At 34.1% G+C, this 143,601-nt stretch overlaps 12 protein-coding genes, 1 long non-coding RNA gene and 7 pseudogenes across 16 annotated transcripts; 7 read left to right on the top strand and 13 right to left on the bottom strand.

Annotated features, from left to right (window-relative positions):
• Positions 1–1,412: 1,412 nt before the first annotated feature.
• Positions 1,413–37,258, bottom strand: LOC120153418 (UDP-D-xylose:L-fucose alpha-1,3-D-xylosyltransferase MGP4-like). 3 transcript variants are annotated; one of them, XM_039165370.1, is made up of 7 exons: positions 37,252–37,258; positions 32,096–32,099; positions 14,159–14,656; positions 13,902–14,063; positions 13,268–13,483; positions 12,323–12,784; positions 1,413–1,424 (listed from the first exon to the last, which is right to left on the bottom strand). In XM_039165370.1, the coding sequence occupies exons 2-6, from the start codon at positions 32,096–32,098 to the stop codon at positions 12,575–12,577; spliced, it is 1,089 nt and encodes a 362-aa protein (XP_039021301.1). In that variant the 5' UTR covers position 32,099; positions 37,252–37,258; the 3' UTR covers positions 1,413–1,424; positions 12,323–12,574. The 3 variants fall into 3 exon arrangements, with proteins under 3 accessions (XP_039021301.1, XP_039021299.1, XP_039021300.1); XM_039165368.1 differs by lacking the exons at positions 32,096–32,099; positions 37,252–37,258 and having other exon boundaries at positions 14,159–14,831; XM_039165369.1 differs by lacking the exons at positions 1,413–1,424; positions 32,096–32,099; positions 37,252–37,258 and having other exon boundaries at positions 12,223–12,784; positions 14,159–14,831.
• On the bottom strand, positions 1,803–2,717 carry LOC120153419 (annotated as a pseudogene).
• On the bottom strand, positions 6,388–11,649 carry LOC120153415 (annotated as a pseudogene).
• LOC120153420 lies at positions 16,009–18,914 on the bottom strand (annotated as a pseudogene).
• LOC120153416 (phosphatidylinositol 4-phosphate 5-kinase 10-like) lies at positions 21,823–25,452 on the top strand. Its single transcript, XM_039165365.1, has 10 exons — positions 21,823–21,971; positions 22,060–22,225; positions 22,468–22,578; positions 22,889–23,076; positions 23,286–23,377; positions 23,504–23,551; positions 23,781–23,882; positions 24,355–24,412; positions 24,513–24,829; positions 25,203–25,452. Exons 1-10 carry the CDS (start codon positions 21,823–21,825, stop codon positions 25,232–25,234), a joined length of 1,263 nt encoding a protein of 420 aa, XP_039021296.1. The 3' UTR covers positions 25,235–25,452.
• On the top strand, positions 35,304–36,801 carry LOC120153417 (uncharacterized protein At5g41620-like). The gene is made up of 2 exons (XM_039165366.1): positions 35,304–35,680; positions 35,806–36,801. The coding sequence occupies exons 1-2, from the start codon at positions 35,426–35,428 to the stop codon at positions 36,676–36,678; spliced, it is 1,128 nt and encodes a 375-aa protein (XP_039021297.1). The 5' UTR covers positions 35,304–35,425; the 3' UTR covers positions 36,679–36,801.
• A 1,184-nt stretch (positions 37,259–38,442) lies between the features above and the next one.
• LOC120153388 lies at positions 38,443–39,096 on the top strand (annotated as a pseudogene).
• Positions 39,097–39,641: 545 nt separating this feature from the next.
• On the bottom strand, positions 39,642–41,514 carry LOC120153381 (protein CURVATURE THYLAKOID 1A, chloroplastic-like). Its single transcript, XM_039165339.1, has 5 exons — positions 41,259–41,514; positions 40,822–40,910; positions 40,569–40,676; positions 40,402–40,473; positions 39,642–40,006 (listed from the first exon to the last, which is right to left on the bottom strand). Exons 1-5 carry the CDS (start codon positions 41,410–41,412, stop codon positions 39,941–39,943), a joined length of 489 nt encoding a protein of 162 aa, XP_039021270.1. The 5' UTR covers positions 41,413–41,514; the 3' UTR covers positions 39,642–39,940.
• Positions 41,515–52,292: 10,778 nt separating this feature from the next.
• LOC120153498 lies at positions 52,293–54,141 on the top strand. Its single transcript, XR_005518800.1, has 2 exons — positions 52,293–52,470; positions 54,051–54,141. It is a non-coding gene; the product is annotated as an uncharacterized LOC120153498 (long non-coding RNA).
• Positions 54,142–54,274: 133 nt separating this feature from the next.
• Positions 54,275–57,271, top strand: LOC120153531 (annotated as a pseudogene).
• A 1,024-nt stretch (positions 57,272–58,295) lies between these two features.
• Positions 58,296–59,196, bottom strand: LOC120153496 (NDR1/HIN1-like protein 6). The gene has a single exon (XM_039165438.1). It carries the CDS (start codon positions 59,028–59,030, stop codon positions 58,296–58,298), a length of 735 nt encoding a protein of 244 aa, XP_039021369.1. The 5' UTR covers positions 59,031–59,196.
• Positions 59,197–62,724: 3,528 nt separating this feature from the next.
• LOC120153532 (rhodanese-like domain-containing protein 4, chloroplastic) lies at positions 62,725–65,900 on the bottom strand. Its single transcript, XM_039165466.1, has 10 exons — positions 65,843–65,900; positions 65,085–65,727; positions 64,525–64,627; positions 64,359–64,439; positions 64,133–64,207; positions 63,921–63,995; positions 63,605–63,685; positions 63,291–63,476; positions 62,999–63,202; positions 62,725–62,872 (listed from the first exon to the last, which is right to left on the bottom strand). Exons 1-10 carry the CDS (start codon positions 65,898–65,900, stop codon positions 62,825–62,827), a joined length of 1,554 nt encoding a protein of 517 aa, XP_039021397.1. The 3' UTR covers positions 62,725–62,824.
• A 7,043-nt stretch (positions 65,901–72,943) lies between these two features.
• Positions 72,944–74,297, bottom strand: LOC120153497 (abscisic acid receptor PYL9-like). The gene is made up of 3 exons (XM_039165439.1): positions 74,036–74,297; positions 73,474–73,689; positions 72,944–73,387 (listed from the first exon to the last, which is right to left on the bottom strand). The coding sequence occupies exons 1-3, from the start codon at positions 74,159–74,161 to the stop codon at positions 73,169–73,171; spliced, it is 561 nt and encodes a 186-aa protein (XP_039021370.1). The 5' UTR covers positions 74,162–74,297; the 3' UTR covers positions 72,944–73,168.
• Positions 74,298–90,815: 16,518 nt separating this feature from the next.
• On the bottom strand, positions 90,816–94,532 carry LOC120153422 (beclin-1-like protein). Of its 2 annotated transcripts, none has more exons than XM_039165372.1 (10): positions 94,289–94,532; positions 93,605–93,945; positions 93,346–93,516; positions 92,791–92,915; positions 92,568–92,616; positions 92,155–92,313; positions 91,985–92,070; positions 91,643–91,714; positions 91,333–91,500; positions 90,816–91,202 (listed from the first exon to the last, which is right to left on the bottom strand). In XM_039165372.1, the coding sequence occupies exons 1-10, from the start codon at positions 94,437–94,439 to the stop codon at positions 90,953–90,955; spliced, it is 1,572 nt and encodes a 523-aa protein (XP_039021303.1). In that variant the 5' UTR covers positions 94,440–94,532; the 3' UTR covers positions 90,816–90,952. The 2 variants fall into 2 exon arrangements, with proteins under 2 accessions (XP_039021303.1, XP_039021304.1); XM_039165373.1 differs by having other exon boundaries at positions 90,817–91,202; positions 91,333–91,482.
• Positions 94,533–95,274: 742 nt separating this feature from the next.
• LOC120153405 lies at positions 95,275–97,448 on the top strand (annotated as a pseudogene).
• A 6,327-nt stretch (positions 97,449–103,775) lies between these two features.
• On the top strand, positions 103,776–116,956 carry LOC120153437 (protein TSS-like). The gene is given in 25 exon segments (XM_039165395.1): positions 103,776–103,903; positions 104,060–104,176; positions 104,255–104,316; positions 104,420–104,512; positions 105,381–105,453; positions 105,668–105,985; positions 106,102–106,169; positions 106,273–106,404; positions 107,609–107,650; positions 107,790–108,311; positions 108,420–108,482; positions 108,485–108,576; positions 109,341–109,845; positions 109,924–109,986; positions 110,077–110,178; positions 110,548–110,865; positions 111,285–111,377; positions 111,485–111,586; positions 111,680–111,784; positions 111,930–112,063; positions 112,437–112,620; positions 112,759–112,890; positions 113,185–113,297; positions 114,130–114,220; positions 114,762–116,956. Coding segments are annotated over 24 exon segments (5,586 nt in total). The 5' UTR covers positions 103,776–103,903; positions 104,060–104,115; the 3' UTR covers positions 116,880–116,956.
• Positions 116,957–119,970: 3,014 nt separating this feature from the next.
• On the bottom strand, positions 119,971–122,248 carry LOC120153413 (E3 ubiquitin-protein ligase SINAT3-like). Its single transcript, XM_039165364.1, has 2 exons — positions 121,727–122,248; positions 119,971–120,294 (listed from the first exon to the last, which is right to left on the bottom strand). Exons 1-2 carry the CDS (start codon positions 121,949–121,951, stop codon positions 119,974–119,976), a joined length of 546 nt encoding a protein of 181 aa, XP_039021295.1. The 5' UTR covers positions 121,952–122,248; the 3' UTR covers positions 119,971–119,973.
• A 1,352-nt stretch (positions 122,249–123,600) lies between these two features.
• Positions 123,601–126,240, bottom strand: LOC120153501 (UV-stimulated scaffold protein A homolog). The gene is made up of 2 exons (XM_039165441.1): positions 126,001–126,240; positions 123,601–125,727 (listed from the first exon to the last, which is right to left on the bottom strand). The coding sequence occupies exons 1-2, from the start codon at positions 126,184–126,186 to the stop codon at positions 123,892–123,894; spliced, it is 2,022 nt and encodes a 673-aa protein (XP_039021372.1). The 5' UTR covers positions 126,187–126,240; the 3' UTR covers positions 123,601–123,891.
• Positions 126,241–127,238: 998 nt separating this feature from the next.
• On the bottom strand, positions 127,239–129,437 carry LOC120153502 (annotated as a pseudogene).
• A 1,143-nt stretch (positions 129,438–130,580) lies between these two features.
• LOC120153533 (LOB domain-containing protein 1-like) lies at positions 130,581–131,179 on the bottom strand. Its single transcript, XM_039165467.1, has 2 exons — positions 130,968–131,179; positions 130,581–130,886 (listed from the first exon to the last, which is right to left on the bottom strand). Exons 1-2 carry the CDS (start codon positions 131,169–131,171, stop codon positions 130,581–130,583), a joined length of 510 nt encoding a protein of 169 aa, XP_039021398.1. The 5' UTR covers positions 131,172–131,179.
• Between the last annotated feature and the right edge of the window lie 12,422 nt (positions 131,180–143,601).

The raw sequence follows: 143,601 nt of genomic DNA on the forward strand, positions 1-143,601 counted from the left end.
TTGACGTGATATTTTTACACGTGTTCTGTTGTTGATATAACATATGTCGACTCATTATTTTAGGTGATATGACACATGTCATATCATGACTTTGGAAAACATGTCAATATCACATCATTAATTGAACATATATTAAAATACAACGTCAACAATATACGTTGACAATTAACCAATTAATGGTTTCCATCTAATAGGATATGTTTTGTCAAAAATTAAAACATTAAATGTTAAAATGCTAAAAAAAACAAAATGATTATTTATACAAATATTAGGGGTAATTTTGTCAATATGCTATTTTTATTTTGAGAAGCGTTCGAACCAAAATAAGAATGACTATTAGTTCAACAGCATTCATTGGTTGCTTGCTTTTATGATGTATGATTTTTTTGTATATAATATTACGTTGGCTTTAGAATATATGTGTTGGTTGAGCCTGCGATTAATGAATATTTTCGTTCATTTTTTTAAATATTTTTAGGTTCTCATTTTTTATGACTGATACTCAAAGATGTCAGAATAATATGTCTCAGTATGTAGTTATCTTATTCTCTTACTTGTAAGGCTATCATTAATTACTCACTATTATATTTTATTTATAATGGTCAAATGTATATCTAATATTGTTTTAAATTATATCCTTTATAATTAATGCTACTACATAAACTATTTCATAAGAAAAATCAGATTAATCTTATGATTGTTGGCTAAGCGCCTGGCCCTTATGTGAGAGAGAAAAATAACGTAAAAATTTTAAAAATAAAAAAATATCATATTAATATTGTTGTTAATTACTTAACAACCAATGATAAAAATAAAATATAATATTAAATATGATTTTTGTTTTTAATAAATAATAATTGAATGATCAAAATATAATCACATTAATAAGTGGGCAACTAAATAGGTAGTTTACCCAATAATAATAATAAAAATAATAAAATTTAAAAGTATTAAAATAGTAAATACAACCACATTAACCCAAAACTCTATTAATAAAAATATCATAAATACAATATTAAAAATATATATTAAGTATTAAATTACTATTTCAATATGTGTAATGCCTTTTAAATATTATACTAATATACAATATAAATATTTAATAAATTACACCACAAATACTTAGTTATCAAGTAAAAATGTAATAAATGATCCATGAACAAACCCTCTTATTTTGAAGATAATATAATTTAAAAAGACAGAGATTATGTAATATTTTTTTAATAGCTTAGGGCAGTATATGTTTAGGATTTTTTTAGTCATTAACAATACAAATCATATAGACACAATTGTTTGAACTCATGATCTCAAAGGATAATAACGTTCCTTTTAATCACTAAGATTGTTCAAAATTATGTAAAATTTTAAAATATTTAAAAAATTAGTGAGAATAACAATCTTATAGTTGGAGGAAGAATGTGTTACTTTGTTAATATATATATATATATATATTTGAAATAATGGTTAACTAGGTCCCATCAATGGCATATGTAGTGAAACATTGAGGTGAGACAATTGAATTTTCCTTTCTCCATGTTCTATATACGGACAGAAGAAGAGAAGGCACAAATAAACATGTTTTTGTTTATCTTAGAACTTCTAAAAATGGTGAAAATTTTAGCATTACCCAAGCTCTTCTCATTTCATTGTAAAAGAACAATGGCAGCATTGAGGCCATGATGAATATTGTTGATTATAATTACAAGGTCTGCAAGCACATAATGCTATAATTTGCCAGACGATCTAACCTGTCAACAGAGATATCTTCAAAGTTTCAAAGAAAACTTCCATAAAATCCCATCAATAACCATGTCTCACACCAGCTTGGACCACAACTAATGACACAGCGAAGAACAAAACAGAGAAATATGATATTAGTTTAATTTTTAATAGTTTAAGAACGAACATTTTATGTCGTCTAATGATCCATATTCATAAACATCCTAGAACAAATTGACTCTTCTTCATCAGCTTCCACCATGCATCTCTTCAACTTCTCTATCTTTTCCTCATATGAGAGCATGGTTGAATCATTTTCCTGAAATGAAACAAAGGGAAAAAAAAGTTCAGAATCTGTGAACTGTTTAAGTTTAGGGTTTGGGAATAATACCTATTGATCTTTTGCAATGGAGAACGGCCTCATAAATTGGGTTCTCAAGATAACATGAATCACCCCCCATTGAAGTACTACAAGCTGTGATCTGTTGCGTAGACCCTTTTGGTGCGCTGTTCCAGCTCTTAGTTATCCTCCTCTCAATATCATCAACCCTGTTACTTTTTCTTAAGCACCCTAGCTTTTGGCACAAAGGTCTCAGATGCTCAAAAAGATTTCTCAACATTTTCTTTGTTGATTTCCTGTACTTTCCGAGAAAGCTGCAATGAATCCTCCTCTCCATGGGGATTTGGTCAGTTCTTGAAGAAAAGGGTGGGGTTTCCATGGAATCTAAGGTGTTGCATGAATCTGTCTTTGAAGGATCAATATAAACAGGTCTGATGAAGCCATTGGTAAAAAGCTCATCGGCATGAACAAAAGGTTCAGGAGTAGGAGCAATGGAATCGAACTTGAAGTTGTGGTCTATGAGAAATCTATCTGAATCTTCACAATAGTTGCTAAAGGAATCTCTGGGGACTCATGGAGACCGTGTAAGGAGGGTTTACGGTCAGATAACCAACTGTAAGAGAAACTATCAGTGGCTATAGATTGTGAGGTTTCCATATTATCAACCATTGATGTGTTGGAATAATGAAGGATTTAAAGGAATCTTATAAAGGTGTGAAATGACCACAAAACCAGGGTGACGATGGGGGCATACATTTGTCTGTTCTGTCCAAGTCAAGCAGGAGACAAATGGGCCAATGCAATCTGGAAACCAAATCCACTGTAGCTTCTATGTTTTTTATGATCTGTTTTCTTATTTATAATATCATGTCAGTGATGAGAAAATAGTAAAATACCCAACATCGATCTTATTACCACACGTATGAACCCTGAATCTGAATTTGTCATATAAACTGTAATTTCTTGGCAGATGCAGCTGTAGAGCAGGCGATGGAAAGAAAAAACTAAGCCACAGGCGGCATAAGAAAAAGGGTCTCAGACGTCTTTGATGCCGATGCTTGATGTTTTCATTGAAGAAAATTCATGTCCTCTCTGACATAAACGGAGCGCATGGAACAAACAAGAAAAAACAAAGAAAGTGTACATTACACAATCTAAACAACGCCTGTGACAAGTGGGAGTTTCAGCACCCAAATAGAAAACAAGAGAAACAAACAAAAGATCATGGTATAAGGTGGTGTTGTTCGATTTTTAAATTCCAAGTAGAATTATATATTTAAGTCATGGATTTAAGAATTCTTTAAGTGGTAACTGACATAATACGTAAGAAGAAGTTAAATAGCAAGCGTAAAAGATAAAGCAGCACTGGGAGGTAGAAGATGAAAACATTACAGCAAAGGCGGAACATTAAATATTTAATAAAAGAGGGGGACCTAAGTGGTCGAACTAGAAATGGATGCCAAAACCTTTTCCGACAAGTAAAGTGACTAACAATTAGGAATTTACATAACACCAACGTCTAAGGTCCCTCATTGCGTAACTGTATGCACAACCACTTCCTAACCCACGCCCCAATTTATACCCAAATTTAAAACATATATTTTATAAGGATGATTTATATTTAATTTAAAAATAATATATATCTAATAACTATTTAAATAGAAAATTTTAAAAGATTAAATCAAATTCCTTGATTTTTTTGGGTTCTGTTCTCTCGTACTATTTTGTTTCGTTCATGCTGGGAGATGGTAAAAATAGGAATCGTATTCCTTGATTTTTTAACAACCATCAATTAGCGTCTCAAAAGTTATATATTAATATGATTATTATTTTTAAAAATTATAAATAATTTAAACGTTATAATTTATACTCCATTTTTAAAACAAGACACGAGTTTATTGGTTCAAAAATAGATTTGAACCTCCCAATAAGGAAGATCGTGCTTACATAAATCGATTATTTTTTTCATGCACGATGTAAGTGTGTAAATGAATAAAAAGTTCGATGAAATATTTATGAATGTTTTGTAAAATATTCGTTTATATTAATTTATTAAACTAAATAAATGAGTATGAATAAAATTTTTATGTTAATTTAATAAACAAGCTAACACTAATATATGCGTATTTGGTTCGTTTATATTCACAAACTCTTTTGAAATCTCTTTTACCTGGTTATCCCCTTTTATTTTTTTATATTTTAAATATTGGAGAAGGTAGATACTAAATTGAACATATGATGAACTTTAGAGTTTAAATTGTGAAATCTAACGAGCTTAAGGATTAGTGACACAATTTCACCATTTTTAACATAAAAACGAACATGCTTGTAAATATTTTGACAAATATAAAATGAATATGTTTGTGTTAAGCGAACATGTTCATGAACACTAAACGAACCAAACACGAACATATTTAAAAATAAACAAACGACCATGAATATAATATTTAAAATTTAAATGAACACGAATCAAATATGAATATATTTAAAATAAAAAAACAAACACAAACATAATATTATTCGTTAAAACTCGATTTATTTACCTTCCTACCTTCCTTGGGTACATCCTTTCTAAAATGGTCAAACCACAAATTTGGTCCTTCATTATTTCGTGTCTTCTTAATTTGGTCTTTGCATCTACGTACGATTATTCACTAATCAATAGATGCCAGTAGTTGACTTGAAATGTATTAAACACAACCCCAAAATACCGAACACCATTAAAATTTTAACGAGTTGACTTTCTTAAGCAATCTGTTTGTGTATTAAAAATCACCTAATCTCACCTAATATGTATTAATAACATGTAAGTAAACAATTAAAATGATTACTTCGTATTTAAAAAAAAACCATCATCTCATACAATTTTATATTAATCATCAACTTTCATATATTGCATTTGATTACTTACATTATCGATTAATCACAAAATAATTATTAGAACGATTAAATGTATTATGTTGATAACATAGAACATTAACAAAATATGTTAGTTTTTAATTTGCGTCATATACTTTAATATTCAATAAATAAATCTCTACTCAAAAATGTCTCTTTGATTCTCTCTCTCACCCGATGGCTCTCTCTCCTGCTTCACATTCTTTGCCGAATTCATAAGCGTCTTCGAAAAAAGAAATTGTAAGAAAGAGGAAAGGAAGCATCATGAGGTTCATTTTTATCCTTTGCAAATATAAGACCTACAACATGGCAAAATCATATACGAGAGAGATGCTTACTTGTAATATTTTATATAATATGAATCAGAGACGGAGCTAGGATCATATATTGAGCGGGACAAAGTTCTTTTATACCAAAGGAATAAGAATCCGTTAAGTATTTAAATCTAATAGTTGAGAATGAAAAGTCATATTTGACTAATATTTAAATTAAAAAAGACATAAAATACTGTCGTACTCAAATTTTGTTGGAATGGTACAGTGCCTCCAAACCATTATGAGATTAACATCAATAATCATCATACTAAAAAAGTTCATCCTGGTTAGTTTTTTAATCTTCTAAAGTTGATATTAGAAAACCTATGCAACACCTCTAACTTAATCATAAACTAAGATGGAGATATCATATCGATCTATTGGAGAGTATTTATTCGATTCAAAGTCAACTATATACAGTAAAAACATGGATATGCTAAACTTTAAGGACTAAATAGTCATCATAGAAAACTAAAGTACTAAATAGAAATACATGACATTTAAAAGGCTTAATTTGATTATTTAACTCAAATTGTAAAGGTGAGTCTTGAAATCCTATCTTTGGTGTCAAAACCTATATGTGAGTTTCGAAACTCTTATGTTGGTTTCAATACTAATTACTGAAATTCTCAGTTTCGAAACTCAGAATCCAGTAGCCGATCTTACCTCAAAAGTGCTTCCCGCTATCAAAGGTTCTTCCAAGTATTGAGGTGTGATGCTGTGGTCGAAGTACTATGATGACCAAACTGGATACAATTCTTCCATCAAAAGCAATGTTTAATTTCTATTTGTATGTCAAATCGTGTAACCATGCCCTGAACTTTATGGTAAGATAATATTTTTTTAATGTTTTATATTAACATAATATCGATTTCATTACTTGAAAAGGAATAAAACTAAAAGTAGAGTGACATTTAATATCGAAAATAGAATTTAAAATTGAGAGGAAAACTATTTTAGTATACAGTTTGAGCCATTCATGAACATCAATTGACCAGAAGGATGCCGTTAGCTACATACAGTAATACTCGCATGTAAATAAATTTCTTTCTGACACAAGGCCTAGAAGCAGAAGAAAATGGTAGAACAAAATCAAAAATTGAAGAACTATCAAATTAGAATCTACTGCCAAGTATGCAGAACAGGAATGGAACTAGTTTGATGTTACTAGTGTTGAATTTGAGTTTTCAATATCTTCTGCAAGAGGTTTCACATACTTCCCTAACGCTTTTTGATGGTGTTTATGCCTCATCCTCTCTAGTTTATCCTTGCTTTTTTGCTTCCTTGTCTCTTTCTGCCTGTTCCGGAGATTTCTCTCTCTGTCGAGAACACCTTGCCATACGACCTCGCCTGTTGACGGCCATAACCATCGTCTTTTTGGGTGGTCAGAATCTACTTCCTCGGCTAAATCCTCGTCCATGGCCTTTAAGGTGTTAAATGAAAACCATTTGATCCACATTTTACCCTTACGACCCTTGAACTTGTGGTATTCTTGCATCATACCAGTTTCAGGGTTCACATATACAATCCGACGTGCACTGTGATATGCCCAAACATTTATAAGCAGTTCAAGCACCCGTGAGTAGCAACGCTTGTCCTGTAGAACACAATCACAACATTGAAAACAGCATTTGGCTACTTATAGGCTGAGACAGATTTCAGAAAGTTCAATGAACAAGTTATTTCCCAGTCATTTGAGATTAACTTTCATGATAATAATGCACTTCATGGTTACCTTTGAGAAACTGAGATAACAGTGACCACTTAGATGATGCTCCTCATACATTTGTGCATCTAATGAATCCACAAACATCCTGCAAAATGCAAATGAAACATTAAAATGTTTACAAATCAACATAGTTTTGACTGTTAATGCAGAGAAGCCATCGTGTTTATCAGTTCTTACCTTGAAAACATAACAAACTCTAAGAAGGACTTCGTTGGCAAAGCCCAACTCTGCATGACAGACCATGTGCCTCCTTCTTCAGGCATGGGAGGCAAAGAGTTCAAATCATGCTGTAAGCCATACATTCTTTTAAGAGTCTCAGAGAATACAAACCTGCAATGAAATGATAAACGATTTAAGGCATTTTTATTGTAGAATTTCATGCTTTTGCCGCTGAAATAATTGCTCAACTTTACAGATCTTACTTGCAATTTCCAGCATTTATAGCATCACAAAATGACCAGAAGTCCCTCTGCATGCTGTTTCTTGGATCCATGTCCATCCGGACCCAAAAGTATAATGCATCACCATACTTCCGCTTCTCAATGGTGTCTAACAATGAAGTTTGAGCAACATCAGACAAGGATGCCTGTTATACCCCACAATTAGGTGAGTAAAGAGGACAGATAAAAGAACAAGATATATTTCCTTCAAGGTGTTGCTAAGCCAAATGGCATAATTCTCACCAATTAATCCAAAAGCGAAAAAAATGCATACAGAGACAAAATAATGAGGCGAGGGGTTGGACACTTTCCATTACCTTCCGAGCTGTTGCTCTCCATGACTGAAACCCTATCCAGGCATTCCTGTGTAGACGGTCAATCCGGTTAGCAATAGCAAAGAAGGCCCCATATTCACCAAGAGTGTCTCGGTAGTATGGGTTGTTAAGAAGTTGCAGCCGAGACGGTCCATCAACATCATCCATCCCTGGTCTTCGACCTTTGGTAGACTACAACATCCATTGACATATTTTTCAAGTGCCACTCAAAATTATAACAGTACATTCATGCTTTCTTTTTACAACTTCAATAAATTGTTTAGAAATAAGTTTTAAAGAAATTCTTGATTTCATTTTAAGCAAATCAATAAGTGGAACAAAAGAAAAATGCAAACTCATATAATTCTTTCACAAACTTACCAATCCAAATCCTCGATAAAGAGAATTTTGGTGCAGGAAAGGCCATGTTCCTTCACCAAAATAAGGTTCATATATACAAAATGGTTGACCAATCCTTTCAAGCTCCCTTTCATCCCTTTCATGCAAGTCGTTCCTCATACGGTCAGCCCTCTTGGCATTTCGATATACATCCTCCCAGGTGCCACGAGGTTGATCAGTTCTATCTTTTAACTACAAGACATTTGAAAAAGCATGAATCTTCATTAAGGAACAACATAAACAAAGACGGCTGATATTGTTCAACTAAACTTTTGGGTAACATAATTTCGCAGAACAATTCTTACCTCTTGCTCCTCTCGTCTCCTTTGGTATTGAGACTATGAATCTTTTTTTCTTCCTCCCAAATCTCATATGAAAATGAATCATCCATAGCAATTAATGAACCAAGTTTCTCCCTTCGAGAATGGTTCCATTGTTCCTCTAAGGTGTTTAAAAATTTTGAACTCCTGTCTTCGAAAGTAGAATTTAGAAAATCCTGAAACAGGTTCCACTGCCATTTTTCTTTCAACTTTGAAGGAAGTTCTGCAACAACCTTAGGAGGCGCAACTTCTGATGGAAGCTTGAGAACATTTTCCAGGAGAAAGGCATATCCTTCAACAGTTTCCGGAACCATCAAGTTTTTAACAGTTCCTCTGCCAATTGAAGCAATATTGCGCGCCAATGGCGACAATTTTCCATTTGGTATCACTTCCAAAATGATTTGAGTCAAAACTCTAATATTCTCCTTAGGGAAAATATAACCGTTTACCCTGTCATCAACCTAATTGTACTGCCAAGTCAGTAGTTTGTTTGCCTAATGATCCCAAATATCCATGAAGAGAAAAGAGCGGCAGAGGCTTACATATTTCCTGATATTGGAGAGTTCTGGTGCTATGATTGGTTTACCAAGGGACATGGCTTTCATCAAAATTTCTGGGAATGAGGGCTCCTCAAGAAATGAGCCATATATCACAAGGTCAGTCATGCTGAGAACTTTGTCAACATCTTCCTCGATGACCATATGCTTCACCACACCACTAGGATAACTCAAATTAAGAGCAATTCTCTAGGGGAAAATGGAATATACGTGAAATAGAGAAAATAAGTGAGAAGCTTGAAAACTACGTCCACATATGAGCTCAACCACAACATTTGATAAACTATAAAGTGTTTATGGTCATACCTCAACAGCCATGCTGTAGTTGCCTGTTGAATCACTGCTTAAAATGATGATTTTCATATGTGAATTTGAATTCTTGTCGGATGAAAAGTCAGCAAAGAGGGGAAGCAGAGCTTGCAAAATAAGGGCATGCTCCAACCACAAGCCTCTGTACATAAATTGACTTCCAACAACCGCAAAGAGTAGTTCTTCAGGTCCATAGCCCATCTTCTTACGTTGGTTATCTTTGTACAAATTCATTAAATTGTCTCCGTTCAATACTGCAGCAGGGGAACCAGGAATGACATAATAGTTTCCAGAATCGAATGTAGAATACAACATCTGCGGAAGTTAGAGTAAGAAATCAAATCACTAGAAGCAAATCACAAGTTCTAAAGCACTCTTAGAAGCACAAGCATTATGGGAAACTGAAACCACATGAACTAAGAATTGAAGTAAAAACTGGCTCAATATAAATCAGTTACTCTGATATTTCCTAATAAAATAGGAGCATTATCACTTTAGTTGAATGGATTTGTCCCATTGTTCAGACCTTCCTAATGGGACTTGATAGCACCTATATACTTCCACAACTTTTAGTTAATAGTATGTTAACAATGAATAAATGATTTTCTGATATATTACCGGAAGTGCATGGTTTGGGAAGACAACGACAGTAGCCCGACTGAAAACCTTTTTCCAGTCATTCACAAGCTCAATCTGCCCACTTGAAGTGTATTCTCTAGAACGTACAGCGAGTGCTCTTTCGGGGATTGTCCATATAAGTGGAATAGATTTGAAAGGTTCCTGCATAAAACTATAACAAGTAAACTCATTCATGTTAATAGAGTCAGACAAGTAACACTTCCGGTGAAATTTTTAAACATACATCGTAAAAGATCAAATACAAAACAAATTAATGTATCGAGCATGTATGCTAAAGTAATCTTAAAGAATATCATACCTAGAAAAGACACTCTTGGCCTCAAGAGAGCTAACAAGTATGCCATCATAGCTGCAAAACAATATATCATAATTATACACCCAAAAGAACAAAATTCTATACAGGAGAAACTCAATCATTTTAAGGAAGAAAAGGAAGTCTTATTCTGAATGAAAGCAAAAAGCCTCCACAATCACTTGATCAAATTTCTCAATATAAGAACTAATGTACATAACTGATACATATATGAATAGTTCAGTGGATATATAAGATGAAGACCCTCAATTAAACATTGTCAAATAAAGTATCAATCCTAAAGTGGAATTTTTGGAGATTACAAGCAAAGACACATACTTGAGCCAATCAACAGCAGTCCCGTTTGGTCCGACTTCAAGAACGGTGACTGGAACTCTGATGCTTTGCCAAACATTGCGCACAGGACCATCTTCAAGGGAGTAGACCTTCCATGAAAGTAATTAAAACAGATGAAGCTAAGATGAACCGTTAACTTCAACTTCTACGAGTTTGTTAGTCATATTCAATGCTATCACCACAAACATTCCCAGAAATATAAGCACTATATTTTCAGCTGAAAAGATGGCTAGAGTATACTTGAATGAGCAGCAAAATTCCAAATATATATATATCAACTCACAAATGATTAAGTGTCCAGAAGTCAATGTCATTTACCTGAAGTTCATAACCAATCTCTCTCAATGCAGCTGCGATGGTCACCATTAGCAATTGTTGTGGGTCAACCAATAGATCGGGAAAGACCTTCAAGTACAAAATTCGAGGTGTAAAAAAGAAGTCTTGATAACAGCAGACAGCAAAAGATCCAACAACAAAAACTTATTGAATAAAATAAAATGAAAAAGATAATTTTCACTAACCAGTGCCAGCTGAGGTTTTCTGTATTGGAAACGGTGTTGACTCCGGTTGAAAGCAGATGAAGATTCCAAATTGACTAGCTTATTTTCTCTCTGAAATTTCTCTAAAAGCTTGCTGGGTTCCAATCTGATATCTTCACCAAAATCAAGCCCACCCATATCCTTCAAATACCTCAATTCTCCAAATACCGAATCTTTATCATCCAAGAAGGAATCTTGAGATTTGTCCATCACTGAACCAGGCAAAAACATTTGAAAGAAGACCACGAAGAAGAGGAAAACAGCAACGGTGCAAACCCATTGGAGATAATCTAGCTTCTTGAAAAGCAAAAACCGAGAAAGTCTCGATCTGGGTCGGGTGGGGAATGGGTTTCTTTCGTTCCTACTAGCGGCTCTCTTCAACGAGTTCCCGTTTTCCAAGGAACCCATTTACATTCTCATTAAAAAAAACCTTAGCTCTTGAAACCCAAGAAGAAAGCTCAATCTAAATAGGAAAAAAGAGGAAACAAAGCAAAAGACTCAAGTGGCGTTTAAAAGTTTATTTAATACAGAAAGATGAAGCTTGTGACTAAAAAAGGGCTATAGCATTCAGATGGATTCCAATGGTCATTGAATTGCCAAAGATGAATAGAGAGTGACAGAAGGGCAGCAAGGGGTTGAATCTATATTACTATTCCCCCTTATATCAACGTGCACTGTCTTTAATTGTTTTCTTGCCTGCCTTAAATAATTAAGATTTTCCTTTCACGTATTTTCTTTAAAAATAAATATATTTTGGGTTTAATTATCACCGGCTGTTAAATATTTAGTTCTCCATCTCTCCAATAAATATAAAGATTGTTCTTTGAGGTGTGATTTGTTATTAATAAAACAAAATTCATTTAGTAACTACTCTAAAATAAATTGATTATCGACTTAAACAATACATCTATTTTAAGAAACATTCAGTTGCTGTTGGCCGACACTTTTTTCAACCAAGATTGTTATTTTTTTTATTCAATTAACAAGGCTAATTACCTTTCAACCAAACGCAAATAAAATTATTGCATCTCTGGGATAGATCCATTCAAAACCATACAGCGAACAGATTGCATTTGCATTATGTCAAGGAAAACAAATGCGGAAGAAATTGATTGATTTCATCAGGTCTGGAAACGAAGTTATAATTGAACAACACAATATTTGGAATTTGCCCTTGATTGAACCCTATTTAAATGAAAGAATTTTGCTGAAGAAAATGAGCATTTCTCAGCTGCTAAGGGTCCATGTTATCTGCACTCTCAGCTCCTAATGATCAATGTTTATCCGAGAGGTTCCAAGCAGATGCTTTTGAGAAGAAGATGACCCAACTGGATGATCCACCTTTTAGGGTGGTTGTTGAGGCTGTAATTGATTGTGCAGAAAGCAATCCCTAGGTATTTCGGTTTTTTCATAATCTGCCCAGAGGGGACTCGAGGACATGATCATCAACCAACCACAGGCCATAGTCTCGGAAGCGCTTGATCTTCTTCTCAAAGCCGAGGATGTAATTATTATGAATTATGACATGCATCCCCTTGGTTTGCTGCACCCATGTCTTGTTCTTGAAATACAATCCTCCGGTTGGAAATGCTGCCTGAGGAAGCAGGTAGAGATCCACCTGCAGAACATATTGTCCATGTATGATTATCAGAAAACTAAATCTTACTACCAGACATAGATCACACACCATCGATTACAAATATCAAAGAGAGAAGGCTCATAAAACCACAAATCTCACACAGCAGAGTGTTTACATACCCAAACCAAAAGCAACAGTTTGCCATGGACCAGAAATGTAAGGACACAGGCAAAATGCACTTCTAAAGAATATCAGATTGGATTAAACATAGATGTTCCTTTGGCATTATGATAAGCCAATCTTCCATGTTACAGATTTCCAAAAGATGCAACTACACGTGACTGAGAATAATGAATACACTAAGTGCAGCACTGGTGAAAGGTCATACATCAATTAGCAATGTTTTTCAAATTATGGCAAGATGAACAAGCACGCGATATTGTCTGAACTCCAAATGAGAACTATTAGGTACATATATGCTACAAACTCAAAATTGAAATGCAAGAAGATGCATAAGCATACCACTCCGGCAGTTTTTAGTAGAGCCCAGTTAAAAGCAGGCTGATCATTTGCTTTCTGTGCTTTGGACCATGGCTGAGCTTGAAGTTCTTCAATCCATTTCTTCATTACTAGTTTTGCTCCATCTGTAGCACGCAGAAAAATCATACAACTACAAATATAAGGGCGACCCTTTTTCCCTGGAGGTGGCAAATCATGGGAATGGTTCAGTGGCTTCACCTGATCAACCAAAGAGAAGCATTAAGCAACTTTATGAGAAAGAAGCAGAGTTAGCAAAATATTTCCAGTGCATAGCAGCCTAGTCCTAGAGAAACAAGGTATGGTCTTGTTTCCATTCTCTCCATTCTTTTTACTACTATTTCCAAATTCTCAGAAAAGGAAAAACAAAATAAATAAGGGTACCCTCCCATTGCATACAATCCGATTTAACTATTATTCATGGCTTAACAATCATGTTGACAGTAGAATTGTTTAAGATAAGCCAAAGTTTATTGATTTTTTATAATCTAGTAGAATGGAGTAATCTTAATGAATATTTTGGCTAATCCTGACTTGAATAACACATCAAAACACTGTTTTGTTCTACACTTCTAAGAATGGAACTAAGCAATTTTAAAGCAAAACAGGCTATACATACTGCAGCCATGTCGTCAGTGAAGTAAACATCGTGATTTCCTTCGAAATAAGGGAAGGGATCTCCCAACCACACCATATCAACATCATTATACATAACATTGTAGCCGAGCTCCAAAATTTGCAACAAATGTCGAGGCCTCCTGGCAGTAAAATTGAAGAAACCCTAAATCAAGCACCCAATAAGCATCAATTGAAAATGCTAAGTGAAAAACAAAAGAGATAACTTTCAATAAACAAAACCCAAAGCAGGAATCGAACCTGAGAGCCAAATTTGTGGGCAGTTTGTGAATCAAGAGCTGGCGGGATTAAAACGGCATGGCCAGGCCATTTTTCATTAACCTTGTCAAGAGTAGCATAATCCTCAGCTATCACAAGGACTTTCTCTTGGTGCTTTTGTCTGGTGATACTGATCAGCCAATTGCTGAGAAAAGGCAAGTAAGGTTGACTGACGGCACATACAATTATGGTACCATTTTTGGCGACGAAGGAAGCGGCTTCGGCCAAAGAGTAGTCTCGCCATTTGGAAATAGAAGAAGATGCCCTTTTTGAGTTAGAGAACATGGATTGGGGCATGCCTGACCAGGGCGCGAACACTCCGAGGATTACCATGAGCGAGAGGAGAATAGTTAGGCCTGTTGGACTGAAGATCGAAATGGGTCTTTGCAAGCTTGATGAAGAACGTGGGGAGATTGGGTAGGCGTTTGAGAATGGGTTCTGGATGGGTCGTTGGTGCAAGAATGATGACATTGTTGCCGGTAACACTAAGTTCATAAATTAACGAGCTTGTTTTATGGAGTTTTAAACTAACAGAACGACTTCAACCGGAGGGGGAGGGGAGAATTTGGGTTTAAGGAAACGTGTTTTGAGATCGGATCTGTGAACGATGATCGTTGATGACAATAGCTTTAGAGTAGAAGAATACTGAAAGGGATGATATGATCGTGGGTCGGGTTGTGTTAACAATTTAGATTTGATGGGTTAAATAAAACGAATCATGTCAATAAAATTTCACTTACTAATAAATTTAATTATTAATATTCATAATTTTTATCTTAATATTATTTTTTAACTGAATTTATCATTCATTTTTATTTTTTAATTACATTATATTTAACAAAAATATTGGTTAGAATATCAAATTTCCACTGCATTGAGACGCTTATATCATTTCACATTATTTTATAATAAATTGATATTTTAAATTATTCACTAATATGATATAAAAATAAAAAATAATACTAAATAAATTATAAAATATATTTATTATTAATATTTAGACTAAAATAATACTACGTCAATCATAATTAGTAATTTAATCAATATTTTTATAAATTTAATTAAAACGCAAAATTCTTTTTCATAAACTTATTAAGTGATATCATTAATAAAAAATATATATATAAAATATCTAAATTTAATTTATTGTGTTGACATAATATATATACAGTATTAAAAAAAAAAAATATTAAATTTATACTACATTATAATCACCTAATCAAAAGATAGATAAATAATAAAAAATTAAATTAAAACGTTTTAAAACTTTAAGTATTAGATTAAAATCTGGACAATATATTTGAAAATTTTCTCTCCGGTACACAAACATTCAAAGGTGAAAGATCAAACACCGACAAATTTTCTTAAATAGTACATCGAAAAAAGATTATTTTTTATAAGGGTTGCGATTGTTTTATTTATTTTTCAAAAAATACATTTTATATTAAGTGAAAGATATAAGAAAGACACAATATCTTCTCATATATTTATTTAGAAAAAACATCAAATCTTTCATACATCTTCATCTTTACGAAGATGCCGTATGATCTAAATGTCTTTTTTATTTAATTGTAGATACAACTCTATTTGAAAAAAGAAAATTCGATTTATAATTTTCCTTTCACCTTACTTGAGTAATTTTGTAATTTTGCCGACAAACACCAATATATCACGAAGTATCAAACGAGATGAAAAATAAAGATGAAATTATAGGATTATTGATCAAGGCTGGACCAATTATTGATGAGAGTGGGTAAGGTTACTCATCTTCGTTATCAGATATTTTATACAAATTAATCATTATTTAAAAAAAACATATAAGAGAAATGAGGGAGAAAAAAAGTTGCATTTGGGACAATTGATAAAGGAACCAACTGGAAAACGTGAGAAGGGTAGTTACAGGCAACTCCATCCTCATAAAGGAAAGATTTTACACAAGTGTGTCATCATCTTCATTGGCTCGATTTAATGGAGATTCATGCAACATATCCAGCCTTTAGCTTCATTGCTTTTTGTTTGACAAAGAAAGCTGACAGCACACTTTTGGTCCTAACAGGTGCACGTACAATCTGCCGATTTGGGTTATCGAATGACCTGAATGCTGTCAATGGTTTGAAACCCTCTAGTTTCTGCCAAAAATAGCAGAGATTGTATATTAAACATGCCAAGCAACAAAGTATATAGGAATACCCCCCCCCCCCAGAGAAATTTGGATTACCCATTCGGAACCAAAAGTTGGCTCTAGTGAATCGTTTTGAATGGATATCAAGATTTCAAATTCTAAAGTTTAACAAATACGATTAAAATCACAATTGTAAAATGAAACGAAAAGCCTCACTAACCAAATATCAATTGATATACCAAAAGGTATCGAGATAACAGATCGAGACAATGAATCAACCCTAGTGCTAACATAGAAGCATCCATAAAAAGGACATCAAGCATGTATGTAGTCTTGGTGATTTAAATAATACCCTTTGTATGATACCCAATGATGGCACCTGTGCATTAGAAGCAGGAAAAGGTGCTGCTGCCGACTTTGTCCTTGCATTTTCTGCCAGAATTGTAGTCAAAATACAAGTCTTAGCATCAAAAGCTTCTTTTTCTTTTTCACTTTTTTCTTCTTCCTTTTATCATCAAATGACTTATATTAACAATACTAAATGAGCTACTAGTCTAATATACATACCCACTAATTGGAAAACCTCAGAAGCAACACCAGAAGGTTTTGAAATTTCATTGCTGCATGGTAAGCAATGTTTATAACTTCTTGCTCTCAGCTGAGCGTTAGAAGAACACTGGAAGGAAAATATCCATTCAACGTTGAATTTTTAAATCAACTAACCTTGCTAAAGGTTGCGTAGTCCCTTTCAAAGTAGTTTCTGAGGATAAGTGCCACGAAAGAGTTTTTGATGCAGGAGTATCTATAGTTAAAGACATTTAATCAATGCCACGATACTCGCCTTCTCCTATAAGAAAGTATATTGCAAAAATGAAGAAAACACTAAAATTAGATGAGCTCCTGCCTGCTAAGAAACACTATACCTGAAGGTTGAAGACGAGATTTAGCCTGAAAATAGTTTGCCTAGCATCTGTCGGTAACTGAGGACTAAAATGTACCTTCTTGCTGACAGAATCTGGCTTAGAGAAAAATGCAATGGAAAGAAGCAAAAAACAGGACAAAAAGGAAAGGGAAATGAGAAAAACAAAAACAACTTCACCCACTAATTAGCTTCCAGGAAGGGGGGACTTTCTATCAACTACTCTTACTTGGTAAAACGTAATGCTTGTGATGTCTTGGGATTAATGCCAACAGATGCTGCTGCCTGAGACCTTCTTTATTCGTGTATGTTTGGCATGTAAGAAGTTTCTAATATTAACAAACTAAAATTAGTTAAGGGCCTCAATTCAATATGTTTCTTGTGCTAGCATATTAAGCAAGAGAAGTACAAAGAGATTACTTGATTTAACAAGATGCTTTTAGCTCGATGGTTGACACTTCCAATGTTTGCTGGTCAAGAAGATCAGTCAACTTGTAAGCCACAGTGCCAAGGTGATCAACAGCATTAACAAGAGCACGTACAGCATAATCTTTCAGGTTGTCCTGTACCCTAACAAATGTATCACACAGAGAAAAGTAGCATCATGAGAAGAGAAAATGGAAGTAAACCAAACACAATCAAATGCAAAGCATGCCAGCTTGATTAAAAAAACCATCACAGAGGCATTATGAGCAAACCGATCATGTTCTGAAGTCAATCATGGTATTGCTTGCATGAAAATGAAAAGGCTGTTACACAAAAATGAACTAAGAAGGTTTAAAAGTAAAATAGGTAGCCTCACATCTGCTTCTGCTCATTATGGAGATAAGACTTTTCGCAATATTCTGCAGCTGAATAAAGTTGAGGCCTTAAGTTCTTGAGCTCCTATAGAACACAAGGGTCAAACTTATCAATTAGTATAACAACGAAATGCTGGAAAGTTTTAAAATGCATGAGCTAAAATATTCATTAAATCAAACAAGGACAACAAGTTAACAAAACCATATAGAAGTCACGGCTCTTGCAGATATTATCTTCAGATGCACGGATTTTTCAATATTCTCCGAATATGACATTCTTACATTGTTGCACATAATGGACTTGAAACTTGAAAGAGGTTTCCCATTGCCTCATTCAATTCAATTCACTTTCTACTTGACTGATACGATGGCTCTAAAGTCTAAACTCATGAATGGAAATCAAGCAAGCACTGTTCTTCGATAAACACAATAAGAGGCCGATATCTAACTTACCATAGGTTCATCCATTGCTATGACTGTACTTCTAGCTTTGGAAGATATCTAACTTTTAACTCAGTCATAAATGCTACGTTCCACCGATACTAAACCTTGAAGTCTTGTTATTAAGACGCCAATATATATATATATATATAGCAAAAAACACAATTTTTCGTAGGAACAAGGGAATTTCTTTATTCATGTCATTTTCTCTCCGTCACATCTCCCATCAGCAATCAAGCAGTGACTTCTAAAGTCAACCAAAAAAAACAAACAAAACAAAATCTTAACAAAAATCAAATCAAATTGAAAAAGATATCCATCTGGTCCAAAAAGACAGGAACTAATAATGAAGAAATGAACCTGCAAAGCTTTAACGAAGCTCTTGCTACGCTCCATGGAGACCTCGTCGGAGGTCATGGCGAGATTATCAGGCCTGTGTAACTCCCCCTCATTAAGTCACCTCTTATTAGATTTCGATGATCAAAATCCCAACACCTAAACCTCAAAAAAGAACCTTAGGGAAGAATTCGAAAATTGAAGGATCCAAGCACCAAAAAAGAAGTGAAGTTGCTGTTAATAAATGAATGAAACTAGTAAGGATTTTTGGGCTAAACAAACTTGAAAGAGAGTAAAAAATAATTTAACAAAAGAAAAGGAGTTGGTCTAAGAAAATTTGGAATTGAGAGCAGGGAAAATGACTTTCCACCGTTTTCGCGCGAGAGTGTTACTGTTGTATCTAATTCCAAAGAGGTAGCGTTTAATGCGGTGGTTGTCGAGTGTCGACTCACCTCACTCGATCCGTTTCGGTGATTTCATTTCATTATTTTAATTTTTGGGTAAATTATTTCCTCACAAAACTTTACTCATTCTTATTTTATTCACTAAATTTTAATATATTTTAACTTAATCACTTAATTTTAAATTTCTCATGTTTTAATAACTCTACCACTAAGTAATTAACATCACTATAACATGACACGTGACATCAAAATGACATCACTTTGAAAAAGTTAAATTTATATTAAAGCGATTAAATTTTGAACCCACATAAAATCATATTTTTCTCTTTTTTCCCTATCATTACTCCATTATTAACTTTATCAAAATATTATTATTTTTTATCATCGTCACTATCAATTGTAAAGGGTGCCGTCAAGATTTAACCTAAAAGGAATTGATTTTTGTTGTCAAAAGTTTTAGGTATCATAGAAGTCATTCTATTATTTTTAATTATTAATTTACCCAAAAAATATTAATTTTTGTAGTGAAATGATTTGTAGGGTTCTTTCTTTCTCTGTTGTTTACTTCCATTATAATTCAATTGTGTGTAGTACAGTTATTTGCATCAAATATAAATTTTCATTCATTTTTTATGTTAAATAAAATTAAAACTTTTAAAAATATCCATGAACTTGAAAACTCTTTTATAATTCCTTGTCATTAATTTTACAAATTGAAAAAAGCAATTGCAACACCATACTTTTAGTTTTTATCATTATGGTCGTTTAGTTATAGATACTTGTATTTGTATTTTAGTTTTGGATTTATGTGTAACGTGACTCTAAGGTTTCTTTTAGGATTTGGATTTCACTTTTCTATAAGATGAAATGGGTTGTAGGAAACAAAGGTAAGTTGTCGATAGACAGAAATATTTTAGGATTCGAATTCACTAAGCAAAATAGGTTTTTTTTAGTTCTATAGCGACGTTTTTAAGCGCCGCTAAAAACTTTTCTAGAGCCAATAAAGTGCCATAAAAAAGCGCCGCTAAAACCAACCTCGCAAGAGGTCAATCTACATCTTACGGCTACACCTGTCATTTGGTGTGATAATACCAGTGCAATTTCACATTCTGCTAACCATGCATCATGCTAAACTTAAACATATAGAGCTGGATTTATGTTTCGTAAGGATAAAATCGTGGATGGATCGTTCATATCAACTATGTGCTTGCAGTTGATCAGATAGCTGATGTCCTAACTAAGCCTTTGTCAGCACCGTTTTTTTGTTCGGCTCAGGAGCAGCTTAGAGTTCTTTGAGCAGAAGAGTCGAGGTTGCAAAGTGTTAACAATGTTTTCTTACATCAGCCTACAGGAAAGCTTTAAAGACATTTAGAGAACGAGAAACATAGAAAGTATGTTAGAGTTATAAGCTGTGATGGTATGTTAGTCCAAAGTTAGTTGTTAGTTTGTGTTAGGTTCTGTTATGCGTTATGAGAGCTGTTGTGATATTGAAGTTTGTATAGACACATAGTTTTTTTGATAATGATAAGTTGATTCCGAGGTTGATTTTCTTGAAATACTTCTTAATCTTTCACACATCCCATGCCATTGAGTTCATAAATTTATACAGTCTTTAAAAACACCATTCGACATTAACGCACATACTTCTAATATATAGTTCGAACTCAAATCTCAAGAAAAATAACAATTTCTTAATTAATTCGTTTGGTTTATGGAAAAACACCAACTTTAAGATGCTTTGTCTAACAAATATATAGATTATGATAATTTTAAGAACGGTAAAGCACATCAATAGTCTTTAAGTTACAATTATTATCACTTACATTTATACTTTGGATTAATTTGATTGGATTTCTGTAATTGATGCTATTATCACTTATATTGTTAAATAAATTAAAGATATTTTAAAAATATTTATAATTTCAAAAAATAAATTATAATTTTTTATATATTTTTAAAAAGTTTATGATAAATTTTAATTATTATTTAAAATGTTAGAAAACATTAAAAATAGTTTGAATTGAGAGTTTTGAATGAGATATTAACTATTAAATTAACATCATGTAGTCCTCTCAACAGCATGTAACGATGGGATGATAATACAACTTTTCGATATCTTTATTGATTAATGTGTAACTTTTAAAAGTTAGTCAGCCAAGTCCATAAGAAAACCATAGTTTAAGTACTATTATTGTACTTTACCCTAATAAAAAAACCGACCCAACTATGCTTACGGATTCCAACTGTGGCTAAACTAAACCAAACCGGACACGATATTGTCCTAAAATGAAAGTAGTTGGTTGGAACCCACTTTGAATAACCCATAACCGATTCGGACCCGAAATGCAGTTTGCCTTCTGCTCTCCACCGGCCATTTTGCAACAAATTAAATCGTATATATAATGCAAATTCCAACCCCCAAAAATAAGTGGGCAAAGCCTTGGGGTTTCTTTAAATTCAAGGAATTCAATGTTCTTGCAATTCTTTTAGACCTTCACTGAAAGAAAGAGAAAAATAACAAGAGAAGAAGGTAGAATCAAATTCATTTATCCCACCAAAATGGTTTTTTTATTCATTTATCATCAAATCATTTTGTTGATAACTTTTTGCAGAGAGAGAAATAGATGGCAGAGTCAAGTAAGGATATTTCGGCTTTGGATTTAACAGATTCGCAAAGATATTGGGTTCATTATTCCAGACAGCAGTGTCTTAATCTCCCTCCAGGATCAATTACTGCCTTTGAATGGAAAGACTATTGTCCTAGAGTTTTCAGGTTGTCTTTTTTATTTCCGATCAATGTTTTAATCTTTGGATTATATGTTGTTTCATCGCTAAACTGTTTGTTGAAATTCCTCTGCCAGGCTTATACAAGAGCTCGAAAATATCAACAATGAGTGTTACATGATATCGATTTGCAGCGACGAAACTTTAAGGAAAGTCACTTCAAGTTCGAAACCTGGCAACTTCTTCATTTTGTCCACGGACAACCGATTTGTAGTAAAAACACTACGCAAATCTGAAGTCAGGGTAATGAAAACAGCCTTTGAAATCATCTACTAATGGAATATTTTCTGGTAGATATAATGTAAAATCATATACATTGCTTTTTTCGCATTTGTGGTGTAAAGCCCTGAGATAATCATCTTCTCAAATTAAAACCTTTAAGAGATTGGATTCTAGTAAAGCCCTGAGATGAACGTATTTCTAGACATCTTTGAGGTTCTGAATCAGAAAAGAACGTCTAAATATGGTTAATGCATTTGATGTAGGTCCTCCTAGAAATGCTCCCAGCCTATTATAATCATATCAGAAAGTTTCGCAGCACGGTCTTGAGCAAGCTTTATGGAGTTCATGTCGTGAAGCCGGACGGAGGTGCTAAGGTAGAAGTAACATTATTTTATCTCATAGTAAAGTTTCTCATACTGGCATTTTTCTTTTCAATGGAATCCATAGTTTTAAACTGTACAACAAAGAGCTTTGTCACGTAAATTAAGTACCAAGATATTGATGATTGCGAGGGCTGCAAATTAAAAATGCAGGTCATCTGGAGGTACACGATGCATGTCTCCCTCCATGAAGGGATTCTAAATTAAGGGTCTTAGATAAATTTACATTAACATAACTTCGAGCTTTCCCTTCCTTTTGGCCGTTAATAATATGCACTGATATTTTTCGGAATTGGGGGAACAGGTTTACTTTTTGGTTGGGTCAAACATATTCAAATCCGACTTGTTGATGCACCGGTGTTATGACCTCAAAGGTTCCCTACAAGGTCGAAGAGTCGAAAAAGTGAGATTCCGTGAGAAAGTTCTTCATAAAGAATCGGATCTTGATTTTCACTTTTGCCTTGAACCACTGATTCGACATAGGCTTATGAAGTAAGTCCATCAATCTATGTCTTCTCTCTTAGCATAGTTTTCTTTTTGATAAATGGTAAGGTGATTTTTATGCAATTGCCTATTGTATACAATTCTAACAGTAACCCCCTCCCTTTTTCCCTTCTCCGCCCCTTCAGTGTGTGCAAGCGAGTGTGTTACCTAACGTGCATAATCCTTGGTTGATTAACAATAGAATTTTTATTTGACAGGCAAATCAAGCATGATTGTGCTTTTCTCGAGGCTGCGGGCGTCATGGATTACAGTATGTTACTTGGCTTCCATGTAAAAGGTTCACCTAAAGGTGAATTTGTTTCCCATAAATTCCCACTTTTTCGTGAAAAAATTATCTTCGATATCAGATTCTTGAAAAACTATCTTGTTATAAGAGGCAGAGTAAGATTTCTGATAAGCTTTTAGTCTCTCACAGATCTCTCGGAAGCTGGACGTTCACTTTCTACAGACTCTGAACGTGGAGGTAATTACTTGCATCAAAAGGATCTTGATTCTCATCATTTTATTACATGTTATTCTTGTGAGGAGGCTCGGAGCTGCCCCAGTTCTTGGCAAATGTAAAGCACAGAGAAAAAAGATCGTGCTACGGAAATACAACAATATTGCATTATTTAAAAATACCAAATGACTAATTCTTCCAGAAAAGTGCATATCTTATGAAATTTTACGTTCACTTCATTGTCTTTCTGCAGGTTCTGTTGACACTAATCCCAGCGATGGAAGGAGATTGTCCTGTGACTCGTTGTATCATAGTGATTTATCCTCACAGAGATATTCCACAGCTTCAATTCGAGGTGATATATTGAAAATGCATCTTATTCATCATGATTCTTTGTTGTTGAAAGGCAAAGTAAAAAGGAAAATGTAAAAGACCAAGAACTTGAAAAATTCATGGAAGGAGATTGTCCTGTGACTCGTTGTATCATAGTGATTTATCCTCACAGAGATATTCCACAGCTTCAATTCGAGGTGATATATTGAAAATGCATCTTATTCATCATGATTCTTTGTTGTTGAAAGGCAAAGTAAAAGGAAAATGTAAAAGACCAAGAACTTGAAAAATTCAGAATTTGTAAGAAGCTTAACTGTTCTAAACTCTAATGATGTCATATCCATTGAACTAAAATCTATTTTGCCAATCATCCTTTCCCGCATGTTCCTCTAGCTATGAGGAGCTTGCTACGGTGTTAGCGTTAAGCTTTATAATGCATGATCTGGTTTTCCACCTTGCAGATTCAGTTGATTTCAATGATAAAAAACAAAAAGATTCAATTGATTTCGAGTCAGAATTGAGTTTTGGTGATCAGTGGCTACCAGGTAACAGGTAAATATTTGCTTTTTTAACCTAAAATAAGTCTCATTTGATATGGGGTTCGAAGATGATGCAGTGAGGAATCAATTGTTTTGCGTTGGCTTTCTCGCAGTCAAACTACTAGGTTCGGTGAAGAATTGTCTGCGCGTGGTGTTCACATACCAAAGAATGGAATCGGAACTCTAACATCACATGAAAATCTCAAGTCTGGGGAGTGCTATGAAGTTCTTTTGTATTTTGGAATAGTGGATTTTTTCCAAAACTACAGTGTGATCAAACGACTCGAGCATGCGTACAAGTCATTGCATTTTGATCGAAAGATGATTACAGCCGTAAACCCCAAAGCATATTCTTCTAGATTCCAGGATTTCATCGGTGACATATTTAAAGCTGACGAATCACTCAATCTTCCCACTGATCTCACTAGCGGTAAGTTCTTCCTACAAGTTTGTACACATTGGAAACATTGTTTACTTGAGTTCAATTTAATTTCCTCAATGAATAGGGTTTTCAAGCAACGATTTAAGAATCAAGATGCTACCTCTGACATTAGAATCTGATATCAGGAGACTTAGAGAATCTGCTATGTTCACATATAGATTTAATCCCATACTAACTAGATGTGTTTTCTGCGAGACAAAATCACGAGACTTTCGGACTAAAGCGTCATAGAAGAAAGCTTGAAGAGCTCCTCTAATGGTTCATAGTCATATTAAAGCATCAATGTTTTTGGGTGCAAATTAAAGCTTGCTTGATATGTACAAAACTTAACTGAATCTAAGTTTTTGGTGGTTTTTTTCAGGATGCAGAGAAAAGATGCTGCAAATGCAATGAAGGGAGTAGGTTTTGGGCATGTGAAGGACTCCAGAAATCATGGAAAGATGTAACATTGTACATTAATCTTCTGTAAGAATCCCTTAATTACTTGAAATTAGAAAGGGAAAAGAAAATTCCAAATTGGATCCTAGAATTTTGTTGCTAATGATAAAATTCCAAATGTGCAACGTATACCATTCTGAACATCCCTGTAATATTTCTGGTGTAAAATTAATAGCAAGGTGTTGTAAATGTTAAGATTCAAATTTTATATTTGCTGCATCAACTAATGAAATTAAGTCTCGGGTTGAGTTTGACATATGCATTATCCCTCATGCAGGACAGACATAAGATTTTATAAACAGAACAGATTATCAATAAAAAATATAAAAAAATCAACTAAGTTATATAAGAATGTTAGTTGACTTACCAATTTTAGTTTTGTCTATATTTAATATTGACATATTCTTGTCAATATATTTTTCATATTTATTGTATAGTTGACTTTCCTTTAAACTGTAGAATACGCTGTAGGTCTCTAAAGTGTAACATAAATACATAATACAACATATTATTTTTTACTATTATTTTATTTTGCATGGTATCAATAGCAGTTTTTTTTCTGATCTTTTTTTTTGTGAGGGTTCATCGATCCCCTCTTGTGTGCTTGATTTTTTGTGCCTCTGTGTTTGAGGTGTTTTTTTTTGTACTTAAATATGCAATTCAAGATGATAGAAAACTCCATTTTATGTGCTACTGTTGGAACTACTGTGAAGTTCAATGGTAGAAATTATGCTCTTTGGTCGCAAGCGTTTCGTACATTCATTGATTCTCAAGGACGTGATAATCATCTCGTTAAAATGATGATGGACACTAAAGATTCCAAATATGCAGCATGCATGGCTTCAGTCTGATTGTGCAGTGAAAACGTACTGCTGAATTCTTTGGAACCAAATATTGTTGCCTCCGTTGGGTCGATTTCAACTGCTAAGGAGATAAGAGATTCCATTAAAGAGATGTTTTTTAATGATGGTAACGATTCTTGAATTCTCTTTGTTTGAACAAGATGTGGATAACAAACAAGGTGAAAAATCCCTTCCATAATTTTTTGCTACATATAGAGGAATTATCAACAAATTTCGTGAATTACAGCCTCTCTTTACAAATTTTTAAACTTAAAAACGTCAGTGGGAAAATCTATTTGTTTGTGGATTTCTTATGAATTTGACTGACCAATACAATACTCTTAAAGCAATTATTGTTATATTCCTTTCAGCTGGTTTTGTTTCTTCAGTTGGATTTGAGGATGTTATTCAAAATTCTAAAATGGAGTATGAACGGTTAATTCAGTCACAACCAAATTCCACTGCCTCTCATACTTTCCCAACAGGTACCGCGGCACTTGCAACTCTTTCTGATAATTACATGTGATAATCACTCGCAACTCTTTCCCAACAAGAAACAAACAGTTGTATTAAGATCTAGTGCTGAAGCGGAATATCATGTCATGGCTCAAATTACATGGGAGTGATTCTGGTTGAAAGCTCGCCTCGAAGATTCGAAATCACCTATTCAGATCCTATTCCTATACATATTGTGATAATCATGCTGCAATTCATATTTCAAGTAGTCATGTTTTTCACAAACAGACTAAATACATTGAAGTTGATTGCCATTTTCTGATAAATGCAATTACTAATAAGAAGATGTGCACTTCTTTCACACCTTCAAATTGCATATATGTTCACTAAAACAATTAAGAATGGAGATTTCCACAGATTAAGTGACAAGCTTTGTATGATAATGCTCCAGCTTGAGGGGAAGTGTTGGTTGATTTATCAATTTTAGTTTTGCTATATTTAAAATTGATAGATTATTTTCAATATACTTTCCATATTTATTGAATTGTCCATCTAAGTCAGTTGGTAGAGCACAAGGTTCTTAACTTTATAGTCGTGGGATCGAGTCCCATTGAGGGCAATTCATAAAGGAGGTATTCCACGGAAGTTGCTCTCAACCTGGCGTTGGGGGCAGCCTACTACCTTACATCCTCCTTACCCTATTATATATGGGAATATGGTCAGCTAATTTTATACTTTCCATATTTATTGTATAGTTAATTTTTCTTTTAACCGTAGAATACTTTGTATATATAGGTCTATAAAATATAACCTAAATATATAATACAACATATTATGTTCTACTATTTTAATATTTACAAAGTATTTAAAATTTTAGAACTCGTCAACTCTCTCGGTAGATCTCTGCTCAAATGCTTGTACCGAGTTTTTCCATGTGTGGCAACCATAAATCCCCTTGTTGACTTTTGGTGGTTTCGGTTTGAACATGACCCGTGGTGTCTCTCTATTAGCCATAATGCGCACAAGGGCTTGTCGCACCCTAGGCCCGCCCCTGACCCAACGAACAACGCACGGATTGACTCAACAGCTTCAAAGATTCATGCAGACCCCAAAGACCGGGTCTTGAATTTGGCAACTTTTGTTAAATTTATAGATTAAGTTAACAAAAATTGGCAAGTTCTGCTTATTGTTAAATGTTAGGCATAATATAACGAGAAAGACGAGCGTGCTATGATAATCGATGTTTGAATTAGAAAAATACCCGACCAAATTTAGACGAACATTGATTCATGCATATGCGGAAGAAAAAAAAATATAATGGCGTCAACGAAGTCGGGTGAACAGTGAGGATGTTTCATCATTTATTGAAGGGGGGACATTAATATGTGGTGGATTTATAGAATAAGTTTGCATGAGCTTTTTGGACCACATTAAGTTAAGACATAACTACTTTTAAGTGGTCCGTATTATCTATCATCTTAATTATTACTGCTCTGGCCCTCCAATTAATCATCTTTATCTTGTCTTTTTTGCAACGTCACCATGTTCTTTTTTTTTTCTGTTTAAAGATCTCGAATACGCATGTTTTTTTTAAAGAAGGTACTTTGTATTGAATCATTTACAAATTACACTATCTCATACCTCATTAAAAAATATCTCTAATTCTAAATGGAGGAAAAAGAGTATTCCTTAAGGTAGTTAGAAGCTAAGAACATCAATATAAAGTTGATCACACAAAACAAACACCGTCCCTACATCCTAACATATAGAAATTGAGATAGGGATCCATCCAATTAAACCAGCCACTACCCAACGAAACATCGATCAGAACCAAGAACAACAATCATCGAGAAAAATAACTCCTGAGGCTCGAAATGAAAACTTGGACAACAGGAATCTGCATTGGCCACAAATTATAAACCCATATTCCTATCTTCCACTCAGTACATAATCTTAACCATACTTGCCATTCACCTCAGCTTAATAGAACTTAAAACGCTATTGAAGGCTTATAAGATTGAAGTATATTGCCTAGCATAATTGGAACAACCAGATAGTTCATATAATGAAAGTGATTGATTCTCGCAAACTACTGGAATCATCAACAACGACAAAATTCCCATAATTTCCTTCAAAAACGCAAACAATGACGAATCCATTGTCAAGAACCGTTAATGCTAAACCGTGGCTGCACCAGTAGTACTAAACATGAAAAAATAATCTTGAAATGATAGCAATCCATGATCATTAAAAAGCAACAGAATCCCAACTTCCGACCATAATAAAGAGAAGCTTAACAGAATAATCAAAAACACTATCATCATCTTCCAATCAATAAAGAATCGGGGCTACGAACAAAATCTTGAATACTAGGAATCAGCGAGGGCCAAAGCGAATTAGCCCACACACCTATCTGAACCATAGCGGAATGAGAAATATGATCGACCGAGAACGACTTACATTGAAACCTGATCTTGTTTCGGCACAACCATTTATTCCAAATAATATCGAAAAAAATATGATATTCCATAGCGCCCAAAATTTCTTTTTGATATTCTGAGAATACCATACATGCAGCAAGTCTTTAATATTCGAAGGAAACACCATACTGATATTCCACACAGAGCACCAACGTTGCCAAATCTGCCACACAAACTTGCAATGCACCAGTAAATGATTAATAGATTCTGGAAACCTAGTGCAGAAAGAACAACAAGAATGATCCGAAACGGGAACTCCTCGCTTGATTAACTCGGAGATTACCGACAACCTTTGATGCACTGCTTTTAAAACAAAACCGGACACTTTTGGTGGAACGAATTTACACCATACAAATTTCTAGATTGGATCTTCCAATTTACCTGCAGTGGCCACACTAAGACAAAATGATTTGGGAGTGTACATACCATCAGCAGAGCCGACCCATTTCAATTTATCAATAGCAGGAGCTGAACTTACAGCTCTGTTTAAAACCTCTAGAAAATTTGACCAAAAGTCTATTTCGAGGCCTCTCCTAAGCTCAATCTTCCATTCCCAGACCCCATTCATCCAAATCTCAAACTCGTATATGTTCTCGGATTTTTTTTTTGCGCCAGTCCATAGATTCTAGGAAAGGATGCTTTAAGGGAAAACATTTCGGACCAACGATCATTCCAAAAGTCTATTTTATCACCATTACCCATAACGCAAATAAAATCATCTCTCACATTCCCCTCAAAGGAAATAGACGGGTTAATAATATTGCGCCAAACCCAAGAAGCATTACACGAGTTAATCTCTTTTGGAACAATTGAATCAGAACAATAATTGTACTTAGCAACTATAATTTTTTTTCAAAGACTATCACTCTCCTGACTAAAACGCAAAATCCATTTATTGAGTAAAGCTCGATTCATCGTTTTAACATCATAGATACCCAAGCCCCCATGAGATCTCGGCCCACATACATTTTTCCATTTTAACTATTGAATTTCTCTCTCCGAATTTCCTTTCCAGACAAACGAGGCTATGAATTTATTAATAGATTCTGCGACGGACTTAGGGATAAGAAATAATGTTATATATAGTAGACAAGTAAATTAAATAACACATATCTGATCAGAGTAATTCTGCCCGCAAAAGATAAGAATTTGTTTTTCCAGCTCTGTAGACGATGTTGTACCTTTTCCAACACTGGTTGCCATAGAGTATTCGAATTCTTTTTGTGACCCAACGGAAGACCTAAGTATGTAGTAGGTAGAGAATCCCATCCGCAATGCATAAAATTCGCCCAACTTCTTATCATGCTTTCGTTAACATTGATACCGAATATCTTTGATTTCTTCATATTTAATTTTAATCCCTCCGCCAACTCAAACTTTTTTAAAACACGATTGAAATTCATTAAGCTCATAACATTTGATGCCTAAAAGATCAATAGGTCATCAGCAAATTGAATGTGAAATATGTTCTGTTTCTGTACCTAACTCCGACACCATCACACAACCTATTCACCGATGCTTTCAATAACATACCACTGAGAGCCTCCCCAATAACATTAAAGAGCATTGACGATAAGGGGCAGCCCTGCCTTAGACCTCTCTTTATTGAAAAATTGTCAGACAGAAAGCCATTAACTAGAACAATAATAGATGGAGTCGAAATGCAGAATAATACCCACTTTCTCCATCTTTTTCCGAAGCCCATCTTTTTAAGAATAAGATTCAAAAAATGCCAGTCAACAGTATCATAGGCTTTACTAAAGTCAGCCTTAAAAATCACAGCTTCTTTCTTTTTCTTGGAAATGTCATCAATAACTTCGTTTGCAATCAGGATACAGTCCGCGATCTGCTTACCCGAAATAAATGCAAACTGATATTCCCCTGTAACTTCATTAAGACAACTAGCCATTCTCTTTTCCAGAACCCGATACACTATTTTATACAAACTCCCCACCAGAGAAATCGGTCTAAAATCCTCTAGATGAACCGCCTCATTCATTAACCTTCGGGATTAGGGCGATATACGATTTGTTAAAAGAATGGTCCTCAACTCTGTCCCAATAAAAATCAATCATAAACAACATTACATCTTCCTTGATAACATTCTAGAATTTTTAAAAAAAATCCAAGTTGAAGCCATCTAAGCCCGCGCTCTCGAATCGTCAGACGAATTAATAACGGACCATACCTCTTCCTCGAAAAACAGACTTTCCATCAACCTTCTCGAACCAGCACACAATCTCTTAATTGGAATGTCCCATTTCTTTACTAGAATAGTCTTCACTTCATTGAAAGAACCCCGAAAGTAAGAAACAAAGGCTTGTTGAATCTTAGCTTGCTGTTTTAAAACCAAATTCTGCACCTTCAATTTTGAAATATGGTTTCTTCTAGCTCTTGATGAAGCAGTTAAATGAAAAAACTTTGTATTCCTATCCCCTTCTTTAAACCACCTAAGTCTAGATTTTTGAAGTCACTCACATTATTCTTTCCGCAAAAGAGACCACAACCGAGCCTTCATTACAACAAGATCGAACTGGGCAGAATTAGAATTGGGATTCGAAATACACCTTTTTTTCTAACTCTTCTATTAACATCCCGATATTATCCACATAATCTATATTACTCTCATGCAAAGATCTTGCTCTTTCTTTAGTGATAACCTTTGTAAGCAAAAATGACTGCGAAATGCTTTTGCCTCTATTCGATTCCCACACATCCTTAATTATGTCCACAATAATTGAATCTTCAGCCCAATAATTAAACCATTTGAAGGGCCTCACAAGTTTTATATGTTTCTTTTCTTTTAAAACTAACGGATTATAATCTGATACACTTCTTAGTAAAGATAATTGCACCAACTCTGGATATAAGCAGGCAATTTCAGGAGAAATCAGTATCCTATCCAGTCTACTAGCAACCACAGACGACCCGTCCCTAAACCAAGTGAATAAACTGCCCAAAATTGGGACTTCAAATAACTCCCACCTAAAAATGAACTCTTCAAACATTCTCCTCGCAGTAGGTAGATTGAAGGCCCTCATTCTTTCGGAGATATACCTTACTACATTAAAGTCCCCCCCACAACAACTGGGCACTTAAAACTTGAAATTACATTACTAAGTTGCTCGAAAAAATCACTCATTTCGCTTTGATAGTTTGGCCCATAAACGTTAATAATTTCAATCTCTAAATTGTTCAAAATCAGTCTGCCTTTTAGAGCAACAATTCGCCTATACATAATGTTACTATTCACCATAAAAACATTACGGTCCCATAAAGTAATGAGACCTCCCGAGGCTCCTTCCGTAGGCGCAAAAATCAAACCCCTACCAAAACAACCCTTTAAAACACGTTCAACAAAAACAGAAATCTCACCCACTTTTGATTCCTGAAATAACACTATACTAGGCTTATTGGACTGTAAAACCCGACTAATTGCTCTTAATTTAACGTTTTTCCCCAACCCTCTAACATTTCAGCTTAAAACTGAGAAACCTGAATCCATAATATCAGAGCACACAGAAATAACATGACAAAACAATTCTCAAACCCAGATCAAAGTTTACCCGAGAGCTTATTCTGCTCCAATATGTGGATGACTACCTCTTTCGAAGCTGAGAATACAACACCCAGAGCCTCTCCAACACTAAAAGTAGCCTCCGATTCATTTTGTAAACCCTCTGAACCAGCAATGTTCTCCCTCGTAGAATTAGCTTAATCCAATGTACCCCTTCTTGCAACTTATAACATTTGTCGTCTTCTAGAACTCTTCTTTTTTCTTCTTGGAATGATAATTTTAGAACGAGTTTTAATTTTAACCCCATTCGTTCCTTTTTCAACGCTGGAAGAAATGTTTTCTTGAGATTTACGACAATCCTAGATATGCTTCGAGGATGATGAAACCGTTATCACCCTACGAGAATATGATATAGGGCCCTCGCCCTCTATCCTAATTGAATACACCTCATCAATGGGGATATCCAAGAGCCTAGAGTTGTTTGAAACAGACTGTGTCTCCCAAACTTGCCCAACATCTTTATTTAGTTCCATAAACCCGACACTATCATCCGCGAACAGATCCTTAGGCACATCATTAGCAAAAATCGAAACATCATGTAAGGCCTCATCCACAACAACCCTCGTTTCCACCTCAGCATCCACGAATCCCCTACTGACTTCCATCAGTTCGTTGACATTATCGCTCCTCTGACAGAGCGAAGCAGCCAAATTAAATGCGTCATTGGAACCAAAACTTGCAGCATGGTCTTCTTCTATCAACTGATCCTTACTCGCTACCACAACATCTGGGCACCACGCACCACTACCAAGCATCAAGCCATCTATGAACATTCGACTCTCTTCCTGAGCTTCTTTTGTGATTTTAATGGAATATAGTCTTCCATTACAGACAATGGAAACTTTTTCTGGGATATCCGAAGAGTACTGAACTTCCAATAAAATCCTAGCTATATCAAACCTTGAACGATTGCAAGTATCTTCTTCTATCAACAACACTTTACCCCACAAACTTCCTAGCTCCATAAAGAATCTTTCACTCCGCACTAATAATGGAACATCCAACAAAAGAATCCAGGTTTTAACTCTAAGTTTGTTCTCATAACCCTCCAACAATTCTAACTCGTCAAACCAGCGAGAAACCCAATCCTCTCTCTTTAACCAACATACCGGTCGAGCAGATTCATATTTGAACTGTATGACCACCAGTAATTCATGCCAGATACTTACCTTCATGTCGAACCCTTCTGCACTGAGAGCAGTCTGAACAATATCTTCATTATACATATTTTTTATTTTTCCCACCAAACAAGAGTGTCTCCACGAGACCTCCTTCTCTGCAATACGAATAGTCTTATTATCCTCACCGTTTTTTGTAGCTTTCCTCGCAGCTTGATCATCATCAATCATAACATAGATCACAACATAGATCACATTATCCTTACCTGATAATATAGAACACCGTTTCAATTGTGATATTTTATTTGAACTTATAAATATTTTAATAGAAAAAAATAAATTTTAAATAAATATTTGATTAATTAGGTTTTATAAAATATTGATTAAAAGATTTTAACATTTGGTAAAAAAAATTAGATAAAGTTATGGCTATGGAAATGTAGTGCTAGTACTAATAACCAAATCTACAAACTGTAGAGGATTAGATAAAATCATGGCAGGGTTAATCTTTATTCATCACTAACAGTGATTTGTTTAAAATAGAAATATATAAAAATAAAATGTCAAATCAAATAATGACTAAACCTAAGATTACCTTGGAAGCTAAGTTAAACATCTCAGCCGCAGGAACTCAGCCAAACATCAACACAAAAGGTAAAAGACTTATTATAAAAAAGAGTGTCTAAACTATTCTCATTTAGCTCTCTAATTTTTTTTATTAATTTAAGTACATAACATTTCTAATATTATTTTTTAGGTGTATGAACTGTGAAATACGATAAAAAAAATTGTCAACCACTTAGAATACGATAAGTGGTGCCTTTAGAAATTTTTGTAATTTTTATTTAAAAAACTTAAAATTATTATTATTTTTTAAAATACCCCAAAATATTCCTAAAATATCAAAAAAATCTTTAATCTTAAGCTAAACGTTAGGTACGATTTAAAAAAAATAAAATTTATATACCAAAATAAATTAAAAGTAATAACTTAAATATTAAACGTGTAATTTAACCTAATTATTATATTTGGTGAAAGTTATTAATATCATTATCATCCAAGCCAGTTTGGCCCTATTTCAAAGCAAAAGGGATATTTATCCATACCTTATTTATTGAAATCCCAAACTTTGTTGTACCACTCTATATCTCCACCCAACATGCATGTTGGTCCATATCCTATTATATCTGCCCTTCCTGTGATATAAAGCTTTCACAAAAACAGTATTATTTTTCTGAGGTTTCATATAAAATATATTTTAATTTTTATAATTAAAAAATATCAACTTATTCTTATTAAGTTTAAAGAAAATATCATATATACATATATGAATTTATGACGGTGTTTCAGTTAAAAAATTCAAACATTTATATGTAAATGTAATCTATAGGCTAGTAGACATTGTCATTGAATTAAACCTATACATTTAATTTAAAAAATATAATACTAGCTTTGAACCTAGACCTGGGTTGCCTAATGAAAAGGGAATCCGAAGTCCATAAAGAGTTGGAAAAAGATAAGAAAAGATCACCGGATTTAGCTATTGACAAAATTGGTGTTGAACTGATGGACTCAGCACAACACATAGCATCAGCAGCTCGTTCTTCATCCAATGAGTGAAGAAGCATAAACAGCCCCACAGTTTCGAAGTTGTTATTTTCTTTCCCCAGAAGATGGGGGGAAAGGGGAGAGGAGGGAACTTGATGGTGGGGAAAAGAGCAGGGCCCTCTACTCCATCAACTGCTTGGCCACATTTCCACTCGTCTTCTCAAAATCCTACTCATTTGGTTTCTGCCAGAAAACTCTGTGCCCACTTTTGGCGACTTCAACCGCCTCATTACTCGGTTTCCAATATGCCTCCCAAGCTTCGTCTTCAACGTTTTAAAGATAAGGCTTTTGATGCTGATGTTGATCATCCCCTTCATCAGGTTGGGACTCACTTTCTTTCTTCATTGGTAAACACCCAAAAAAACAACACAGTGCTCGTTTTAAAGTTTCAAGTTTTTTTTTAATGAAATTTCAGCTCTGTATATATATTTTGCCTTCTTTGCAGGTGGCACCTTATAAGCCTGCAAGCACACCTTCTAATTCTTTGGGATTTAAAGAAACGCTCGAGGGATCTTCAGGTTATAAGGTTAAGGCATCAATGGAGTTGCTGAAGGTGCTCAAACGAATCTGGGCTCTCGAAGATCAGCACGTATCGAACGTGTCGTCGGTAAAGGCTCTGAAAATGGAACTCGACTTTTCTCTGGCTCGGATCCAAGAGTTGCAGTTCACGAGGCACAAGGAGCAAGGTAGAATCAAAGTTGTCATTCAGTCACTGAGAGACAAGCTAGAAAATGAGGGAAAGTTACGGAAGAACTCCGAGATATCGCGCCGAAAGCTAGCTCGAGAACTCTCCGAGGTGAATTCTTGTTTCGTCGACGCATTGAAAGAACTCGAGAGAGAAAGAAAAGCACGTATTCTACTGGAGAATCTGTGTGATGAATTTGCTAGAGGTGTTCAATGCCTAAAGCACAAGCATGTGGTTGATGATGGGGGAAAACCTGGGCGACTAATTCTCCATATTTCAGAGGCATGGCTCGATGACCGCACGCAAATGAAGCCTGCAGGAATGAATTCGATTGTCGACAAGTTAAGCCTCGACATACATACTCTTCTCGATGCAAAATGTGAAGAAGATTCAAGTGGTGACGAACAACGTGATGAACTTAACGAAACTGTAAAGGCGAGGTCTCAGGGTGATGGCAAGGGAAGTAAAGTGATTCGATCTGTATATCAAGGTCGTGGTAGTTTGGTTCAACGATGGGTATCGAAGTTGAAATCCGGAGATTTCGAAACATCTACTTATTCTCAGAAATTGCGAAAAGAATCCATTCAAGGCAAGATTACCAGAAGCAAGACTAGAAGGCCAACAATAGTTTAATAGACTGTACATTAAAATTTTAGGAGCATCGATAACACCATTCACTGTTTTCTAATATGAACAAATGTTTCTAGAATTGCTACGATTTGATAATATGCCAAAGAAACGAAATGGTTTGCGCTTTTTTTTCTTCTTTTATATATCTAAATTGGTTGTAAATAATCAGAATATTATATGAATTGATAGTGAACCGTTTGTATAATGTTCGTTTATTAAATTAAATGAGTATAAACAAAATTTTTATATTTATTTAATAAACGTAAGAACAAAAATATAGGTGTGTTTGATTAGTTTATGTTCATGAACAAATTTATTTGTTAACTCATTTATTCAATTTTCGTGTCCCTTTTGTTTTTTACATTTTAAATATTGATCAACGTAAAGACTACACTGAATATAAGATGAACTTTGAAGTTCACAATGTGAAGTTTAAGGAACTTAAGAACTAATGGTGTAATTCCACTATTTTTTTTGACTTGCAAATAAAAGGATAAAAATAAAATATTAGTTGTTGAACATTAAGAGAACATTAAATGAACATGTTTGCGAACGTTAAACGAACATATTTAGGACACTAAACGAACGAACACGAACATCTTCAAAAATAAATAAATGAATATGAATATAATACTGAAGATTTAAACGAACACAAATTGTACATGAATACTTTCAAAAAGAAAAATAAACACGATTATATCTTTATCCGTTTAAACTTGATTCATTTCCACTTAGTCCGGCAGACTATTTTATTTCCCTTACCTGGGCCGAGGCTCATTAAATCACTTGTTCAAACACCCTAATAGAACTCAGACCCAAAATATTTAAATTTGAGTCGAAACTCAAAACTAATAACCCGTTCAATCAACTGGGCCTGAGCCATTCATTATTATTTGTCACTAATATATTTTTGTGTTTCATATTTATAAAATGAGTAAACTATGTGATAATCTCTTTTGTTTTCGGTCTGATCGATTTTGGTTATCAATTTAAAAATTAAGGGTTTATGATCCCTAACGTTACCGATCCATTCGATTTTAATCTCTAACGTTACTAATCCGTTTGATTTTAGTCTCTCAATCATTAACTCCCGTTTGATTTTAGACCCTCAACTATATCACATATTCGTTAAGGGTTAACGGCGGAAGGACTTAAACTAGACGGATCGAAAATGTTAGGGACATTACTCTTAATTTTTAAATTAGTGACTAAAGTCGGACATACCCTAAACAAAATGGACTATTCACATAGTTTACCCTTATAAAAGAGAATGCATTTCAAAAAAAAACATTTTTATTAAAAGAATATAATTTTATTTTGCTACGACAATTGAAGAGGCATTGTCCAAAGTAGGTTGAAGATAATTAAAGAGGTACTGTTCAAAATAATAAAATTATGATTTTTTAACTATAAAATGGTTGTCATTTGTTCCCGTATATAATGGGGTAAAAGGATCTTTTTAACTATTCTTATTAAATGAAGAAGTATTATATTCTCAAAATAAATATTAAGGTAAATATCGAAAATAATTATTTTTTAATTATATTGTGATCCGTGCTAATTCTACAACAATTATAATTCTTTTGACTTATTTACTTAAGCAAAAGAATTCCAAACGCAATAATATAGCAGTATATTGGTTAACCTTGTTCGGCAAGCAAATTATTGAATATAATTTAAAAATAATATAGTTGGCAAATTACGTGACTGACTCCTCTATTATAAATACAAACAAATATCGGTATTCTAATTTCTATTCATCGAGAAGCAAGAACAAAAGTAAAACAAATTCTCTTCATATTCAAATTAAAAAAACGGGAGTTAGGGTGTTTTCTCATCACAAGAAGAGAGACCTGCAATCGTTGCGAAGAACCGAAGATGCCGAAGAACAAGGGAAAGGGAGGAAAGAACCGAAAGAAGGGAAAGAACGAGGCCGATGACGAAAAACGCGAGCTTATTTTCAAAGAAGATGGACAAGAATACGCCCAAGTCAGCCGCATGTTGGGAAACGGCCGATGCGAAGCTCTGTGCATCGACGGCACCAAGCGTCTCTGCCATATCCGCGGTAAAATGCACAAGAAGGTCTGGATCGCCGCCGGCGACATCATCCTCGTCGGTCTTAGGGACTACCAGGACGACAAGGCTGACGTCATCTTGAAATACTCAAGGCTTATGGAGAGCTACCGGAGAATACGAGGTTGAATGGAGGGATTGCTGGCGGCATCGATGAGGAAGATGATGGTGCCGGTGATGATTACATCGAGTTCGAGGACGAGGACATTGATAAGATCTAGAGTTCTTTTTATTGTCAATTTTAAATTTATTTTAAGACGCGATGACTGTATTTGGCATATTTTTATGGTTTATTATGCACTATGGATGCTGGATTTGTGTTATAACAAGTGGGTTTACCTTTAAATATGATGTGTTTTAAGATTATGTTGATTTTAATATCACAATTTAGAATATTTTGATTTATGAGGAAAGCATGTCGATGATGAAATCTTCTTTTGGTTAAATGCTTTGATGTTATCTTCTTCTTCTTAGAATTAGTTAAGATTTTGATTATGTGATCTCATGCCATTTTTCCATTAGGCGTTTCAATTTGATTGGAGGGTGGCTATGGTTTCTGAGTTTTGTGGGTCTTGGTGTTGATTCTTTTCAGTTTCAGTGTTCATATGATTCCTTATCACGGTGTTAAATTTTTAGAATAGAGAATCCAGGAAGTCCTGATTTGGATGTTTAGTTTGATGCTCCTGTTTTTAACCTCAATTTCATCATTGTGGTAGATTCTGATTGTTATATGAAGAATATCGGTTTCTGTTGCCATCCTTGATATGACTGCAGAAATGAAGCATTGCTTTTATTGGAAGGCCTTTAATCACCATGGTTCGACTGTAACCAAGATGATGATGACGATTTCATGTGTTAATAATAGTGTATGTTGCCTGGTTTAAGGGGGTCTAATCAAGAAGCTTTTTCAGGCTTGAGATTGTTGCTAGAGGAATTTGTTGGTAAAGGGAATATATTTGGTTCAATGTACATTTTAATGGCATAAATGGGCTACTCTCTCTGTGCATTAAACATGGCATATATAGGGTAGGAAATTATAGGCATACACATAAAATTGACAAACTTTATTCCAGGCCCAGGGCAAATATAATAAGGTTACAAGAATTCATACAAGGAAATTTCACAATTACATGAATACAGTTGTCTCTCTTACAGGGTGCAAAGATGCCAATGGGCATATGCCATTGCCAATCTATTCAGTTCCAGCAATCTTCTTTTTCAGTTCCTCAATATCGGTAGCTAGTTCTTTCCTGCTTGACTGAAGAAATATAAGATTTTAGCAAATAGTTTCACTGTCCACATATATGATCATTCTTATTCTGTATAGTCTGAAAACTGATAAGCTGTTAATTGTAAATTATGCTACTCTTCTAAGTTGAATACCACCTCCAATATAAGCTAAATTTAAGATTTCGAACTGAGAATTTGTAACTCTCAAAGGTTGGTCCAAAACCACCAAGAAAACATCATTATCTCTTCATGCACATGTTAATCTCCATTTAGGGTTTTGTTAGTTCTCTATGTGAAAGCAAATTTAAGACTTTGCGAGTGTTTGCATGACCATGAATGCAGAATGGCCAACACCTTGGATTATCCACAATTAAGATTCATGGGAATACATATGTTTTTTCATATATATAGAATTATTCTTACCTTGAAGAGAATGTATCTATAGACAAACCATCCTGTATATCCTAGTCCAACCAATTCCATTACCTTTGGGAGCTGATAACCAGAGAAACACATAGATTTCAAATTGGATTAGCAGTTTAGTGAAGGGTATGAAACAAGAAAGAGTGTAGCATTAAGACTCAACTTACCAAAGGGACCGAGTTAATTGCACCAACAAGAATCGATGATAGCCAAACAGCAACTATTGCCCCGCCACCATAAATAATAACTGTGGACTTGTTCTCAACTTTATCCCACTGGCAAACCACCAAAAGGAAAAGGCCAAGTCAGTACTAATTTAAGCTTAAGCAGGTTAAAAGAGCAAGAAATTGATTGCTAGGAAAATATAATGACTGGAATTGTTTAATAGTACTACATTCAGGTAAGACCATCTTTTCTCACCTTTTCTTTCAAGTCAGCGAAAAGCTCCCCAGCATCAACAGAGGTCTCCTCCGTGGCTTTTGTCTGGAGCAAAGGAAACCTCCTGGATTCTGTTTTTGAAACAAGAGAGTAAACAAGACTAATAGATGCAAGGGGAAAATACTTGAACTGGCCTCCATCACCAATTATCCTCCACAATTAGCTTCCTACAACAACTCTTTAACACTTGTGATTATCACCAATACAACATTTCTAATCCTACATCGCCTACTACGATTTCGCTTAAATGAGGGGACGGGGTAGTCGGTTCCAAGTATAGTGCTAGGAAGAACATAGTATAAAAGTCAACTCTCAACTTATTTCACATTTAAGCTTTCGTTATCTTTAGATAGAATCAAACAAAAAGGAAGAGCACGCATGCAAGTCTCGCAAGTGGGCGTTGATGTTAACAGAAGTACCTGGAGTCAGCTTAACGGACGAGGAAAAGGGAGCGGCGGAAACGCGAGGAGGGAGGAGCCGCAAGGTAGAACAACGAGTGGTTGTAACGACCGCGGGGGCACGTGGAATCAAAACGGCTGTGGCCGCCATGGAAGATGATGATGCTGCCGCCATTTTTGTCAAAAATAAACTATCGTTGTTTTCAGGTAAGCGGGCGGTTGACCGCTACAAATCCTATCCTTTGCCGCCTTCTTTTTCGGTTTTCCTATTTGCTGCATTTACCTAAAACAAAGCGTTAGTGATGAGTGAGGTGTTGAGTGAAGGACACGTGGATAAATTTATAATTGAGGATTATGATTGGTTGGTTGCCTATCTACCTGAAATCTCTTTTGTATTCGCAAGTCTTGTGTCTATTGCCAAATGGGCTTACTAATAGGCTGCTCGCTCGTATGTTTTGGACCACTGAATCATGACCCATTGGAATGTTCATGTTCAACTTCGGCTTCAGTTGTCTATGAATGTTGCATTTCTAATATTCAAAGGTCCATAATGACACAATCTTTTCCTCTTAGCGCGTGTTTTGATAAGGCTAAATGCTCACAGGGACTTACATTTTTAGGGATTTTTATTTAATTTCCACAAGTTCAATGACTGATTATTTTTGTGCAATTACAAAATTAGCCAACACATTGTTTTCAAATAAATCAATGTTGATTAAATACGGAGATTGCTTTAAAGGTACTTCACGTGTGAACGCGATCGGAATTCACGCCGTTGCTTTCGGGAAAAAAGCGGCGGCCTGGGTTATTTTCGACAATGCCCATTTTTACAAAACAATTTTAATATTTTGCATTACATTGTTGACCAATCTTTATTTTTTTCAAAATAATAGCTTCTGGTACACGTCACCTGGGTCCCAACAACTTTGATGAATAAACCATGTAAATGGACGACACGTCACCTTGTCGGCAACGATGTCCCATTATTCTTTTGTCTGTTAAGAGGTGTTGATAAGCCCACTCCGGAAGAAGGTTCTAAATTTTAAAAATCTTTTTTAAGATTTTCATTACCAAAATATTAACAAGTCAGGTTAAACTAAATGGATTCAAGTTGAGGTTAATCCTTTTATTCTTTACACGTTTAAAATTTAATTCTTTTACTTTTATTACCAATAATTCACCACCTTAACCTATTATTTTAATAATTTAAATCTAGATTATACTATTATAAAAGAATTTTTAATTTCATAGAGTGATATATAATTAATTAGATAAAAATCACTTAACATATAAATACTTATAATATAATATTATTTAAATCAGTGTCACAAATTAATTGAGAAATAATTTAATTGAGCGATTACTATTATATTTTTAAATAATTATTATATTATAATGAAAGTGTTCAAAGGCGAAATCAATTTTTCTTATAGTAGATTGAGATTAAATTACAATTTTGAGGGAAAATCAAATTTATTATTAGGAAAAACACTTTTGTCAAACTAGGGAAAAGATAAATTTTATTGTTATTAATTAAATTCCCTTAACTTTAGGGATTAAATACACAATTTTACCGAACAAGGGGGTCAAGGCCTCATACAGTTCCTGAAGATATTTGTGTACTTTTTATATAATATTTAAATATACTAATTAAAAAATATTATATAAAAATAGAATACAAAAAAATATCAAATTTCCTCCTAATTCAAGGTAATTTTGTTATACGCTAGTTTAATTTAAGGTTGATTTAAGAGAAAAATATTATATTTTTCAACTTAAAAATTTATAAATTTATAACATTTTCAGTTACAATAAAAAATTATGTTGTTGGATTTTATAGCTTACATTAAAAAATGTTATGAAAAATGAAACATTTTTAATTATAACTAAAGTTGTTATTTTATTCAACCTACAAAATTACTATATTAATAATTTATTTAGGTTTAATACAAAAATAAATGTATAAATTTTGCCTCGAAAAATATTTTAGTGCTTAAATAAATTTTCGTTAAAAATAAGTGTTTAATGTTTTTATCGAAGATTTTTAGATACATAGATCGTAACGGTCGTTAAATAACATGTGTCATATTATTTTAATTTTGAGAATTTATTTAAAAATATTTTTATTTAAAAAAAATCTCAGCCTCGCGTCTCCCCCTTCCCCTTCACCTTTCCTTTTCCCTTTTCCCCTTTCCCTTTTCCCTTTTCCCTTTTCGTTTCCCTTACATGGTCATTGGTCGGCCATCCGTGACCGTCACCGCCACCTTCATCGACTCGGGCGTTGACTCCCAAACGAATCCCCTTTTGTCTTTCGTCTTAAAGTGTCACAATTTGTCGTAGAGAAGTGTTCAAAGGTTCATCGGACTTAAGCTACTGTCACTATTTTTTGTCGATTCCGGTCGATTCCGACATCCATAAGCCACACCACCACTACCCTTCGAACCACTATGCAATTCTGATAAAAACTCAAGTGTTCCATGAGATATTTGAGTTTTTTAGAGTTTTTTTTTTATAATTTCATTAAAAGTTTGAGTTTTTATAAATAAATTAACTTTTTAATAATATTTTTATTACTAAAAATTATAACGATAGACACCTAAAATATAATCGATAAAAAATTAAGCACCTATTTTTAGAAAAAAACTCTTTAGGTATCAAAACGTTTTTCGAGTCATTGTTTAGTCACTTATTTTTGTATTAAGTCATTTTTTTATTATAATTGATTTCTAGTGCTATTTTTTAATCTTATATAAATAAGTTACTCCATGCGTATCATAATTTGTGTATTATATTGAATATGCATGTAGTTTTAAGAAATATATTTGATATGTAATAATAAAATTATTTTTAAAAAGTGATTGATTTATTTAATATATTATTTTGAAATGTATAAAAGAATGATACATTAAAAATAAAAAATAAAATTTTATTTGTTGATTTTTTAATATAATATTTTGAATAAGATTATTTTAAAAATTAAAATATACATACTTAATGGGCAAAACTTTCGAGATAATGTTCTGAAATAAATTAATTCACGAGCTAATGCATTCCCAAGATTAATTGCTCAAATAGGGTAAAATTCACAGTGTTGGCTGTAGGTCATCATGCACTCCGAGCGACCTACCCTTGCTCAAACAGAGAGAATGAACGTGTTGCATGGCACATGCACGTCCCAACACATAGGTTGCCATGCCTTCTGGGCGACCTTGTAGGTCGCCATGCACTCCGGGCGACCTACCCTCGCTCGGCTTCCCTCGCATAGCTCGCTCGGTTGCCCTCGGATGCCCTCGCATAGCTCGTTCGAATGACCTCGATCGGATGGCCTCGGATGCCCAACGTGTTGGGACGTACATGGCACATGCAATCTCTTGTAGCTCGCCGGGAAGACATGGCGACCTAGTAGGTCGCCCGAAATGCATGGCGACCTACGGCCAATACTGTGGATTTCACCTTATTTAAATAATTAATCATGAGAGTGTTTTATCTCGTGAATTAATTTTTTCCAGAATATTATCTCGAAAGTTTTATCTACTTAATGAGACACATACATATATTTTAGAATCTTGCTAAATTAGAAAGAAAAAGAGAGATCTCGGCCAAAACCGAGTCAGATCGATCGAATCACATGTCTCTTTCTGAGCTAGACCGTGAAATACGCATCATCGTTGATATAGCCAACTACTCAACATCCCATGTTTATCTCTTACGTGGCTTTTCTGACGCTTCCATCACACCCCACTAATCCCAGTCACATGCGCCTTTCTTATAATACAAATATAATATATAACATTATCACACACAAAAATCTTTAAATTAATAATAATTTTATTAAAGATATTAATAAAATATTTTAATTAGGTCAGATCTAGACCGAAAATTTTAAAAAACCGGGTATCCAACCCTACTCAATTAGATAATCTACTTTTAATTATATCGATCAAATAAGCAAAAATCAGTTTGAAAACCGTTAATACGATAGCGGAACTCCAAGATATATACTTTAATTAGCAGCCTCCACAAGCCATTAGCAAAATTATATGATAAGATTTATTTTATAAATTAGCGGTTAGTATTTTCTATGCAGCTAGTTTAAACCATCGCACGTGTTTAAATTAATTAATAAAATATTTTATCACATTAACATTATGCATGAGAAAAATATTTCGTTAAAAATATCATTTTAAAAATTAAAGTAATAATTATTATTAATTGAGTGGTAAATTTATATATTAAACTTTAATTATATCATTTTAAAAATGTATAAAAATATCTAAAGGTATAGTGTATAGAGAGTGTATCAAACAAGAATGCTTAAATTACTAATTTATTGTTTCAAATTTTTTAATGGTTCTAATTGATGAAGGCGGGTTTAAGAGGGAGAGTAATTAGAGGAGAGGGGGAAGCGATCCTCCCACGTGGAGATATGGCAATGACACGAATCGAATAAAATAGTTCGGTTCGGTTTGGCTTTAAACGGTTTGATTTTCGGTTCGGTTTAAAGGTTTTATTTTTTTTATTCGGTTCGGTTCGGGTTTTTCATATTGAACCCATTTGTTTCATATTGAACCGAATAGGCAATTTTTGTAAAAAAAAAATTATAGTTTCAAGTGATTTTTTTATTGAAAAACCGATAAACCGAACCGAACCGAACCGAAAAACCCAAACCGTTAAAAAACCGAACCGAACCGAAAAAATCAATTTCGATTTTTTCGATTTTTTAACTATTCGGTCTCGGTTTCGATTTAAATATTGAAAACCCATTTATTCCGATTCGATTTAATTTTTGATAAAAAATCGAACTAAACCGAACATAATACACCCCTACTGACAGGCCTTGTTGGCATTGCGATATTTTATCTCTTCCTCGCAACGTGGATTACTTTTATCCCTCCGATTCACAAAATTCGACTGTCGATTCCCTTTACGTCGGAGATAGGGCCGATGGTTGAAAAATAAGGGAAAACTATTTTATTTAGTCAACCACCTATTACTTATTTTATGTTTTGATCATCTGTTATTATTTAAAAAAATTATAATTAATAATTCATTTTAATTCTATTATGGTATTTTATTTATACGGTTAAAAAATTAACAATGATATTGATATAATATTTTTTTTAATATTTTTTAATATTAATATGATATTATCACATGATCATACGTCAATATCATCGTTAAAATTTTAACGATAGACGAAAAATAAAATAAAAATGTAATATTAGTATGATTTTAAAAAAAATATTTAGAAGGACGAAATAAAAACTAAGTAATAGATGGGTGATCAAATAATTAATTTACCTATATATAAACACTAAAGTCTATATTTTTTAGGCTTAATATAAAAATAAGTGCCCAAACTATATCATTTTTCCCAAAGTGTTGTCTAAACTTTTTTTTTATCAATCTAAGTGCCTAATGTAACAACGTTACCACTTTAAGTGCATCAGTTATAACAACCGTTAAAAATCTCTGTTAATTAAAACATGTCACATTCAGATAATTTTTATTTTTATTTTTAAAAAAATTAAAAATATTATAAATTAAAAAAACTTTTTTGAAATTACAAAAAGAACCTTGAAACTCTACCATCCTTTATTCCAACCTGATACCAACGTCGTCAGCCATCACAGGCCACCTTTGCCGTCGTCGAGCGTCCATCCATTAATCGCCGGTCTTTCATTGCCGACCATCCCTCTTGTCGTTGTCCTTATTCTCCTAAATCTCTAAATCCTTGAGCATAAATCTCTAACCTTAATATCAAATCTCTTACCCTAATCTCAAATTTATTATAATATTTAGTTAGTTTTTAGAGGATAAACAACAAAGAGGGGTTGTCGAACGACAACGAAGAGGGATTTGGGTGTACAAATGATACAATATTTGGGAAGCGACGATAATTTGTTATCAAACGACGAGAAGATTAATGATGCTCGACGATGGTGGCGTGGTTCAATGATGGTGGCAACAACAATGACATTTTGTGATGGTTGTTGATGAGATTGGAATAATCTATTTTAGAAGTGTAGGTTTTTTTTATAATTTTTTAAAAAGTTGAGGGTTTTTAAAACACTTTTAAATATAATTTTTTATTTTTATTCTAATTAAAACTTTTAAAATTATGTAAGTATGACATGTGTTGCTTAATTAGTTTTTAACGGTTGTTATAATCGAATCACCTAAAGTGATAACATTATAATGTTAGGTATGTAGATTGATAAAAAAAATTATGCACCATTTGTGAAAAACAATTTTTTTTTTAGTTTAAAATTTGATTGTCGGATTGGAAAACTCCGTGAGTAAACGTGACGCCACTTTGGTTGAGAAGACTTGACAAAGTATATTTTGATTCAGCGCAAAGATGGACGGTGGAGATTTAAGATTAGAGTGATATTCGAGTCAAAACAATGTGCGTCATAATAGTGCACTCCGCGTCAGAAAGTGAGAGGTACCCCACCACGCCACACCACACCACATTGATTTACCTATTTTACCCCTATCTTCTTTTTTACGCCCACATAAATCTTAGTACTGTTCATTTTTTGCCCTTTCATTGGCCAACAATTTTTCTCACAATTGACCATGGGATTTTGATCATATTCTAAAACATAAAATTATTTTTAAAATATAATACTATTTGACATATTTTTTTAAATATTATATTATTTTTAATTTATTTAATAAAAATATAAGATTATAATATTTGTTTGAGAAAATAAAATATTATTTGAAAATAAATTTTGTGAAATTATCATTGTGATATATTTTTTAGCAAGTTAAACGGTTAGTATTTAAATAAAAATGTATATAAATTTTGTATACTATTTAAATTTTATAAAAAAATATATTAAATTTATTATTTATATAATTAATATTTTAAAAAATTTAAAGATAAATTATATATTTTTAAATGAAAAGAATTACAAAATATTTTTAAATGAAAAATAAATATTAACCTAATAAGAGCAGATGTACTAACCCCTAGAAAACAAGTGCATCATTATTATCTAAAAAAAACTTGAAAGGTGGTAGATAAAGATGATCGAGAAGAGGTGTGAGGCTAATAAAGAGCTGATGGAGTCAATATTGCCATTTTATTTTCCTAATTTGATTTTTACATAGTTCGAGTTCGTATCTCGAAGTGCCAAGTGGCTCAAAGAGGTTGAGCATGCTAACTTGTTAAGATAAGTAAGATGATAGAGTTTATCTAACTAGTTCCACCATTGGATTGTAAAACTACTCTATCGAAGCCAGAGGTGTTCAAACGATCCGGCTACCGAATCAAAGTGGCTGTGCTCGGTTAGGATTTGGAGATCTGGTTGAAACAAAGAGAGCTGAATGATCGAGAGGCAGAGAAGCTTTGAGTTTTTTTATTAAACCATTTTTAAACAAAACGCCACTAAAATACTAAATTATTGCGGTGTTTTAAAAAAAACGTCACTATAGTACTATTTTTACCGGTATTTCTCCAATAATACCACCTTTTAGCAGTCTATCGCGACATTTATACAAAAAATGCTACGAAAGTACCAAATTATTACAACAACAACAACAACAAAACCCTATTCCCATATACAATGGGGTAAGGGGGAGGTGGGGTAGTAGGCTGCTCCCAACGCCAGGTTGAGAGCAGCTTCCGTGGAAGACCTCCGGCAGTAAGAAAATTAAAAATAAAGATAAACTACAATGCATAGATAAATAAGTCAATAAAGACATAGTTGAAATAGTTGAACAATTTTCATACGCTGTCTTCATATGCGCGTCTGTAATTTGAAGTAATCACTGCAAATAAATCCCTGCGTGAAAATCTCTGCTTATAGACAGAAACGTAAGCCCTGGCTAAATTTAAAAGAGAAAACATGAAGAGAAGGATAAACAGAAGTCAGTGATAACAACCTGCGATAAGGAATAAAGTTAAAATGGTTAAAACCTAAACTAAGGTAACACTACTCCGCCACCCTAATTCTAAGCCTACATAAATTCCAATGACAGAAACATATAAAAAGTAGAATTCATGGAAATTACTACAAAGGCATTAAAAAAAATACTGAGATGCCCACACTACTCAGCTACCCTGTCTTAAGTCTCCATACTTTCCTATCGGAGGTCATGTCCTCGGTAAGGGCTAAATCCTTCAAATCAGATCTCAAGCAGTCTACCCACTTCCTCCTTGGTCGTCCACTCCTTCTGGCACTGTCGACTGTTATCGACTCTACCCTCCTGACCGCATCCGACGATTGTCGCCTAAGAACATGCCCAAACCACCGTAGTCTTCCCTCCCTCAATTTTTCGGATACAGTCACCACCCCCAAAGACATCCTAATTGCAGAGTTTGGTGTCATGTCCCACAGAGTCCTACCACATGCCCATCGAAGCATTCTCATTTCTGCTGTCTCCATCCTCCTTAAGTGATCCTTCTTGATTGCCCAACATTCTGATCCATACAGCAGCGTTGGTCTTATTGCCATTCTATAAAATTTTCCCTTAAGTTTTAGAGGCATCTTATTGTCACACAAAACTCCAGTTGCAGCCTTCCACTTTAGTTATCCCGCCTTTATACGGTGTGTAACGTCATCATCTACACCCCCATCTTTATGTATCATAGACCCTAGATACTTGAAACAATACTTTAAGGGGAGAACGTGTCCTTCGATGCATACTTCTACATCTTCATCGTTTTGGTTCCCACTGAAGTTTGAACATAAAGTTACAATATCAATGATGTTAACACCGCTAAAACTGCTACTATACCAAACTTGGTGTAGTGTAATCATCATGAAAAATAGCATTAATGCACAAATCACAACCATGGTAAACATTATCCAGCATCAAAATTATTTTAAAATCTTACACTTGATTCAAGTTTATTTTAACATATAGTATATTATGATCAAGAGAAATTTAATTATTTACAGTCTTATGGGCCCTTTTAAGTCTTATGCAGTGATCGCAAATTATTTGAGTACGTTGTAAAGCATTTTTAAACTTTAATAGCCTAGGGTATTAGTGCCATATTGGGGGAGGGTTATCGATACTCTCCTCAGGATAGTGAGTAGAACTATTGGTATCAAATCAACATTCTGAAATTTAATAAAAAACCATAATATTAATATTAACACGTAAGTCTCGATACTAGATGAACAATATAGATGTCAAGAATGAGTATTATTTTTCTTCGTAGAGAACGTATGAATTTTAGAGGATGTTCTTATTATAATAATATTGTATGAACTATATTAGTATAAAAACCTATAAAATACTATTTTAGTATAAAGAAACCGCCGAAATTAACTCTAACCATCTAGTTTGGTGCCTTAACTGATTTTTAAAGCATGTGGTATTAATAACACATCGATTAGAATTATGTTTACAACATTTCTTTGTCCTATCTTCTCGACATATATATAAGAGGAAATAATTAGGATTTATTCATAATATTTAGCAAGCAAATCTTACTTGTAGTCCTTTTTCATTCTTCCTAAATGTAGAGGTTATCTTTTATATTCAATTTATCATAATTCTTATTCGATTAAGCTCAAATAATTTTTAAATCTAATCATATTTATTAATTCATGGACACGTCGAACCGATATTTATATATTGACTTGATGATTTAGATCGTTGTTTTCATTTAGATCTCTTAAAATATGTGCGCGTTTAGTCTATTGACCAAGTTTGCACACTAGTGTCTACGAGGTTCAAGATCTATTGGGTAGATGTAGGGTTCACAAATAGATCTAATTCTTCGATCTGTGTGTCAAAATGTTAATACTGCGCGCTAAAGATTATACGTACTTGAGATATTTGGTAGGCTAACGAAATCGAGAAAATAAAAAATTCGATATGAATCTAGTAAAGTAGTTCGGTTTGGTATTATACGGTTTGATTTTTGTTCGGTTTAAAGTCTTCATTCTTTTGATTCGGTTCGGTTGAGTTTTTCATATGGAACCTATTTGTTCTATATTGAATCAAATACGGAATTTTTTTTAAAAAAATTATAGTTTCAAGTGATTTTTTCATTGAAAAATCGATAAACCGAAAAACCAGAACCGTTAAAAAAATCGAATCGAACCAAAAAAACCAATTTTTGATTTTTTCGATTTTTTAACCATTCGATTTCGATTTTGATTTAAATTTTAAAAAATCGTTTATTTCGTTTGGTTCAATTTTTGGTAAAAATTCGAACCGAACCGAATACACCCTTAATATTTGGCCTTAATAAAAGGTGTTATAATGGTTTTTTTTATAATTAAATAAATTGTGAGTATATATTATTTTATATTGTTTTAAAAAATTCATACATATGAATAATTTTTTATAAAGAAAATAAAGTCGATGCAATAAGATATAATTTTTTTAAATTCACAAATAATTCATTAAATATATAATTATGGCATTGATAAAATATTAATTGTAAAATAATTCATCAATAAATAATGCTTGTGAAGAAAAGTATATTTTAAAGGCATATTTCTTTATTTTCAAATAAAAAATACTCTAATTTATTTATTAAGTACGAATAAAAAAAAATTAATAATAAACGAATATTATTGTTTATTGAGATTTTAAGTTTAGACCCTTAAAAAGATAAATTTTGGTGGTTGAAAAAAAGCGGAATTAAAATATGAGAAGAAAATTAAAAATAATGCTTACGTGACAAAAGCGTGGGATACGGCACCAATTAGAATTAGGTCATCAACAAGTGGCTATTGGTGGATTCCAAAAGATTTGTTAATTCTACTTAAATCACGAAACATTACCACGTAAGCCCACATGACGGGTGGAATAGGTTGGACCCCCCCTTTACCCGATGTGCGTAGATCGACTAAATAACTAACACGTGTACGGTGCATCTGACGTTTGAATAAATAAAATTGGCCAGCGCGAATATCGATGGGCCAACTCAACCAACTTACTTTGCCCCCTCCGTATATACGCTGTATTTATACGCATGCTTTTCTACGACACGTTTTCGGTGATGTGGCTGTTGCCTTGGCGCTCTCCCTCTTCTTCTTCTTCTCCTTAAACCTCTCTCTCTCTCTCTCTCTCTGCGGATTTGAAAAAGAAGAGAAAAAATATCCAAACTTGTATCTCTTTGTTTCTGAGTGAACATAAATATAATGCAGTCTTTTTGAACTGTTTTGTTTTGTAATTTTTCTTTTTTCCTGTTTCGCAATTGAGCGTTGTCCAATTTCGCTGCTGATAAGAGGATTTCTGGATTCGGATTTTCAAGGTATGTTGAAGTTAAAGTTCTGGTATTTGTTTTTTATTTGGGTTTTCCCAAAATTATTGGTAAGTGGATTGGTGTTTTTTTGGTTTTGTTTGGTTGTTTGGAAGGCTGATGAACGTGCGGCAAATTTTTTCTTTTGGGAATTAAATCTAGTTCTGGAGTTTTACTTTTAAAAGATTGGTGAGGTAATGTAGGGCAGTGGATTCAATTCAAGTTTTTAATTGTTCTGGAAAACAAAATGTCTCTAGCTCCTTACTGAACTAAACCTTTTCAATACATATAACGGAAAATTTGTTGGATTTATTGAAGTAGTCATATACGTCCTTCATCTTCGGTCCTTTTAGTGAATTTTAGCGTCTACTTTTTCATTGATCTGTGTGAGTTCGTCGTAATTTATGATATGAAACTTCGAACTGCATGACTATTTTGGCCGAAAGATTTAGAATAATTTTCAAGGAAAAATTAACGAAGCAATGAAATTGAGATGAGGAAATTAGACGTTGAAATCCGAAACAGAACTTAACTAAAAAATGATTTTCTCTAGACTTGTCTAATACGAAAACTAATAGCTCAAAACTTCAAATCTTATTGCTTAGAGAAAAGCTTGCAGGATAATTGCAGAAATCTTCGACCTCGGTCTTAAGGGTATATTCGTCGTTTAGTTGACAGATCAATCCGGTGGATTATGTTTTCAAAATTTGTTATTGCTCTTTACTTTTAGGTCTGGGTACTTGAAAGACGGTTATATCCCCATATTTCCATATGTTTTTTACGGGTTGAGTACCATTCTCCTATCTCTTCATTTAAATGATTATTTTTTAATTTTTTTTTGGTAAACATAAAATTCAAAGATTTTCTCCTTTCTTCTCAGGGATTATTTTGTTGATGAAAATTATATGTTTTGAAACTGAATGAAAACCCTTTGTTGGCGATAATCCTAGTGTTTGGTTACGGTAACTTTTCAAAAGTAGCCTATTTGTGTTTATACTTTTATGTCAACTTATATTACCAAAGTTAAGCCTTAAGATGAGTCAAGTTTCCGTATTGGTTTATATGTACGTAGAAGACTGGATTTTGTGGTATTTTTTGCACTTAAAATCAATATTTAAAGAGCCCGTCAAGACTTTGGTGAAATTTGACAAGATACTATGAAATAAAACACTAAATATTAAATCATACTGTACTTGCTTTAATTTATGTCGAATTGTATATGATAAGCCGGTTGGATTAACCCGAAGATGAAATTAGATATCCGGAAATCATGTTTTTTGCTGTAGGTAGCTATTGACATGCATCAAGCCAGTTCAAGGATTACAAGTTTAGATTTGGTTATTTTGATGGTGTGTTTTTTAAACATTGAATAACATCTTGTTCATTGGGTCTGCACTCCAACTCGGGGGATATTGGCCTTCTCAATGTCAAAAACCATCGGCTTACATTTTGCATAAAGAGTAATAGAGAAAATTTACTTTCTGAACCAGTTAACCCCATTTTGTTTGTTAATCCTTTTTCTGAACCCTTCCTATTGCTCTTGAGAAAGTTTACTGTGATGCGCAACTTCATGTTTCTCTCCTTGATTGCAGTTGACAGAGAGGGTTGAACAAATTTCTAGAAAATAGGTTTTCAACTTTGGTGCCTGACAATGGGAAACAATGATGAGGGAAAGTCTAAGTCCGAAAAATCTTCACTGGTGCCAACTGTAAGCTAAGAGATTATATATGTTTAATTGAATTAAGATGGATCTCTAAAGTAGTAGTTGCAAAATTTGATTGTATTTAATCTATTAATATTTTATGCTCATATCATAGTATTGGTCAATACTGTGGCCTCTGGCCATGCTCCTCCCCCTTATATGTGGGGTCCTCCACAGGTATTGCCCACAGCTCCAAGGCATTTATCTTTATTTAAGTTCATCATTGTATAACTCTGTACATAATTATTGAAAATACTAATTTGTTTTCTCTTTTAGCCTATGATGCCACCTTATGGTGCTCCATATGCAACAATCTACCCGCATGCGGGAGTTTATGCCCGTCCTGCTGTTCCCTTAGTAAGTTTACTTTGTCACTATCTTTTTAAGTACAGTATTAATTTTATACCAAATTATCTAGGAGCTTAGGTTTTCAGAGGTTTGAATTTGGATAGTACATGTACTATCGCATAATTCTCTTTTTCTTCCTCCGTATATCTAGACAGCAATCTATTTTATACTACTACCAACTTGGTAATACTCATCACATTCCTTATGGTACAGCTAGTAACACGATAAAGAAAATTTGCATTTTTTTTGCCCTTAAGATATGATTTGTGTGCTAAATAAGGATAACATGGTCATGATATTCCATCATCTCCTGAAATGCATTTTTATCTGTTTGCTCTTTGAAATGTTATCCTTTTATTGTACCATATTATACCTTAATGCATTTTTATCTGTTTGCTCTTGAAATCCAAGGATAACATGGTCATGATATTCCATCATCTCCTGCAGGAACTCTTGTCTGTTGAATGATTCATCTCAAACTGTTGCTATTTTGTTTCTATTCATTTCTATTTTTGATGCACATGCACATACACTGCTTTATGGGAAGTTGCTACTTTTTGCTTATTGTGTTTAGCATATGCTGAATATAACCGGAGCATTGTCCTGCAGACTTCCACCGCTGTGGAAACTCCTACAAAATCATCAGGAAATACGGAATGGGGTTTAACGAAGAAGATGAAAGGATTTGATGGCCTTGCTATGTCCATAGGCAATGGTACTGCAGAGAACGATGAGGGTGCAGCTGAGCCTAGAATGTCTCAGAGGTTTGTTAATATTTTCAAGGCCAAATAGTAATTTATTAAGAAGATTAAAGAGCTTTTCCATAGCAACTCGTTTGTTAGAGATTTCACAGCCAAGTGCTTTTTCCTCTTATTTTGACTTTTTTTAATAATGTGGACAGTGCGGAGACCGAAGGTTCTACTGATGGTAGTGACGGGAATACGACTGGGGTGAGATCTCCCTCCCATCTGGTTAACCTGTTTTCCAACATTTTTTTGTTTTAGTTTTATTTGACTGGTATATTAGAAAATGATTTAAGGATGAAGTGCTAAAGCTTATTTTTATCACTGTGCCTCTTTGGTCAGACGGATCAAAGTAGACGGAAAAGAAGCAGGGAGGGAACACCAACCGTTGGTATGACTCCATTCTTCACCAAGTATATTCTTGATGAATAATAGAGTTGACCTGAAGTTTTAGTCAGACTTCTGTATAGTAGTGGATAGTTGTCAAATCTAAGGCATCTTGCAATTGCATGGTTCCTTTAATTTGCATTACCTTGGCTTGGTTCATGTCCTTGATAAGCAGAAGGTTTTTGTGATTCCCAAAAGTAACTTGTCTTAGAAAATGAAAAGAACTTGAAAAAAAAATCCATCTTGGAAACATTTGGTCCACCTCCATGTCTGGAGGTATAGTTTTTTGATGTATTGTCTCTGTTGTATCAGGTGGAGATGGGAAAAATGAGGCAAAGGCTGCGGTGGAGGTAACTACAACTATTTCTCCTGGCATGAGCACAGCATTGGAGCTTAGAAACCCTCCCTCTATGATTGCTAAGTCCAGTCCAACGAACGTACCTTGTGGAGTAATGCCTCCTGGAGTCTGGATGCAGGTATTTGTGGTTGCAATTCTTGTATTTCTACTACATTGTTCAGCTTATCCATGATATGCTTTTTAGCTTGTGTATAATTTGAATCCATTTTGTTGATTTCTATAGTAGTTATTGCTTTTGATTGTGGATAGCTAATGCACATTTCAGTGTTTTGTACATTGAGTCAATGGGTTGGGTTGTGCTATCTTAAGCTGTCGCTAACGTAAATGATTTTTAAATAGAATGAACGGGAGCTGAAACGGGAGAGGAGGAAACAATCGAATAGAGAATCTGCTAGGAGGTCAAGGTTGAGGAAGCAGGTATTCACATTGCTTTCTTTAAGCCTTTTTTACCAGATTTGAAGTATAACAATGAATAACGTGAAGCTAATGCCATAGTTATCGTTTTGTAGGCTGAGACGGAAGAGCTTGCCCGAAAAGTCGAGTCCTTGAGTGCAGAGAATGCAACACTCAGATCTGAAATAAATCAGCTAACTGAAAAATCAGAGAAAACTAAGGGTAGAAAATGCTACATTAGTGGTAGGCATCCTCAGCTTTTTCAGTTATTTTAATTTACCACATGCCTGATTTATGCCTTGAACTCCAAGCTATAATGCCTCTTGTAACATGCAGGAGGGACTGAAAGCTGCTCAATTGGGACAGGTACAGGAAATCCCTACGAACAACAACGATGACAAAGAAGGTGAAATGTATGAGAAAAAGTCAGGTGCCAAGCTGCATCAACTCTTGGATGCGAGTCCAAGAACCGACGCAGTTGCGGCCAGCTGAGGAAGTCAAAACAATTTACAGCGGAGTTAGTTTTGACATTTTACGTCGGACAAAAGCGTGTAGCTTTGGCATAATTACAAGCCCAAAACTACTGCTAACAGTTAGCAGAGGGATGAAATAGTAGTAGAAATAGTTGTTTTATTAGGGATTGAAACTATGTTTGGGAAGTTAGTTGTCATAGCAGAACTGATGTAGTATTTGAAAATCAGAGTGCAGAGAAAGCCCTGAAAAAGAAGGTTAGTGTACATTAAGGAGAAATTAGATACTGTGTTTAGGGAAAAGGGTACTGAAAGAAACCTTTTATAATAATCGTGCAGTTTTTAAATGCCTGAGAGGTTTGGACTGTGGCATGTGATGTGTGAAATGACAGTAAAATTTCATTCCTCTTTACTGTTTTAGTTATGATTAGAGCTTATAATTTGAGTTGAATTAAAAAAAGTTGAGGTTGTGGATTTAACAAGTTATTTTATAATTTAAATTTTATTTAAAATTTTTATAGTTAAATTTATGAAAGTTAAGTCGAATTATTTAAATTTTTTATTTAAATTTAATCGAAAATGTTATAGTATTATTTGATTTAGTTTAAACGATTTTTTATTACCTCATACGACATATATATATTTCATTATATGTGGCATATATATTATGCGTAGTCGACAAAATCAATTTTTTAAATCAAATTTAATTTTCCTCAATACTATCTACAACCCCTCCTTTAGACTTCTTGACAAAATCGCAAACCCAGGAACCCAAGCTTTTAGGACATTTGACAATTTACAAAAGGTTTATTCATTTAACTATTTGTATTGATTAATAAATTAGATATAAGCAATTAATTAAAAAATCAAATATTCGATCAGTTGAACCTTTAATCTGATTTTTATATGTAATTTAAATAAATAATTAGAATATTTATTTAAAAAACTTAAAATGGTGAAAGAAAGAAAGCGCGTAATGGTTTTTTTTGTTTTAATTCAATTTATTAAGCTAAAAACTGAATAGATAAAAGGAAGTAATTGATCTAACAACAACGTTGAATCCAGAATATAATGAACTAAAACCAATAATAAAATACATTTATTGCAATTCATAAAATAAAAATAAAAACAAGGTTCAATCCTAAGCAGAAATTACTCGCTCACTTCAAACTTTCATGCACTTCAACTGCGAATATCGATCCTGCACCCAAAGTAAACATGTCCCTCAATACATAAAATAATTACATATATTAATTAATACTCCATTAAACATTAAATATAAAAGTTCTAATTAAATTAGTCTCACAAATTAATTATATATCAATTACTTTGAAAATTATATTTTTAGTATTTTAATTTGATAATATTTTTTTAAACAGATAGGAACGCCGGTTTTTATTAAAAATTCGTAAAAGTTTTAAAGTTGTATTTACTATTTACCATCTTAAGGTGTGGGTGACGCAGTTAGGCGTATCACCGCCGGCAAGCTGTTTCATGGTGATTCCCTTGCAATTAACGGTAACCCCCAACATGCCGATCTTCAACCCCCCGACACCCACTCCGACTTTCGTCTTAGCCGCCACGTTCACCGCCAAGCTCTTGGCTTTGTACCCAGCCAGAAGCCTATCAGCCACCGCATCATCCGCTTGCTTGTTGCTCGCCTTCGTCTCCACTTTCAAACTCGTCGTGCTTTGTTTCTTCGAAGTGAACTTGGGCACCTTCATCGTTCCCAACTCAGTCTCGTCCCCACCTTTTCCGACGCTGGCGTCGACCACCGTGTCGCCGAAATAATACGTCATCTTCCTGTTGGGGTTCTTCACTTCAATTGCCATCGTTGCCGCGGCGTCGAGGTGGGTTCCATGGGGTTTTCGGGTGACGTTGAAGCGGGAGATTTGGAATGATTTGACGTGGAAGACTGGCAGTTTAGGGTTGAACCAAAAGTAGAAAACGGCAGCGAAGATGAGGAGGAGGGCGATAAGGATGGAGAAGAATATGCAGAAAAAGCAACAACAAACATGACAACAACTGCTCCTTTTCTTCTTGGGTCCGAATGAAGGCGGCAGAATCGGCTTTCGCGGCGGCGGTCTGAACCCAAGATTTATGGGCGGAGAGTTTGGATCTTGGTATCCCGGTGGCTTATTGAGAACCGATGGAAATGCATTTTGGGACATTGCTTGTGTACAGAATTATGCTATCCTAAAAAAACAGAGCAAGCAATAAGAAAGATAGGGTTCCAAATTCCAATATCGAATCAAGCCAATGATACAGAGATGGATAAGGTTTGTGCTGGGATGAGAAAGACAGAAGAGAAAAAAGAATTTAAGGAAAGCGCAGAGAATGGGATGAGGAAGACAAGAAAACTGACAGGACCCGAGGAGAGATGGATCTAAAATTGCGAGAAAAGTGAGTAAAGTAACTATAAAAACCAAAATGGAAAGATTGTCCCGCCTGGATTTAGCAGCCGAGATTCAAGCGCAGCGTCTTACTTTGTTCTACTTTCCTCCTTGTTTTTGTTTCAGTTACCAAGTCGCTGGGGTTTGTTCTTCAAATACGTACGCTGCATGAAAACAGATACTTTGAGCTCTTTTATAAGGCAATCACTGTGAATTCCATACAGTTTGGTTAAAATAATTTCTTTGGTTTAATGAATTACACCTAACTTACCATATATATAAAGACGGAAGCATAGTTTTATATTACGAAGAATAGATTTATAAAAGTTTAAAAATTACAAAAATAGATTATAAAATAAAAAACTTTATGGACTGCTTCATCTCTCAACCTGAATGTATGTTCTCTTATATAGTTGATTGGATTTCAGAGAGATTATAAAATAGAGATGACTGCGGCGGCGGCGAAATCCTAACACTTCTAAATGACTACTAGCGCCGCCGTTTCATCCATGATGTTATTCATGTCAATTTCCTTTTATATTAAGATGGCTTATTGGGTAAATTCTCAACTAAACACTTGTTCCCTCCGCTTCTCGTTAATTTTGTTTTATATAGACTAAACATACAATTTTAAAAAGATAAATAGAATTGCAAATTAATTCATTAAGAAATACAAGAAGACCAAATAGGCAAATTATAGCTCAACATTTTCTGAGTTTGGCGTTGAATACTAATCTAAAATAAAAATCACGTCTTAATTAATTTAGACATTGTTGTATCTAAAATGAACAAAGATAGTAGTGGTACAATCCTCTCTAGTTATAGGTGAAGTCATAAAACAAGATGGGATGCAATGTATTCCATATGGGAGCATTAGACTTACCTTTTCTTCCTACTTTATTTCACAAATTTGTTGGCTGAAATAACAAGTAAACCAAATGCATTTAAACCAACACCTAGTGCTACGTTACATAGATAAATCAGTGACGAATTTAAAATTTTAAAAATAAAGTTTAAATTTGAGTATTTTTAAAGAATAACTACATTCTTCTTCTCATTTTCCCTTTCTCTTTGACACATTAAATTAAATGTAATATTCCCCCCCTAAAATAACGAGTATGCATTTACGCTCCAAAATAGAAAAAAAAATCAATACTTTTAAGTAAAACAATGTACATGGAATCGATGTTTATTCTTACATAGGCGAATTGTGAATTGAAAACTTTTATTTTTCAATAATTGCTATTGATTTATTAATCGATTATTTTGGATGAAATTTTATACTTGATTTTTAATCTAATTTATTTCATTCGTAAATATCACGTATCAAATTCTGACCTGTTTAATAAATCTAGTGTTTATTCTCACTAAACCAATTGATTATTGGTTACGAGATAAAAACTTTAAAATACTATAACTTATGTTAGAGCGTTCTGTTCATTATCAATGACCGAGACGTTTTATAATTATTTTCATCTAATTTTTTTGGTATTTAGGAATACTTTAAAATCTTGGACTTGATTTTTTAACCGTAGAGCTTAAAAATTTATTTTTTTATAAAAATATATTATTTTATACGAATTTGATATGTGAACATAAAAGACTTGATAATTTATTAAATTGTTTGACCTTAGTCTTTAGTTCAAATTTTATAACATTTTTTTATGATTGTGAATAAGGTTTAAAATATATTTTCAAGATTCAAGTCAATATTATAACACCCTAATTTAATTAGGCCCAAATTTAGAAAATTCAAATGTCATACAAAATCAGGAATGCCCTCTTCAAAAAACTTCACTCCAAGGTTGTATTGGAGGAACTTCTCCTTGATAATGTGCACCATTTACATACTTTGATTATTTCATGGGTTTTAAATTTAATTTATTATAATTTGGTCAATTTAACCAATTTGTTCGTAACGTAATACTTTTGGAGCAAGGAAGAAAATATCAGACTACACATGGACTTTGATTTAATTATTGTAATTTTTAATATTTAAATTTTAGTTTAATGTAAAAATAAGTGTCCAAATCGTATTCTAAGTTAGTTTTATGTGTATAATTTTTTTCGTTATGCATAATATTTTCTTATTACACTTTTAGGTGCATATACCATAATTGTCGTTAAAAAATCATTAAGTGACATGTGTCACATTTATATATTTTTTAAAAATTTTATTTAAAAACATTTAAAAATAAGTAATTTTGTTCCCCTTCCTCCCTCCCCCTCTCTCATCCCCTGCAATTTCGCCCTCCCTCCCCCTCCATTTTAGTGGAGGATTTGAACTATTACTTTCTAAAGTTATTTTCCAGCTGCATTGCTTGCACTTTTAGATGAATTTATATGCTTCCTTGATGACGGTGATTTGCATGACATATGCTCGTAATTGAAAAAGATGGATAGTAAAACAATGTACTTTGAATTACACAGTTACGTTGCATGACGCAGGGGGTTTATCTCTCCGGCTCCAAGTTGTTTGGGAGGGAGGGGAACTTTGCACAACATTCTTGAACATTCTTGATAGAATTCGAATTCATAGTGTGTTAGAATAATAAGTAAAGAGATATAAAACTGATTTATCCGGCAATAATCCAAAACCAGTGCTGGTCATTTTCCATTTTCCAATAATATGCGAAGAGATTAGAGGAAAAATGAGGAATCCAACCACATGAAATGTAGGTAAAAAAGCACACTTTCATCTTAAGATATTGCTTTGAATTTTTCATTTGTTGTTTGAATAATGAATACCATATGGAGTATAAAATAAAATTAAAAACCTGTCCAGTTCCACGAAATCTCATCATTGCATTGCATCCCCCACATGTATTATATTTAATTGGATTCCATAACATTGTGAATAAGATAATGCAGACAATTCGAATCTTTTTCCATGGAGCTGGATTGCTGTTATTCCAAATGCCTTGTTCAACGTCGAAACCCAATGTTTGGACACAAGAGGAACAAGTCCACCCACAACATTCATCTGAGGTAAACCCAATGTTTGGGAAAATTTTGTTGCTTTTCTTCATTATTGTTCTTTTGAGTTTTAACCAATCCTTGGTTTTCAATAATTATAATCATACACAACATGAAGGATTTGTCTTCACAATCTGCCCACTTTCTGTTTTAATCAACATGAATGAACTCGAATCTAACGCTATTGAATTATACTCCTCACTCTATGAGCTCGAAATTCCAACTTATCTTCGAACAATGTAATAAAAGCAGTGATCGATCCACGGCAATGCACTTGATCATTCACATACTTGCATGATACTATTTGTTCAAACTATGTCTCAGATGCTAAAAAGGGTTCTTCCAAAATCATAGAGTAACAACTGTAATATATATAATATACCTAATAATTACAAAAAAACCAAATGAATCAACACAGATGATTGCAGCAGACTTTTGGGAGGTTCACTTTTTTCCCCTCTTTCTAGTTTCTTGACACAAGTGATTGTCTAAGCTTGAAAAGAAGCCAAGACCTACTAGATAGCTTGAAATTTTCTGACCAACCAGTTGTTTTGCTTGCCGTAGAAACCGACATATATTAATGAAATCATGAATATCTAGGGCTGTGATGCAGTAGGAGATGTTGGTGGCTTCAAATCAGGATACTGCAACCATGAAGCATGGAGACATTCACAAATGTAAGCATTTTTTTCTCTGTTCATGAAGCTGTAGGAATATATAAAACAACATAAGGAGAAATGAGAATCATGGAGTAATAAAAGTGACATTACAGAAGCATATGGTGAAAGTGGTCTAGGGAATCCGGAGTTCCCATCAGCAGTGGATTCTGTTTTCGGAACTGAATTAATTAGAGGGGTTTCTGTCGCTGCTTCAACTTTCAACTCCGGTTTCGCCTCTGTAGGTGAAAGATTAGCCTTGCTAGTAGTGGCAGGCTGTGATGGAGTAGGCGAAGTTGGAGGCTTCAGATCTGGATACTGCGACCATAAACGAAGGAAACATAAGCATTTCCCACTTCTAATACAAGTACATGCAACAGCAACAAAGTAACAAAAGGGACATTACAGAAGCATATGGTGAAAGTGGTCTCGAAAATCCAGAGATTCCATTTGCCTCGGATTTTTTTTGGGGAACTGAATTAATTTGAGGGGATTCTGCCACTGCTTCGACTTTGAGTTTGGGTTTTGCCTCCGTAGGTGCAGGAAGAGCGTTGCTAGGGGTGCTTATTGTTAGAAGGGCCACTCCAATTTGCTGAGTTCACAGGAAAATAAAATATATAGAAATTTGTCAAAGATAAGAAGAAAAAGTTTTCTTGGCAATGCTCAGGCAGAAAAAGAAGCATACAAATAATCACCATGATTTATATCAAGTTCGGATACCTTTACATCATCAAAAAGTTCCTTAGGAGCCACCTTTGTGTTTAAAAATTCATCAACTTGTTGCAGGGTTTGCTTTCGGTCCTGTTACAATTAGCACCATAGAAACTTAGAAGTCAAGTTAAGCCATTAGTGATGTATTCAGTACTTGTTCATGACCATATTGTTAGAACTTAAGTTGAGCCGTTCGCTATGAGCATAAGCTTTTAGGACAATTGATCATCCGAGTTACTATCATTCAAAGTTAGCTGAAAAACACTTAATTTTCGATTAGATTTATAGAATAAGAAAGTAAAACAAATAGAAAGTGGAGAGTTACCTCTGCAAATAGGAGTTTCTTGCTTACAAACTGCACAATAGCAGCTGAACCTAGAAGTTGAAGTATTGTTTCTAACTGCAGAAGGTATGGGAATGCCACAACTTGAGTTGTTTTGATATATATATATAAACTTAAATCAAAACAAAATACAAAATAATTGATGGAAGAAAAAATAAAGAGTCAAAGGTAATAAAAGGACTTAAAATGCTAACCTCTGAAAATGCCAAAAAGCCTAGTCCAGCAGCTGCAGCAATACCTACAGTAACAGACAGGCCATCTGATCCTTCCTACATAGTATCACAAACCATTTATCTTATAGTAGAATACCAAAAAGAAAGACTGAAAATTTACCAAAAAAAGACCATGGAAGCTCTAACAAGTGTCTATGAAATGAAAATCTTAGAAATGCATAAGCGATGATGGGATGAAGATATGTACTCCAAAGGCCTCGGTGAATGTTTCTGTCAAATTGCCAAGGTCAATGCCTTTCTTTGGTGTTAGCCAGGGAAGACCACTGTTCTGCAGAATATAAACCTGTCTCAAAGGAAGCAATTGAAAATTTTAAAAAGGAAAAAAGAATGAAAACATATGGAACAGCAAATACCACCCATCCCCGAGGTCCATCTGCACCATCTTTTACTGCATAAGCAGCTTTGAATCCATTTGCAGTGACCAATTCCGCAGCCAGTTCAGAGTTCCCATCAAATCTGGCTTTCAACACAAATTTGAATAACATTAGAAGATGAATCAAACAGAAGTTAAGTTTATAGTTGCATATGAAATGTACTTCAGTCGTGCTTAGCTTAGTACTAAATTGCGGTTGCAGAGAGGGTGCGGTGTCGCAGATGTTGCAGACATTACAACGTAATTTATTTCCTAAAGTTAACTGTGTTTTTATGCTGCAAATGCGATTTGCGGCGGTTACACTGAGTAGCAGCCGCAATTTAATACTATGGTGCTTAGACTATCAACTTAGAAGTCTTCAACCCATGGAACAAAATGCAGCTATAGGATCAACTACGAGACAGGCAATGGCAATATACATTTCTAGATTCTTCCTTCACAATGGAGGCACACATCATTTGTGAAACCAAGAAAAAATCCATTTAATCTTAGATACAGAGAGATAATCATCAATAAGGCTTAGGGTTTCAAGAATCTTACTTGTCTATGATGAACAAGGTAGTATTTTCAGGTTCCTTGAATTTCAAAGACAATTTTTTCAAGAACCCAGGTTTATCTTCGCCATTATAGGCAACTGATACCGGCTTCTTCCCAAAACCCCTAATGTCAGGGCTTCCGACGTCTCTAATCTCCTTGAGTGGCCTTATGTCCAGCAACTGAACAGTGGCATCATCACCTAGCTTGGCATAAGCATTCTTTGCAGACTCAACTCCCCATGGTTTAGGATTCTTCAACAGCTGAGACAAAATCAATTGAACTGCCAAAACAACAGCGCCACCAGCCACAACCGTGGGATTCTCAGTTGCAAAACCGAGGACACTATCAAGAATCCCACTTGGATCTACTTCTAATGACGAAGGGGACCTCGTAGTCTGCTGCAAGGTTTCCTCGTACGATAAAGCTTTAGCGAAACCAGCAGGGAGAACCGATGAAAGTAGCAGTAGACCCCCATGCAAGCTTCTAGACAAACAGTAGTGCAAAGCTGGTTGGGTCTTGATAAAAAGTGGGGAGTTGGGGAGTCTGAGTGGTGAAGCAATGGAGAGCAATGGTGGTTTTCTGGTTTCTGTGCTTCTGTCGGAGAGAATGGTGAGGGTTGTCAACCTTGGAGTTGCTCCATTTGAGGCTCTTCATTGCATAATTTGTATGCAAAGTAGAATTGGTTGGTTGGATGACAAAGGCTTAGCTTTGGGAGGAGGAATTTGGCTTAGACCCTTAGCTTAGTCTATGCCACTCATTGCCTGACACGTTGGAGTGAGATGGGAGAGGCTTTGCGATGCTGTCTGATCTTAAAGCCATTTTGCGGCTCTTAGAACCGGACCAGTTAGCGAACTGGTCATGCTATCGGTTTATTGGTTCAATCGGTCGAATCGGTTCGATCGATCGAAAGAACCGGATGACGTCATAATTATTTAAAAAATTAAATAAAAATATCAAAAATATTTAATAAAAAATAATTTTTTATATCACAAGTCATATTCAAAGCAAGTCATAACATATATAAGTTAAAAACCATAAAATCAAGTGAAACAAAATTATTCAAATTAACTACAACATAATATTTAAGGTAAAACATATTAAATAATAAATATAATTATATAACTATAATTAAAAAATAAATTTGGGGTTAAAAAATCATAAAAAAATGATATTGTTTGGTTTAATTTTTTTTTAAAAACAATATCACATGACTAAGAAATATAGAAGAGCATCCCAAAAGTCTAAAGAGTAAAAATATGAGAACAAAACAATCTCACATTGCTAAGAAACATAAAAGCGCATCACAACTAACTTCTATAAATAATAGAGGTAATTTGGCATTCAAAATCATGGAGCCTTTTGGTGTAGCATTGAGTGAACTATTCTTTTACTTCAATCAAGCTCGAATTTTAGAATCAATCGAGCTTCTATTTTTTTTTTGATTTCAAGCCTTTTTGAGTTCAAGTTTCAATATTATATTTGAGTTTGAGTTGAACTTAATAATTTTTAGCTTGTGAGTTTGAGTTGAGTTGAGCTTACTTTTAAAGTTTTCAAGTTCGAGTCGAGCTCAGCAATACTCGAGTTCGACTTGGCTCGTTTAACAAACGACATTGTTTGGTTTAATTTTAAAAAAAATCCCGGTTTTTTTGGTTTTTAGCTGATCCGGTTCGAACGGTTCAACAGTTCTGACAGGTACACTAATAACGGTTCAACCGATTTAGATTAAACCAGACTAATAACAGTTCCGATTAAACGATTAAACCAACCGATCCGATCCGATTTTCAAAACAGAGCTCATAATTGTCTGCCCGAAAACAGTAGTACCGCTGCTACTATTACTATTTCCTTCTATTGCAAATTTAAAATTATAATATACAACTGTTTTATATATTTATAAATTTGAGATAAATATAATATAATATTTATTCAAATACTCTTAATTATTTAATGATGAATACTCATACCCTTAACATATAAATTACTCGAATTTAAAACTTTAAAAAATATTAACAAATCCTTTAACAACTAAAATTGCTTAATTGGTACTATAATTTACAGCTTAAACTGTGATAACATCGTAACATAATAATTATTGAAATATAAATTTGTATACGATGTTGATAACGTTTTTCAAATTAGTATTAGTTTTTTTTATTGATTTGATATTTAATTTTTTTAAAAACAGCTAATATTTATATTAGAGTGATATATTTTTAAAAAAATAAAAGTAGATGGTTTTATTAAAAAGAAAATATTTAAATTAAAATAATGATTTATAACTATAATCATAAAATAAACACATAATAAAGACATTTTACTATAATAATTAACATAAGAAAACTAGCCACATCAAATAAAAAAATAATCATAGAAGAAAAAAAGTTAAAACATAATCAAATAAACTCGAACAAAAAGTATATACGAATAGATTGACAGCGTCAGCAAGCAAACCATAAATGCAAATCTCGTATCCAAATACAATTTGAGGGTCTAAAGCAATGAAGATCAACATGATAACAAATAAGTGTCATCTTGATCAGTAATGACGATGTCAAATCCAAACCTGAAAAAAGATAAATGAAAACAATGGTCAAATGACCGAAAACGTTCCATAAAGACGTAGAAAATCTTGCCATAAAAGTAAAGGAAATTTTTTCATAAAGATAAAATTATTAGAAATTAAAAAATAAAGACATGCTATAATGGAATAAAAGAAAAATAATTAATATCGATAATCGGCGATCAACATTAAGATTGATACCGTTATCAATCACACAAATAAAGGAAAGGAGAGATTAACAATGACAAAAGAACGAGAGAATACTAAGACAAAATCTTATTAAGGTGAGATTTTAAAAGTTAATCAAATTGTACCACGTAATATGTAATATTTTAATCATGTTAATAATTTAATTGGTAATTAACGTGACATATCAAATTAATCACTATAATTTTCAAAATTTCAGATATAAATCTTAATTTTAGATTAAAAATTAAATACTAATTTAAAAAATACCTATTTTTATAATAAACCTAAAATATAGGATACTTTACAAATTAATATGAATCATTATACTAACTGAAGGTCCAAGTCTATCTAATTTGGTTCCAGGAACTTTTTTTTTTATTTTAAACTTTTTTAAGGCTTCCAGCTTAATTTACTCAATTATCTTGTTTCTAAAATTATTTATGAAAGTAGCAGCATTTGAGAATTATTTATTAAAGTAATATTTATTTGTATCACGTATAATATTGACCGAGAAAGTATTCTATGTGGTACAAACAATAAAAAATAAGAAAGATGCTTAGAACAAAAAGTACTTTTTCATATAAGTATCCCTTCCAGTTTAAAGTTTAGGCCGGTGACTTCTTCTATATTAAGGAAAATTGATAAGAGTCTAGGTTTAGTTATAAAGATTATTCTATGTTGTTTAAATATAATGAAACCTTAAAATTAGATATTATTAGAAAACAAAAATTACAAATTAGCGATTATAATTCGAGATTACAAGATGTTAAGAGAGGTAATAATTTTTCTATTATAGCGTGGGGTTCTTTATCTTTAGATTGTTTGCCTTCTCTTATATCCATGTCATTATAGACCTTAATATTTTATGTGTACTGAAATATCTAGCAAAATTGAAGGTCGAGTGATAATTTATTTTATTCTCTTTTATTTTTTTATTGGATGAAACTCATATTTATATACCTTAAAGGTTCGAGAAAGATAAAAATATACATCATCCACACGTGTCATGTAAATTGATACATAGATAAACATGCTTCCCACACGTGTCATGTAAATTGATACATAGATAAACATGCTTATGAGATGAATATTTGAAAACTTGAAATAAGTCATAACTGCATCATTAATATTTTTAGATTCATCAAGATTGAATTTGACATAACACCTTGTTATAAAAGATATTTAAATTTAATAAATCATTGTTTAACATTTCACTTGATGAATTATATTCATATATGGGTTATCAAAGATGAATTGGCATTTTTTTTTCTCAATTTTGATATGAAAAAGTGTATTTAATTTTTATAATATTTAAATTATTTAGATTTTTTAAACATCTAAATTTAAAAGTATACATGTTTAATTTTAATTATTATTATAATAATCAGGCTAAAATTAAGTTGATGGTTTAATTAAATTTTTATATATATTTAACCTAGCTAGGTATATCTTGTTTGTAATCTAAAGTATCATTAAATAAACAAATATATAGGTAACACTCTAATAAGGTTGGTTTATTTTGTTCTAATAATTCGTTTCTTTAATAGATTCATTTTAGGTAAGCTGATGTAATAAAGATAAATATTATTATTCTTGCGTGGATTTGACAAGCAAATAAATGCCCACACCGCTTTATTCTTTTTTGAATGGACGGATGAAACTTTATGATTTTTCGGGACCCTTTTTTTATTTAAATATATATTAATAATTAATGATTATTAGATTTATTTAAATATTTTTTGTAAAATAATTATTTTTATAAAGAAATATATCTTCTTTGTAAATATAAATATAGTGGCTCTTAAAATTTAAAATTATGAAGAAATGTATTTGAGATATATATATTATTTTTGTAACTATCGAGTCTATACTATAGATATCAATTTTATAACGACACTGAAAATTAGTTTTTTAGAATTCATTGAAATTCGTTTTTTACACGTGTTTTATTATATGTTAATCTGGTTTTTAATTATGATTTCGCTTGTAAATTCATAAAAGGAAATGCAAAATGAGAGAGATTCCCTTACGAAAATGAGTCTGGGATCAAACTCTGGCATTGATTAGCTACCACATCGATTGGAAACTTAAGTAACCAATGGTTGAGAGTCGAGATGAATGAAATTAATGGGGGAATACATCCAATATGTGGCCTATAAAAAGGGCCTCATCAGCTCATTCCTTACTCAAGCTGAGCCCTTTGGAAACATCTCCAGTCTCCGGAGGCTTCCGACAGTTGCCACCTTTGGCAGCGTTTTGTGCGGAGGAGCAAAAGGTTTTTGAGCTGACATGCGACCCTTTTTCACTCTCCTGTCAAGGCTTCTGATTGCTAAATTAAATTACAGTCCGGAGCCTTGCAAGGGGAGTGGAGAAATGTTGCCATGCTTTTATCAGCTTTTGCTACACACATACATATGTTTTTTTAATTAATTTTTTTTTTCAGGTACTATACGTTGGAGGCCTTCAGTGATGAAGAAATGCGTACCCTGTCTGGCTTTTGCACGTCACCAAATTAACTGCACTATAAAACAAAACAATATTACTGCTTAGCCATGATATTTGCTTCTGCTCTTTTTTTCTTTTCTGGTTTTTTAATATAATTACATGTGTTCTTATTTATTTTACAGTCTAAAAGTATTTAGATTCGAGTCTATATGATTTTTCAATAAATTTACATATGAGTTGCGAAATTGTTACACGTAAGTCTTTTGGATGGTAGCATGTTTATAGGGCAAACCTGATTTTCAAGTTAATGGATGGCCCAGAGATTTTCCAAGGAATGGAAGTGGATCTTAATTATAGTTGAAAATACTAAATTCAAGTTTTTTTTAGATCAAATCATTTTTTTCTTTAATTTTGTTTAGTTGGTGGAGGTATCGGTTTTGATGTTGGTTGTTGACCGTCGGTTCTTTTTTTTTCTTTGTTTTTTTTTATTTTTTAATAAGAATAATTATGTCTTTGTTGCAAATTTTTCGTCTTCATTCTTGGTCGTTTGGTAGTTCCTTTTATTTTATATTTTCTAAGGTTAGATTTGACGACACTATGACTGATCAAGATTGCGCTTATTTGTAATCGTGTTGATCTTCCCTTCTATGAACCTCGAATTGAATTTAAATGTGTGATTTTGCGTTCGTGAGTAGTTTCTCACGACGCTCAGCTTTGATTTACAGTTCTCGATGATTTTTTAATAGTTTAATCCTCTTTTTTGGTTCGTTTGTCAGTGCAGTCAGATTTGTTCGTATTTATTTTTGCATTCGAGTATTTTTGTTATGGTTATTATATAATCTAAAGTGACTAGTTTTAATGTAATAAAAAATGTCCAAATTATATATTTAATTATTATGATAGTTGTAAATCTTTATTGTAATTTTAAATATTTTCATTGTTTAATAAGATTAACTACTACTATTAAAAAAAAGAAAAGAAAAGAAAGATATCCATAAATATCCACACTCATGAAAAGACTAAGGTGATGTTTGTTTTCACTGTGCAAGCTCTTTAAACCACTTATGTCTGCGTCGCGCAGACATTAGGCTTGACAGACTGTTTGTTTTTTAGAAGACAGAAGCTCTTCAAACGTCTGCGCGAGCTCTTCTTGATGCAGACTTGGTTTTATGTCTTCAAAGGTCTTCAAACCTCTTCAAGAACAATTATAAAATATTGTTATTTATTAAAATAATTTTAAATAATTTAATAAGGTTATTTATTTTAAAATAATTTATTATAAAATAATTTATTTTAAAATAATTTATTATAAAATAATTTATTATAAAATAATTTATTATAAAATAATTTATTTTAAAATAAATTATTATAAAATATGGATTGATTTATTTTAAAATAATTTATTTAAAATAATTTATTAGTATGGATTGATTTATTTTAAATAATTTATTAGTATAGATTGATTTATTTTAAAATATGGATTGATTTATTTTAAATAATTTATTAGTATGGATTGATTTATTTTAAAATATAGATTGATTTATTTTAAATAATTTATTAGTATGGATTGATTTATTTTAAATAATTTATTAGTATAGATTGATTTATTTTAAAATATGGATTGATTTATTATTGTAGTTGTATGGATTGATTTATTTTAAATAATTTATTAGTATGGATTGATTTATTTTAAAATATGGATTGATTTATTATTGTAGTTGTATGGATTGATTTATTTTAAATAATTTATTAGTATGGATTGATTTATTTTAAATAATTTATTAGTATAGATTGATTTATTTTAAAATATGTATTGATTTATTTTAAATAATTTATTTGTATGGATTGATTGATTTATTTTAAAATATGGATTGATTTATTATTGTAGTTGTATGGATTGATTTATTTTAAATAATTTATTAGTATGGATTGATTTATTTTAAAATATAGATTGATTTATTTTAAATAATTTATTATTGTAGTTGTATGGATTATTTAAATTTCAGTATTGTAAAACTAAAATTATTTAAATCTCAGTATTGCAAAACGTTTTTAAGTTTAAAAAATCAGTTTATTTATATTTCAGTTCATTTTAGCAGTCTGCAGACGTTAAAAAACAAACAGTCTTCTTCTTGTAAACTGCAGACTTTTGGTCTACCTCTTCTGCTGCAGATGCTTGCAGATGTGATCCGCAAACTGTAGACCTTTTACCTCTGCAAAAACAAACACCACCTAAGATAGTGTTGTCTACCAAGACCGGCTGAACTTTCGGAAGGATTAAGATAGGTAAATTTAACATCCGTTAAATTGTTGAGTGGACGGATCAGTTGCTTGAGTTTATCATTTGCTGTCACTCTTTTTTTTTTTTTGGCAACTTGAATACTTCCATTCTCACGAGATGGATACGTGTTTGAAGTTAATTCCATAGAAAACTTTCCACTAAGGTAGGTCTAACTTTAACAAAGATAGTCACGAGATCTTTGAGTGAGAATGCCCTGCAACTTTATGACTCAAAAGTCCAAAGCAAGTGCATTTCCATGGTGTCCCAACACATTCTGCACTCAAATTAACACGCTCATAACTTGCCAAAGCAACAAGAAACTAGACACCAAAACAAAGAAAACTGGTTTGTCCAAATTCAACCTGCTGCTGCTACTACATGGGGAAATGGAAATAAAAGTCTCCATCTCTGATCTTAATCTTACATATTTACAAATATGGCCACATACCACTGCTACGTAAGTACATACCACCAGATAACCAGACAATATAAACTTATCTTCTTCTACTTGTTGGGAACCTCACACTTCACAGATGAACTACATACCAAGTCAAAAGGAAAGCTAAGAAAGCGAGAAACAAAAAACAAAGAGTGTTAAAAGCCTCGACTCAATTAGTATCGGTTTATGGGCTCCGTCTGGTCCAGCGCTGCCATCCTCTCCGAGACATCAGCTAACGATTTCAAATTACATCGGATTAAAGCCTCGACGAAGTAACCAGTTTCGTCCATGGTGTTTCCTTCCGGTACATCGACGACAAAAGACTCGATCACCATTGTCCCCGGCCTTCCTTCAATAACCTCGGGATGGACCGTCATGATTGAGGAATAATTCTGAATATATATCAACAAAATTAGTACTATAATTAACCAAAGAAGAGTGTTAAGGAGAAAGAATAAATAACAGTGCTTGTACTCACCCTGAGACGGTGATCGCCGCCGACGATTTTGATGCCTAGGATGTGTTCTTCATCGTCAAGAAGCTCTAATCGTTCGGTGCTGGTGGTGGCGGGAAGGCCAGATTTGACGTTGACTTCTCTAACACTGCCGATTCCGATGTCCGCTTTCATTGTACACTTGCTGACGAACGGCTTGTACTTTTGTGGTTGATCAAACCGCCTTACCAATGACCATACCTATCCCATAGTTCATCACAACATAATTTTTTTTAAAGGACATACACAATAGTCCTTCTAACTACAGTACTAGGATATAATAGCTAAACGGAAAACCAGAACAGATGTAATAAACCCATGGTAAAAAAAAAGCTGTCATTCTGGTTAAATTTGGACCATGAACAAGGTTTTGACTTTTGGGTAACAATTCAAAGTGAGAATAGATGCGAGTTTAGTAGATCCAGGGGAGAGTAAAAAAGAAAAACAAGTCAACGGCCTAAGCTGCCGAGAAAACCGAACAAAACCAGTATAAAAAAAAGAGCAAAAATTATACAGACAGACAGAGAAAGCAGAAAGAAGAGCATACAAGATGAGCAGGAGCTTTGATGTGTTTAACAAGAGAAGAGGTGCACTGGTTGTCTCCGATGTCGTGGCTGTGATGTCTCCGTATGTACTGCGCCTCCATACTGTAGGCTTCACCACCACTACTCATTTCTTCTACTTTCCTAAACTGGTATATATATAAAAATCACTTTTGTTTCAGAAACTACAGGAGGGTTCTCAAGTGGGTTTGGTTTTTGGAAGTAAGAGATCTGGTTTACAAATGGGATGGGAGAGACCTCCCTCTTTAGGCTTTGCCTTTTAGGTCTTTGCTTGGAACCATAATCTTAAATACACTATCGATTTTGTTATTATTATTTTTAATAAAATTAATAAAAAATTACTTAAAATATTATTATTTCTATCTAAAATAATATTAGGTGATTTATCAAGGTTGGTAATATATTCGGTAAAGCTCTACCTAAAACATTATATTTTTACCGAATATATTATCAAATATGGTAAAGCACCCAATAATAATATTTCTGATATAAAAATAATGTTTCCGGTAATTTTTATCGGTTTTGTTAAAAAATAATAACAAAACCGATAACGTCTTTCCTTAGCTATATATTAGGCTGCCGCACGTGAGACTTCACAATAACCTTACTTTCCGTTATTAAATTATGTTTTTGCTATCTTTTTATGGTATAAAGATAATTTTAGTATTTCATGTTTATATTATTTTTGTTATTTTAACTTTTTTTTAAGAACAAATTTAATCTTTAATTTATATATTTTTGTTAAATTATTCTTTGAAATAATATATTAATTAAAATATTAAAAAATTAATGACAATGACATGATATATACATATGATAATACATTTTAAATGATATGATTTTTTGTTGCCTTCTTGATTCTCTAGAGTTTTACCCTATTTAATTCAAAATCGACTCAAGTCGTATACTTGGTTTTAGTGAGTGAGCTTCTACTGAAATTTTTTTGTATACACAAGGTTTCAAACTCAAAATATGTTTAAACGATATTAAATTGTTTATCACTTGAATTAATCATGTTAGTTAAAAATGATATGATAATTAACCTGACATATGTAAACGTACATAATATAATTTTAATTTAATTTAAAATATAAATAATAATGAAAAATCAAATATAATAGTAAGAAATATAAATTACATGATTAATCACGTTCGTTTAAGTTTTATATATTTTTTCTTCACTAAATTCAAAAAATATAATATCTGATCACTTTTACTTTTTATTTAATTAAGATATAATCACTGAGAGTTAACCATTATTAGACTTTTAACATATGACTGATGTGGTATAATGAATATATAAAATTAAAAAGGGTAATCTATACAAATGATCACTAATATTTGAGTACATTTTTATTTACCCACTGAAATTTCAAAAGTATCAAATTAATCGAGATTTCTAAAATTAAAATTAATTAATTTTTTTCTATGCTTAAATATAAGAGACTTAGTTTGTTTTTATTTTTTTATATTTTTTTATTTTTATTTTCAACAAATTAAATTAGCTCGAAAATATCTTTATTGTTTCTAGGCATACATGATATTTATAAATATAATTTGCTCTATGTTCGATTTCTAAAGCTAGGTGTGTTAAAAGTCATCATGGGCGGCTAATCTTCTAGATGGAAGCCAACTACTTTGATTTAATTCAAAGATGGTTGCATTTTGTTGAAAAAAAGGGATAATTATGACATTTTAATCATTAAACTTTAGGGTATTTACAAGATTAAGTCCTTAAGATTTAGCTATAAATACCCTATCCCATTTAGCTTCAAAATCATCCCAAAGCATTCTAGTTTTCTTCCAATACTAGAGAGAATTTAGAGAGTTTCTTGAGAGTTGTTTTCTCCTTTTTATCAAGAGAGAATTATCATTGTTTTCTCCTTGGTAGATCGAGAGATGTTGTAATTCCTATTTTCTCATAGTGAAATTCTTCTACCGTTGCACGTGGTTTTTACCCTATATAATTTAGGGGTTTTCCACGTAAATTTTGTCTCTTTTTATCTTCATTTTTATTTTCTCAAATTATCAGTTGCGATTTTGCTCTATCCGATAGCCGTCTTCCGCAACAATTGGTATCCGAGCTAGATTAGAGTGTGTAATATATGCTTATTGTCTTTGTGGTTGCCACCAAAAGGTGGATCCTCCAACATAAGAAAATAAGAAGTTATTACCCATTCTTTGAAGGTTCCAGAGAACTATTCACGATAGTGAAATAGTGGGAGCTATCCGTAAAAGAAGCTATGGCAACGAAATTTGATATTGAAAAATTCAATGGGAGAAATTTTTCATTGTGGAAATTGAAGATGAAGGCCATCCTAAGGAAAGACGGGTGTCTAGCGGCTATCAATGAAAGACCGGTGGATTTTGCAGATGACATCAAATGGAACGAGATGGACGGGAATGCTATGGAAAACTTTCATCTAGCATTAGCAGATGAAGTATTGTCAAGCATCGAGAAGAAGAAGACAGCTAAGGAGATATGGGATCATCGAAGCCACCTGCACGATAGCCACATCGCTGCACAAAAAATGTTTCCTTAAGAGGTTGTACAGTAAGAATCTACTTCAGTGACGGAGCACTTAAATACACTGAACACCTTATTTTCTCAGCTTACATCCTTAAACTGTAAAATAGGAGAACAAGAACGTGCTGAACTTCTACTTCAAATTCTATCGGATTCATATGATCAACTCATCATCAACTTGACAAACAGTAATGTCACCAGTCTAGTCTTCGATGACGTTGCAGCTGCTGTTCTACAAGAAGAAAATCGGCGCAAGAACAAGGAAGACAGACAAGTAAATCTGCAACAAGTAGAAGCGTTGACAACGATGACAACGATGAGAGAGAGATCAATAGAATGTGGCCAAAGCAGTAGTCACAAACATAGTAGATCGAAGTCGAGAAGCAAGAAGAATTTAAAGTGTTACAACTGTGGAAAGAAGGGTCACTTGAAGAATGATTGTTGGAGTCTAAATAAAAACTCCAATCCACAAGGCAATATCGCAAACACTTCAGATGATGGAGATGCTCTATGCTGTGAAGCGTCAACCACCTTGGAAGGAAGAAAACGATTTGCAGATATATGACTCATTGATTTGGGAGCAACATATCACATGACCTCAAGAAGAGAATGGTTCCATCATTATGAACCTGTCTCAGGAGGATCTGTGTATAGTTGCAATGATCATGCCTTAGAGATCGTTGGCGTGAGAACCATCAAATTGAAGATGTATGATGGAACAATTAAAGTTGTTCGAGATGTGCGGCACGTGAAAGGTCTGAAGAAAAATTTATTATCCTACGGATTGTTGGATAATAATGCTAGCAAGATTGAAACACAGAAAGGAATCATGAAGGTGTTCCGTAGAGCGCTTGTGGTGCTGAAAGGTGAAAAGATAGCTGCAAACTTGTACATGCTGAAGGGAGAGACATTGGTAGAAGCAGAAGCCTCTGTTGCCTCATGTAGTTCAGATTCTGCAATGCTATGACATAAAAAACTTTGACACATGTCAGAACAAGGAATGAAAGTCCTTATGGAGCAAAAGCTACTTCCAGGCTTAACAAATGTATCACTTACTTTATGTGAGCATTGCATAACAAGTAAGCAGCATCGGTTGAAATTCAACACATCAAATTCTAGAGGCAAAAGTGTTCTAGAACTGGTTCACTCTGACGTATGCAAGCACCAGTTACATCCCTAGGCGGAGCAAAATATTTTGTCTCATTTATTGATGACTACTCCAGGAGATGTTGGGTGTACCCTATTAAGAAGAAGTCCGATGTGTTTTAAACTTTCAAAAACTTCAAAGCGCGGGTGGAACTTGATTCTGGAAATAAAATCAAGTGTTTCAGAACAGATAATGGAGGAGAATACACAAGCGAAGAATTTGATGACTTTTGCAAGAAAGAAGGCATCAAAAGACAGTTCACAGTGGCAAACACTCCTCAACAAAATGGAGTGGAAGAGTGTATGAACAGAACCTTGTTAGAAAGAACAACAGCAATGTTGAGGGATGCAGGCCTAGAAAAATCATTCTGGGTAGAAGTAGTCAATACCGCCTGTTATTTGGTGAATCGAGCTCTATCAACTGCAATAGAGCTGAAGACACCAATGGAGATGTGGACTGGTAAACCAGTTGATTATTCAAACCTCCATGTATTTGGAAGTATTGTGTATGTGATGTACAACGCCCAAGAAATTTCAAAGCTGGATCCAAAATCCAGGAAATGCAAATTCTTGGGGTATGCTGATGGAGTAAAGGGGTATCGCTTGTGGGATCCCACTGCCCGCAAAGTGATCATTAGCAGGGATGTTATCTTTGTAGAAGATAAGCTACAAAGAAAAAAAGACGATGATAACGCTGAAAAGTCAGAGACTACATAGATACATGTGAAAAAGGAGTTTGAACAAGGAGATTCTTCTGAAGCAGAACCAGCACATGATGAACAAGAACCAAAGAGTTCTGAAGCTCCAACAACTCGTCAATCAGATCGTGTGAGAATATGTCCCAATTGGCACTCAGATTATGTTATAGAAGGAAATGTTGCATACTGTCTTTTAACAGAGGACGGTGAACCATCAACATATCAAGAGGCAATAAACAACTCAGATGCTTCACTGTGGATAATGGCGATGCAAGAAGAAATCGAAGCCCTTCATAAAAATAATACATGGGACCTTGTGCCACTACCACAAGGAAGGAAGCCAATTGGTAACAAATGGGTTTTCAAAATCAAACGAAATGGTGACGATCAAGTAGAGAGGTATCGTGCAAGACTGGTGGTCAAAGGATATGCTCAGAAAGAAGGTATTGATTTCAATGAAATTTTTTCTCATGTGGTTCGACTAACAACAGTTCGAGTAGTCTTGGCAATGTGTGCTACATTGAATTTACATTTGGAACAGCTAGATGTTAAAACAGCTTTTCTTCATGGAAATCTTGAAGAAGAGATTTATATGCTCCAGCCTGAAGGTTTTGAAGAATACGAAAAGAAGAATTTGGTTTGCAGGTTGAACAAATCTCTGTACGGTCTAAAGCAGGCGCCGAGGTGTTGGTATAAGAGATTTGATTCCTTCATTATGTGCCTTGGATACAACAGACTTAATGCAGACCCTTGTGCTTATTTCAAGAGGTCTGGTGATACATGCATCACAAGGTTCACATCAAAGGAAGAAGTAATAACTCTTCCAAATGATCCACTCGTCCAAGCTTTGGAAAAGAAGATCAGAACAGCAGCGCACTTGAGATGACTTTTTGAATGGGATCCTGATATTATTTGGTCGGCATGTCTTCTGGAGATACAACCGTCTGTCTCTTATCTTTCTAACGGTTCTTGAATCGCATCAATCCGATATCAGGAACTCAAGATATGGTCATTTTACTGAAGACGGTGCATGCAGGAAATCCTATACGGGATTAATACGTTATTTTGTAAATATTACGAATTTTCAATATTTATATTGATTATTTGTAATATAATTTAATATAGGATGATTAATTATCTTTTAGGATCAGATTTATTATTTTATTAGGAATTAAGGTTGGGTTAAAACATATTTTTAGTTATTATTATTTTATTAGGAATTAGGGTTAAACATGTTTAGTTTATTAATATTTTATTCTTTAGTTATTTAGGACCTTTAGAATTCAGCCCCTATATAAAGGAGGCTTCATTCAACTTTGTAAATCAGATTTCTTTGATTAATAATACAACGAGAGTTCGTTTTTGCAAGTGCTGATTGCCTTGTGCCTTCGAAGCTTCTTCTCCTTGAGTTCTTTCAAGTTCTTGTGAGGGAGATTAATCTTCACACTCCAATTTGCCTTTTCATCACGACTAGGAGGGTTGGTTAGAGCCATTTATCGTGTTTGCCTTTTCATTGCGACTAGGAGGGCTCGATAGGACACTTATCCATCTATTATCCACAAATCCATTCGCACCATCAATCGTCTTTACCGTTCACCTTCATAAGGGAGATATTTTGATTTCTTTATTATCTTATTTCATCTTCCGTTTATTTATCTTTTGTTTATTTTATTCTAATCTTATTGCCTTGATTCCAGCACATAAAAGAAACTCTAAGAACCCTACTTGCTACCGCCACCTTCCCTTATTCGTTCCCTTTGTTCTTAATCGAGTCTAGAACTTTCTAGGTTTGATTCTTCAACAAGAGCAACGTTCATCAATCCGCCACCGCTTCCCTATCAATTGGTATTAGATTTGGGCCGATTCTTGGAAGAAGCAAGCATTTTGCTTGTTCTTGCACACAAATCGTCAAGGTACCCCAACGGAGCTAGTTCACAAAAGATTCAGCGTTTCAGGTTCTTTTTATTTAATTTTAATTTAGATTTAAATCCTTCTTGTTAGTTTGCTATTTTTTTTTTCAAAAAAACAAAAAAGGCAAAAAAAAAAGGCAAAAAAACAAAAAAAGAGCCAAAAAAGCCAAAATTTCAAAAAAATTGCAAACGAAGGTATTTAGGGCTGATTTTATCCATATATCATATTCTTTCTAAGATTAAACCCAAGTCCAAATTTCACCCCAATTGGAGTTCATTGGAGCCTTCAAATACATCATTCAAGTTTCATCGGCAGATTCGGTTTAGAATCTTGTCGAATTTCTTGAAATTTTACAGGAGGAATTTCGTGGTGAAAATTTCCAGATTGAAAATTCATATATTGAAGATCATTCAAACAAAAAATCAGAATTTTTGGAGATCAACAACACCTTCGAACAAAGCGATCAAGAAAACAGATTGTTTGAGGACTCACCGTTCACAGAGTCTACTGGATACTACTGAAGGTATTTGGTTCTGAAATTTACAGGTGGTTTCTGACGCATCAAAAGACATTCAAGAATTTTTCCAGAATTTTTTGACACCGTTAAACCCCTCAAAAACGTTGCTCAAATTGATCCAGCGTTTTCAGGTTTCTGAGTTGGTTCTTTTTTTCTTTGACTCTTAGTGCTTTAAGTTCTTTTGTTTTTTTCCTTGTTATTGTTCTTTACATTATCTAACACATTTCTTCATTGTGTTAGTAGGACTAAAGAGTTTGCATACTTCTTCCTTCTTTGCATTCTCGTTCGCTTGGAGTCTAACCTTTGTTTGGCCTCTTAGAGCTTTTAGGTTTTTCTTATCGCCTTTGCTAGTAATCAAACTCCGATACGAACTGTGAAAGACTACTTGGTAAAGTGAGTTTTAAAGAGTACAAGATCGGCTTACTTGCCTCTCGTTGTGTTACTTTCTTGGAGTGACTTGTGAGGTTTCTTGCTTTGTTGAATTTATTTTATTTTTATTTACTTTAAAATTTTTTTGAGTGTTATGATTTCAGAATGGGCGACACTAACAACAAGACACTTACGGCTATCTTAGCCACACTTGCCCGACTCACGACTCAAGTTGAAAGATTTGATGAAATCGTGAGAGAACGACAAGAACCACAACTGAATCTACCAAACCATAATCCAAGACCAAACAATGCTGAACTTTTGGTACCCGAGAAACAACCACGTTTCCAAGCACCCAAACTCTTTACAAAACCAAAGTTCATGATCCCGTCTTTCAAAGGAGACAACGATCCAGACAGGTACATCGAATGGGAAGGAAAAGTTGATCTCATATTCGCATACCATGACTGCCCCCAAGCTAAACAAGTTCACCTGATCACCATACAATTTGAAGGATATGCTCGAACTTGGTGGATGCAAACAAGGAAAAAGATCCAGAACTTCCAAATTCCAACAATCACTTCTTGGACCGACCTCAAACAAACCATGAGGAACCGATTCCTACCGACACATTATACACGAGAAGTTAAACAACGACTACACCGACTTCGACAAGGTAGAAGTTCAGTTGAAGATTACTACAAGGAGATGCAGTCCTTACTCAATAGGACTAACATAACCGAAAAAGAAGAGGTCACGTGTCAAGATTCATCGTCGGTTTAAACTCAAACATCATTGATCTTCTTGATCTACAAGGGTACAAAAACCTTGAAGACGCACTAAAGAAAGCAATGACAATCGAAGCACAAATCCAAAGGAGATCTAGATTCGGTGAACATTACCTAGGTACTTCATCCTCTTACCAAGGTAATCCTTCAATCCTTCCTCATCTTCTACTCCAGCTTCTCTAAAAAAGCCAAGAGATGACAAACCTGACAAGGAGAAAGAACGACCAGCAAAGAATGACACACTTCCAGTCCCTAAAGATCAAATGATAATTTGTGAGGAGTAGGGAAAGCAAAAAAAGAAAAAGTTGAGAAAGAGGCAAAAGCAAAAGAGGTCACTAGTTATAAAGCCAAAAGAATAAGACCCCATGGGGGTGAGTGAACCTAAATGTGAGAAGAAAAGAGTGACTCAAAATCTATGTGTGAGCACAAAAGAATTGAGAGAGAACCTTATTTACAAACAACCTTGCATCCTTGTTCGCTTTAGGGAATCAATTGTTTCGATTTCTAACATTACAAGGATTTGCCTAGTGTGTTTTCATCTCTTTTACAGGATTTTCGAGAAGTGTTAGGTGATCTACCTAACGAATTACCACTGAAAAGAGGAAAACAATGCCAAATCAAACTAATTCAAGGTTCCATCATACTCGTCAAACATACAATCTCGAAGAAACCAAAGAGTTGGATTTGTTACAAAAAGGCTACATCCAGGAAAGCCTTAGTCGTGACGCCATCATAATGACGAAATATGATTTGAACAACTCTTCAGGCTTTATAGTTCATGCACAGAGAATCCATGTAAATGATGAGAAAGTAAAAGCAACACGAGACTGGACCACACCATCTTCCATCGCCAAGAGTTGTCGAATAGTGCTAGGTGACCCTCCTGACGGGTTACCACCTGAAAGCCCTAATCACTATGCCATACCAATGAAGAGTCCCGATTTACGAGAGTCCAAAGGTAATTATTTTATTCTCATTTTAATGACATTGTAACGTACTTCTTCTCCTTCTTACAAGGTAAGGCTCGTGAAGTTGTCATCCATACTAAACACACTCCTTTAAGTGCGTAACATACCGAGGTAAGCAAAACACAGTAGACGATACACTACCACGAAGGTATACTCTTACCTATCAAACTCATACTTCTATTCCGAGAATTGAACATATCAAAGATGTATATCACGATAACTCGGATATTTCTGATATTTCTACCCATACATTTAAAAGTGCTTTTAATGAGCTTTATCTTGTATATGAGTTTCCTTGCCAACTAAACAGGTTATACAGTCCACAAATCTCCTCATGGAATCATTAATTCATGAACCACACTTAGGAGACTTAAGGGATTACGTTAACAAACCAGTTGACATGGTTTTTAAACACTCATTCTCGCCACACACGAATAAAACCATGGAGAAATTATCTGAAATAATCATACAGAAAGCCAACAGTGACCGGCGCCATGTTGAAATTCAACCAAAACATCAGATTACAAGACTTGTATGCAAAAGAGGATTTCAAGACTACAAGAAATCAGTTCCTACAAAGAAGAAACCTCGACTAAATGCATAAAGACACATCACATTGATCCTGGTAAATGTTTCACAAGTTTTTATTTCAACACATCTAATTCTCTTTCTTTTGGATTTTCAGATTCGAGGACGAACCTTTTGAGGAGTGGGGGAATGATACATGCACCAGAGTCCATAATACATGCTTCTTTGGACTAATGTTTCTACTCGAACCTATTAGAAGAACAAAGTCTCGAAGATTCAAAGCATATCTATTCGGTAAGCATAATGTGAATGAATTATTAAACTATTCTAATGTTGCTCCCTTTAATGTTTCAGATTCGAGGTCGAATCTTTTTGAAGAAAGGGAGGATGATACATGCATCACAAGGTTCACATCAAAGGAAGAAGTAATAACTCTTCCAATGATCCACTCGTCCAAGCTTTGGAAAAGAAGATCAGAACAGCAGCGCACTTGAGACGACTTTTTGAATGGGATCCTGATATTATTTGGTCGGCATGTCTTCTGGAGATACAACCGTCTGTCTCTTATCTTTCTAACAGTTCTTGAATCGCATCAATCCGATATCGGGAACTCAAGATATGGTCATTTTACTGAAGACGTGCATGCAGGAAATCCTATACGGGATTAATACGTATTTTGTAAATATTACGAATTTCAATATTTATATTGATTATTTGTAATATAATTTAATATAGGATGATTAATTATCTTTTAGGATCAGATTTATTATTTTATTAGGAATTAAGGTTGGGTTAAAACAATATTTTTAGTTATTATTATTTTATTAGGAATTAGGGTTAAAACATGTTAGTTTATTAATATTTTATTCTTTAGTTATTTAGGACCTTTAGAATTCAGCCCTATATAAAGGAGGCTTCATTCACTTTGTAAATCAGATTTCTTTGATTAATAATACAACGAGAGTTCGTTTTTGCAAGTGCTGATTGCCTTGTGCCTTCGAAGCTTCTTCTCCTTGAGTTCTTTCAAGTTCTTGTGAGGGAGATTAATCTTCACACTCCAATTTGCCTTTTCATCACGACTAGGAGGGTTGGTTAGAGCCATTTATCGTGTTTGCCTTTTCATTGCGACTAGGAGGGCTCGATAGGACACTTATCCATCTATTATCCACAAATCCATTCGCACCATCAATCGTCTTTACCGTTCACCTTCATAAGGGAGATATTTTGATTTCTTTATTATCTTATTTCATCTTCCGTTTATTTATCTTTTGTTTATTTTTCTAATCTTATTGCCTTGATTCCAGCACATAAAGAAACTCTAAGAACCCTACTTGCTACCGCCACCTTCCCTTATTCGTTCCCTTTGTTCTTAATCGAGTCTAGAACTTTCTAGGTTTGATTCTTCAACAAGAGCAACGTTCATCAATCCGCCACCGCTTCCCTATCATCTGGTGATAACGATTTTGTTATATTGTTGTTGTATGTGGATGACATGTTGGTTGCAGGACCCAACAAAGATCATATTGAAGAATTGAAGGCACAACTAGCTAGGGAATTTGAAATGAAGGACTTGGGATCAGCAAACAAGATTCTAGGGATGCAAATTCACCGAGACAGAAGTAATAGGAAGATTTAGCTTTCACAAAAGAATTACTTGAAGAAAATCTTGTCACGATTTAGCATGCAAGATTGTAAGCCAATTTCTACCCCTCTTCCTATTAACTTCAAATTATCCTCCAGTATGAGTCCTAGCAGTGAAGAAGAGAGGATAGAGATGTCTCGAGTACCGTATGCATCAGCAGTGGGAAGTTTAATGTTCGCTATGATATGCACAAGACCAGACATTGCACAAGCAGTAAGAGTGGTTAGTCGGTACATGGAGAATCCAGGCAAAGAGCATTGGAATATTGTAAAGAGGATCCTAAGATACATCAAAGGGACCTCAAATGTTGCATTATGTTACGGAGGATCAAACTTACTAATCAATGGGTATGTAGATTCTGACTATGCAGGGGATTTGGATAAAAGCAAATCTACTACAGGATATGTGTTCAAAGTTGCTGGTGGAGCTGTAAGCTGGGTTTCAAAATTGCAGTCAGTTGTGGCTACATCCACAACAGAGGCAGAATATATAGCAGCTACACAAGCCAGTAAAGAAGCAATTTGGTTGAAGATGCTATTGGAGGAGCTTGGGCACAATCAAGAGTATGTCTCTCTATTTTGTGACAGTCAAAGTGCCTTGCATCTAGCAAGGAATCCAGTATTTCATTCAAGGACAAAACACATAAGAGTTCAATACCATTTCATTCGTGAAAAGGTGGAAGAAGGGACGGTAGATATGCAGAATATCCATACCAAAGATAACATAGCAGATTTCATGACGAAGGCGATCAAAGCTGATAAATTTACCTGGTGTCGATCCTCTTGTGGCCTGTCAGAAACGTAAGCAACATGAAGGTACAAGGTAGAAAGAATGGTGTGAAGATATGATTGTTCCAATCAAATCTTCAAGTGGGAGATTGTTAAAAGTCATCATGGGCGGCTAATCTTCTAGATGGAAGCCAACTACTTTGATTTAATTCAAAGATGGTTGCATTTTGTTGAAAAAAAGGGGGATAATTACAACATTTTAATCATTAAACTTTAGGGTATTTACAAGATTAAGTCCTTAAGATTTAGCTATAAATACCCTATCCCATTTAGCTTCAAAATCATCCCAAAGCATTCTAGTTTTCTTCCAATACTAGAGAGAATTTAGAGAGTTTCTTGAGAGTTGTTTTCTCCTTTTTATCAAGAGAGAATTATCATTGTTTTCTCCTTGGTAGATCGAGAGAGGTTGTAACTCCTATTTTCTCATAGTGAAATTCTTCTACCGTTGCCCGTGGTTTTTACCCTATATAATTTAGGGATTTTCCACGTAAATTTTGTGTCTTTTTTTATCTTCATTTTTATTTTCTCAAATTATCAGTTGCGATTTTGCTCTATCCGATAGCCGTCTTCCGCAACAAGGTGCTCATTACTTCTTACTTGTCTTGTTTCCTACTTCAGTATAAATGTTTGTTGAATCTTGGAAAATATATATTTCGTGAAATATATTTACAAATTGTGTCTACTACAAGTCTCGAGCAAGTTCAATCATTATATTTATTTGACGAATTATGTATTTGCAATCTAATTTATTTTAATTTAAGTCTTATTATGTGTGTTTTGTTCATGTTATTCTAGTCCCGTCCATTAATGTTTTGTATAATATTTATCTTAATTAATCGTAATTATACTACGAATGTATTTATTATATTTATAATTTTTGTTTTATGAATTGTATTACTTTTAATTACAACCATACTGATTTACTACTTATAATTGTAACATAAAAAATTACAATTATTTAATTTTTTAATTCAAATAACATATCATTATTTGATTAGAAAAATTGTGTACAAAATCATGCAATATATAATATATTAATCCAAATATAAAATCAATTATATGATCGTGGACGAAATTATATACATTACATATATGCGAAGGGAATATGACCTACGTTTACCCCCCCCCCTCCACACACACACAAACATTACCTTGTCACTGTACTAGCCTTAAAATTATTGTAAAAGAGATTGATTCAAGATGTATTTGAACATATATTATATTATAATTATTTAAGATTATTTAAATAAAAAATAATGATGTGAGATCGATTCGAAGGTGACTTCTCCTAGATTTTACCCTTTTCTATATAAATGTCAGAAACACAAATTATTCCAGTTTTTGTTATTTAGATTCATAGATAATATATTTCATGTGTGCAATGGTAAGGTTATTTTCAAATTAAGTTCTTGATCATTCTACCTTATACCTCGGCATAAGGCAAATAATATAAGCCTCTGATCGATGATTATTTGCTCTTTTTTATTTATTTATACATCAATCGATTTATAGGATGAAGGGCAAAATGACAGGCCATCCATCCATAGCCATTTGAACAAATTTGTGGAGTTCAATAGCACCACGACAGCATTATATATTTCTATCCACATTTATGAGAAATCAATTGAATTTCCTTCACATAATATCATCTTTAATGTTTAAAACAAAAAAGGAAGAGGCTGGAAGTTTCATGTGAGAGTTTTAGCTATGGACATGGTTTGTTTGTTGAAATGGTATCAATGAAAGGAAGAAAATGGTATTAATGTTTTTGCCAAATGAAGTGATGAAGAGGAAGAGATGGGGTTAGGTTAGGTGGTGGGTGGCAGACAAGAAGGTGTTTGGCCGAAGTGGAAAATGGAACACAATAATGCATTCGTTTATTGCACAACACACTTCCTCTTGCAACACTAAGCAAGTTGTTTTTAGGATCAACTACATATTTAGTCATTTATCTATTCTTTTGTTTTTATTTAAATTATTTAACTATTTTTTTTAAATTTATTAATTGCTTCAATGGTAAAAGAGAGTGATGTTCTCTCTAGAGATTTCATTTGAGCAACTGTGTATACATGACATGTGCGCGCGTCCTTTTTAATTAAGTAAAAGAATTTAAACATATATTACCTTATAATCATTCTATACTAATAAAAAATAATTTTGAAAATGATATCTAACATTTTATTTCTATTTTATGGTAAACAGAAATAAAATGTTCTGATGAAACTAATACAATTAGCATGTCTAACCCAGTGGCTAGGCAACTAACCCTTTTCTAAGAAGGGCACGGTTTGAATCATGGGGTAAATAAAATAAAAGTATAACATTAAATATAATCTTAGATAAAACAGTTAGATAATTAAAACAGAAACAACATAATAAATAAGTGACCAAATATGGATTTTACCTTTTTTTTATTGGATTGAGAAAATAAAGGATAAAAAGGTTTTGGAGACAAAAGAGAAAACGTTAGAAATGTCAGTCAGGCCAGGGCTGAGACTGCAGAAACCTGGTGGTGAAGTGGTCCAATTATCGCAGAAATCGACACATCAAATATGCTTTTAATAATGTTGGGGCAAATGAAATTGTGGAGTTTAATGTCGTTTGTTTTGAAGTGCGTGATTTCTTATCACCTAAATAACTGAAATTCTATTGGATGGCTAAGGGATAAGTCCATGGATCCAATCTTAGGATGCCACCATTCAAAGCAATCAAAACAAGTATGTGCCTTTTCTTTAGTTATGAAGTCTTGCTTATTTTCCTTTGCTTTTTTACTTTTCTCGAGTGCAAGCCAAGTCTTGCTCTTCCCCTTGGATCTTTCTTCTTATCCACAATCCAAAAAGCTTAAAAGAAAAAAAGAAACTCTCAGCACCATTCAGCAATAACTATTTCCTACTACTTGAACGTGTTCAATGGTCGTCAATACTTGTAAACTTAAAATGTCACACAAGTATATAAATGCAAGATTTTATATAACATGTTGAGTTTGGAACATATAAATAATTAAGTGATCATTTTGTAATTTTCGATGGTCGATAGATTCAATAAAGCAACACCCTATAATTATGTGACCATTTGTGTATTTTATAAAAAGAAAAAAACAAATCACGCCTATATAAATGTAACCTAATGTAATATCGTACAAAACCCCATGAATCAGTTTAAACGGAAGAAAAAGAGTAACGGAGAGGTTTAGAATGAGGATTGTGAGTTGGTAGGTGATATTGAGAAATAGAGGGGAGTGGATAAGATGTAGAGTTGGTTGGTTGGCTCATTTAGAGTGGCTGAGTAATGCTGTGAAGTCAAAGTCAAAGTGAAATTAAAAGATTCCACCGTCCAAAACTTTTTGAAAGATTTTGATTCCACAACACCATCTCTCTCTCATTATTTTCCATGTTTGTTCCTTAGTTTGCCACTTCTGACTAATCCCATAAGCTCCTGGATTTGCATGCTTCAGATTTGAAGTTGCTATGCAAAAAACCAGATACAAAGGATTTTAGGTTGAAACGTAAACCAATGAGCAAATTTGTTACTGGTAAACATTTATGTCAAAGTTTATGATTTAAATTGTTTACGAGATCTAATTTATAAAGAAAAATGAACAGAAGAAAATTAAGATCTGAGATGGATATACAAACTTGCAGGTTAAAACAAAATTTGGCATACATTCAATTTATACAGGCTATATTTTTCTGTAATATAATGTAAATTTTCAATCATCATTACCGTCATTTGGTGCTCGAACATGCGATCTTTCAAATAATTGTTGTGGTTTATAATGATTTTTTTTAACAATGGTTATTAGAATGGATTTTTGTGTCGTTTAACAAGTCACGCAAACATAAATATCTATATTTGAATAAAATTTTAGGGTAAACTACATGCTTAGTATCTAAATTATTACTTTGTTCTGTTTTGATACTCAATTTTTTTTTCAAAATCCTACCTAACATTTAGTTTAAGTTTTATTTTGGTACCCATTGCTAAAAACTTAATAGTGATGTTAACGAGTCACCATAAGATAATGTCACGTCATCATTGAGAAAAATAAAAATATCACGTCAGTAGTTCTATTAATTTGTTATTGGTGGGGTATCAATTGAAACCAAAACTAAACGTTATGTATGATTTGAAAATAAAATAAAATTTGAGTATCAAAACAGAACAAAAATAATAGTTTAGATACTAAATGTGTAGTTTACTCAAACTTCAAAGTATCTTTTGTATTTGTTATTATCTTGGTAACAATTGAACTAAGGCCCAACCTAGAAATGTCAGCCTATGGGATCACTTCATTTCTGGACCATTGGGCCAGACGCATCCAACTTATTTGGCATGGGATGAACCTCGTAATATAATCTTCTCCGGCGACTTGGATTAGAACGGAGCAATCTATTGGCAGTTGCAAATGGGGACCAAAACCAGTTGAAAGTGAAACCTGCTTTGAGACAAAGACTATGCCGCCAAATGTCAATTTTGAAAGACGTACGCCCCAAATCCGACCAAAAGAAATCGTAGACAAAGGTGAGTGCTTGTATTCATAAAATTGGTAGGGTAGGCTAATTGAGTAAGAAGAGCTGTATTACATAGGCATTTTGAGTTGTAAACATTTCGGCTGTGTAATTTGAGCATTTGACCAGTGAGCCAACAGGGAAGTGGGCAAGTTCTTGTGATCCTTTTAGACTGTATATGAGGCTTTATTGTTAATCGGAGAACCTAAGGATCATCTGTTTCATATTGTATATAGCTTAATATCACAGTTTCTTTTTCTTTGCAAAATAATAATGACGATATATATAGATTCCAAAAAAAAAGAACGTGATTCCTTTCCTCTTATTTTGTTCCTAAGTGGATAATTTAACCTTGATAAAAAAAAAAATTCAATTTAAACGGGAACGACTCATTCCCCTAACTTAAGTTTGCCTTTGCCTTATCATACATCAAATAAGGATACGGCAGCGACCTCACAAAACTAGATTGTCTCACTATTCACATAATATTGATGTTATGTGCAGATCAGTATCATGAATTTGATGGTTTTCGAGCTACAGATTTGGGATCAGAACCACGCTTCGTGTATAAGGAGCCCACAGCTGGAACTTCAGTAGCTGGAGTAACCGTGGTTGATAAAGGCTGGAAATTGGTGCTCCCAATAAACCAGTAGAGAGCCCATTTCAGATTGCACAGGGTATATTTCAGAGCCTTGGTCCAATTCTCTTGCTTGTTGAAGCTTTGCGTTATAGAGTAGTTTTCCACTTTATCGTTCTCAATCCTGTAAAACACCACTAATAATACACTCAAGAATTTGGATATACTCCATTTAGAACTCATCAAAATCACATTGATACTTCAGATTCAAAACACGACAAATAGTAAAATTCTATATAGAAAGGAAATCTTACTTGTAGGGCAAGTTGAAGCATTTCTCAGGTGGAATGTTGTTTTCTAGATCCTTGGCATTTGCAAACTCGGCAAAGTCCTTAAGGCATGTTAAGAATAATGTCATTGCTTTGTCGTACCGTGTACTCCAGAACAAGTTCACAGGACCAAACCTATAACACAGCAAGTAGCTGAAAACATGCAATAAGCGTGATCCATAAAACACAAAAGATGAAATTTCCAGGATTAGGATGCACCAATGCTTTCAGGTTCACATGCTTGCACTTTAAGATTCTGAATTAAATCATTCAAGTTAAAATTCTTAACACTTACAGCTCATATGTATTGTTGTTGCTGTCCATTATGCGAGGGTAGCTTCCCAGAGGAATTATCTTTATCCGATAGCTAAAAGTCACTGATTAAGGATACATCACATATCACTTTATAAACCACTTTAGTAATGAAAGGTAACAGAGTTCTTAAAAGTTGGCATACCAGACATTTTAACTATTATTTTACCTCACAGGTGGGATTCATATAAATGATAGCATGGGGAAAGAGTTGACTTCATTCAATTTGATCAATTTCTACCCCACAACCCCCACACAAAAAAAGCCTGGCGTAAATGCTCATGGGAACTACTTCATAGAGTAACACAGATTGGGAAAAGGATACTGAAATTTTGGTCGGAAATATTGGCACATTGTATGAAGTAGGAGGCAGGCTTGACCCCAGGCAGCATTTATTTCATCCCACTCAACCTAAACCAAAAGCAAGAAATATCAGTCCCTCTTCACTACCAGGAAAAACAATTTTCTAAATGGAAAATGATGCCAATTTCTTACTGGAATTTTAGGTAGTCGTCCAAGACGAAAATTGTTAATAGTTCCAAATTCTCCATCGTGCCAGATGGGGAAAGCATCATTGAGCACATTAGTTCGCTTTAACAACTCTAAATGTGCTTGTGAGACTTCAGTCTTCGCCAAAATTGCATCTCTCTCTTCCTGTTAAGCAGAAGATTTTACATATGTAAGAAGACAGTTAAGAAGTTCACTTTGTTACTTGAAAGAAAATTTTGTTTGCAAATGTTGATTAAATACGTATATAACACTTTAGCATGAAGAAAAGTTTGATGCAATAGTATAGTATTCAAATTAACATTAGTAACATTGACATTTGCTGAAGCATCTTGGACTGTCTTAACCGATCATACTAAGTCAAAGAAAAAAATGGTCAAGAAACCACATCAAAAACAAACCTGATGAGCGATTAATTGAAACTGAAAGTTGTTAAATTCTTGCCAATACCTGTTACGCATTGATTCCAACAAGCATAAGGATCTGATAATTAAAAACCCTGGCTATATACAAACTAAGCTGTGCTTTGCATTCTAGATTTAAAAAGAGATGGAAGAAGGAAAAACAAAAACAAAAGTGTTGGGACACTACAATTTAATCTGAGAACATATAGAAGAAACTTACCGCTCTTCCAATTCTTCAAATCGGTTTGATTTTTGCTCTAATTCTTTTAGTTCAGCATTTACTGCAGCATTCTGTTTTTCTATTTCTTCAATTTCTGCTTCAAGCTTTCTTTCTTCTTCTTCAATCTTATAGAATGAACAGACAATCAAATATGCATTTAACTAGGAAAATCATTCAAATAGACAGTTGATGCTTATATAATTATGAAGAACGATCATTCACTAATATTCTGGTCTACTATTAATATTCCTTCAATATTATACTGCGGATTAACTTTGGGAGAAGTTATTCCTTTTTATGGATTTTTTTTTGGCTAATTCAAAGAGACTCATCCAGTTAACCAATGACAGCATCTTGGATACCTCATATATTTTAACAATCCTAGCCATCTACCAACTACACGAGTCATTTATGATACCCTGTTTTGAAACCCAAAATTTATTCATATCTTTTACTGAACAAAAAATTAGAGTGTCCAGACATCAAAAATATATGAGAATCATGATTTTTATCCTTTAGCATATATGTTACTCATAGAGACTGCCAAACAGCTACCTTTAATTTCTCCTTGCGAAAATCGGCCTCGCTGAGAACATCTTGTGTTCCTCCCTCCAATCGCCGAAGACAGGCTTCATATGCTTCAATGTCCCTGGTCACATCTTCAACCTCCTTGTCAAGTTTGTCAGACAACACCCTCATGCATTCAAGGCATAACGGTTGCTCAACCTAAAAATTCCCCGAGAAAGCAGAATAAAAAAAATTATCCTCACTGCAACAACTGAATCACCAAAATGGAAAAGCCAGAAAGCAATACCTGTGTCTGAGTAGTGGCAATCTCAAATGCATTTTTGAGAACAGTAATAGTTGAATGAAAACCAGAGTTGTTCGGCTGCAAAGAACTGCTTGCTCCACCTTCTGATGATGGTAATTGTGTCCCACTTCCATCAGCAGCAGACTCCGACTTGTAGACCACTACAAATGATTCTTCCATACCTTTCCTAGGTTGGCCTGCATCAGGCTGACCAGGCACACCACGAGGTCGTGGAGGGATCCCAGGTGCCAGTGGCTTTTGCTTTGGCAGCACAACGAAAGAGTTATCCATTCTTGTTGAACCCAGCACGCTGCTAGCTCCATGAATTGAAGACCCCTGCATCGCTGCATTGTTCATGCACACCATGTTTTTAGAAAGAAACATCAGTTTGAATTATTTTGCTATTATAGTCAGGTTTAGCATTTAGTAACCAAAATTTGATAAAAGAATTGAAGAATCCACAACGTTTGGATCTCAATTTCATCTCAAATACGTGCAGATAATAGGAAATTCCCAAATTGTCTAAGCTTGCAACTTACTCGACTCCAAAATCGAAGAGAGAAAAAATAATATAATAGGAATTATTTCTCAACTAATTAAACTGAAAAAGAAGATTAAATTCAAGAATTGGACACAAGCAGAAGAAAATTGTGAATTTAAATGGGAAAAGATCGGAGAAACCCTAACCCGAGCGAGAAGATTCGTTTGGGAACTTGTCGACGTAGGAATCAACGCCGACGATGCAGAGGGAATGGTGACAGTTCTGGCAAACCCATTTGGGGAGATTCGGATCGACGGGTAAGCTTCGGCCTTTATCGGGTATATCTTCGTTCTTCATTTAGCTCTTCGAATTTTATGAGAGGAGCAGATTTTCGGGTTGTCGTGCAATTAGGGAAGAGATGTGGGTTTGCTTCTATGCTCGAGGAACAAATCACAACAGTTTTATTATGACTCTTGGTTCCCTGATCAAATAAAACCACGGATATTTTGTCCACAATTATAGTTTTAGTCCCTCTAGTATACGTTTGATATTTAATTTTAACATTTTAATTTGATAACTTTTTATTTTTATTTTTATGACATTGTTAATTAACTCAAATTAAAAGTATTAAACACTACTAGTAAATTATTAGTTTTAAAAATTCCAATGTAATAATTTTCAAGAAAAAAATCCTTAGATATTGTGTTAATATATAAATTTTCTATTAGATTAAGTTATTTGATACTATTCTCAAAAAATATTTTATATCATTAAATGAATTAGAATAAATATTTATCCTAAAAAGGGATAATAGTTAGCAGTCATAGATATAGTTTATCCTAAAAAATTTAATAAATATTTATATTTATTAATAAATATTTTAAAATAAAGAAATAATAATTTGTTTTCTAATTAACTTACTATTTGAATTAACTTATAACATCAAACTCAAACAAACGTTTAATAAGTAATATGTATATATATAATTGTGGTGATAACGATTTGAAATAACTAATTACATTGGAAAAATAAGAGATCAAATTATATCAACATGAAGGGTTGAATTTCAATGTTTTGCATGAAAAGGGACTAAAACAAAATATTTGACTTTTTCTTTTAGGATTATCAACACCCGGTGGAGTTGACCCGAATATCAATTATGTTACTCATAAATTTAAACTCTGGGAAATTAGGGATTCTTTACAATCGGGATCCCAATTCCCAACCCTAATTTCCCCCTGATCCCCAAATTCGTTTCAGACGGAACAAAGAAATTTTACTCTCAAATCACGAACGTATTATTATGGAAGATCATCAAATTAGCGGAAACGGTATCAGCAACAAGAACCTTAACCCAAGGCAGTTTCAGCTGTTCGTTAAACTTCTCAATGGTGGGACGTTGTCGCTCCAATTCCCGACCCCTCAAATCCAAGTCGGCGATGTCAAGCACCGAATTCATGAAATTACCAAAATCCCTATCAACTTCCAGCGCCTGATTCGCGGCCATCAACTCAATGACGATTTGGTGATTTCCACGCCCTCAACCTCTCCCTACGGCTTATTGGTGGCAAAAGAGGTTTCGGATCGCTGCTACCTGGCGCAGCCACGAAGGTCGGGCAAAAAAAGACTAGCAAATTCGAGGCGTGCGGAGACATGAGCGGAAGGAGGCTGAGGCATGTGAACGCGGAGAAGAGGTTGGAGGAGTGAAAAGCGGAAGAGGAACAGAGGAGTTTGGAGAAGATCGCGGAGAACTTTATTAAGAAGAAAACAAAAACTAGGAAAAAATGAGCTGGAGATGGAGAGGCCGAGAAGTATAGGGAGGAGTCAGCGAGGTGTGTGGCGGTGGTTGAAGAGTCCGTTAGGGCAGCGTGCCAAAATGGAAAGCGAAAGGCGGTGCCAGAAGGAGCTGACCCCAAAAAATTGAAGATGTGGTAAGTTTTTAAGATCATTTGATTTGCTTGTAATTTAGGTTGGTATTAATATTTTGATCATTTATTCGTTTTTGTTTGCTCTTATAAGATGGGGAAAAGGAAAGTGGATGAGAGTGATAGTGATCATAGCAGTGAGTATGAAGAAGAGAACGAGAATTCTGTAGTTTTAAACAATGGGAATCATTCTTATTCTAGTAAGGGAACTGAGGGGAGTTCTGGTTTGGTTTCGGGGGGAAATCAGGATATTGAATTTTCAGGTGGCGCCTCAAGTGAGACTGGTTCTGAGGAAGAGAAAGAGGTTGTTCTGCAGCAAAGCTCGGAATCTTGTGGCGAAGATGCTAATGTCATGGTTGAAGCAGATGTCATTGCTGGAAGTGAAGCAGTTCAAGCTGATGAGATGTTGGGACATAATGGAACTAAAATTGAAAATCCGGTGTAAATATTTGGTCAACATTTCAGTGTTCCAGTTGCAGAAAATGGAGGAGTTGGAAGTGAACTTAATAATGAAGTCAAGTTCTCTTCTAAACCGGAATCAGAAGTTCAAAAGGAAACAGTAGTTTCAAATGCTAACATTACAGAACCCAAAAAGCCATTGAACTTTAATGACTTCAATTCTTCTGAAGAGATGGAGGTATGGTTGAACACTTGAAGTTTTTACCTGTTTCGTAGGCTTAATACTAGTAAAGATCAATACCATTGATACATCTAGCTTGTTAAAAAATATTACTTTCAGTGAACTCAATGATCGCAAGCCTAGATGATATAGGATTTTCAGCAGTTTGTAGCTGTTGGCTTGTTGCAATTTTATCAAATGCTTTCCTTTTGCCCAAGGAAATTTGGCCATAGCTATTTGATGTTATATTAGCTTTGTCTTCATGTTCTTGTGTAAAATGTTGTTGGACCAGACAAATTGAATAATTGAAGAAAAGATATCATGGAGGGAAATTTAAAATCAGCATATGAATTGACATGCCATGGGCCTCATGGTAATGTTGTTGCTTTTTTAATGTTTAAGGACGATACGTCATTAACTCTTTTATCATTTCTAAATGTTCTTGGATTGGAGCGGCTGAAATCCGAACTGCAGGCATGCGGGCTAAAATGTGGTGGTACAGTGCAAGAGCAAGCTGCCCGTCTTTTCTTGCTAAAGCTTACCCCTTTCAATAAGCTTCCAAAGAAGTTGCTCGCAAAGAAATGAAATAATCATGTAGTAGGCTGAGGCTTCATATAACGTCGTAGTGTATTGCTAAGGAGCGTCTTTTTATCAAACCAGGAAATGTGTATATTTCTCGTCATGTTTAATACTGTATGGCTTGGTTCTTGTAAGGTGAAACCCTGTTAGCTAAAGCGATTGGGACATTCTCCTGTTTAATAAACTTGTCTTTGCCTAAACTGAATGTTCGGATTTGTGGAATGATAAATGTTTTAAACTTTAATAGAACCCCATTCTTCGCCTTCTTTCTTACCCTTATGATGAAATGGAACAATTCGTGTCCTAAGTTTCTGTTCATTTTTTTATCCTTTATAATATCAATTAGGTTTATCTTATCTTTTATAAGAGTAATCTCTGCTTTTATTGTCGTTGTTTTCCACTAAAGTCCATCAACTTTAATCCTATGAATAACATCTCAAATAATCTTCTCTTCCTTTTTAACTATGGTTCCGACGCGTTTGAAGCACTCAGTTACGTGGATCACTTGAAAATAATTCTTTATTTGACAAAATGTACACTTGGATTTGTTGATACAAATTTAGGTAAGCAATAATAGAGAGGTTCAAATGGTTGTCCGAAAAATCTCGTGATTAATTGATGTCAAGTATATATGATAATTATGATATGAAAAATCTATCAACATGTATTTTCTGAATGTGATTGGAAGATTCTTTAACGTGTTGAAGAATCTTATGTGAATTCGGCCGTCCATATGACGCTTTGTTATTTGAAGGAATATTAATCGACCTAACTCTCTCAGGTAAGGTATTGAAATGATCCTTTAAACCAAGTGGTAAGTAAGGCAATTTTATCCGAAAATACCTCAAAATATTAAAAATTTCTGATTTAACATCTTTCTCTAAATATTACCTAAGCTAGTATCCCTAATAAAATCCTTTCTGAAATCAAAGTAAGAAGGTGCGTTTGGGGTAGTGCGCTTTGCACACATGGAGAGAAAGCACATCATGAGAAAAGCGCCTTCCCCAAATTTTCATGAAATATATTTAAAAAAATATTATAAAAAATTAAAACTATAAGGATGAACAATATATTTTAATACATATTAGTTTCATGAGTTAAAAGAGTCTAATGGTGTTAGTTTATATAGACATAGTGAAGTTTTTATGTTATATTTGCTAACAATGTGAAATAACAATTAAAAATAGATCTTCTATCTTTTTCTCGTGTAGTTTTTATTTTTTATTTTTACTTACTCCATTAAGTTAGAGTTTCTTATTTTTACTATTTAAATATGAATTAGAGTTTATCTTAATTAAAATTAAATATTTTTTATATTTTCAAATATTTAAATATTTATTTTTTAATTATGAGTTAAATTTTGTTAAGAAATATTTTGATGAAAATATTTAAATTAAAATTAAAACTAATTAAATAAATATATATTTTATAATATTTTTTATAAAGCATCATCAAATTTAATTTGTTGACGAGAAACTGATATAATTCAGAGTTGTTGATGTTTACATCAGATGCATTTGAAGAAGCCAATCCATATACTTCCTTTCCAGTTACAAATATGTCAATTGTTTCCATATCTATAAATCTCAACATTTACATCAATAGATTCAATAATAATTGATTAACAAGGATCGCATACAAAGTGAAATTCTCACATTTTGACAAGGAGCAAAACCAAAAACAAAATTAATCTTTTTCTTTGTCTGAGGCCTACTACCAAAGTTCTTCAAAGCAACGGAGAAAGGATTATGGTGTCCCAAATCAGTATGGGAAAAATACAAAGCAAAGAACTATTGTTAATTAAACGGTTTTGTTCATCAACTGATGTAAACATCAGCAACTTCAAATTATATCAGTTTCTCCTCAATAAACTGAATTTTATGATGCTTTATAAAAAAATATAAAAGATATATTTATTTAATTAACTTTAATTTAAAAATATTCACATCAAAATATTTCTTAACAAAATTTAACTTATAATTAAAAATAAATATTTAAATATTTTAACATATAAAAATATTTAATTTTAATTAATATAAACTCTAATTTATATTTAAATAGTAAAAATAAGAAACTCTAACACCATAGCTTTTTAACTCATTAAACTAATATGTATTAAATTACATTATTAGTTCTTATAGTTTTATTTTTTTAAAAATTTTAGTGTATTTTTTAAAATATATTTTATAGAGATGTGCGCTTCATAGAACATGCTTCCTAACACCTCAACGAAGGCGCTCTCCCCAGGACACTCTTTTTCGCCGTGTGTACAAGGCGCGTTACCACAAACACGTCTTTTTTGTCTCGATTTTCAAAAAAAAAAATATTAGTTTGGATAATATTTTAAAAAGGGATGTTAAATCGAGGTTATTTATTTATTTTTTAAGTATTTTTAGTAAAATAGTCGCCAGCCGAAACTTTGGTGGTTTCTCAGTTATATTGATTTGGTAGGATAAAAAAATTAAAACAATTGGTATAATTGGTAGGATGTAAAAATGAGAGAAAAGAAAATTAAATTTTAATTAATTTATACATCTTTTATATTTTTCTTTAAAATTAAAATAAATTATTTTGAAAATGATGATAAAAGATGATTATCCCTTATAAAATTTTCTCCTTTCGTTTTTCTTTCTTATTAAACACGCTTAAAATTAACTCTGTTCACTTTTTCACTCTCTCCTTTTAATTCATTCAACCAAACAAAATTTTGAAGCGTTAACGTCTGGATTATTCAGATTGTGGAATTGGTAAACTAGTGCTTTGATTGGTATTTAAGAAAGCGGGTTTGTTGAAGTTACAAATGCCATTACTTCCAAGCTTTACCATGACGAATGCAATGACATGCAACGCAACTGTACTACGCTCCCATTCAAATCATGGAAAAATATATATAATATAAGTAACTAAAGACATATTCAATACTGGTAAAACCACCACCGCAGGTTTTGGTGGCAAAACAAGGGCTGTTGGGATTATGAGTTGGTCTCATGTCTTAGGTTCGATCTGTGTTGGTTGGGAATCCTGGAAAAAAGCGGGGGGACAGAGTTGGTGGGTGTCTTGTAGGGTCGGGTTCTTTAGCCTGGCATTGGGAGGTCATACGTTATCAAAAAAAAACTGGTAAAACCCTTTTTTTAATAGTCGGTGATTATAAGATAATATCTGTTTAAAAAAATTTAGTCATTGACAACGTATACACACCCGCAAGTACAACTGCTCGAACTCAGTGTCTCTAAGGAGAATAACACTGCCTTTAACCACTAAGATCACTTGATGAGTCCACTAGTGAAACTTAAAATGAGTTTCATTCCATTTAAACATTACCATGTAATGTCATTATTCATTGGAGATGAGTATTCGACCGAGTTGAGTGATAGAAATTCAAATTAATTGAGTTTGCGAGTAAATTTTTTTGAGTCGTGATGAATTTATGAAATTCAAGTCGAGTTGAATCGAATATATTTGTTTGAATTTCTATTAAGTTTAAATGCAATTATTTGTGATGTTATTGTACTAGTTTGTCCTAATATAAACAATTATCCTTTATCATATGTGGCATGCATATATATATATATATATGTGTACTAGTTTGTCCTAATATAAGCAATTCTCCTTTATCATATGTGGCATGCATATATATATTTATTCATATTCCTTTTTACACGCGTAGGTAAAATTTGTAATATTATTTAATAAATTAAATTTCATTTAAAATTATATAATATATTTATAATGTTTTTTATTAAAAAAAAGAATAATAGATTTTGGGATAAAGTATTGATCAGAGTATAAAGAATTCAAAGAATTGGTGGTAATAAAGAATTTACAAAGTACTGCAATCAAAGGATCAAATTGAATAAAATGCAAAGTTGAAGGACTAAATTAAAAATATGACATTTATTGTAAAAATAAGAATCAAAGTTACATAGGTATTGTATAGTGATATAGGAGCATGTAATTAAAATATGATAAAAATAGACGTAAAACGACGAAGAAATTGAAGAAATAAAAAAAATTATACAAAGTTGAGGGATCAAATTGTAAAAAGAAAATTTTAACCTAGATATGTATTCTACAATAATTGAGGAACATGTGATTTAAATTTACTTAAAATGAACTTAAAACAAATAATAATTTGAAGAAATAGGAAAATTATGAACCAAATCATAAAATAATCAAATTATTTAACTAAAAATAATTGTTTTAAAGTACTTGATTATTCAAACTTTAAAAATTCCAACTCAATTTAAAATTAAAATTTAAACCAAATTACTCAAATAATTCAAATAATTTTAAATTTTTTAAAATCAAATTAAATTTCATCAACTAAAACGTAGCTTTCGATTCTCGTTTAAATTGGGTATATTAGGAAAATATTTATAAAAAAAAGCATTCGATTTTGGCCCAATCATGTCTCTACATTCATTAAAATTTTCATGAAATAAACGTTAAGATAGCATTATTAATCACACAAATGGGCATGAGGTTCCCACTTTTGACCATGCTAACCAATCTTCCGTCGCCAAAAAACCGGACATCTTTTTCATTGCTAGAATCAACTAAATTTAGTGATTAAAGAGATAATATTACTTTTAAAGATTTTAATTTAAACATGTCGTTTATAAAAATATTTAAATATTTATTATCAAATAATTTGAAAATTTTTCAAATCAATATCAGTTTAAAATCATATCAAACTAATAAAAAAATATTTTTTCATTTAAAAAAACACAACAAAAATTAACTCATTCTAATGCCGCCCCACTTGTTTGGCTAAGTGCCCTAATAGTGCCCATGAATCTTAATCCATACAAGTTTCTAGCAAAATCTAGTATCGTCATAGGATTAAATGACATATTTTTTGTTTCTCCTCCATCAGTGCGTCACTTTTGTGTACGGAAAATTGAATGGTATTTTTTCCTATTACCTAAGCAAGAAGGTTAGTTAATCGGTCGTCGTAACTGTTTCTGTTTTTAGCGTTTACTCTTAATCCCACTTCTCGTAAAAGTGTTGATATAATGTAATTGGAGATTGTGATGTTAGAAAATCCCACACGATGAGGGAAATGTTCTGTGCTATTGGAAATCAGCAGTTGACTCGGAAGTTTGAAAATAACACGTCAAAGTAATGGGACTTGAGCTTATTAATTTAGGCATAACAGTTCCGCCACTTTGATAACAAATAGACCTCTTCTTGAATCTGGAACACACCAAACAAAATCAATAAGACGTGTCATTGGATGAATTATTAATTATTTGAAAAATGTTTTCACCGTCCATCTATTTAAATTAATTCATAATCCATTATTTGATAATATAATCAAAATTAATGTACGAAAATAAAAATATGCTTTTTTCTATCTCTTGCTAATAAAAATCATGCACTTTTTTCATCATCGGGTCGGCAGTGACGTGGAAATTGAACTTTGGATTGGTAGGGGTGAACCAATATTATTCCGTCCTTTTAGTAAAAACAATTTAAAACTTAAAAATATTCCTAGTATGTAGCACTATGCCACTATCTCCATTCTCTAAAATGCAATGCAATAAGTGTGGTTATGTGATTTGGTCGGTAAGAAATTTAAAATTAACAATAAAATTGAGGGAAATAATTCTAATTTGAATATGAATAGTAAAATAAATAATTTTAATTGATAAAATTGCTCCATGATATAGTTGAGAAAAATAATTGTTTGTGTACTATATTTGAGATTTTATTTTTCAATTGGGGTAATATTTATGGTGTCCGATGAAGACATCAGGATTTCATGGTGATTACAAGAAAAATGCATAGATGACATGTCTTCTCAATCCTCGTGCATGACTATGATCAGTTTCCCATCGTCCGAACCAGAGACCTTCAAACTTGTTCTAGTTGCTTTCTTATTCTATTTGGATCCTCGACACAACACACTTGTAGAAAATGCTTATTATCTATGCAAACCACTTTAAACATCTTTACGAGTCTCTCAAATTCGTCTTCTATTACACTGAATATAATTTATTATGTACAAAAGTTATCCTGTAAAAGATGTTATGTCTTCTTCGTCTGCACGTCTTCACGAAAATCATCCGTAATCAAGACGTTTTTATAAAATCTTCTGAATATTCTATTGACTTCCCAAAACATTTTAAATATCGTCTAAGTTGAGAAAAGAAAAAATCACATGCAATGCATATACATTTCTCAACTGCATTAGGACACTTCTATATTATATGGGCATTTTATCAATTTAAATTGAATAATTTTTTTAAAGAAAAAGAAAAGCAGACGTATATGTTTTGCAGTAAAAAATAAATGTGGACCCGAACAGGCACGGATCCTCTTGCTCTCGGTGCCCTGCAATTGCAAAGCAAACTGTCAACAGAGCGGCCAGCTATGGCCTAATATACACTAGTTTTTCAGATTTTTATTTTTTATTGATTTCCCGAAAGGGTAAAAAAGAAAGTTAATACTACCATAATCAGTGTGTAAAACCAGAAACTGCCATAAAATGGGATGTGCTCATCTCACTATTAAATCTCCGCCCTTCCTTCCTTATCACACTCCAAAATTCTCTCTTATATCATCTCTTTCTAATCCCCCCACCGCGGATGAAAGCTTCAATGTTTTTGCCCTCTTCCTTATCTCAATATCTCTGAACTTACCTTCCTTTCCCAGCAAGTCTCACAAAACCTTCTCTTCTGCTGCAGCTGCGCTCGGTAATTCTTATAACTAGTCATTTTAATATATTATCTTGGAGATAACTGCGAGTCTGCCATTTATATATTATCTTGGAATTGAAACACGTTCATCGTTTGATGGAATTTTGTTTACGAATATGACAGGACTCAACTAAATTCATTCTCTTGTTACAGGCGTGCAGTTGTAGATATCTCAGCTGAAAAATATCAAGGCTCCAAACTCCCGAAAAATGGCTCCAAAGAACAGCCGCGGAAAGTCCAAAGGAGAGAAGAAGAAGAAGGAAGAGAAAGGTACCTATTACTTTATTAGTATTTCCACTTCTCAGTTCCGCTTTAATAGAATTAACCGTCCTTTCTTTGTGTTTGCAGTTCTTCCGGTGGTGATGGACATCACGGTGCACCTCCCCGATGAAACTTGTGTTATTCTCAAGGTTTGTTCGTGCGCTCGGTCGTTAAACTCCTTTTTTCATGCCCTTTTGACTAGTAAATTTTGTTTATTATCGTTTGTTTTTACCATGTAAAAAAAATGGGCAGGGGATATCAACAGACAGGATCCTAGATGTTCGGCGCCTATTATCGGTGAATACAGAGACATGCAACATCACAAATTTCTCCCTATCACATGAGGTAAGGGTGCGCGCATATCGGTAAACTACTTTACTAAAACACATTACTAGTCGTTATTAGGCATAATGATAAAATTACTCCCTAACATTTGTACATATTATTACTTTGCCTTTTATCTTTTTATTTAAGCATATTAGTCCTCACTATTTCATTTTAGAACAAAATGTTCCTTAATTGGATAAAAGTCATTAATTGGCTAACGGTCAATGTCTCACGCGGACGTGCTAAGTTCATGTATGACGTCAAGAAAATATTTTTAAAGTAAACTATAATTGTAATTAATTATATATACACTTATAAAAGTATATTTAAAAATAATTTAATTTTTTTTTATGATGTGGCATTACATGTGGACTTGTTATGTCAATAGGAAACGTTTACCGTTAGCCAATTAGCGATTTACATCTAATCAAGAGAGGTTTTACTCCAAAATAAAACGTTGTGAATAAAATTATAAAAAAGGAATGGGGGTAAAATAATTATTTATAAACGTTGGGGAGATAATTTTGTTATTATTCATTGTTTTATTAATAATAAAACCATGAACATTCTTTTATTATATTTTAAATCCTGAAAAATAATGTCAGCTTCAAAAGAATATAACAGCAGAAACGACATACAGATGATGCTCGAGTTGAGAAAATTGTTGTGGCCATCATTTTCCATCTCCGAAATAATGGAGTGTAATTTTGTTCACGTCTTCTTTACATGAGGGAGGGTGCATCTCATTTTGCGCTACAAACAAAATAAATTCATATTTCTGTTTTTCGTTTATTATTTTAAATGAGATTAATTGGAGAGACATTATTTTTAACCGCGGTCAAAATGAAACAGACCTTTAGTTGTTTCCTGTTTTAACGCTTCTCAGGTCAGAGGGCTGCGGTTAAAAGACTCCGTCGACGTTTCGGCGCTCAAACCCTGCGTTTTAACCTTAACTGAAGGTAAGACTTAGGAGGGCAAAAATGTAAATGCAGTATTTTTTTGAAAGAAAGCTTGTTAGTGACGAGGTGGACTAAAAATATACGCGTTACGGTGTGTTGGAAATACGATTTTGCTTCGCGCGGCTTTATTCTCATTGTATCTTTTCCCCAAAAAACCTAACTGCTAGTTTGTTTGTGTTTCTGTTTTCTTCCATCGAATTTGGAAATAAAACAGAAGAGTACGATGAAGAGAGCGCGGTGGAGCACGTTAGACGGATACTGGATATCGTGGCTTGCACCAGGAGTTTTGGCTCATCGATCACCGCCAAAGATCAGCGGAAGTACGACGCCGGCAAGAATGCCGCGGTTGAGCTGGTCAAAGGCGGTGCAGCAGCTAAGAAAACCGTCTCCGGTTTGAATAAGGAATCATCTCCGAAATCTTCAAAGAAGGACGCGTCGGTAGATGCAGAAGGAGAGATGAGCCATTCTTGTCCTAACCTCGGCACCTTCTTCGAATTCTTTTCCCTCTCTCATCTCACTCCTCCTCTTCAGTGTACTCTCTCTCTCTCCCTTCCACCCTCTGTCTGTCTTTGTTTGCATTTCTTCTGTTTTTTCCCCCTCGCGTACGGTTTGAACTTAGCCTGGAGACTATTTTTTTTTCGTTTTCAGTTATAAGGAGAGCAACAAAGCGGCAAGTTGAGGATATCTCACGCGACGATCATCTCTTATCCCTTGATGTGAGATCTTCGTTCTTGATCCTCTCTCTTTCTTCGCAAGACTCTCTCTCTCTCTCTCTGTCTCTCTCTCGTATTTGTAATTGATTTGTGTGAGAATTACCAGGTTAAACTTTGCAATGGAAAGCTGGTTCACGTGGAAGCATGCCGGAAAGGTTTTTATAGCGTTGGGAAGCAGCGGATTCTTTGTCACAATCTTGTTGATTTGTTACGCCAACTTAGTAAAGCTTTTGATAAGGCCAGTTTTTAATTTTTCCCTCTTTTTAAGATATTAATCGTTTTGTTTAGCTCAATTGAGGAATGCTTTGAAACGTGATAAGTTATTGATTTTCTTCTTAACGAGTTTACTGGTTTTGGAAATGATAGTCTTTCATTTCATGCATGGTTTTTAAGAGTTTCTCTCGTTAAGCATGATAGTATTAATATTTGATAACATTGTTAGTTTATCAGCTAATAAGAGTCGGTGGTGTTGTGTGATGGGAGTCTCGATGATATATATTATACATAGATTTTTTAAGCTGAATGGGCAATTTGGAGAACGATTTTAATTCTTATAGATCCTGTAGTCATAGGTTAGATTTTCAATCTATGGGGATTTTAGAGTTGTGATTGAGGATTAAGGATTTTATATTAGAGAAACGAATTTGTAAAATTTTAGAGGGAGTGAATTTATAAAGTTTTAAAAGAAAAATAGATTATCAATAAAAAATATACTGAAAAATTTTAAAATATAAGAGAATTTGAAAATTTTAATAATAGATTTTTTAAGTTATAGGTTAAATTATAGGCATAATTATAATTACAAAAAAATACATCTAAAATTATAATTAAAATCAATTATTTTAAAACATGATTAGATTGAAAAATCTGAGTTGTATCTGAATTTAAATTAAAATAAATTTGGACATAACCCATGTATAATAAGAAATAAAATAAAATAAATTTGGAGAGTTCTCATATAAAATTTAAGCAAGATAAAATTTGAATTTGAAATCTTCATAAATCAAAACTTTAAACCTCAACTTTATTATTAAGACAAAACTTCATAAATCGATATGGAGTCTTGGTGAAATAAAATTTTGAAAATTTGAGGTATTTAATTATTGGTATTTGATAGTAATGTTTTTGAATTGCCTCGGCAGATTTGTTTCAACATTGCACGTATGGTGGTTATTAGTATTTTAGTATAAGAGGATATTAGTTTTTAAATTTCAGGAGCGGGTTCCTTTACTTATCTTGAGCAACCCTTATAAAAAAAAGTTTCCTTCAATTATGATATTTGTCACATGATACGTGTCATTGTTATGTATTAAATCCTTCGTTTTAACTTCAAAATGTTAAAAGGTTTCTCCTTCAATTATGTGCATTATTCAGTACAAGTTGCCTCTTTTGATTTTTCGAAAGAAATTCCTGATGTTAGTATCTTGTTAAGAACATTACAGGCATACAGAGAGCTCATGAAAGCATTTTCAGAACGTAACAAGGTATATGATTATTCTTCGCTACTTGTTTTTTTTAGTCGTTTTGACAGAAAATGCCCAAGAATCAATAAATTGTTCGTTAAGATAACCGAGCTCTTGTATTATTTCATTATCATACATTTTTTTAAACTTCCTTTTCCAGTTTGGGAATCTTCCTTATGGCTTCAGAGCGAATACCTGGCTTGTACCTCCAATTGCAGCGCAATCACCATCGATTTTCCCACCTCTTCCTATGGAGGATGAAACGTGGGGTGGTAACGGAGGCGGTTTAGGAAGAGATGGCAAAAGTGATTCGGTGCCTTGGGCCTATGAGTTTTCAGTTCTAGCATCCATGCCCAGCAAGACAGCAGAGGAGAGACAAATACGGGACAGGAAAGCATTTCTTCTTCACAGCCTATTTGTCGACTTGGCAATTATCAGGGCCATCAAGGCTGTGAAGCATGTAATGGAGAAGCTGGATCCCAGTTCAATAAAACATTGTGAAACTCTGTACTCTGAGAGTGTGGATGACTTGAATATTATGATAATGAAAGATGCTTCCAATGCAAACTGTAAGGTGGACACTAAGATTGATGGAATTCAAGCCATTGGAGTAGATCAAACGAATTTGCGTGAAAGGAACTTATTGAAAGGGATCACAGCTGATGAAAACACGGTTGCACATGTAAGATATTATCTGGAAAATGTTAATGATGAATGAAAGTCTCTATATGGTTCAGGACTCTACTTTTGGACTGGGTGAGATTGAGACAATTTTACATTTTGACTGCAGGATACTTCCACTCTTGGTGTACTAAATGTGAGATACTGTGGCTATATTGCCTTTGTGAAAGTTGAGGGGAGAGAGAGAATGAGAAAAGCAGTCAACCATCACAAAGCATGGAACTTGAACAGCCTGAAGGAGGGGCCAATGCCCTCAATAATAACAGGTTATTCTTTCTTTTGCCCGAAAATTAACAGGTTATTCTGATTTCTACTATGTGTAAGACATATATATATATATGCATGAGCTGTATTATATTTTATATTTTATAGCAGAGGGAACAACCTGTTGATTTGATAAATTTTAACATGTTTGATAACTGAAATTCTTCTCGAGTGTATACGGTAGGATTTTATATCTTATGCAGAAGGATATATCATGTTTGATAACTGAAACTCTTCTTGAGTGTATACAGTAGGATTTAAAAATAACTTAATGCTTAAAGTTTCAAATTTCAACAAGATATTTTCTAATGTTCAATATTCATCTATTGGAGGGAAAACTTTAACCTCAAAGGTCCATATTATTGGACTGGAGATCTCTTGACTTGCATCTAGATGGTGCCACATGCATATCTTTTTAAATTCAATTAAACCTTTCCCTTTTATCCTGTATTTATTTATCTTGAAAGGATAACTCAAACCTCAAGGATGCATATCACTGGGTTGGTGTTTTCATATTTGCATATAGATGATATGGCTTACATATAGCTGTCGGTTTCTTTGGAATCATAGTGGTTTTTGTCCATTTATGCTATTTTCTCTTTCATTTTCTCCCCCAAACAAGAGTGACAAAAATGAGCTTATTTTGAGTTGAAAAGGCATAATATTTCACTTACTACAATGCGTTTATTGTTCGTTAGTTTGTGGTTATCTTTTCTCTCCTTCAGCTTCACAAGAAGAATTCTTAAGAGTTCCTTTTTTTTCTCAGTTTGAGATTCCTCCTCCATAAAACATTACCTTCAGAACTTAATATGGCTTCGCCTTCTCGAGTTTTGGAACATGAAGAACTTAGTTCTTCCCAAGTTTCAATAGAGAGACTGCTGGAAGAAAGTCTGGCTAAGCTTGAGGAAGAGGATCTCGAACAGAAACCTTTTGTGAGATGGGAGCTAGGAGCCTGCTGGATACAACACTTGCAGGACCAAAATAATACACAAAAAGATAAAAAACCATCTGGGGAGAAGCATAAGAATGAGACGAAGCTCGGGGAACTTGGGACACCTCTTAGGTCCCTCAAAAACAAGAAAAAATCAGATGGTAATATAGGTTCTGGAAACTCAAACTCTCATCCAGATGCTCTTGAAAACGTTGCAGAAACTTCTATAGAATCGCACCTTGAAACGAGTTCAAGAGATGATGAACTTGAGCTGAAAAGGAAGTTATCTGAAGAGGCCTTTGCTCGACTAAAAGAATCAGAGACTGGACTTCATCGCAAGGTAGATATTCTTAATTACTATAGCATAGAATTTTGTATATTGGGAGGATATGTCTAACATGTCCATTTTGTTTGACAGTCTTTACAAGAACTAATTGATTTGTCTCAGAAATATTACACTGAAGTTGCTCTTCCAAAACTGGTAATTCTGAGTTACTTCCTCAATTTTCTGATTGTGTCTGTAGTTAGGTTTGTGGTACTTCTGGTTCTAGTACTTATTATGAAATAACAGGTTGCAGATTTTGGTTCTTTGGAACTCTCACCAGTTGATGGCCGAACTCTGACTGATTTTATGCATACTAGAGGTCTTCAGATGCGTTCCCTTGGACATGTTGTAAGTGCCATACTCTGATGTATTTTTTATTTATAAATGCTTGCCCTGTACATCGTCTTTATCCTGATTGAAAAGTAACGCTTCAGATTATTGTTGTTTCTATTCCGAAATGCCCTGCCAATTTTCTTCTTTCTATTTGTAATGGGTTCACAATTTTATTAGTAGATTTAACTTGTATGTACTTGTTAGAAACACCAATATACTGACCTTTCATCATAGTTTGTTAAGATTCAGTACACAGTCCATTTTTGCTACCTATCCCCATATACTGAAATTGGTGTGTGAGCCTGTGAGATATAGAAAAATGAAAGACTGACTTTATTATTTCCCATAATATGTTATTGATTGGTATTTCTTTCATGCTCTTAGGTGAAGCTTTCGGAAAAGTTATCACATGTGCAGTCACTTTGTATTCATGAGATGATTGTTCGAGCATTCAAGCATATTCTGCAGGCAGTGATTGCCACTGTCGTTAAAACTGATAAGATGGCTGTATCAATAGCTTCAGCACTGAACCTGATGCTCGGAGTTCCTAATAATGGAGAACAACACAAGTCTTGCAAAATCCATTCCCTGGTGTGGAAGTGGTTGCAGGTCTTCTTGATGAAGCGATATGAATGGGATATTAGCAACTTAGACTTCAAAGACATTAGGAAATTTGCAATTCTACGCGGACTATGCCAGAAGGTAATAAATACTATGATTTTCAGTTCAATTTTTTAGGCTTTTGGAGATGAAATAACATTCAACTGCGTTAACTTAGTAGATAGGAGCTATATTGCACTTTGCTACTATTTCTAAAATTACGCTGAATTGTTTTATTAGTGGTTTTCTCATGGAAAGTGGGATGTATACACCTTGGTCCGCTTCCTTCTGTAAATAGAATTTGATGATGGATTTTGCTAAATTGGTTAAAAGTACAAAATTTTCTGATCAAAATTCAGAATAAGGGAGCATTTTCGATGGCTATGTAGGACACTTCGCATGACAAGAGGAAGGCTAGAGATCATAAACCTAGTGGTCTGTTACCAAAAAATGGATGTGCTTGTTCTGAAGCATGAAACTAAGTAACTATTTCTTTTTTCTCTCTCCTTTGCTTCTTTTAGGTAGGAATTGAGTTGGTTCCAAGGGATTTTGAAATGGGTTCTCCTAGCCCATTCCAACTATCAGATGTTGTCAGCCTGGTTCCTGTGCATAAGGTGGTAAATAATTCTTGAACATTGTTTTTTCTCCTTCCTCAACTCTGTTTCAGAATTTGTTGATTTTATTATGGTTTTCTATTTTCTTGCATTGTATTTCTCTTCAGCAAGCGGCGTGCTCATCTGCTGATGGAAGACAACTTTTAGAATCATCTAAAACAGCCTTAGATAAGGGAAAACTCGAAGATGCAGTAACTTATGGAACCAAGGTATACTTCCCAGATGATGCCTAACACATGGTTCATCAACTTTATTTTCGTATCACTGCTCTATAATCTGTTATACTTCTTCATTTTCTACAGGCTCTTTCTAAGCTAGTAGCAGTTTGTGGTCCATATCATCGTATGACAGCTGGAGCTTACAGCCTTCTTGCTGTAGTTTTATATCACACTGGAGACTTCAATCAGGTCTTGTTGTTAACCATGTCTACCTGCAATGTGGAAATCCATATCATACTAAAATACTAATACCCTAATAATTTTTATAGAAGTGTTTACTTTCTGTGTATTTAGGGTTTCAACTTGAATTTAAATCAATCTATCCCAATTTTAGGCCACAATATACCAGCAAAAAGCCTTGGATATCAATGAGAGAGAACTCGGACTAGACCATCCAGACACAATGAAGAGTTATGGAGATCTTGCTGTCTTCTATTACAGGCTTCAGCATACAGAACTTGCTCTTAAGTACGCTCGTTTGCATTTTATATGTTGACATTTTGCTAATTTTATATCAAGCCTAAAACAAGCTGTTTACAAATAAACTTTGGTGCCTTATAGTACTATTAAATATTAATTATAGATGTTGAAGAAGCTACCTGCACGTTTTCTTGTGGGCCTTTGAATGGATTTAATGTCTTGAATCTAATTAAAAGAATATAACTAGATTTATTTTCCTTCTCAAATCTTACTTTTTGAAGCTAGTTTTATTGTTTGCTTTTTGGCATTGTGAGTTTCTGAAGAAATATCTTGTAAGATGGTACTGACAATTTCAAGTCTTATTTTTCATCTTTCTGGTTAACCTCCTAATCTGAACATCTTTATATTATTGTTGGATCAGATACGTAAAGCGAGCTCTGTATCTTTTACATCTTACTTGTGGGTCATCTCATCCAAATACTGCTGCAACATACATAAATGTAGCAATGATGGAAGAAGGCCTGGGCAACGTGCATGTTGCCCTTAGATATCTTCACAAAGCTTTGAAGTGTAACCAAAGGTTGCTTGGTCCGGACCATATTCAGGTTTTAGTTTCTTATCTTTTTCTTATTTAATTTCATTTTGGCTTTATGAATTTTTGTTGTCATATGCATCTATGCTGCTGTTTCATGATACATAACAAAACCTTTCTTATATGCCCTTTTGTTTGTTAATGTCTTCAGACAGCAGCAAGTTATCATGCTATAGCAATTGCACTCTCATTGATGGAGGCATATCCTTTGAGTGTCCAACACGAACAAACAACCTTGCACATTCTCCGAGCAAAGCTGGGCCCAGATGATTTGCGTACCCAGGTATCTTTTGCAGTCCATAGATTGAACATGTACTCTCTTCGGTATATGATTCAAACCCTTCAAAGATTTAAGTAATCTGCAACTTAGAGATATGCAGCTACTACTTCAAACAAACTCTTAGTTGACAGAGCTAATTATAACGAAGTGAAAGTTGGTACCAATAGCAGCTTGGTAATTTTGACAGAAGCACATCAATAAATAGTTTCCGACACCACATGATAGATCGATTATCTTTTAGGGTTGCATTACTTAATTCACCATCACCAATTTAATCCTTTGATGAAAATCTTGCAGGATGCTGCTGCATGGCTTGAGTACTTTGAGGCCAAGGCATTTGAACAGCAAGAAGCTGCTCGAAATGGTACTAAAAAGCCAGATGCATCCATAGCCAGCAAGGGACATTTAAGGTAAAATATCTTAGCATATTCCCTGAAGAGGGGGGATAGGAAATAGTGATCTTGAATGTGTGCTGTTTCCTTTTTGCTACTTCATGTGCTATTCACATAGTTGGACCTGCTATTATGTCAGTTGCTTCTCCCTCTCCCAGCTCAGAATAGAAAAATGCAATCCATGCCTTTGGTTGGGTTTTTCTTGAGAAGTCTTGAGATTTCACTTGGCTATTGTGGAACCAACTTTACATTCCTCATGGAAGGATACATTTACAAAATAAGAACAGTTTCCATTTATGAGTTCTAATTGGAGAGTCTCCTAAAAGCCAGCCTCAGCCTCTTTTTCTGTAGTGTACCTCTATTTTTTACCCTTTAAATTACCAACGGTGGCCATGTACCTCAATTCTTCATCCGTCATGCTGGCTCACCCTACCCAGATCCTTGTTCCACACGCAAAAGAATCAAAAACAAAACCTGCCCATCGCCTGTCAATGCTGGTGGGGCCAAACAATGTGGCTTATCTGTGCCCTCCATAAATGTTTTGAACTTTTTCATTCATACCCCATTCATTGATATTGTAGATTATTTACTCGCTTTATATTTATTTGACTTAGTTTATCGAACTAAAGAATATCTGAAATGCTGTTGTAATGATTAAAAATATTAATTTACTAGAAGTTAGTTTGGTTCTCTAAGAACTCTTTTGGTGCTTGGTCAAAATAAAAAAAATATTTTGGTCATCATATCGTCCATTATCAGAATTTATACATATGTATATTCTCTAGCTTGTGTCTGCAATGGAAAAATTCAGACATCCCTGTACTGGTGCTGATATTATTATACTTTGCAGTGTGTCTGATCTGCTCGACTATATTAATCCAAATCATGATGCCAAAGGGAAAGATGTTGCAGCAGAAAAGAGAAGAAGCTATATTATGAAGGTAGGATGGAGTTTAATATGTGGTTGGTCAAACTAATTGTTGATGAAAGGAAACCGACTCAAATCTGATTCTCTTTAAAACTGCCATTGCTTGAAATGAGTTAATATGTAGGTACTGGAAGTAGAGCATTATCTAGATATCGGCGACTACGTTTTTTGCTGTTTGTACTTGTGGCCAAGAACAATAGAAAGAAATTTTTATTTTGTGCTTTATAGGATCTGTTAGAAATAGTCTCCAGAAATGGATGTCTAAATAAATTGTTCCTTGTACAATAAAACATATATGACGGCACATTCTCGTCCAAACAAGGAAAAAATTTCATTCCAACTTTAATTAACAATTTTGTTTTAACGAGTAAAGCATCTATACATCCTGTTAAAGGCGTTATCATGATAGGAATCACCAGACAAGCCTGGATAATTGCAAGTCTGTAAATCAGGAAAAGGGAACATGGCTATTAGCATGCACCATCAAATGCATTACTTTCTTTTTCCTTTTACCCAAAGTGCTACTCTGATGCAATCCCGATTCTTCTCTACAGGTGAAAGGAAAAATCCATCCTTCAAGTTGTGAGGAGTCACCTACAGAGGGTGAAAACAAACCTTCGGATGAAGAGACACATGTATGTGAACCGGAAGATAAACCGGATGCTAACCAAGAGGTGTGCTCTTTGCCAGTACAGTCTCAGGCTCCTGTTGAAGAAGAGACAACAGAGGCAAGACCGGACCTTGATAATCACATTCAATCTGAATCACGTGCTGAAGGGGATGATGGGTGGCAACACGTTCAAAGGCTAAGAGCATCTGTCTCTCTGGGGCGGAGACTAAAGCAGAGACGGACAACTATAGGCAAGGTTTTCAATTCTCAGAAAAAGAATGTTGATCCTGGTATGGAACTTCCTCTAGTCAGTGCCAATCATCAAAATACTAGGTATTACCGTTTAAAGAAACGAATAATATCTCATGGAGGTCATGTGGAGCAGCACACTATTAATCCCCTCCAAGGTTCAAAGTTTGGAAGGAGAATAATTAAAACTGTTACATACAGGGTTAAGTCCACTCCATCTACTAAAAGTTCAACTGAAATATCTGGAAATGGAGGTGAGGTGTTTATTTCTCCTAGGGGATCAGCTTCTACCTTAGCACCCAATGATCACTGTCCAATAAAAAATTCTATAGTCAGTCTTGGGAAATCTCCTTCATACAAGGAAGTAGCGTTGGCTCCTCCGGGTAGTATCTCCAAATTGCATTTCAGGCCTGAAACTAATTGTGTTGATAACCCAGACTTCAACATTGAAAAATATCGAGAGGAAATGAATGAAACAAAAGACAACTTTGAGCAGTTGACTACAGGGATGGAAAACATGTATGAAAAGAAGAGTGAGAACAATTTACTGGATTCAGCAGATGACCCAAAAGAGGAAACCGTAGTTGAAAACAAGGATGGAAGTATGCCAACTGCTGTGATGGAAGATAACTCTTGTTTGACGGTGCCCAAGAGAGCGGAGGGACAAGAACTTGAAGCCGGTGATTATGAGGATCATGAAGCTGTACAGGATGGCATATTAATAATTGGCATGCCGGATTCTATTAATTCTCCCAAAAAGGAACTCTGTGAGAATGATATACCTGGAAGTTTTGAATCCCACAGTAATTCAAACTCCACATTAAAAGGGGTAGAAGAATTGAAGGACAAACCCTTAGGTCTAAATGCTGATAATTGTCTGGGACTTGCCAATAAAAAGTTGTCTGCATCTGCAGCTCCTTTCAACCCATCAACGACCATTTCACGTACTGCTGCACTCCTCTTGAACATCACCCTTCCTCCTCCTCCTAGACCTGTTCCAGCGGTAGCACCCTGGGCTGTTAACATGCCCCTTCACTCTTCACCACCTACTGTCTTACTGAATCCAATATGCTCCTCCCCTCATCATCCATATGCATCACCTCCTCGAACTCCAAGCATGATGCAGTCTCTACCCTTTATATATCCATCCTATACTCAATCCCAACCTGTACCAACAATGACCTTTCCTGTAACTACCGCTCCTTTTCATCCCAGTCAATTCTCATGGCAGTGCAATGTGAACCCCAGTGTACCCGAGTTCATTCCTGGGGCAGTTTGGCCTGGTCATCCTATGGAGTTCTCTGTACCATCACCGATTGTTGAGCAAATTTCTGATAGGATATTGGAGCAGAAAGTGCAAAGTGATGATATAAACCCAACTTCAGCGCCAATGCTGCCACTAGATATTGACACGATCGGAAAAGCTAAAAAAGAAGTCAACATTTCAGCATCTGAGGCAATAAATAGTGTTAAGGAAGTAGCTAGAGTTGGTTTGGAAAGCATACAGGAAAATGGTTGCTTGAATCAAAATATGGTAGATAACTCTGAGAGCGTGCTGAGCCAAATCAACAACCCACACAATATGGCTGAAAGCAATGCTGAAAGGAAGACTGATGGTGAGAAAACCTTCAGCATTTTAGTAAGGGGTAGAAGAAACCGAAAGCAGACATTGAGAATGCCAATCAGTTTGCTTAGTCGACCATATGGCTCACAATCTTTTAAAGTTTTATACAACAGAGTCGTCAGGGGGAGTGAATCTCCAAAATCTACTGACTTTTGTTCAAGTGGAAGTTGTACATCTACTGCTACATAGCAGAAAGCTCTATTTCTTGCAAAGCAGGATTGTCGGGAACAGGGTAGAAGAAACAAACTTTGATCAATCCTACGAAAGGAAAAGACATATCTTTCTTGCTTCATGGTAACAAATGGAAACGCCCTTTGGATTTATGATCTAAAAATGCAGGTTAGTTTTGTTTAACAGATGCCAGGAATGCCTTTTGTAATATTTATGTGCATGACCTGTCTTGCTATGTTCTGGCTATTTTGGTACTTTTGTTTCACAAATAAAAATTAGGACATGCTGCTAACCCTTTTAAAGCTCATCCTTCCCTATCAGAATCACACAGATGGAGAAGATTTTTCTCTTTCCCTCTTAAGGATCATATTAACAATCCTAAAACTTTTTTTGCAGATTCTGTAGATTTGAATTTCTACTTGATTCAGCTGAAAGTATGAACAAGGAAAGAAGTGGCTTTTCAAATAAGGTATTGTAACTTCAGTTTCTTTATGTCATCTTTTTGCTGCTTAAAAAGTTGTGGGAAATCATCTGGTTAGGAGAAAGTTGAAAACTCTAAGCGAATTCAAGTGGTAGCTAACTAATGGGGCATTAAAGAGCGCTGTTGAGGAGACAATTTTGGTGTACACTCGAGTTAGGATATTTATTAGATCTTGGATCACAGAATATTGCTTTTTATCTTTTCTGAGTTTTTTGCCATAGCAATTGACATTGATAGTCCATTTCTTTCAACTGTATGACTTCAATTTTGTCCCTATATGTTTTCAATTCGTTTTTTTTTATATTGTTCAAACTAATAAATTGGTGCTAAAATTTGTTGTTAAGACATATAAAGTTATCTATTTCGTGTTTTCCGTTAAATATGTTTGGTCGCAAAATCAAGCATTTAAATTTCATTCTTAAATAAATTAATTCCTTATGAGTAATTTGATTTTATATTTTTTTACATTTAAGGTTGAATGTTAAAAAAGGTAGAAATGGTTGGAAAATGTTGAATGTTAAATAGATGTTGAACCTTAATGGTATTCATTTAATTCAAAATAAGGGTAAAGTACAGACCTGGTCCTTTTTAGTTTTGATTTGTCTTGTTTTAGTCATTGGTTTTAAAAAATTACATTATAGTCACTTTTATTTCCGATCTTTCCTATTTTGGCCATTGAGTCATTAACGGGTGCATTAGTAAAAATGATTAAATTTTAAGTTCACCTCTAAATTTTAGATAGAATGCTAATTGGACCCTAAACTTTGGTTAAAATGCTAATTTTACCTTACACTTTAGATAAAATACTAATTTAACTCTTAAACTTTAAATAAATACCAATTTGACTGTTGAATTCAATTAAAATCTCTGTCGTTGATTGTTCCTCATCACCGTTGTTGGTTGCCATCGATCGTCGCCGCTAATACTTATCATGTTCAAAATTTTCAAATCACTCCTTTCTGACCTCCTAAACATAAATTTGATGCCCATTTTATTGGAAAATACACCAAATTTCACGAACCTAATCTAGAACTTTTAAATTCCTTTAAAAATAAATTATAATGATATACTTATTAAAAAATAAAGACATAAAAAAATTAAATCTATATTACAATAAGTCCATATTATAATAATTTATATAGGTTTTAATATATTATAAGTATAATATAATTTTTATATTTTAGTTTATATATATTTGTATTTTAATTTTAATAAGATTATAATATACAAATTTTAAAATTTACCGATAGAATTGATATGATATATACAATCTTTTATAATATTATTTAAAGAACTTTTGGTTTTATTTTCAGACTAATAAAATAAAATGAGTTGTATTCTTTCATTTTAAAGATCACTTTGTCATAAAATTTCATCTAAGTCGTCTCCTTTTTCTTCTTTGTCAACTACTTTAGTCCTCACCACCCGCAAAAACTTATATCCACTTGTATTAGTTCATTGTCTATCTCTCATATTTGTTCTTTATACATCGATGACCTATTGCCGAAGCTGGCGAAACTCACTGCGCTTATCTTCTGATTCTCCGACCACTGAACTTTTAAACATATTACATTTTTGTCACTACATTTTTCGGTCGCCGTCGCTAATCAATTATTGATCATCTTTCACTACAAAATCAATATCAAAATGTTTGCATTTCACTCCTCATTCTTCGCATGTATTTAGTTTTCCATGAAACCCACTCAAAATTATCAAATTAAACAAAAAAGTCTATCGTTTTTAGATGTTTGGAGACTTTCTTAGATTTATGGGATTTGGGGGTGTTTATTAAAAAATCTAAATAGTGAAAAGCATTATTTCGAGAAGACGAACAACCTACCTCAAAATTAGCCTCATTGGACAGTCATTGAAAGATATCGGAATATTAATACGTAGAACTTTAAAATAGATTTTCGTCAAAAATCAATTATATGTGAAGAAAGAGGAGTGAAATATGAACGTTTTGGTATTGATCTTACCGTAAAATATGACCATCGATGATGGGAGATCTTGGATGTCGACAACGGCCGAAAAATGCAATGCTAAAAAAATTTATTTAAAAATTTAGCAGAAAAATCAATTCACCCTAAAGTTCAGTGTATAAAACAACGTAATTTTAGGCATAAAAGTAATCACACCAAAACATCATTTTTGTGTGGAAAACTACGCCAACAACTATTAGTCATGTCATCGTCTCGTCACTGACTTAACGATGGAGTGGTATAATTAAAAGCAAAACTAATATTTAATGTTATAATTGACGAAATTAAAAGTTCAATAATATAAATGAGTCATAGGATAAAATTTAATGATATTTGAAGTAGTTTTACCTTAAATTTTAAAAGTTACATAACGAGTACGTTGTTATTTTTCATTAATTACTGTTGAAGGTATAATGTAACCTATTTAATTAATAAATAATATTTTATTTGATTTTGTAATTGTAATTAAAGTGTTATTTAATTTTTTTTATAATTTTCACAATACTATTAGTCTATTTCAAAAGTTTTTTAGTCTTCACATGCAATCATAGAATACATGCATTGCAAGGTTACATGAGATCCACATGCATTCATCGAATACACTTTTAAAACGAATGTAACTCACAGTAAGCATCCAGGTGGCGTTTTCCTACTTCCCGAGGATTGGACTTGACATAACGATGGTTAGATGAGCAAGAAAAAATGGAATATCGCCAACAACGGAACATTCTGATCCAGCATATGGGCAATTGAATGGCCTGAAGTTACATAGGGCTTCGTGTTTGAGTTTACTGTAGTACGGAAAGATCTCCGGGCACCCAAGCAATGTATATTTGCAAGGCAGTTCAAGTGATTCAGCTACCTTCTCTAGTGCTAGACACCTAATATCACCAAGCTCCTGTCTACAAGTAGGACATCGATTGTGTATTCTTGTTTTACATGCTGAACAGAGGGTATGCCCATTGTGGCACTGAGGAACAACAAATAGTTAAAACACCAATAATAAGCTACCAAATTGTTTTGAGAAGGTCCGCATAAGACGATAAGAAATCCAGCTCAATTGACATGTGCAATTTAAGAAACTGGTAGAAATTGGGTACCATTTTCAGATCAATATGTTCTATCAGCACACAACAGGGGAAAACATAGAAACATGCTGGTGTAACATGTCTAAATCAAAAAATACAATAAGCCAAAGTTTCGGCACCGGACAAAAGAAAAAAGGGTGTTTTAAGCATCAGCGGATCTTCAGGTCAGAAATCTATTAACCAGCCACCTCACCTTGTGCATGCTAATGCAATGCACATATAAGGAGAAAGGAGAAAGAATGAACAGAATTTACTTGATTTTCAAGACAATGCTCCATCTGATGCAATGCATACAGTTGTGAGAACGATGAATGAAACAGCAGACCCTAAGACACTCTTCAATTACTATAACTATAAACAAATTTTTTTATCAGCATTTCTTATCCTGTAGATGAAACTATTATTCTATTTTCTCTGTGAAACTAAGCAACTTGAAAGACATCACTGGTTTTGTCTCACAAAACATCCTAGTGTAACTCTCATCGGAATCAACATGGATTCGTATATTTTCCTAACCGGATAGCTTTAGTTTCCTTTTCTATTTGACCTTCTTAGCTTCCAGAAAGAGAGACAATAAAATCACTTGAAACCACACATTTCTATTATCCTCCATAAGTACATAACAAACATGTACACAGGCCACTTCTGTTTACAGTTCATAGTTTGCCATGCCAGATCGGAAAAGACATTGTTATGAATAGAGGGGAAAATAGGCAGAACCGCATAAGGCTACAGTGTTGATTTCTCACAATTAGAATGTGATCAGTCCATCATCCTTTTGTAGTTGCTCCTTTTCTTTTCTACTCATAGAAAAGCTATTAAAGTTCATCATTATATGCAAAAGGTTCTCATGTTTACTTCTTTGATTGATTAAAAACTGAGACAGTAAGCAACTCATAGAAAGGGCTGATAAGAAAACCAAGACAGAGAATTCATCCAGATGAATAAACGCGTTTATCTGCCTTTAGCCTTAATCCCCTAAACAAAAAGAAACAGTAGACTGATTACATCCTCAAGTTCAGCTTCTCTAACACAAGTACAACCCCACATCAAAGAATCAATTAGACAAAGTCACCCTAAAATAACATCCAAGCCAACAAGTTTCAACAATCTTAGTACTATTCTAACACGATAAAACACAGATCAAACATAAGAGATTAAACTTAAAGAAATCACTCAAAGCCAGGAAGTGACCAACTGATCATAAGAACCAAGAAAAAAAGAAAGAAATTTAAAGTATTCAAAGCCCGAAAAGTAAGTGATTTTTCTCCAAGAAAAGAGAAACCCACAAAAGAAACTGGACTAAGGACTGACCTGATGGATAGGAGGGTACATAGAATTGGTACAGACAGGACATTCAAGGAGTTCATGAACACTGGTGGTACTTGGATGAACCGCTGATGACACAGCACTGTTGTTGCTGCTGTTCCCATTGTTGCTACGGGGCTTCGACAATGAAGGCAACTGGTTATGATGATGGATCTTATCATCATCAATTACATCTGAAGATGTCATACAATCAATGCTATCTGATTCCATACGAAAGGAGATAAAAAGCAATCAAATTTGATCGGCTATTCCACAAATGGGTATAATTCCTTTCCGGAAGAAAAAAAAGGGTCTTTTCTTTGATTGAAGAACAAACAAAGAATGAACTGGGTTGAAACCTTATAAAAGATTAATTGAATCTAGATTCTATACAGAAGGGGGGGGGCGGAAGAAAAAACTACCATTTCGAGTCTCTTTTGCTTTTCTTCATTGGTAGGTGTCAGTGTCACCGTCTAAACTTCCAGAGAGACAAATGATCAACATCAAAGGGTTTCAGGTTATAGGAAAGCTTTACCAAAAAAGGCAAAATAATAAGGATTGATAAGGTGATGAGGAGGAAATATTAGAAGAAGCAACGGTTAATAAATTAGCCGTCACTGTTACTGGTTGTAATTTGTTTAACGCTTGTTAATTATTGGCTCCATTACCCCGATCATGTTCTTGGCTGCTTGCGATATATTTACTGCTAGCGGGCGCTGCTCATTAAATTCTATCTCAACCATGTCTAAGCAAGGACTTGGATTAAGTTTATTTTATTGTATGAGGTGGGTCAAACCTTTTCTAGTTTATTTGGGATGGAGAAAAAATGTAATCCCGGTTTCACATTTAAATTAAGATGTGGATCTCTTCTAAAATTATTATTTTTTTCTCGTATAATCGTCTATTTGATTGATTGTATCATTCTAAAATTTATTTGTATTTATTTTAAATAAAAAATATATTATATTATATTTAAAAATATTTTTTAAATTCGTATTGATTTATTCATACTTTTTCATGGATCATTTTTGTTAAAAATTTATTCTAATTTTGACAACTGAATATACAAATTGGGATGTCTCTCTGAGGTCAACATCACCCCTTACGTTGTCATCGTCGTATATGAATATTGGGATAACGATAGCATAAAGAGGTGACTTGGGTTCAACGTTACTTGAACTTCAACGGGAAATCAGGTTAATTAGCACTAAACAATTCTAATCCTGTAAATGTTGGGATTCCAAGATATAATCTGTTTAGCGTTTTTTTAAGTGAATACATGAATTAATTGAATTAAACTTCCAGATTCAAATTCTAATAACTAATATTAAACTTGAAGTTAGTACTTCCATATTTACTGGTTTGATAAGGAAGGCCACCTGCTCACCCTACTACATTAACTAATACCAGTGGTCGCTATCCAATCTGCCATATAAACTAAGCAAAAACAGTTCCAGTCTTCTTCCAATGTCCCAAGTCCGAGCTGGTTTATTGGATACAAAGGCAAAATATAGCTTTTGTTACCTCCTGATTTTGTCTGTTAGGAACATTATAGCAAATTTGTGTCCTGAAAGAACTTGTACCTATCCAAATGATGTAAGCAGTTTTATGGACACTAAATCCTATGGCTTAGGCCGGATAAATCATGAAAATATATAACTCCATAGCCTTCTTAATTTGTTTCTGGCAGAAAATTACATGATGGTAGTTTCATTTTCCATACAAGCAATCGACCTACATGAAGTTGTCATTGGAGATTTTGTCAAGCAGTCTCAGCTCAATTTCCAGCCAATATATAGATGGAGTCAGCAATGAGAGAAAATCTCCTTTATTGTGTAAAAGACTGATCTAACATTCTAGCTCTTATTTCCAAGAACATGTAAAAAGAAATCTCCTCAAAAACTGAACAAAACACATGAATGTCACAAAACTGACAATAAAAAGACTCTTGCTTGAATGTTTCATCATACCTGATTCACAATGGTACAACTACATTCCTCAAGCTCGAAGAGGAATTTGATTGAAATAGCTTCATTAATGCAATGAATATTCAATCAGCTTGTGCTTTATATACTCACACGAACACCATCGAAATTGTTTGACCCGTACTTGCCTAAGGATTTATCGGCATGACTCTTCAAGAAATGCCTGCTAACTTAATAGGAAACCATCTACCATTGATTGGGAAAGGATTCTTTATAAGTTGCATCGTCGCCCTGGGTCATCTGTCTTATCATTGCATCTGTTGCCCGGGTGTTTAGAAGTCTCTGAGCTAACCTATCTTTTGTCGTAACTTTCTTCCGCAGCATGGATGCCAGAGTTTGTTTGTTTCTTCTCCCCGCTGACCTCTCTCCAACAGTTTCCCCCATGTCTTCTCCAAAAGCTGCTGATATTGATGTTGAAGCCATTGCAGCATCACGAAGAACAGCTTCATTGTGTTCCCGAACTTTAGCAAGCTTTTCCCGCTGTAATGACTGTTTTGCAAGCTTTCTCTTCCTTGCTTCCTCTTTATCTCGCTCCCTAACATTGTTCACAGCTTGTTTTGCTAACTGCTCTGCTAAATCAGAGCCTAAATCAGGATCTGTATTGTCTGTTGAAGAATTCTGATTGATTGGGTTTCCTGCATCATCTCGAGGTATAATGGGCCCATGAAATGGGCAAACCTTCAAATCTCTTCTCTGACAAAGTCCACCTTTATTCAAAGGTGCACGGCATGGTTGGATTTCCCCTACCTTTTCCTGGTAAATAGTCGCCTGAAGATTCAATTCTGCAATTTTCTCAGCTGGAATCACAGCATCATAATCTACTCTTCCCCAGTGATTGTCAAGCTCCAAGCCTTTCTGATTTGCTAATGTATCCCTATTAGAGACTGAGCCCCAATTATCCAAGAAAGAACCCCACTTGAGAACTGGAGCTTCAGCCAAAAGATCACCCCTAACAGATTTTTCATGGCCTTGAGTCTCTTTGCCCTTAGAACTCAAGTTACTGCAGTCTTTATCTTTGCCTTTCACCATGCTAGAAGCTGGCAATTTAGCAAGATTTTTGCTACGTTTATTTGATTTCTTGGAATTCCTATCCTCAACAGATCTACTTTTCTCATCTGCATTACAACTTTCTACCTCCTTATGCTTCTCAGGTTCAGTAGTAATTCCATTCTTGATTGATCCAAAATCACCTTCCTCCCAGAAATCTTCCTCCTCCTCTGTGTTATTTTTTGCAGTTTTGGGTAAAGCACAACCAGATTCTTCACAATCCTTCTTCACAGACATGAGACTGTTCCGTATATCAATCAACTCCTTCAGCATGGATTCTCGTGACCTGTTGTCAGCCACTTCGACCCTTATGAGAAGAGAAATCCTTTCTTGTACTAAAACCAGATGCTTAGTCACTAAAAGCTTATACAGCTCTCTTAATGCATCGAAAACCACTTTGTTATCATTGTTCTCATGTATTTTTTCTCCTTCCTTCAATGAGTCAAGGCGTATCTGCCTCAATTCAGCAGAACGGAACTCTACAAAATCTTCATCATCCAATAGGATGGGAGGCACACATTCCTCTTTAGTACGAACAATATCTAAACATTGTCCAATCTCATCAACTGTAGACTGTATTTCTTCCTTAACAGAACTAAAATTTGTCTTCAGGATTTCAAACTTGTTCTGTAAAATTTCCCGAGTCCTTCTCTCCCTTTCCCTTCTCTCTCGTTCTATTCTGGCCGCAGTCTCCTGAAGGTTAGGAAATTGAAACCTGAGAGTATTCTTAAGATAATCAAAACCTAATCTAAGTTGCCTGTAATGAATCCCAAAAGATGCATTCCACTTCTCCAAGAACTCAATTGCCTTAGAACGCAAAGCCGACGCAATTGCTGGAGGAGCTGGGAGCGGCATATTTCTTCTGAACCCAACACTTAAGGCCAACAACTGATCTAAATTCTCAACCAGAAGGGTTCTGAAAAGCTTAGATCGCATGAAAAGCTCATCGATTATAAGAAGCGTGAGATAACGAACCTGCAATCACAAGTCTCATAAGCTCAAATTCCCTTAACACAAGTCTCCTTGGATTTTTCTTTCCATAATTTAGAAAAATAAATGAATATCATTAAAGGAAAAGATCCGGAATTTCATTTCAAAAATAAAGACTACAAACTCTTGAAATCCGATTGCACAACACGCATTAAGGAAACTAAAATTGGATTAAACCAAGGGGGGGAAACCCGGAAATGTTGCTGAAATCAAAATATGCTTATTTAGAAACTCATTGAAGAAAGACGTATAGAAGACCTGGGAATGATCGCGCTTCATGAGGTCCATGAGGGTATGGGCGGCCAGTCGAAGTTCGAAATCGGAGGACCGGACCACCGATTTGATTGCTTTGAGAAGGCGTGGATCAACCTCGGAAGCTGTCGAGTTCGTGGCTTTTTCCATCAAAGTCCCGACTTTTCCTCGCTCCTCCATCTCCATAGCCATTCCCCAATCGTATCAGTTGTCTAATTTTTCATTATTTTTTTTTTCAAAAAAACTAATTTATATAGGTTTTTATCCTCTGTTAATTTTCAAGAGTCAACTGGATAGAGGCGGTTTCTGAGCTTGATATACGTGGCATTTCGTAGGGCGGACCTTCAATATGGCCCTTTCGGCAATCAAAATATTAATCCAAATGTGTAAATGTTACCGCTACCTCTCTAAGAATAAATGAACATGATTGTACCTTACCATTAAGGAAAGTCTCACGTGTCACAGTTTTAATATATAATTAAAAAGACGTTATCATTTTATTATTATCTTTTTAATTTTTCAAAAAAAAATTATTTAAAAAATTATTATTTATACCAATTTTGTTATTATTTGATGTTGTGAAATTCGGGTTAATTTCCACCAATAACATATTCACCTTCGAAACTATATTAGGCGACTAGTGTGAAAACGATTGTACTAAAAATCACCCCATGTATATTTCCAGGAAAGAGGAGGGGTCACAATGGTCTCTCTTAAAACCCACTTTCCTTAGACAGAACTACCAAGACAAGTAATTTTAATAGGACAAAGGGCAAAAAATAGAAAGATGTCATGTTGCGTAATTTGATTGGTCCAATATTTGTTGATTCGAAGAGACAAACGTAAAGCATTTAAGGAAGGAAATATAATATTTTACTTTAAATGGTAAATTGTATTAGGCCAAAACACAAGTTGAAAGAGTATCAGAACAGTGAGAGAGCAAAACTGGAAAGTGCCACCAAATGCTTACAAAATCCAAAACAGCTTCACTGTTAAATTCCATGCATGGATTCTCTAGCTTATCATAGATTCTGCTTCCTCGCAGTAAATAGTAATTTCTTCCCCCCCCCCTCCCTTCAAAATGGCATAGCAAAGTATCCAGAAATAAATATACCCATTTAAAAGACTAGGGGTAATATAGAAAAATAAAAAATAAAAAGAGGGAATCAGTTCTAAAGCTACCAACAAGGGCATAAGTTGGTTCAACTTAACGTTTTAAGTAATCCCTGCAAATATACCTCACTATGGCAGAGAATATATAATAATAACAATCACACACAATTTGCTGCACTACCTTGTTGTATGTCAAACCTTTGAAGAAGCTTGGAATCAGGTTCCTACCTATAATTTTTAAACCCTATGGACTGTTTTCAATGCAATCGAGTGCTATCCAAGGGATGAAATGGCTTCAAGGAATTCGGTTCACCTGAAAAGCGGCAATCAACTGTTCCCTTATTAGAGGTTCCCATCGTGAGACTTGATAACAAATGTATGGAACACAGTATCATCTGCTGCAACAAGTTTCGACTCGTATATTAATCTGTGTCTCTTGAATGCTTGGATTACTCTTAATGCAGGATGTGAATCTAATGGACAGTTTACTCATACAACAACCACATTCAACAGCTTGAACATTGATATCAGGAGCTCGGCCATGACTCTCTATACTATTAGGATCCAACCCTGGTGAAACTCTCGAAGTACTACCAAACTTCTCCCTCTCTGCTTTCATGACCTGAAGTTTTGCTTGAAGATCATTGATGTAAGCAATTGCATCTCCTAACAATGAAGCTTTGTCCATCTTTGATATGTTGGGCACAACGGCTCGCAAGGCATAGAACCGTTGGTTCAGCTTCTCACGCCGCTGCCTCTCTGCTTCAACATGATCAAGAGCTTCTTCTCTTCCATTACCAGGCTTCCTACCTCTTTTCCGGGGCTTCCTCTCATCAGCTGCACTCGGCTTCTCTTCCTTGCATGGTGCTTCAACATCTGAGTGCTCGGATTCAGCACCCAATGGCTGAGTACTCGCGTAAGGCCTTGAAGTAGCCCCAGAGAAATCAATCTGCATTTGAACTGGCTTTTGTGACTGATAATGGTTAAACCGAAACTCATCCTGAGCCTCATTAGAAAACTCTTGAAACTCTATTGGGCTCCCTTGTTTCACACCATGAACATGTGACCAATTAAGACCATTTTGATTACTTAAAAACGAAAGCCTACCTCCATTAACATGTGCTCCCCATGTCGGTCTAACAGCAAGTTTCTCCCTATAAATGGAACGACCATTCGAAGTGTTGTTCAGATCCTGCCCAAAAATCTTGGGAGTGCCATGAAATTTCTCCACAATTGTCGAATTCAAAACAATGGTATTTCCATCGTTCTTTTCATGCACCACTGGCATTGCTACTCCCACTTGCAATCTCTCCACAATCGTTGAATTCGAAACAATGGTATTTAAATTTTTCTTCTCATGCACCAATTGAATTGGTACTCCCACTTGTCTTTCCCCAAGCAATAGTTTGAACTCTAAGCTTCCAGGTACCAACCCAACGGACCCCAATTCAACAACACCAACATCAGTAGGGACTAAAACAATAGTTTGAACTCCGGCAGACCTTGTCAAAAAGGACCGAACACAATAATCTGAACCCGACTTCAAAGCATCCATAATCCAAACATGTTTCCCAGACGCCAAACATTTCCCCGGACCACCTTCTCCAGGTGGAAAGAAAAACATGGATGCTAAAAAGAACATGTCAGTATCAGTACCTTATCCAAACCAAGTGCGTAATTATACTCATCCGATCCACCAAAAACATCATGCAATTTCTGCAAAACAGTTTTCCTCATCTCCGGCTGAGTCTCTTCTTCGAGCCGCAGATTAAGAATCCAAGTAGCTTCAGATTCTTCTCCTTGTTTAGGCTCTCTGCAACAGCCATCTCCCCAACCGAGGGCCCAACCGCTTGAATTGGACCGCGAAATTTGCCAAAAAATGGCATAATTCCAGCTGAAGTTGGCGGCGTTGGGTCGGTCCACGAGATCTGAGAGCTTGTTTTGAAGATTCTCGTCACTACATACGGTCATCAAAATGTTCTCATTCGAAACCGAGCTTGATATCAAGTAGTCAAATGCTTTTGTTCCTAAAACAGAGGCAATCATTGCCTTGTCTTCGTCCTTCCAAGCTCCACCCCCCATTCCCACTTCAATTTCCATCCCCTAAACTACCCCAAGAAAACTGAATAATCAATAAAGATGAAATTTTCAACAAATACCCAAATCAAATCTCACCCCTAAAAACAATTAAAAATAAATAAATCTTTTCCTCAATGCATTTCCAACTAAACTAGAAACATCAGGAGGCTTTCTTTACATGACCAATATAAAGCAACCGTTTTTTTTTCATTTTCAGATCTCACGTGCCTGTAAAAATAATCAAGAGAACCAAAAAATAATTCAATCAAGGCGTAGAAAAATAGAGACGGCAATTGAAGATAAATGAATAATAATACACACCGGTTTATAGGGAAAAGGCAAGTATGGGTTCAGCAGAAGAGTGTTGAAAAGTCGCAGGGCAGTGTTCCTAAAGGAGAAAAAAAGAAAACTTCCCCAGAAACAAAAGGATCAGTTAAGAGTTGAGGTGAAAGCACAAGCAAAAAGGGCTTTCCGTTAAATTTCCCTCTTATTATATGCCATTTGTAAGTTTAATTTGTTTATTTTAACTTGATCGATATTAATATTTATAATTTTTAAATTTTTTAAATATTACATTGATAATATTACTTTTATGTAAATAAAAATAGGTAGTTTTATTAAAAAAAAGATAATATCTAATATTATAATAACTATATAACTAGGACATATTCTTATAATCATTAATACATTAAATTAGTCACTTGAGATCATATAAGTATGATATAAATAAAATGTTAAAAATTCATCTAAAAACTCAAACAATACGAACATATTTAACTGCATCGACAAATAAACCACAACAGGATATTAAACTATCTCCGAACGCAAACTATGTCCAAATCATGAAAAATCAATATCATAACAAATAAGTGTCATATTGATCAGTTGATGTGTCGTCAAATCTAATTATAAAGAATTTAAATGAAAAAAGAAGAAGCATGCGACTGTAAAGAACTTTTTTTTTAGGGTTTTGCTGTACAAACATCGATAATATAATTAAATTATAAATTTCAAATACTTTCAAATTTGATTTAGTAAATGTAGTAGTTGTTGTTTGAATTAAAAAGTGTAGAACTAAAAGGGATTAAATTAAAGTATAGGACAAAACCCACAACATTAGATAAAGTACAAGGAGTAATACTCAAATTTGACCTATGATCAACATTAAATTAAAAAGTTTGCGTGTGGCGTGGGGTTCTTTAGAATCATCTTAGAAAACGGGGTAAGTAAATTTTCATTACCTTTGTCATTTATTTTCTTATTAAAACATTAATTTTCTATGGAATCTTATCAACATTTGGCACGAAACATAAACAGAAGTAAAGTAATATTATAAATGATATACATAAATTTCTTTGTATTTGTTCCAGTCTTTGACGTGGTTTTGGATCCGGTCATACAACGGGGAATTTGGAGGGATCATAGGCCATGGAATCTTCACAATCCAATGAAAAACTACCGCCATAATCGACGAGAGAATGCAGATCAACATCTAGAAAGATACTGAGCAACTGATCTTTTTGCTGCTGCAATTCCAATACTCGAGCATTCGTGGATTCAAGCTGCACTTTAAGTTGTTGCACCATCTTCTGCAGTTGAAAAATGGTCCCCGTGCTGCCGTAAACAGGGTCTCTCATCCTCGCTTTCGCCTCGTACACCAGCGCTTTCGCCGCATCCTCCCTGTTCCTTTCCTCCACCATCTGTTATCATATAACCAATCAAAACAAATAAAACATCTAGTTTCTTCGTACATGCAGATTTCTTCGTACAGGGTCTCTCACCTGAATCATTTTGATAACGTTGCTAGCACCGAAAACCTTGTGCACCACAGCAAATTTCTCCGGCTCATCGCCGGGAAAATACGGGGCGAGAATGCAATTAACGTCGCATCGCCTGCGGAGCATCCTACAAGCGGCGCAGGGTTGATGGGTTATTGCCCTTGCTGGAGTAATTTCGATTTCGGAACCCATTGTTGAGGACACCATGTTGTGAGCCAAAGTGTATATAAGGGAAAGGATAAAGCATAGGAAGTCAAGAATGGTGATAAAAAAAATCAAATGGTAGTGGTGGGAAGTTGGGGAGGCAGCCACTTAAAGACAGGATTAGGATAATGACACTGTTAGAGGACAGTGGACCTAACAATGGCATTAGTTGGTTTTTTTCTTTTCTAACGAAACAAACCATGGTTTGTCAGCGTCTGGAAAATTGTTGACAAAAGTGCATAAAAATGATACCCAAATTTGATTTCTATCGTAACCGGTTTTTGTCCGGGCACGAAATATTAAATTTGGCGGGTAAATTGATGTTTATAAATAATTTTGAAAATAATTTGTGAGTCGCCATCGACCTTTTGGATCAGGTAGGTCGAATACCTAAAAATTTTCTTTTAAAAGAGTTTTTAAGAAAACACCAATTAAAAGATAAACTGATCTGCGTTTTAACCAAAAATTCATTCTTTTTAATAATAAAAAGGGATTCGTGGTCGGTTACGTTTAGGGAAGGATTAGCACCCCCTACAACGCCCAAAATTGGTACTTTTAATTATAAATTGTCTCTATTATTAAAATTTAAAATATTCAAAAATATATTTAATTTATAATTCTATTATTTCAAAATTATAAAAAATATTTATTTATTTAAAAATCTCCGAAAAGAACTTCTAGGTGCCTTAAGACAGCTCTTTTCTTTGATATTGATAAATATTAATTTTAAATAATATTGTTTACTTTTTAATTTTAAAATATCAGAATAGGACATCCAGTTGTATTAAGACTGTCCTTTTCTTCGATATTAAAAATAAATATTTAAAAGTTATTATTATTATATATATTTATGAATATATAAAATATTTAACATATAATAAAAGAAAAATTCTACTAAAACAATATATTAAAAAAAAATAAAATAAATAAACATATAAAATAAATGACTAAATTATAGTAAAAATAAATTAAAAATCTAATTCATAATTAATCAAAACTATAGGGATTAAATATGTTATTTCTTTATTTTATTTATTTGGTGACTAAAATAAAATTATCTAAAATTCGGATATTAGATTCAAATAAATTAAAAATATAAACTAGGGATTAAAATATTATTTATTAAAATTAAGGGATCAAATCTGCTATTTATCATAAATATATTATTATACGGTTAATGGCTAAATATAAATAAATAAAATTTAGAGACCAAATTAAAAGGATTATAAATTTGATTAGTGACTAAAATGTAAAGATTACAAGTTAGGATGGCTGCGGAAAGGGTTTAACCTTTACCAAATTACACGCAGGTCCTCCCTTAAACGACGCCGTTTAAGAGAGGGTATAAATACCCTATGCTGGCTGGCCCGAAGGGCCATCATCTCATTTCTCATTTCTCTCTTCTCTCTCTTAAATGAGAGAGTTTAAATTCTCTCTCGTTTCTCTCTAAAGCTGAGAGAGAGACCCGGCCGGCAGTCGCACTCCGGCGTCGGCGACCAACGCCGGCCACCACACGCGGTGGCCGGATTTTTCCTAAATACCCCAAAATAACCTCCTAAACCCTATTAGGCCGAATCAGGCGTTAGTTTCCCCTAAAAAACTCCCGATTGGAGTAGATCTGAAGAAATACCTTCGGGTATTTCGAATAGTTTGGTCGGCCCGTAGCGTCTTCGATCACCGGTGGCTTCCTCGGTAAGCTTTCCTTTCTTTCTTTCTTTTTTCCTGTTTTTCTTCTTTTCTGTTTTTTGTCTCCCCGTGGCTGTCCGTTCTTTTTCTTGCAGGATCCGGTGGCTTTTATAGCCACCACCGAGCCATGCTCGGACCGGTCTAGAGGGGGAATTTCGGTGAGTCACCGAGCTATGTGGTGACTCACCCCATAGCCGTGACATGTGGGGAGCAGCTGACCTTCTGGAGGCTTCTGGGAGGGTGTCGTTGGTGGTGGCGACAGCGGCGGCCGCGTGGTCCCTAGGGTATCATAACCCTAGGGCGTCTTGTTGTAAAACTTTGGACCGTTGGATCTTGCCAGATCCAACGGTGGAGATCGTCTGGCGGCTGGGGATGAGATGGAAAACCCTAGTTGGGTTTAGGGTTATTATTTGGGCTTTGTAAATGGGTTTGTAATAATTATTTAATAATAATATAATAATATATTTAATAATAATAATAATAAAATTTAACAATAATAATAAATTTAAATGAAAAAAAAAATGATGTCTACAGCTGCCCCTCTTTGCTCATCCTTGTGTTAACAAGAATAGAGTAAAGACGAAAAAGACAATATATTTTTTTTTCATTTGGCTTCTTTTGAGTAGGATGGAAATGTTGAAAACATCATGCACTGAAGGACTTACAGATGACTCGAAGGCATTGAAAACATCAAAAAGCTCCCGAAGGCTTTTTGGAAACATCATGCACTGAAGGACTTACAGATGACCCTAAGGCTTTTGTAAATATCAAAAAAACTCCCAAAGGCTTTTTTTTTTTTTTTTTTTTTTTTTGGAAACATCATGCACTGAAGGACTTACAGATGACCCTAAGGCTTTTGAAAACATCAAAAAGCTCCCGAAGGCTTTTTGGAAACATCATGCACTGAAGGACTTACAGATGACCATAAGGCTTTTGAAAACATCAAAAAGCTCCCGAAGGCTTTTTGGAAACATCATGCACTGAAGGACTTACAGATGACCCGAAGGCTTTGAAAACATCAAAAGCTCCCGAAGGCTTTTTGGAAACATCATGCACTGAAGGACTTACAGATGACCCGAAGGCTTTGAAAACATCAAAAAGCTCCCGAAGGCTTTTTGGAAACATCATGCACTGAAGGACTTACAGATGACCCGAAGGATTTGAAAACATCAAAAAGCTCCCGAAGGCTTTTTGGAAACATCATGCACTGAAGGACTTACAGATGACCCGAAGGCTTTGAAAACATCAAAAAGCTCCCGAAGGCTTTTTGGAAACATCATGCACTGAAGGACTTACAGATGACCCGAAGGTTTTGAAAACATCAAAAAGCTCCCGAAGGCTTTTTGGAAACATCATGCACTGAAGGACTTACAGATGTGAGAAATAGTTTACTAAGAAGAAACTATGGAAATTTTTTCTTACTATTCAACAATTTCATTTCAGAAAAGATTGAATGAGAAACTATGGAAATCGTTTTCTCATTATTTTTCAAAATAACATGTTGATTGGGTAACATGCCCCAATCTCAAGATAATACTCATTCTTGTGGATTGCGTCCATCTCTTCTTCAGATGTTTGTGTGATTCCTGTATTTTTGGTTTTGAATACCTTCTTCTTGTAAGGTATTATTTTTTTTTTCTTCGTTCTTCCGAAGATCTGTAAAACTTCATGTTTGAATGCACTCAGATGTATCAATGTAATGCATTGTCTATTGTGCAAATGATGTTCTTATGAATGCATGAATGTTGATGCAATCTTCATTTGACTTCAAAGTGGTAAACTTGGTCTTCCTCTAGTTCATCATTTATTGCCAGGGTTACCTCTGGATATCAGTGTAGCAACTTATGCTATCAAGCTTGCATTTCTACAGAATCATCTGATCAACTTGTATCGTGGTGCCTTCTTTGCTTCATAAAAGTCTTAGAAGAAATGTTTCACTTGTGGAACTCTTGTCGTAGTCAAAATTATGACCCTGATGCCCCATTTTGTCTTGGATAAAATCAACTTTATTTGCTTGGACTTGTGTGCAAATCCCATAAAGCTTTCATCTTTAAAAAGAGAATCTATCATCTTTGAAGAGTGTAGATGTAGATATGCCTGACTCAGCAGGGATTAATTAGGAGAGTAGAGTATGTTCTTATTTAACTCTTGAAACACATCATAAGGAAGATTTTATTCCAATTCATTTCATATCTCCACATATAATCAGATCTCGAATAAGGCAACTTGGACCATATAATGTCGAGATGCTTAACAACAACTTGTAGTTCAACCATAGTTGGCTCCACTAGTTTCTTATTGTTAAAATTTCTGCTTCCCTTCTGTGGAAAGAAATCTTCATTATATCTTGGGGTTGAAGAAGACAGATTTCATCTTGGATCAATAAATGGAAACCATATGATTGCAACATTGGTTCAACACCATAATCACTGGTTCGTAAAACATTTGACAATACATTCATCTTTTCCTGTGGCTTCTGCTCAGATGTTCATAAAACATTTGACCACACATTCATCCTTTCCTGTGGTTTCTGTTCAGATGTTCGTAAAACATTTGACAACACATTCATCATTTCCTGTGGTTTCTGTTTAGATGTTCGTAAAACATTTGACAACATATTCATTTTTTTGTGTCTTCTGCTCAGATGTTCTCAAACATTGAATCTCTTTGCCTAGTGTCCAAGGCTTTTGAATAACGTCACAAGACCACTTGAGAACAAAACTCAGTGGGGATTCAAGTGTAATGTTGGTATGACCAAAAAAATTGGTCAAATTCATAAAATGTGCTGGTATCGAATTGAATAGGAAATACCGACTAATCTTGACATCATCTCTGGAAAAGGCAAATGCGATACTGATCATGCTTTCTTTCTATAATGATCTTTGTAGGAAGTAGAAACACATCAACTATAGGATCAATGTACAGAAAGATATCCGTGTAATTTTTGCTGCTGGGGATGAGACGCTCATGATAAAACCCAAAATGGAAAATCAATTTATCTTGGCTGGTAATGATGACCCCAGTAATAAAAGGAAAGGGTAATATAATTAAGTCGAGCTTCTCTCTTCAATATCATCAATTAAGCAAAAACTGATGTGAAAACAGATTCATAATCCCAGCAGTAATGGTTGAAAACAACTGCCAGAAATCTCAAAGAAATATTTTCAATTATCACTGATACAGAGAATGCAAAATTCAAAGCTAAGACCTTGAGGAACTGAACCCTGGATCGAGTAGTCTGCCTGAGGATCATCTTTATTTATGAACCCGTAATGTAGTTTATCAAAGAACACACTGTCATACGGTTAAGAATATTAGGTTTTTGAAAACATACTTGCTGAGTAACATTTGTTCAACAACATGATCATAATGTAACTGCCTGATGAACGAAGCAATTATGTATAGTCAGTTCGACTGTCACTATTTTACCATTTTCATTCTTCACACCTTTCTGTCTCATTGGAAATATTTTTTTTCAAGTCAATGATCTTGACACAGGATGATATAGGCCTTCAGCATGCCCCAACATTGGCTAATACAAGTGTTCAAAATGCATCAACAGTTCTGATTCTGATTGAAATGGGTTTTCAGCATGCCCCAGCATTTTGCTGATAAATATTCAGAATATTTCAACATTTCTGATTCTGTTTGAAAAGGGTTTTCAGTATGCCCCAATATTTGCTTCTTGTTAATATGAGTCTTCAAAATACACCACATGGATCTGTCTGAAGTGAGCTCTAAAATGCCCCAATATTGGCTGATACAGATGTTAAAAGTATGTTCAACATTACTTCTTGTTGAGATGAGCCTCCAAGAATGCCCAAATATTCATATTGCTGTGAGCCTTCAAAATGCCTCAATATTCTATTTCTGGTTGAAATGGGCCCTCAAGATGTCCCTCATGAAACATTTCTGTCTGAAATGGGCTTTCAAGATGCCTCAATATTCTGCTTTTGATTCACTCTCAATCTCTGTTTGAATGGAATGTCATGATCCCCACGAGGTCCAATTTTGACAATGAATTGTTGTAGGTACTTGTAGCTTTATTCGTGCCCCAAATCTATTTATCTTGAATACTCTCATTCTGGTGTCACTAAACAGTAGTGTTATCAAGTAATTGAAATTCTCTTCATGTTGTCATAAACTTAAGATGTATTCAATCATTCATTCCAGGTTGACACAGTGGCTTATCATCTTTCAGTGAAGGTCATTTCTGAAATATACTTTTCTATGGGAGAGAAACCAATTTATGCGAATAGTAATCTGATGCAATGGCAAGATCATATATACATGGTACAGGCTCATCAAAATCTGCACCCATGCAACATGTTGATTCTGATAACAACTCATCTGATTATGAAGTGATTTTTCAGGATGATTTCACAGATATTGATAGTTCTTATGATACCGAGGAAATCCTGTATTCTGATTCTGATGAGGAGAGTAAACTGTTATACTTGACAAAAATGAGATTCTCAGAGGCTGAGGCTTCAATAGCCATGAAGAAATGTGGTTCAGATTCATCAATTGCAGATTGACAGACTTTATATGTGCTGATCAAATGGCTAAGACTGCTGACGTACTTCTTCCAGTAGAAGGTAGGAATTCATTATACATGACCCCAATTACAAGTAAAGGCGAAACTTAGGCTATGATTTGTGGAAAGAAAGAAGCAAAGGAAGCTTGAAAAGAAGCTTCTTAATGAAGACAATCATGTAATTCACCTTTCAATTCCAATGATTGGTTCTGGGATTCATACCAAACCAGACCAGATAACTTAAAGAACACTTCCAGAAGATGCTATTGGGTCTCCTTATTTCTACCATGAGCAAATTCATCTTTCAAATCTAATGATTGATTTTGGAGTTCATACCAAACCAGATCAGATAACTCAAAGAACACTTCCAGAAGATGCTATTGAGTCTCCTTATTTCTACTATGAGCAAATTCATCTTTCAAATCCAATGATTGATTTTGGAGTTCATACCAAACCAGATCAGATAACTCAAAGAACACTTCCAGAAGATGCTATTGAGCACATTATTCTTCCAAATTCAATGATTGGTCTTGTCCAACCAGATCAGATAACTCAAAGAACACTTCCAGAAGATGCTATTGAGCACATTATTCTTCCAAATTCAATGATTGGTTCTGTCCAACCAGATCAGATAACTCAAAGAACACTTCCAGAAGATGCTATTGAGCACATTATATTTGTTCCAGTTAATGTTTGGACTAGGATATCCCAGTGCTTATTCGATGTAGAGCCAGAATTTGTAGATTCGAAGCATTTCCATGCTACTACACTGAAAAGGGCTATATTCATAATTCTGCCAATTAAGAACAGATTTTCTCTTATTCTGCTTCCTCCATGTGCTGTACATGATGCTTTTTCATTGACAACAAACTGGTGACCTTCCTTCGAGTGTCCAGAAGTATATTCTTGATGAGTGCCGAAAATGGAATCTGGTATGGGTTGGAAGAAATAAAGTTGTTCCACTTGAACCTGATGAGGTAGAAATGCTTCTAGGTTTCCCTAAAAACCATATATAAGGAGCTGCTAGAGACATGTTCTCTGGTGATATCAATGTCCTATCTTTTTTTTCTTCTGGGATCAATAATGCAGAGGCTGTCTTCTACTGTCTTGGCATATTTTTGAAAACAGATGTGCAAGAACTGGATGATGATAGGTTGGAGCAATTGATGAGTAGATTTGTCGAATTCGACCTTGTTGTCGGTGACATCCAGTGTAACAACCTTACTAGAAGAAATAAACATCATCAGGATAAAATAGAAGATTTTTGATGGTGCATTTTCTTGCAATGACTACCACAATGACTGTCTCTTCTGCTGCTCCAAAATACACACTGTCTTATCCCACTCTTCCCTAACCATGAAAGGTTTATTTAATGGTAAAACTGGTTATCTCAACTTTTGGAATCCTGTACGGCATACAAATGTAGAATTTGTTCCAATGTCTTATTCTGTGCCATAAGTCCTCAAATTCAAATTCAGCAATCTTCTGAAGGACATAATGGGTATCCTCTTGACAAAGAAAGTGATCGGCATAGAAGAAGTATCAATGATAGATCAAGACTTGAGCCAACACCAGAGTGCAGGTAGTGACTTGTTCATGGCTTTATGATGTAATCTTCTAGAGAACATGATTTGATGGTTGGGGAAAATAATCTGTCTGGTGATGCTTATCGACCTTAACATGAGATAAACGATAATCTTTCTTGATGAGCTGTTAATAATGTCATAGGGGAGTGTCACAAGTTCAATTCTCCAGACTTTCTGGCTTCTTGGACCACTTGTCTTTTAAAAATGTGAAGTGCTTCATTATTCTGGATTCGTTCATTCTTTTTCTACAACAGAGGTAGAATAAGCAACAATTGCTTTAAGGACCTTCCTCATTTGAGACTGTACTGTTTGAAAATGTTTTTTCTCCTTTCTTTATTGAAGAATGAAAGAATTTTGCAAAGTATTACCCCTTTCAGGTTCACAATATAATCGAATCATAAACAAGGAGTTTAATGAATATCAAATAAATCAACTACACTTTTAAATCATTCAAAAATCATAGTCCTATGGCAAGTGTCAAAATTATTGACTGATTTGAGGTGTAGGTTGATTTTGGTAAAGTAGGTTCTTTCAAGTTGGTTCAGTATGTCACTTCGGGCTTCCACTAACTTGAAGAAATGGTTGTTATGCTCATCTTGTAGAGATGCTTCTCGTTTCCAGAATCTCAGGAACGTTTTTGAGATGTGTGGTGCTTTATTAAGAGCTTAAGATCGTCTCTTATGTCGTTGTTGCACCATTCAATATTCGAGCCGCCTTTTCAGGTTTTCAACTCGAATCCTCCTTTGGTTTCAAGATGTTATTTAAAAATTTATATCTTGAACCCACCTTTATCATTTTTCATATCATGCATTAAAGATTTTAAAAACTAATTTTTTACAAATAAAAATCAATCTTGAGAGGCGGAATGAATTCTGAAGATATTCTCTTTTACTTAGAAATCCATGTACGATTAAAATGGACTTTTCAGGTACGTAACGTAGGCCATGGCTTATGGTTACAAAAGAAAGGGATAAAAAGGCCCAAATAAGTGTTTAAGGGTAATCAAACCAAGGATCAATTCATTCTGATGCCATCAATCTTGCCTTGCTTAACTTGGATCTGCTTTGTTGGGGATTTTTCCATCAACTGGATCCCTCTAGACTGCCAAATTTTGGATTCATTTCCATTTTCTCATATCTTAAGCATTTCTTGCTCTTCTTGTTTGTACTTGATCAACCTTGTAACTTGAGGCTCAATAAGTCACCCATCTTGATTCAATTTACCTCTTTTTTTTTTTTTTTTTTTTCTTTGCTGGATGAGTATAATACTTCAATTGCTTTGAGCACCTTCTTTTCCTTTTTCATTTTGGAGGTTTTCCATTATTCTTGATTGGATTGATCTTCAAGCACTCTGTATTTGACATACTTTGTAGTTCAAAACTTTCATGACTTCATGGAAACTTGTCTTCGTAATAAAACTGTATTAACAATCTTTATTCTTGTGAGCCAGTATCCTTTATCTTGCCCCCTAATGTAGAGGGTGATCCTTGGTTAGGGTTGAATTAGAAGAAACATTATTCAGGCTCAAATGGGGACAACAAAGGATATATATATATATATTAAAGGATAAATGAAACAATGCCATTCATCATCTCATACACAGGAACCTTTGTAAAAAGAGGTATCCACAGGGGGATGAATATTCAAGATTTAACTTTATTTACATGAAAAATGTAATTAATGCATGATATATTTATTTCAATCAATCACTTTCCCCTTCTTCTTTGAGTATGCCCTAAACACTCGAAATTATCATCAATGAGTTGATCCATGATGCCTCATCTCGTCTCTTCTTGCAGTAAGATTCACGGATATTTGAAAGTTTGGTTCTTTTGAGGTCTTTTGGTTTACGATGGTTTTGTGTTCGAAAAGACAAATGTGTGACTTTTTGAAGTCATGTATATGGTGGAATGTAGTATTATCAATCAACTATATCCGAAAAGATAAACATCTGGAGTAGGTATAAAAACAGGTGGAGACATTTCTTCAGAATCTTTGTAGTGTCAGGATTTGGTTTGAGTAATTGGCATTGGATGGGATATTGAAGATATAATTTTACCACTTGCCAATAGATCTATAACTCTTGAAAAACTAAAAGAACATTTAATCTACTTGATACCCAATAATCACCAGATTAAAATTTGATTCCTTGCTCATAATCTTAATAAGCAACACACATTTATTTATTGCACAAAAAGCGGAGAAAGAAACAAAAAACAAGTTCAAACAAGATACTGAAAATAGAAAGGTACTATACTTCCACTTATTTATTTTATTATGCCTCATTACTCCTATAATGGTATGTAATAGGATCAGGGTTCTTTTCTTCATTTGCCCCCCATTTTATTGATCATTTCTTGTGTCAAAACCCCTTTGTCAATAAGCATCTCAATTTCTTTCAACAGTGGCCTACAATCGCCTGTAGAATGCCCCTTTACCCCCAAGTGGAAATTACAAACACTATCTTGATCATAGCTATGAGCAGAAGGGTTTGATGTTATTTTAGTTGGTCTTGGTGTGATGTATTGACCTTTAACCAAATGAGGATACAAATCTGAAATGGACATTTGGAATACTTCCAAAGTTTTTCTTGATCGTTTGACTTTCTTTGATCGATCCGAATAGTTACTTGCTCTTTTTCTTTTGTAATTACTAGGACTCTGGATGCAGCATTCATTCACATGATCAGCTTTTGTTTTTTGATTCCTCAGGCTCTTGGATGTGACTTTTGAGTTTTCTTCACTGATTACATTCTCAATTAAATCTCCATTTGTCACAAGATTCTCGAATTCCTTTGTCGGATTTGCCTGCATCAACTCGCAGAAAGGAGCGGGAAGGGAATTACGAAACATACGTGATATCTCTTCTTCTAACATGGAGGTTGAACTTGTGCTGCCACTCCTCTCCATCTTAGGGCATATTCTTGAAATCTTTCATTGGTTTTCTTCTTTACTCTTCGAAGATCCATACGTGTTGGAGCTAAGCCTTTAACATATCGATATTGTCTCAAAAATGCATCAGCTAGATCTACCCATCTCTTGATCTGTTCTTGGGTCAACTGATTGTACCAGACTACTGTTGGGCCAAAAAGACTATCATGGAAAGAGTGAATTAATAGATCATCAGAACTCAAATATCCTTCCATTTTTCTACAAAACATTCTCAAATGGATTAAGGGACAACTGGTGCCATCATATTTCTCAAAATCAGGCATTTTGAACTCATGGGGAATAATCAAATCTGGAACCAAGCTAAGCTCTCTTGCTTCTAATTCTTTGTGGGAAGTATCAACACATTTCATATTTTTGATTGCTTCATCCATCTTTTTGAATCTTTCCTCATATTGCGAATAATGAACAAGGCTATTCTTTGGATTCAATTGGGATGCCCCAGAGGGTTTTACCATTTTCGACTCTTCAATCTGACAGCATGGTTGCTCTTTATAAATTATCTCTTCTTTATCAGATGTCACATACTGAATAATTTGATTTGATCCATCTGGTACTGAATCTGATGTTTCTTTCCTTGTATCCTGAGGTAACCTTGTCAATTGTTCTAGCCACTGATCTTGTAGTCCCTTATAAGATTGCTCCATTGTTTTCATGATGATGGTACAGTAAGATGAATGAATGATCTTGGTTTTTACTGTTACAAAACCTTTCATGAATTATTTACATGTTTTTGTAATTAAAGTACATAACAGTACTTAAATAAAAATGTGAAAAATGCATAAATGGAAAAATAAGAATGCAAAATGTGCAATTCAAATATATAAAAAGTAAAAATACAAAATGAAAATGCACAGATACAAAATGTAAATGCATGTATGAAAAGGTGTTACTTAAGAGTGATCATCTTAGAACAGATTTCATTGAACACAAAAGCTTCAGTACATCAAACAAAACTTTTACATGTAGGGGACAACTTTCAGTCCTAACAAAACTTTACATATAGGGAATAACTTTCCCATTTTCTTCTCTAAAACCAAGTTAGTTTATCAGCTTATGTGTCACATTGCTTGTCTGGACTACATCTTCTTCCATGATATTCTGGTGTTCTTTCATCTCCTATGTCAATTCTTGGAGTTTGATCATTTTCCTTTGTGAGAGAACATTTGTGTTCAAAAAGTTTTTGGACAAGATCTTCATGTATGTTGCAACTCTTTTTCAGTTTGGTGACCCCTGCTATCCACTCTTCTGGGGTGTTTCCTATACCAGCATTTTGAAAGGCTTGATTGACCTTCTGGAAGTCTTCATGTATGGTTTCCATTTTGGTGCTCAATTTATCATTTTCAATCTTCAAATGACGTATTTGAGCTTCAAACCTCAGCAAATCCTCTTCTCTCTGGGCGCCCCTACTGATATTCTTACCTTTGAAGACTTTTGGTATTAATCTATCAGGACCCTCGGTTACTAAACTAGGTCGATCATTTACCATAAATTGTAAGGTTCCATGATCTAAAAGACTTTGGACTCGGCGTTTGAAGGCAAGACAATTCTCGATGGTATGTCCTTGAGCTCCGGCATGATATTCACAATAAACGTTGATGTCATACCAATTCGGATACGGAGATTGGAACGGTTTTATATAATATGGATCCACTTCTCGTGCTTCAAGTAACTTTT

The sequence above is a fragment of the Hibiscus syriacus genome, unplaced genomic scaffold, assembly GCF_006381635.1.
Source record: "Hibiscus syriacus cultivar Baekdansim isolate YM2019G1 unplaced genomic scaffold, ASM638163v2 tig00111100_pilon, whole genome shotgun sequence".
NCBI classification, from domain to species: domain Eukaryota; kingdom Viridiplantae; phylum Streptophyta; class Magnoliopsida; order Malvales; family Malvaceae; genus Hibiscus; species Hibiscus syriacus.

What these genes read in the sequence shown, in the direction of transcription:
- LOC120153418 (XM_039165368.1), bottom strand. Translation starts at nt 14,671, where the DNA reads ATGAACTTAGTGTTACCGGCAACAATGTCATCATTCTTGCACCAACGA. An exon ending in CCCACAAATTTGGCTCTCAG is followed by an intron (nt 14,064 to 14,158) that starts GTTCGATTCCTG and finishes TGCTTGATTTAG; the next exon opens with GGTTTCTTCAATTTTACTGC. An exon ending in TCACTGACGACATGGCTGCA is followed by an intron (nt 13,484 to 13,901) that starts GTATGTATAGCC and finishes TTGGTTGATCAG; the next exon opens with GTGAAGCCACTGAACCATTC.
- LOC120153416 (XM_039165365.1), top strand. Translation starts at nt 21,823, where the DNA reads ATGGCAGAGTCAAGTAAGGATATTTCGGCTTTGGATTTAACAGATTCG. An exon ending in TGTAAAAGGTTCACCTAAAG is followed by an intron (nt 23,378 to 23,503) that starts GTGAATTTGTTT and finishes AGTCTCTCACAG; the next exon opens with ATCTCTCGGAAGCTGGACGT. An exon ending in TACAGACTCTGAACGTGGAG is followed by an intron (nt 23,552 to 23,780) that starts GTAATTACTTGC and finishes GTCTTTCTGCAG; the next exon opens with GTTCTGTTGACACTAATCCC.
- LOC120153417 (XM_039165366.1), top strand. Translation starts at nt 35,426, where the DNA reads ATGGGGGGAAAGGGGAGAGGAGGGAACTTGATGGTGGGGAAAAGAGCA. An exon ending in TTGATCATCCCCTTCATCAG is followed by an intron (nt 35,681 to 35,805) that starts GTTGGGACTCAC and finishes CCTTCTTTGCAG; the next exon opens with GTGGCACCTTATAAGCCTGC.
- LOC120153381 (XM_039165339.1), bottom strand. Translation starts at nt 41,412, where the DNA reads ATGGCGGCAGCATCATCATCTTCCATGGCGGCCACAGCCGTTTTGATT. An exon ending in CAATTAACTCGGTCCCTTTG is followed by an intron (nt 40,474 to 40,568) that starts GTAAGTTGAGTC and finishes TCTGGTTATCAG; the next exon opens with CTCCCAAAGGTAATGGAATT. An exon ending in ATAGATACATTCTCTTCAAG is followed by an intron (nt 40,007 to 40,401) that starts GTAAGAATAATT and finishes ATATTTCTTCAG; the next exon opens with TCAAGCAGGAAAGAACTAGC.
- LOC120153496 (XM_039165438.1), bottom strand. Translation starts at nt 59,030, where the DNA reads ATGTCCCAAAATGCATTTCCATCGGTTCTCAATAAGCCACCGGGATAC.
- LOC120153532 (XM_039165466.1), bottom strand. Translation starts at nt 65,900, where the DNA reads ATGGCTTTAAGATCAGACAGCATCGCAAAGCCTCTCCCATCTCACTCC. An exon ending in GCTTTTTGGCATTTTCAGAG is followed by an intron (nt 63,996 to 64,132) that starts GTTAGCATTTTA and finishes TACCTTCTGCAG; the next exon opens with TTAGAAACAATACTTCAACT. An exon ending in CACTTTCACCATATGCTTCT is followed by an intron (nt 62,873 to 62,998) that starts GTAATGTCACTT and finishes TCATGGTTGCAG; the next exon opens with TATCCTGATTTGAAGCCACC.
- LOC120153497 (XM_039165439.1), bottom strand. Translation starts at nt 74,161, where the DNA reads ATGAGTAGTGGTGGTGAAGCCTACAGTATGGAGGCGCAGTACATACGG. An exon ending in TCAAAGCTCCTGCTCATCTT is followed by an intron (nt 73,690 to 74,035) that starts GTATGCTCTTCT and finishes ACTATGGGATAG; the next exon opens with GTATGGTCATTGGTAAGGCG. An exon ending in GCGGCGATCACCGTCTCAGG is followed by an intron (nt 73,388 to 73,473) that starts GTGAGTACAAGC and finishes ATATATATTCAG; the next exon opens with AATTATTCCTCAATCATGAC.
- LOC120153422 (XM_039165372.1), bottom strand. Translation starts at nt 94,439, where the DNA reads ATGAAGAACGAAGATATACCCGATAAAGGCCGAAGCTTACCCGTCGAT. An exon ending in TTCAATTAATCGCTCATCAG is followed by an intron (nt 92,314 to 92,567) that starts GTTTGTTTTTGA and finishes TCTGCTTAACAG; the next exon opens with GAAGAGAGAGATGCAATTTT. An exon ending in TGCTTCAACTTGCCCTACAA is followed by an intron (nt 91,203 to 91,332) that starts GTAAGATTTCCT and finishes GGTGTTTTACAG; the next exon opens with GATTGAGAACGATAAAGTGG.
- LOC120153413 (XM_039165364.1), bottom strand. Translation starts at nt 121,951, where the DNA reads ATGGAATCAGATAGCATTGATTGTATGACATCTTCAGATGTAATTGAT. An exon ending in TGTACCCTCCTATCCATCAG is followed by an intron (nt 120,295 to 121,726) that starts GTCAGTCCTTAG and finishes GTTGTTCCTCAG; the next exon opens with TGCCACAATGGGCATACCCT.
- LOC120153501 (XM_039165441.1), bottom strand. Translation starts at nt 126,186, where the DNA reads ATGGCTATGGAGATGGAGGAGCGAGGAAAAGTCGGGACTTTGATGGAA. An exon ending in TGAAGCGCGATCATTCCCAG is followed by an intron (nt 125,728 to 126,000) that starts GTCTTCTATACG and finishes TTGTGATTGCAG; the next exon opens with GTTCGTTATCTCACGCTTCT.
- LOC120153533 (XM_039165467.1), bottom strand. Translation starts at nt 131,171, where the DNA reads ATGGTGTCCTCAACAATGGGTTCCGAAATCGAAATTACTCCAGCAAGG. An exon ending in ACGTTATCAAAATGATTCAG is followed by an intron (nt 130,887 to 130,967) that starts GTGAGAGACCCT and finishes ATATGATAACAG; the next exon opens with ATGGTGGAGGAAAGGAACAG.